The sequence below is a fragment of the Protopterus annectens genome, chromosome 8.part1 (assembly GCF_019279795.1).
Source record: "Protopterus annectens isolate FY-2018-M chromosome 8.part1, PAN1.0, whole genome shotgun sequence".
NCBI lineage: Eukaryota > Metazoa > Chordata > Ceratodontiformes > Protopteridae > Protopterus > Protopterus annectens.
In genome coordinates, this window is record NC_056742.1 from 214,393,159 (window position 1) to 214,537,337 (window position 144,179).

General features: G+C 37.5%; 1 non-coding gene across 1 annotated transcript; it reads right to left on the bottom strand.

The window, feature by feature from the left end:
- Positions 1–75,842: 75,842 nt before the first annotated feature.
- LOC122810456 lies at positions 75,843–76,008 on the bottom strand. Its single transcript, XR_006366107.1, has one exon. It is a non-coding gene; the product is annotated as a U1 spliceosomal RNA (small nuclear RNA).
- Positions 76,009–144,179: the final 68,171 nt, after the last annotated feature.

Sequence of the window (144,179 nt, forward strand, 5' to 3'; positions counted from 1 at the left end):
CATTTTAAGAGAATCCAGTTTCTGTCAGCCTGGGGATGACATGATCAATAGACCTTGATGCTTTGCCAGAGATGGTCTTCATCTGTCACCCCTGGGATTTTGGCTACAGGCAAAGGCTCTTGCTGCACCCATACTGCCTTTTTTAGGCAAAGTCACAAGGACAAAACTCCTAATGTACAAATTACATCAAAAAACAACATAAAGGTTATGCTACTAAATGCTAGGAGTCTTAGCATGAAACTGCACTCACTGGAAGCAGCCCTCATCTTGGAAGATGCAGACATTTGTTCAGTCATGGAGACCTGGTTCAAGGCTACAGAGAGCACCCCAGCAATACTGGGTTACAACTCCTTCCACATATCAAGACCACAACTGTAGGTGTGAAAATAGATGTAGTGCATTGATATTCATTAAAGATAAATACACCTCCAGACTAGTTAAACAATATGATTCCTTGGAGATACTTCAGGTGCAATTAACTGTTGATAGGACATCTATTCGAGTCATTGCCAGCTACAGGACCCCATCCATGAATCAGGACACCCACTCTGCCTATTTGGATCTACTTGTGTCTATCAAGATACATCTGAACGCCATGGTTTTGGGTGACTTCAGCTACCCTTCCATTGACTGGGTAAAATACTCATGCTCAAACCCACTTGCCCAAAAGTTCCTTGACTTTGTTAACTCCAGTGCCCTGGACCAGCTGTTGACAACCCCACAAGGGGCATCAACATCCTGGATCTGGTGCTTACCAATATCGTGGACCTCTGTAGCACCCCCACTGTGAGGTCTTCCCTGGTGAGATCTGACCACACATCAATCTCCTTTGAAGTAACTATCACACCTGCCACCCCCCCCCCCCCAACAGCAACTAGACTAAAAAATACTACAAAGCAGTTTATAACCTCTTACAGGATAGTATAAATAACTTCACTGCACATCCCCCCTCAGATGGAACAGGCAACTATGCCAAGTTCTACACCAATGCACCTGTATAACTGCATTGACTCAGCCAAACCAGATAGGACCAAAACAAGCTCTTCAAGGAAGAGCAAACCTGCTTGGTGGACAACTGCCATTAACAGGCTTTGCAATAAAAGGAAGAAATTGCTGTCAAACTGTAAGAGGGATCGGGCCCTAAGCTGGAGACTCTCCCTCCTCATCTGAAACAAGCAAATAAAACTTCTTGTGAAGTCCTCCATCCAAATAAGCTTTCTTGTCTAAGGCCAATTATAAGGCTTTCTTTAGTTACATCAGTAACCTAAAAGGAAAGGCCCAGATTTGGGCTGAACTGGTAGTTAATTATACCACATATACTGAGCCTGAGGACATAGCTAACCTGTTCGTTGACAGGTTCTGTGAAAACTTCACTCCCCTGTACCCCCTGCATGTACCCCATGACATCCCTACCACCTGACCCCTACCTTGTATCTCTAAAGAGCAGGTCATAAATGCCCTCTCCAAGGCCAAAAACACAGCATCTGTGGGACCTAATAACATCCTTGGCTGCATCCTACATGGGCTCCAACAAGAATTAGCAACACCAATCAATCTCCTTTGAAGTAACTATCACACCTGCCCCCCCCCCCCCCCCCCCCAGCAGCAACTAGACTAAAAACTTCTACAAAGCAGTTTATAACCTCTTACGGGATAGTATAAATAACTTCACTGCACATCCCCCCTCAGATGGAACTGGCAACGATGCCGAGTTCTACACCAGTGAATTTCTATAAACACCTGTATAACTGCATTGACTCAGCCAAACCAGATAGGACCAAAACAAGCTCTTCAAGGAAGAGCAAACCTGCTTGGTGGACAACTGCCATTAACAGGCTTTGCAATAAAAGGAAGAAATTGCTGTCTAAGTGTAAGAGGGATAGGGCCCTAAGCTGGAGACACTCCCTCCTCAGCTGAAACAAGCAAATAAAACTTCTTGTGAAGTCCTCCAAAGCAAATTACAGATCCAAATAAGCTTTCTTGTCCAAGGCCAATTATAAGGCTTTCTTTAGTTACATCAGTAACCTAAAAGGAAAGGCCCAGATTTGTGCTGAACTGGTAGTTAATTATACCACATATACTGAGCCTGTGGACATAGCTAACCTGTTCATTGACACGTTCTGTGAAAACTTCACTCCCCTGTACCCCCTGCATGTACCCCATGACATCTCTACCACCTGACCCCTACCTTGTATCTCTAAAGAGCAGGTCATAAACGCCCTCTCCAAGGCCCAAAACACAGCATCTATGGGACCTGATAACATCCTTGGCTACATCCTACATGGGCTCCAACAAGAATTAGCAACACCACTGGGTACTTTTTTCAGTCATAGTCTAAGCACTTGCTTTGACCCAGCTGAACAGAAAATGGCCACCGTTATCCCTGTACACAAAGGTGGTGCTTCCACTCACCCCAAGAACTATAGACTTATTAGCCTGATTAGCCTTATCTGCAAGGCTATGGAGTGAATCATCATGGACCTTATCAAGAAAGATATAGGTAATCTCCAAACATATAATTATTGGATCATGCTTGTTAAACCTGGTGAACTTCTTTGAGTCAGACACCAAGGCCGTGGATGAGAGGAAATCTGTGCATACAGCCTACCTAGACTTATGCAAGGCTTTTGACTCTATACTCCACTCAAGCACTATTGACAAACTCACCCAGCTATGTATCAACCCATATATCCTTAGGTGGGTCACCAACTGGCTCATTGATAGAACCCATACAGTCAAAATAGGGGAATCCACCTCCAACACCAGACCCATAACCAGTGGGGTTCCACAGGGATCAGTCCTGGGGCTTCTACTTTTTGGAATCTATTTCTCAGAATTAGAACCAAAAACTAAACTGGTTGCCAAAGTTTGCTGATGACTGCAAACTGGGAGTGGTCATAGAATCTCCAAACAATGTCAACATCCTACGAGAGGGTCTTACACAAACAAATGATTGGTGCCAAAGTCATGGCCTTAAACTCAATGCAAAAAATGTATTACCATCCCTTTCAGTAAGGGCGATGTTCCAACTAACTACCATATCAATAGCAATGCCCTAAGTATGCACTCAGTGGTGAGAGAACTGGGCACACAGTTTGACAGCAATCTTACCTTTGATCACCACAACTCCACAGTGATAAGAAGGGCATACTATATTGCTCATCTCATAAGTAAGGGTACTGCCGCCAGAAAAAAAAAAAGTTATAACCTGCCTGTACTCTTCCCTCATCAGGACAATAATTTAGTACAATGCCCCTTTTGGTATGTACCTTTCCAAGCACCTGCAGAAATTAGAGAGACCACAAGGGTTCCTCATAAGGAAAATTCAAAATCTTCTGCATCTTTCCTATGAGGATCATCTGAAATCACTGCAACTTTATTTTGTTACATACAAACTACTCAGGGGCAATCTCTGCCTTGCATATAAGGCAATCTCTGACCCTGCTTTATTGGAAATTCTGCATATTCACAAGTAAAATGGCACATGTGTTACTCACTGTAAAGACCTTAACCTGGTATGTGACATTAATAGAACCTGGTGGAGGGACAGATTTGTCTTTCGGAGGTTATCACACCTTTGAAATGGATTCCCACTTCATGTCAAACAGAGCACCTCATTTACCTTCTTCAAACGCAATCTGGACAATTGAACGGGTAACCATAAATTCATACTGGGGGTTCCACCTGTGTCTTAGACAGGGGCAATAGGTGCTGAGCGTGGAAATGAGTATAACTTGGCTAGGCTTGTAAAGGCCTTAGGGCCATTAGCCTAGTAAATTCCTATGATCCTAAACTGGAATGTATTCCTGGTTACTGGTTCTTAATGCAGGGTGTGGTTTCTATGTCCTCATTATTTTAATAGTGTTGAGAGATGGATTTCAGGTCACTCTTGGATTGCATATTTCAGAATGGCAGGACAGGTAGTTTACATCCTTCTAAGCTGGGAACTGCTGATTGAGGGCTCAGTGTCTGTTATTCTAAAAGTGTATTAGTTCTGGTTTAAGCACTTGGGCTTCAGGCCAGTTATTTTACATTAAGAAGGTTCGTGGTCTGCACTCTTGTGGGAGGAGAGGCTGGACTCTGCCCTTCTGAGCTGGGAATTTCTGGTTAAAGGCTTATAGTGCCTGCATATTTGAACTGTTTCTTACTGACATTGGTACACCTTGTTTGCTGTAGCATAGACTAGATCCAGGCCTGCTGAATCTAGCTTTGTTTGTATGCTTGTTGTTTGTTTGCTTGTTATTTCCCTGAAACGCTAATTCCACCTAAAATGTGGCTTTTCAGTGCTTCTGTGGATCCCTAGTGATATCTGCATTGCTTACTGTACTTATTTCCTTGTTTAACTTGAAAGAAAGTTACTGTTTGTCGTTTTTGCATTTAAGTTACCTGTAACACATTGCATTTAAGTTACCTGGCACTTGCTCACTAAAGCAATTATATAAGTCAGCACTAAAAAATTAAAAGCACTACACCCTCACAAACTCCCCTTGAGTACCTTGTTCCCCATTGGCCCTTTTTTTCAATTATAAAGGAATTCCCAATACTATTCTAGCATGTCCAAAGGTCAGTTGTCAATCTCTTCTCTGGTCCAACTGGTGAATCTGGGAATCCTGAGCCAATGTTACAACTGCCTCATGTACACAGACAACCCTCTCCTCCTCCCAACAAATTCCAACACATGTGAGAGATGCAACCATATAGCCAAACTGGAGGCTAAGCTCTCTCAACTCAGTACTGGCGTAACCAGTCAGGAGGATAAGGAAACCACACTCACTACAATTCCAGTCTCACATAGACCTACCACGACAGCAAACCAAACACATAAACACACAAAAACATACTCGGAGGCTCTAATAAAAATCTGCCTAAGCAGCAGAGACCTCCAAAGCAGACACCCAAGCAACCGCTACCCCAAAACAAAACCCGTGCAACACATAGCTCACAAAGCCAGTGTGCCGAGCAGTCACAACCCTTAAGGCTAAACAACACACCTGATACACTTGTAATAGGTGACTCTATCGTCAGGCACACTGACGTCCTGCTCACCAGGCTGAACAAGGAGAAGGTCATGGTGAGCTGCCTGTCGGGCGCTAGGATCCGGCACATAACACAAGCACTCAGGTCACTCCAAGCAAGTACAAATATAACTCAGTCATTGTCCATGCTGGTGTGAATGACCTGAGACGTACCTCCCTGGACTACATGAAAAGAGACATAGAGGAGCTCTCTGAGCATGTAGCCCAGGCCGGTATGACCCTGACCTTGAGTAGCATCTTACCCGCACCAAGAATGATGCCACAATATGAAGACAAGATGATCAATTTCAACAATTGGCTTAAGTATTGGTGTCATTCAAAGGGGATCCAATGCCTGTCAGCCTGGGATGACATGCTCGACAACCACGATGCTTCGCTAGGGACGGCTTGCACCTGTCACCCCTGGGCTTTCGGATATTGGCAAAGGCTCTTGCTACCCCCATAGTGCCTTTTTTAGGCAAGGCTCAAAAGACAAACCCACCTCCATAGGTATCACAAGGGATAAGAAACTAAGAGTAATGCTACTCAATGCCAGAAGTCTAAACCTCAAGATGCACGCACTCAAAACTCCTTAGCATGGAGAACATCGATATCTGTGCAGTAACAGAAACCTGGTTCAAGGCTCCCGAGAGAACCCCAGCACTACCAGGTTATACCTCATACCATGCTTTCCGGCCCCAAAACTTGGACCGAACCACAAAAGGAGGGGGAGTATCAATATTCGTCAAAGATACCCACACCTCCAGGTTGGTGGCACAGCACAAAGCATCAGAGACTATCCATGTGCAACTAACAGTGGGTAAAACTGCCTTCCAGTTTATAGCCTGCTACAGACGACCCTCCCAAACCCAGGAACCCCACTTGGCCTTCCTGAGAACACTGGAAAATATGAAGGTCTCTCCAAACACCATTATATTGGGCGACTTCAACTACCCAAACATAGACTGGGAGCATTACTCTAGCTCCAACACCCTAGCCCAAAGGTTCCTAGAATTTATAAACTCAAATGCTATGGAACAACTTGTTACCACTCCCACAAGAGGGGAAAACATACTGGACCTGATCATCACCAACATGGGGGCTCTATGCTCCAGACCAGAAGTGTATCCCTCACTGGTAAGATCAGACCATAAACTAATCTCACTGGATATCCACATCCTGACCCCTCATCCTGCCCAGAAAACCACAGTGAAAAACTTCTCTAAAGCAAATTTTACACTCCTCAAAACAGAGGTGGAATCCATCAAAGCCCCCGGGCCTGTGGAAAATACGGCCCAGACCGCAGAATCCTTTATAAACGCATTCTATGAACACCTTCAGGAATGCATGGATCATGCAATCCCAAATAACACCAAGACCCAATCCTCCAAAGGCAGACGTCCTGTCTGGTGGACCCCAGCCATAAACAAACTATACAATAGAAGGAGGAAGCTACTACATGATAGAGCAAAATCCCAAAAAGGGAAGGCATCTCTGATCAGTATTAGCAAAAAACTACAGGCACTCATAAAATCGTCTAAGGTTAGCTTCGAGAGAAAAATTGCACAGGACACTAAGGATAATCACAAGGCTTTCTTTAGTTATGTTAGGAACCTGGGTGGGAATTCCCAGATATGCTCAGAATTAGTCCAAAATGACAAAAAATACACCGAACCCACAGACATTGCCAACATCCTAGCTGACAGGTTCAGCGCAAACTCCCCCACCAAAAGGGCAAATATCTATCCCAGCAGAGTGCTGCCCCCCTGACATCTCAGATGCTCAGGTAAGAGCCGCCCTCTCCAAAGCAAAAAACACAGCATCAATGGGACCAGACAGTGTCCCGGGCTGCGTCCTACATGAACTTCAATAAGAGCTAAACCCAAACATAAAACTACTGTTCAATCTCAGCCTTACTACAGGATATGTACCCAAAGAGTGGCGTACAGCAACAGTGGTCCTTCTCCACAAAGGTGGTGCCTCAATGGATCCTGGAAACTATCGCCCCATAAACCTGACTAGCTTGGTCTGCAAAGCTATGGAAAGGATCATCATGGACCTCATAAATAAAGATATTGGGGACCTACAGACACTGGATCCTACCCAGTTCGGCTTTGTTAAGGGCAGATCCTGCCTCTTAAACCTGGTTGATTTCTTTGAAACAGTCACCAAGGCCATTGACGAGGGGAAGGTGGTCCACACAGCCTACCTGGACCTCGCAAAAGCCTTCGATACAATACCCCACTCGGGCATTATAGATAAGCTCACCAGCTTAAATATAAACCCCTATGTCACTAGATGGGTTGCAAACTGGCTCAAGGATAGAACCCACATGGTTAGAATTGCTGGAGCCATGTCAGACTCCAAACCAGTTACAAGTGGCATCCCACAAGGCTCAGTCCTGGGACCTCTCTTGTTCGGTATATATTTCTCTGAGGTACAGGCCAGCACGGAAGGACTGTGGCTGACCAAGTTCGCAGATGACTGCAAACTGGGCGCCATAATCGACTCTCCAGCCGACACAAGCATCCTCCAAAAGGGCCTCATAGAAACAGACAACTGGTGCCAGAGCCATGGCCTCAAGCTAAATGCCAAAAAGTGTATAGTCATCCCCTTTGGCAAAAACAAAGTGCCCACAAATTACCACATAGGTGGTAATCCATTAAGTACAGAAGAAGTAATTAGGAACCTGGGGACCCAAGCTGATAGCAATCTCTCATTTGACAACCACGTGGCCAAAGTGGTTAGAAAAACATTTTATATAGCCCACCTAATCATGAAGGGATTCACATCTAGATCAGGGGAGGTCATCGTGCCTCTTTACTCATCCCTAATCAGGCCCATTATTGAGTACAATGCCCCTTTTGGGATATACCTTACTAGACACCTGCAGCAACTGGAAAGACCCCAAAAGTACCTCACCAAGAGGATCAATGGGCTCAAACAGATGCCATATGCTGTCCGGTTAAAGAAACTCCAGCTCTACTCAGTGGCATACTGCCTGCTCAGAGGCGACCTGTGCCTGACGTATAAAGCCATGTCCAACCTGGAATTAATGGACATGCTGCACCTCAGAAAATCCAAATCCCATCGAGCTACGCGCGTGAGAGACTTGAACCTCGGCACTGAAAAAAATAAGACATGCTGGAGGAACAGATTCATAATCCAGAGGCTCCCTCCACTCTGGAATAAAATCCCAGTCCAGGCTAGGCAGAGTCCCTCATTGACTCTCTTCAAGAGGAATCTTGATGAGTGGATGGGAGATCATAGGTTTACCCCAGGTATCACTTCTGTGTCACTGTTAGACAGAGGCACAGTATACTAACCTAGAAAAAGGGCATAGCAAAATTAATTTAAAATGGGTGGCGAAAGCCAAACACACTCTGGCTAGGCTTATAAATGCCCTAGGGCAGATAGCCTAGTATGAACCTATGAACCTATGAACCTATGAACTGTACCAGATTCTCTGTCTGTCTATTCACCTTTACCTTTCGGATTATTTTACTTGGTTGAAGACCTCTGCCCAGACTCAAAAACTGAATATATTATAATTAACCACGTTTTCTGAATTAGAAATAATTTCAGTGATGAATGAAAAAAAATGTTACAGTACATTACAACATAAATATTGAAGAAAATGTTATATATGTGCAGTTCAAATGTTTACATAAAACACATTATTTTAGAGTGAGACCAAGAAAATGTTAATAATTCAGAAAATAAAGAAAAGGAGAAGGCATGGGTAAAACCCGATAACAAAACTATTAGTATGTGAAGACACTGTGTTTGTTTCCATTTTTTAAAAAAGGTTAATGTGACAATTCAGTGATCTAGCAATGGACAAGCTTCTTCACAGGATTATATTTGACCGAATTGATATGTCATCATGACTCACTAAAATTCAGGCTTTTGAGACAAAGGGGATTGAGTCAGCATGGTCAGACTGTGAAACTAAGAGGTGGAATATTAAGTTTATTTTGGACTTCAGCCTTTCTAGTTGATGTTAGAGTTCAGTAAAGAAAAAATAGCAAGCTTTATGTGATTTCCCACACTATAACGTATTTGAGTTATCACGTATTATTTTGATATAATTTTGAAGTGCATGTTTACAGCTGAGACATGTGTTGATGATGTCTGCAGTAAGTACAACACAGTATTTAATATATTTTAGAATCCTCTCTTTCTTTTGCATGTGGAGTGTCATTTTCATAATTTATTCACAGAGTATTACAGATTTAATGTAACAGCCCTCTCTGCCAGTTATAGATGAGTATGGTATGCTATCAGGAAGCATCTGTCTGCTCATCTGATCATTCTTGTCTATTGGCAGCAGTTGGTTCAATAAGCCCAGTGCAGTTTATAATATTTTAGTCTTCGAAACAACTGCAATGAACAACCCCAAATCACCAGTGTAAATGGAAATCCTCTATACCTCTTTAAATATTTGATTGTTTCTGTAAAATGATTTTGAGATGAAGCTCAGAATCCTATAGCAAATCACTCCAGTGCAGAGTTTCAGTAGTTTGCATATACATCCATTATGCTGATGCAGGTATACAAGTGAAATTAATGCCTTACATCACATATAGGGAGGAAGAGTCACTCTAAAAGCAAAGAAATGCAGACAAACACTTTCCAGATCAATTAATCTTTGTGATAGGCTTATACTTCCAGTATGTATTACACCCCTAACTAAAATAAAAATAAACTTAGCCAAGTATTACGTATGTTAATTTGGATCCAGCACTTCCTGTACTGCCATTTTCTTTATATTCATTTCCATTATAAGTTTAGAGATGCTCGTTAGGCCATTGCTCTGTGAAGATTTCTGAAGCTTCTTTCTAATGGTAATCATTTACCCTTACATTTTGCAATATGAATTTACAAAGACAGGCCAAACATGTATATGTTGGGTACTTACATGTTTCTCTACTTCAGGAGGGCCTTTGGTTTCAAACCAGAGATGAACTTGCAGTTATCCAACCACTCATTAAAGTTATGTTTGAATAGAATAAGATAAGTACTCTGGTTTATTAGGGGTGTGGAGGCATTTCCTTAGAAGTGGTATTCTCTGCGATACATACCTATCCCTCCAGCATGTTTTGTTAATCTTGCAAAAAATATTGAGATCCCGGAGTGTGTTTCTGATACTACTGGACTTTCAAATGTGTAATAGGTCTGATAAAACAGGGTATGTTGAGGCTGTACATGCAAGGTAACTACCTTGATTATAGCAAGCTCAGATGCTCATATGCCTAGTACTTATTATACAGCAGGAACTTCTTATTGTAACATTTGTTAATGTCTATTATGTACTTCACAGGTAAAGATTCTAGTTGTCTACTGATGTACTATGTTCTTCATCTGTAAATATGTTGTAAGCAATTGCTATGTAAATTGTTAATCGCTCTGTAATCCAATGTAACTACTGTCTTTTTATTTTAACTGTGGAGCTTTTCTCTCCGGGCTTCTGCTGAAAATGGACCTACGTGCAGTCGGACACTCCCGGTCAACAAATATAAATAAATAAATAAATAAGGCAGAGGTTGCCTGTCAGTAATCCATATGATACAGAAAAGAGAGACAAGGCTTTGAGATGGTCTGTATAATTTTTTATGATTTAGGCCTTTGACTTTGTTTAGTGAGAAAGCATTGTGATAATTCCATCTTTTACAAGTGTTTGGAAAGCTACATTCTAAAAGCAGCAATATACTCAATGATCAGTCTAATGAGAGACAAGTACAGAGGAACAATAACATCTCTGCATCTGGATACCATACCCTTCATTACGAGCTGCTCAGTGGAAAAGAACGTCCTCACAATAGTTGATACTTTATGACCAAAGGACAATTCTTGACAACATAGGTTCCCAGATCTCTAACTATGGGATCAGTTTTTAGAGGGATCTTATCAAAGTGGAATTTAGAAAAGGGAGTCATGCTGTCTGAAGGATACAATTAAGCATTCACAAGCATTTAGTTTCAGCCCATGGTTTTGGCACTGTTTGGGACAGGCACTCTTGTAGGATTATGGCTTCCTCTGGGGATTTTATGATGGTATGAAGTTTTCAGTCATCTGCATATTTGGTCAGCTATAATCCCAAACATAGCTTTAACCTAAGAGATGTAAATGACAAACAGAAGCATCAGTCCATTAGTGACAGGTCTTTTGGTAGAGGCATATCCACCAACCCTTACTACATGTATTCCATATGTGAGCCTCATTGCTATACATTGAGTTATATCTGGTTAAACATCGATGCCTGAGTGTGGGATAGTGCTGAATGCCTCTGCAATGTCCAGATATGCAACATGCACTAATTTGGCCTCATTCATTGCCTCAATAACTTTTTTGAAGGAGTCGAGTCAGCAGAACCTGCACTTGACTAATCTAAACAGGGCTGAGTTGAGAGATTGTTAATCACCTCCATCCCTGTTTATTAGTTCCTTAATTGTCCTTCCAATAGCCTTCTAGATGAGGCTAGTCAGGCTTATGGGACTCTAATCACTTGGTCTATCTTAGCCCCATCTTTGTGCAATTGAATAACTGTTGTTGCTCTCCATCACTGAGTTTTAGTAGATTGGCCTTTGAATAGTCTCTGAATACTGAAGTATTGCAGGATGCTTCTGGATTCAGTTTTGACTTGCGGTCTGATTTGACAAGGGTTACAGTAAGCAAAGAGCAGAGCTATGAATTCCTGTTACACATGTGCATGTGACTCATCGTTGCCTTGTCTAGGATGAAATCCTTATGCTTTTTGGATATTTTGTCCTTCAATTAAATTTTCAATATTGTGTGTTGTCATGTACCATAGTGCTCTAGTGCTGAAGTGCAGTGTCAAGCAATTGCATTTACACTGTTTTCAGCTAATCTGTTTCATCTACTCTGATTCACTAACTTCTCAAGTGACTGACCATTAAAAGCTAGCTGTCTTGAGATTTGGACATCTTTTTAGATGTGTGATGACCATCCAATGTCCTGCTCCTTTTATACATTTCTGTTATAAATAATGATGGTCAAGCATTTGGATATTTTCTGCAGTACCAAAATAAAATATTCTTACTATATGCTGAAGTTGTTTACATTTTTAAATCCTAGCTCAAATATTGTGATCAGGAATGTGTCATTAAATTCTTTCTTTATTGAATCAGTAATGTACCAGAAATGTGACGATAGGCTAGGATAGGGTAAGATGCCTGAAATGATTATATATTCACAATTCTGTGTAATAATTAATGGGGTATTTATTCTTATGCATTATATATATATATATATATATATATATATATATATATATATATGTATGTGTGTATTCATAGTAATAAAAAAATGCACATGAGCCTTAGATATACAGATTTAGTACAGAAGAAGAAGAAAAGAAGAAGGATTCTGTTAAATATTGATTTATAATAAGAAAGGACCATATTATGATATTCACATAAATATATTAATGTATTGATGTGAGCAGGCATGAATTAAAGAGAATGTGAAGCATTGTAAGGCATATGTGTTGGCTTAACTGTGCGAATGTTTGAAAACCTTTGTGGCAAATGTCATACCCTACACATTTGTTAATTGTTCCCTGTAAGAAAGCAAACCATTTTAATTGGAAGATTATGCTTAACATGTTTAAAGGCTAAACAAATTTATGAAAAATATCCCTGCTTAGAATGCTTAATTTGCCTTGCAATAAAAGAAGGAGCAATACATGCATTTTAATGTCTTGTAAAATAGCATATAGAAATTAAAATTTTAATTAATAATGTTTAAATACATAAATACATAAATATTGAGTAGAGTTAGACATCTAGGATCCTTGTGAGGCATTCAATGAAAATTGGAAATGCTGTTTTATCTCTTTAAATTGTACTTTTATGACCTGCAAAAATAGTTCATTTGTTTGCATATAAATTACATTGCTTTGTTGGGACTTAAAATATGCAAACGAATAGCATCAGCCTAATTACATGGTTGGTTGAGATCACTTATTTTTCTCATAATTGCAAATGGATTCACATGTTTAATAGTTAATACAAGGAAAACTAATATTTGTCAATTTTTTTGCCAGACACATTTGCAGTTGATCAAAAGGGATGCTGCAGCTTTCATTATAGTGTAGTTGAAAATCTGGTGGCAGACAAAGCATTATCAGTTTATTACATGATTAATTGCTACCTTGTATTATGTTTGTTTTTCTATTTCATTGGAGGAGGTGCAGTATTAGGACCAGGATATCTCCTTGTAAGTATAGGGAGATGAAAGGGCAGCATGTACATGCTTTAGCATTCATTTCATTTTACTTACTGTAAAGTGCCCCTTTTAGCATGCATTACTTCCCTCTAGCTCTGCTTGGTGTATGTTATATCATAATTAGATTCATTTACATAAAACATTGGGTTATACTTGCCAAATAAGGTTTAAAGTGCATGTTTTACACATTTGCGGTTGTCTTGCTATTCCCCCTCCATACTAGGTGGTCTTTTCTTTAGATGATGTCTGCAGACTGGAATGCTTTGTTTCAGAATTAACCTTTGAATCTTTCTGAAATGAAAGATAATATTTTTATAATTTGCAAATGCTGATTTCTTACATACTGAATTGTTTTATGGTAGTTGCGTCAGTGCTGTATTTCACTCTGATTCTGCCATTTTATACCATATAAACATCCTCTAAAAATCTTTTGGGTATAATTATTACTAGTATTGACAATCATTTTGTGCCCTAAAGCATTACATTACATTATTTTGTAGTAGTTCTAATCAGACATGTATCTGAATATTGTTATTTCCATGTTACCACATGTATGACAATGCACCACAAATAAAATAGTAATTAATATAGGAAATAGCAGAGGTCAGTAATTAGCAGAAAACCTGTATTGCATAGCAAGCACAATTACTAACCAGAATTCTAGCACTTGACTCAACATTTTCATGGTGTTTTAATATCAATAGAAAAAAAGCCAGGTATTAAAATAAAAATACATAATTCCATAAAACACCAGCCACTCACAAAGATAAAACAATTTAGATAAATTTAGGTGCTGTGTATCAGAACTCTAATTTTTCACTTAGTACTACAACCAAAATTCTTTAACTATTGTACTTAATAATGACAGACTTTTCAACTGTTTATCATTTGCTGAAGTACCTCTGTTTGTGAAGGGGACAAACATCTTTAACAGAAGCTTTTAGATATTTTAAATTACTAGACTGACTGACACAAAACTATGTGACCAGACAAATCTCCATTTTTTACTTTTTATTATCACTGACATGTTCCTGTAATTTGATATTGTATTTTTCTGGTTGTTTCTCCTATGCATATCAGAGCATAACTTAAGACCTTAACATTTACAAGAGTAACACTGTTTTTTTGCCATTGATCTTCTTAAAATTAGGGCAAGCAGATTTACAAGGCATACAACTACCACAGGGTTGTGTACCCCTTCATAATTTAACATTATTCCCAATGCTTTGCACTGGTTTAACAATATGGTTGTGTAGTGTCAGAGATGCATTTTACTATCCTAAAAGGAATTTCTGTATGACAGGCTGACAAAACAGTCCCACCAATATCCATTAGCAGAACTTAAGTTTATTGAAGTAACTCACAGCAAATACTCTGTCTGCCATATAGAATAAAAAAATGCTACTTGTCATGTTGTTCAGTGCACTATTGGTCTTTGTCATCCAGATGCACAAAATTTCCCTGGTCTGGCATGTTACCTTGATTATCCAGTTATTGTATGCCATTCCCTACAGATTTCAATTCATTATACAATATCTGCAGACATCACTGCCATGGTACCGGACCATGAAATGCTCTCCACAGTGCTACCATAGTTTGCCCATTTATCAGTATGGAGCACTGTGGGGAGGATTTCATGGTCCAGTACCATGGCAGTGATGTCTGATGATATCACTGCCATGGTACCGGACAATGAAATGCTCCTCACAGTGCTACCATAGTTTGCCCATTTATCAGTAGGGTCTATATTGGATAATTGAACTTTCAAACGTTCGAGTGTCATATGTTTGACAACATATGATCATGTTTTTGAAAGTTCGAACATTTTAACGGAGATCTATATACAGAATGGGAAGATTTACCTTTTCTGCACTGTAGTGCGATGTCGGCGTTGGTATATTTAAAGAGCGGGGGGTGTGGGGGGGTGCAGGTGGACTTGCCTCCTGCTTAAAATGTTCAGGTAGGTTATTTGTGTAGTTTATTTATTTTTTTATTAGATGCTCAAACTTTTAAAAGTTCGATCATATGGTGTCGACCATATGACACTCACACTTTTTAAAGTTTGATTACCTAATATAGACCCAATCAGTAGTGGGCATAAGATTGTACTCTGCTGTTGTATTGCCTTCATGCTACAGCAGCTGTAGCATCACAGAAGGAAATGACCACTGAGCATGTGCCAGCCACTGCTGTGTGGACTATGCTGAGACTTTAGCAGGTTAGCAGGCTATTACACTCCAGATTCCCTTTGAAAATACATCTAATGACCATGTGCAAGGTATAAGTTAAGAAATTTATAGAATAAAAGAAAATCCCAGTTATCTTCAACCATTTTCTCATCATGTAGCAACAAGGTGGAATTCACTGCCTCACAGTATCAGAACTAACACAAATACCAACCAATTCAAAAAGATTCTTAAAAATGATCTTAATGACACCTGGCTTTGCTCCTGTACTAATCCAGGCTAACTAGCTTTAATAGTTTCTGGTCATAATTTTTCTTCTTCCCTGACCACTCATAATCTATGCTCTCTCTCATGTCTAGATAATCTCTAACTTTATCTTTTCCTGTACAATATCCCCCTCTACAAACCCTTCCTCAGCTTACTTTGTGAAACTTCAATGTCTACACTATAATAAGGAATTATATCACATGATTGTCTAATACAAATGTCAGCTAAAATAGCATGGAATGGAAATTCTGATGCACTCTATGTCTTGTACACTTTTTGTATAATTTCTTGTATAAGTTTTGTATAATCTCTGTATGTGGAGCTTTTCTCCACAGGCCTCCCCTAAAAATGGGTCTTATCCCAATCAGACTTTCCCAGTAAACAAATGTTAACTAAAATAAACAAACAAATAAATAAAATACATTTTGATAATTTTTTAGACAGAATATTATACTTAAAGACAGAATACCTTTGTGTCTTTTTGTCATTTTTTTTTTCTCATGGGAATTCAGTCCGTGTTTTTTGTTATTTCTTTAAAGCTCTTCTCTAGATCTTTGCTTTGTGTTTTAGCAAGCAAGAAACAATTTTACTCTCTTGAAAACATTCTTATGATGTTAAAGAGTCTTTTTTCAGGGAATCACCTTGAACTGCTTGGACAGTGTGCCCACAGTAACTTATTACAGCATAAGAAAGAAAACATGTTAGTGGGTTACAAACTAATCCAATGTTATAAATTATTTGTGGGTGTAGATTTAGAAAATAACTACTGTGAATATTTTAATTACTTTGTTTGTAACTGTATGATGTCTTTCCATATCACTATTGCAGTATTCCTAACAGAAGGAATTTCTTGCTAAGGATAGTCTAGTGTCTGGCCAGCATACCAAAGCCTTTCGTACTAACAGGTACCATACATCACACATATGCTTTCCATGCAAGGTGTAGGACATAAAGGTGATGTACAGATGCAAACACTCAGGACTTCTTTGCTGCCAGTCCGAACACCATCACTGAACGTTGTTCTGGATGCCTTTCTTCTGTGTTGGTTACAAAGCTATTTTTCCAGATACGTTCCCCATTGGGTTTTCTCTTTATCTTCTCTTTCATTAGTATTCACTGGTTTCATGTCATCCACAAAGAGAAAATGTCAGTGTGAGAGGCAGATTCCCCATAAAGACCATCACAACCATTGTCTCATTTGTTTGCTTCCCATGACCATATGCAGGGTTTTGTCTGCATGCTTTTGTCCCCCACATAGCTGGCTCTGCTTCTTATCTATTTATCCTCAGTGTAGCTGCTTGTCTTGTCGGGTGGAGTGCCAATAGCTAAGCCCCCTCTTTTAAATTATTTATCCCTGGATCCCCACCATGCTTAAACTACTGGCCTGTAGTGCTCTTTAACTGAACCGGGCAACCTCGGGATTGGTATTATTTTCTGGGCAAAATTGTTAATTTCTAGCCCATGTTTAATTCTATTTTTTTTTAACTAAAGCACTCCACCATGGATGTTTGATCCCCCCCCCCCCCATCATGTGCTTCCTAACAGCAGTCTCCCTTTGTATTCTGTTTAACTATTTCAAAACTCTGTCCATTTTTTTACTATTAGTAAACCTTTTCTCTTTTAAATTCTGGTCTTTCTAAATCCCACATACTCCTTGGTAAAAGTGTTTATTTTATTTCAATAAGAAAGTTTTGCAGAGCAAGTAAGACCAAAGTACCTATTGCCTTTCCTGATTGTTTCTGTAGACTTGCACATCTGTGAAATCAGGACCAGCCATTTTCATCATACTACTCACTATTATCCTGGTCTATCAGTCCTACCCCTCCCCCACAAGACCAATTACAGCTTAACTTAGCTTTCTTAAACTACAGAAGCCATTTTTAAAATCACCTTGGTGTAGCTGCTTGTCTTGTCAGGTAGAGTACCCATAGCTAAGTTTATTTTTCATATTATTTGTTTCTTTTCATTTGGAAGATTTATTGATGTTGATTTACACCTTTGTAAGTAGTAATGAAGTTAGACATGTTACATTTTATGAGTGACAGTATTTGCAGTACCTCTATGCACTCTTGAAGCAGCTATTTTCCTAGCCTTAGCATTAGTATGGCCCAGACACTGTACTTACTAGAGTATAGACTTGCTAGAGCTGTGTTACTGGTGTAGAGCATTGTTATTACAGGTTCATAGGTAGGTACTAGGCTATCCACCCAAGGGCATTTATAAGCCTAGCCAGAGTGTGTCAGCTTTCGCCACCCCATTGATTAATTAACTGATCCTCTGTCAAGTAGAGCCAATGAAGTGATCCCAGGGGTGTATTTTCTGTTACTCATCCGCTCGTCAAGGTTTCTCTTGAAGAGTGTTAGTTAGGGGCTGTGCCTAATGTAGTTTGGAATTTTGTTCCAAAGCATGGGGAGTCTCTGTAACAGGAATCTATCCCTCCAGCATGTTCTATTTATTGCTGTGGTGTGGTTTAGCTCACTAGAGCACGTGGCTCGCAGTGACTTGGATTTCTTTAGGTGGAGCATGTCCATCAATTCTGAGTTGGACATGGCTTTGTAAGTCAGGCAGAGATCACCTCTGAGTAAGCGATATGCCACTGAGTACAGCTGGAGTTTTTTCAGTCATTCTGCATAGGACATATGCTTGAGGCCAGTAATCCTCTTGGTGAGGTACTTTTGTGGTCTCTCCAGCTGTTGGAAGTGTCTTGTGAGGTACATCCCAAATGGGGCATTGTACTCTATGATGGGTCTAATGAGTGACAAGTAGAGGGGCACTATAACCTCTTTATTTCTAGATGCGAACCCTTTAGTAATTAGATGGGCCACATAGAAGGATTTCCTAACTACTTTGGCAATATGATTGTCAAAGGAGAGATTACTATGTACCTGGGTCCCAGATCTCTTATTACCTCTTCTGTATTAAGGGGGCTGCCACCTATGTGGTAATTTGTGGGTGTTTTGTTTTTCCCAAATGGGATGACTATGTATTTAGCTTGAGGCCATGACTTTGACGCCAGGTGTCCATCTCAGTAAGGCCCTTTTGGAGAATGTCCATGTCAGCCGGAGAGTCAATTATAGCTCCCAGTTTGCAGTCATTGATGAACGTGGTTAACCATAGTCCTCCTGTGTTTGCCTGTACTTCTGAGAAGTATATGCCAAACAGAAGGGGTCCCAGGACCAAGCCTTGCAGGACGCCACTTGTGACTGGTTTAGAGCCGGACCTGGAGCCCTCTATTCTTACCCTGTGAGTTCTGTCTGTAAGCCAGTTGGCAACCCATCTCGTGACTTAGGGGTTTATGTTCAGGCTGGTGAGTTTTTCTGTAATACCTGAGTGGGGAATGGTGTCAAAAGCCTTGGCAAGGTCAAGGTAGGCTGTGTGAACAACCTTTCCCTCATCTATGGCCTTGGTGACTGTCTCAAATAAGTCAACCAGGATTAGTAGGCATGATCTGCCCTTAACAAAGTCAAACTGGGTCGCGTCAAGTGTTTGGAGGTTCCCAATGTCTTTGTTAATGAGTTCCATAATGATGCGTTCCATAGCCTTGCAGATCAGGCTAGTCAGGCCTATGAGGCAATAGTTACCAGGGTCAGTTGTGGCCCCTCCTTTGTGGAGTGGAATAACCGTTGCTGTGCACCATTCTACGGGCACATAGCCTGTGGAGAGGCTGAGGTTGAACAGTATGTTTAGGTGGAGGGGTTAGTTCGTTCTGTAGTTCATGCAAGACGCAGCCTCAGACAACATCTGGCCCCACTGACGCTGTGTTTTGGGCTTTTGAAAGGGCTATTTTCACCTGTGCATCTGTGATTTCTGGGACACTACACTTTTTCGGTGTTGTTGTGGGCCCTTTTGGGGGTGAGAGGAGGGTGAAGTTTGCACTGAATCTATCTGCCAGGGTGTTGGCAATATCAGTAGGTTCAGTATATTTTGTGCTATTTTGCACTAGTTCAGTGCATATCTGTGAGTTACCACTTAGATTCTTAACATAGCTAAAGAAGGCTTTGAGGTTATCTTTTGAATCCTTGGCTATTTTTCTTTCGAAGTTAGCCTGTATGATTTTATGAGGGACCTTAGTTTCTTACTGATACTAATCAGGGATGTATTTCCTTCTTGGGATTTGCTTTTTTTCTGAACTAGTTTCCTCCTTCAATTGTATAGCCTGTTTATGGCAGGGGTCCACCAGACTGGTTTCCTTCTCTTAGAGGAGTGAGTCTTGGTTTTGCTAGGGATGGCATGATCCATGTATCCTTGTAGGTGCTCATTGAGTGCATTTGTAAAGGTTTCTGCATCTTGGGCAGAGTTATCCTTTAGCGTGGGGGCTGTGAAACTTACCTCTGTCTTAAGTAAGATGAGGTTTGCTTTAGAAAAGGTTTTTACTGTGGTTTCCTTAGTTGGCATGGTGGTGGGGTGTGGACATCCAGAGTGATTAGTTTATGGTCTGATCTAACCAGTGATGGGTTGACCTCCAGTGTGGAACACCTGTCACCCATGTTTGTGATGACTTGGTCCAATATGTTTTCACCTCTGGTAAGGGAGTTTACTAGCTGTTCCAGGGCGTTTGAGTTGATGAATTCCAGGAAGTGCTGGGCCTGGGAGATTGTACTGGAATAGTTTTCCCAGTTAATGGTAGGTTAATTGAAATTGCCCAATATCAGGATGTTTGGTAGGACCTTCATGTTTTCCAGTGTCTCCAGAAAGGTGGAGTGGTGGTCCTGGGTTATGGAGGGTGATCTGTAGCAGGCCACAATTTGCATTGCAGATTTGCCTGATGTTAGTTGCACATGGATGATCTCAGAGGTATCATGCTGCGCCACTAACCTGGAGGTGTAGGCATCCTTGATGAATATGGATACACCCCCTCCTTTTGTGTTTCGGTCCATGTTCTGTGGCTGAAAATTATGGTACGAGTTGTAGCCCGGTAATGCTGGGATGCTCTCTGGAGCCTTGAACCAGGTTTCAGTTACTGCACAGATGTCGACATTCTCCATACTGAGGAGTGCTTCGAGCACATGCATTTTGAGATTTAAATTCCTGGCATTGAGTAGCATAACCCTCAGTTTTTTGTTAATTGTGCTGTTTTCGGAGGTGGGTTTGACTTTTGAGCCTTGCCTAAAAAAGGCACTATGGGGGCAGCAAGAGCCTTGGCCAGTATTCAAAAGCCTAGGGGTGACAGGTGCAAGCCGACTCTTGTGAAGCAACACGGCTTGTCGAGCATGTTGTCCCAGGCTTACAGACACTGGATCCCCTTTGAATGACACCAGAAGCTTAGCCAATTGTTGAAATTGATCATTTTTTTTTGATACTGAGGTATCATTCTTGGTGAGGGCAGGATGCTACTCAGGGTCAGTGTCATACCAGCCTGGGCTACATGATCAAAGAGCTCTTCCATGTCTCTTTTCATGTAGTCTAGGGAGGTACGTCTCAGGTCATTTACATGAACATGAACAATGAAAAAGTTATATCTGTGCTTGTTCTGGAGTGACCCGAGTGCTTGTGTTATGTGGCTGATTCTGGCTCCCGACAGGCAGCTAACAGTAACCTTCTGCTTGCCCAGTCTAGTGAGTGGGAAGTCAGTGTGCCTGACTATAGAGTCACCTGTTACTAGTGTGTTAGGTATGTTATTTCGCCTTAAGGGCTGTGATTGTGTGGCGCACTGATTTTGTGTTTTATGTGTTGTCTGGTTTGTGACGGGAGGTGCAGGTTGTTTGGGTGTCTGCTTTGGAGGTCTCTGATGCTTTTGCAGGTTTTTATTTAGAGCCTCCTAGTATGATTTTGTGTATTTATGTGTATTTTTTGCCAGTGCTGGTTTAGTAGGTCTATGCCTGGCTGGAGGTGTGATGCAAGTGTTAACCTTCTCCTCTTGACTGTCTGTTCCAGTCTTGGGTGGAGACAGCTTAGCCTCCAGTTTGGCTGTATAATTGCATCTCTCACATATGTTAGTGTTTTGTGGTAGGAGGAGAGGGTTGTCTGTGTAGACGAGGCAGTTGTAACATTGTTTCAGGATACCCAGATTCACCAGCTGGACTGGAGAGCACACCTGAAATTGCCATTTGGTCATACCTGAATAGTAGGGTGAGCTGCTTAGTTGCTTGGTTGGTGAGGGATAAATAAAGAGTCTTGCCCTGCTGGGCAATCAAGTGTCAGGGTATATTTGTGCTTCCTATTAGGTCTGAGCAAGTGCTGGGCTGTAGGATGCTTTCTGAGTGCTTAGGTTGAGAGTTAGACTAGTTTCAAGGGAAATACTGAAGAGGAGACTTAGTGGAGCTGGGAATAATTTAACCCTAGCTAACCAGCACTACCCAGCGCACAAAACCATGTAAATGCGTTTTTTATAGCAGGGAAATGAAGGAGATAGAAATTAACCCAAAATGGCCAATAAACTACTAACGTCTGGGCTGGAACCACTCCTCCAGGGACAGATAGGCTGCTCAAAGCTCCCCTCTCTCACAGGTGAACAGAGAAACTTCCTTATATCCAAGTAAGGTTTGGGCAACTCAGAAACTTGTAACACAGCCCTGAATTCAGCACTAGCCTGAAAACTGGACTATACTAGCTAAGAAAGGTGGGAAACAAGGATTTATTTTTGTTTTTTTTGAAAAGATAATGCAAAAGTAGTAAAGAATATACTTAAAACAGCTTTAAACAAATACAAACAACCAGAAAAGGCTATCACACTTTAGTGTGTAGCCTACAACAGTTAAACAAATTATTTAAACAAAAAACAACTTTTTTTAGAAATGCAGGCAGTCAAATAAGTACAATATGTGGGAAAAAAGCAAGCTTTTGAATCACAATAAATGCTGGAAAATCGGCGTTTAGGCGGAAAACAGTTAAGTACAGCAAGAAAGTACAGGAAACTGATACTTAATCACTCCAAAGTCTCTCTTCTAAGCTAGAAGGCTTGTATCTGTTTAAGACTTTCTAGTGCTTCCCAGTAGGTTAGTTACAGGAAAGATGGGAAACAAGCGCAGATGTGGTCTTTTAAACCAGAAAGTTGAACGAGATGGACAAACTGTCCAAATGGTCAATAAACTACAATTTCTGGGCCAAGAACCACTCCTCTTGTGGTAGACAGGCTACCTAGTGCTTACCACTCCCACTGATAAGCTAGAAGGCTTTCCTCTCACACAGAAAGGCTTGCGGGGCTCAGAAGCTTACCAACAGTCTTGGATACAGCAACTCTGTGTCTGGACTAGGTTAGGTACAGAAAAGGTGGGAAACAAGCTCAAGTGCAGCTTTTAAACCACAAAGTTGAAAGAGATGGAAAAAAACTGCTCAAACAGCCAATAGCTACAATTTCTGGGCCAGGGACCACTCCTCTTGTGTTAGATAGGCTACCTAATGCTTAACACTCCCGTTGATAAGCAAGAAGGTTTCCCACCAACACGAAAAGGCTTGGGGGCTCAAAAGCTTACAAAGAGTCCTGGATACAGCAAATCTGTACCTGGATTAGACTAGTAACAGGAAAGGCAGGAAACAAGCCCAAACACAGGCTTTTAAATCAGAAGGTTGAAAGAGATGGAAAAGCTTCCCAAACGACCAATAAACTATAATTTCTGGTCTAGAAACCACACCCACTGATAAGCTAGAAGGCTTCTCTCCAACACAGAAGGGCTTGGGGGGCTCAGAAGCTTACCAGCAGTCCTAGATGCAGCAAATATGTAGCTGGATTACACTAGTTACAGGAAAGGTGGGGACCAAGCGCAAACACGGTCTTTTAAACCAGAAAGCAGAAAGAGACGGAAAAACTGCCCAAATGGCCAATGAACTACAATTTCTGGGCCAAAACTCACTCTTCCCATGGTAGATAGGCTACCTAGTGCTTACCACTCCCACTGATAATCTAGAAGGCTTCCCTCCAACACAGAAAGGCTTGGGGGGCTCAGAAGCTTACCAACAGTAATGGATACAGCAAGTCTGTATCTGGACTAGACTAGTTATTTCTATTAGCAGCAGTAAATACAATTCAATTTGCAGTGCAGGCTAGTACACTTTAGTGAGTAGCAATATTATGGCAAATACAGTTTGAATAAATGCAATTAAATTAACAAATGACTAAAAAACAAGTGCAGAAGGCAGTAAACTAGAAGGCTACTAACAAGCAGTACTGTGCAGAGTAAGAGTGACTGAACAGATAACAGCATGCAGAACAGCAACTAAGACAGTTACAGTAAGAGCAGCTGAATAAATTGGAATATTATTTCTTTGCTGCCCACTTTATTATTGCATTTTTGAAAGAACTTGCCCAGACATTAGTGTTTACTTTTCCTCAGCTATTGGTTTAGAATGTGTGATATACCACTTGACATATCTATAGTGTATTTTGTATTCCTACATCCATCTTTAAAACCTTAGCAGTGCATGTTGCACTTCTCTACTTATAACAAGTACAGGATTGTGCTGGCTAGTATGTGCTTAGTTCTGTACATGTTATCTTCTATTTATGCCCACTGATATATTTGCAACTGCATTAGTCTGTTGAAAGTGATAGCTGCCAAAACTTTTCTCAGATGTTACATTATCAGAAACTGAGGCTTTAATTATCTGTGTATAGATTACCTAGTTATTGTTTTTTTTCACTCCTCTGTTAGCACCTTTGTTTCCATTGCTTTTTTTTTCTTATTAACCAATGCAGTATATTGTGTTAATATTACTTATTTTTCTTCCAAGCTACCTCTTTTAAATTACTTTTCTCTGGATCCCCCCTAAGCTCAAACTATTGGCCTGCAGTGCTCTTTAACTGAACCGGGCATCCTCAGGATCTGTGTTATTTTCAAAAAATACAGAAAATATGTTTTATCCTCTGGACAAAATTGTTAATTTCTAGCCCTTGTTTAATTCTATTTTTTTAACTAAAGCACTCCATCATGGACATTAACTGCCCCCCAATGCAGTGCTTCCTAACAGCAGTCTCCCTTTGTATGTTGTTTAACTATTTGAAAGCCCTGCCTGTTTTTCTACTACTACTAAAGCCTTTCTCTTTTAAATGCTGGTCTTTCTAAATCCCACATACTCCTTGGTAAAAGTGGCTTATTTTATTTCAGTATGAACGTTATGCAAAACAATTAAGTCCAAAGAACCTACTGCATTTCCTGATTGTTTCTGTAGACTTGCACATCTGTGAAATCAGGGACAACCCACTCCATTTGCTCTCACTGTGCTTGGGCTCTCTCTGCTCCTATGCCCCACCCCATTCCCACCTACCCCATCCTTCATTAGCTTTATACTTATCCTGGCCACACCCACATACTGATTAGCCAATCAAAAACCATAAGATCACCACCCAGTAAGTCATCCAGCACATTCTAAAATACAGTCCCCTCTTATTTTCCAACTAGTGGAACAGCCAATCACATAGCTTTTACCGTTCACCTTTCCCTACAATCCTAATAATCATTTCTAAAACAAAATGCAAACATCTGTTATACTTCCTCTAATTTCATTCTTGTTAGTGCACTCCTCCTCACATTGACTAAATCCACTGCCCTTCATAAAACAGGACTTAAACCATACCTTCAAACTAATAATCCCCACTCTTCCCACAGCAACACACCACAACAAAGTTAGTTATTTTAACATCTCATCATCACTATTTAATTGCAACCATGCACACACCATTAAACTCAAAGTTCTCTCCCTTGCTAACAACAAAACAAAACCTTTTTCTCTCAGCCTTCCAAAATTCTATCTTAAAAGTTACTACCAGTCCTCATAATATGTCACTCACTGCTGTCTCAAAGTGGTTATATTTACCCAAACCCTGGCCCTTCCCTACTGTTATCTTCTAACATAAGAGCCACCATAACCCCGAATTTACCATGCCCCACTAGAAACCTATTTTTGGCAACAATAAATATATGTAGCATTTGCAACAAGCTCACAGAATTTCATACCTGGCTAGAGGAATACTTCCCAGACATCATAGCTATCACCGGGACCTGGCACAAGCCACATATATCAGACATAGAAATAGTCACAACAGGTTACAATATACTATGAAAAGACAGGCTTCTCAAGAAAGGTGTTGGGGTAGCACTAGTTTATTGCAATTCATTAACTATTACACCTTTTCCAAAAACCATACCATCCTTTAACAATCGTAAAACAGTCATAGCAGTACTACAAATAAATGACAATAAACAGAGTTGCATTGTTTCCATATATATATTCCCCCAGGGCAAAATATACCCAACTTTGAAGATTTCCTCTCCTGGACAACACACAGTAAATCCTCTGAAACTATAATACTAGGAGATATAAACATAAATTGGAAAAAACTACAATTATACTCCCCAGCAAATATCATTTGTCCCTACAAATGTATGCAACTTATCACATGACCCACCAGAGTACAAAATAAACAACCTGAAACAACCATTGACTGGATCCTTGTATCACATCCACACAAATTCACTAACTCAGGCTCCCTCCCCGATTCCTTGAGTAATCGTCTACCTGCTTTCACATGTAGAATCGAAACCCAGGTATCAAAACCCCATATCTACAAAACAACCGTAAAGTTCACTATGTTCAACCCATCAACATTTAACACCATTCTAAAAGCCTATAACTGGATCTCTCTACATTCTTTACAACTAGATGAAACTGTTAAGTATTCTAACAAAATCTTTATAGATGCCCTTAACTCTGCTGCCCCTACAAAAAAAAAAAGAATCAAAATTAGCCATGCTCCATAGTTAACTAAACCTACAAAACTACTACTTTTAGATAGGTATAGACCTGGAAAGTCTAGCACAGTAACAAGACACTGACAAATGATGTAACTTTAAACAACTCAGGAACCAAGCCAACAAACACTAGTCATCAATGACAAAAAAAGAAACTATTTCTCAAATAAACTATCCACCCATAAAAACAACGCCAAGAATTTTTGGAAATCTGCATCCTCTCTCCTCAATCCTGGAACCAGTCAAAATCCATCTCCATCCCCTAACAATGTCCCGCAACATATAGCCCACACTTTCAACTCCCACTTAATTGATACCATCCTTAAACTCATTCCTGAACCCCCTACAAACTGAAATCCATACACCACCAGTAATACAAACATCAGGTAAGCAACTATACAAACGTCTTCCACTCATCTTGCATCCCATGAAACTGCAACTAAAGCAATACCAGAAACCCATAGTTTTTCCCTATAACCTATTCACACCTCTCTAATTCTAAAACTTAAAAAAAAAAAACTGAAACCGTGCCCCTTGTCTGCTGACAACCACCCCCCAGAATACTTGAAAATCACTCCTAACACAATAGCATACCCCATTAATATTATTTATTTACTTGTTTATTTATTTTGTTTGTTTACCGGGTAATGTCCGACTGGGCATGAGGTCCATTTTCAGTGGAGGTCCGGGGATAAAAGTTCCATACATACAAATAGACAGTATTAAACATTCAAATTGAACACAAATTAATCAGCAATGTACAAAGCAAGTCAGTAAATAAATTAGATATATAACAATAATTAGCAAATAATTAACAAATAAATTAACAAATTTAACAAAAAATGGCACAGTTAGTGATAAAAATTGGCCGCATGGGTTAATAGTGAGAACAGTGTGATACAGTAATGGCAAGATAGAGAAATGCAGTCTACGTATCAGTTAAAGACAAAGGAGTATATAAGTATACATTGCTAACTGAAACTGAGTGTAGAATCAAGATAGCCTTCAGCAGTTAATAGTAGTAGCTGTGAGAATGAGCTAGTTTAGGGTAATGTAGGGGAGTAGTAGGCAGCTTAACCAGGAGTATGGCAGGAGCAGAGCCAGTGTTTTTCTAAATGTTCACTAAGGAGGTTTTTAAACTCATGAATGCTGGGGCTTTTAGCAATAGGTTGAGGAAGAGTGTTCCACAGTTTGGCAATTTTATGGGAAAAAAAGTGGTGTCCTGTGTATTGTGGGCTTGGGTAATCTTTAACAATAGTTTATTTGAGGACCTTAGTTCTCTAGGATAGCTGTTGGGTTGGGCTAGATTGATGAGTGTCAGGCATTTGTTAGGTTTGTGAATTATATTGTGGGCTATAGACAGTTGGTTAAATGATAGAAGGTTTGGTAGTTCTAACCATTTAAGTTGGGAGAGTACAGAGTAGTGGTGGGTTCTGCAAGGGTGGCCTGTGGCAAACTTGACGATTTTGTTGTAGCATGATTCCAGATTATTTAGGTCAGATTTATGAATGTTTGTAAATACTAGCAAGCCATAGAGGCAGGTGGAGAGTAGATATGTGGCTAGTCTGGTGTTGTCTGTAAGGTAAGGTTTAATTCTGTAAAGGGTACCAAGTTTAGAGTGGACTTTTTTGATGGTGAGGGAGATGTGAGTGTCAAACCTTAGGTTATCATCGATTGTAACACCTAGACATTTGGCTTGGTTGGTGGGATCTATTTTGGTTCTGTTTGTGGAAAGGACAGAAAGTGGAGTCAGACATGTTTTGGGTTTATTGTAATTGAAGACACTTAACTTGGTTTTGTTGGGGTTAAATATGAGTTGATGGCTAGTGAGATAGTTTTCTATGTCCTGGAAAGATTTATTCATTTTTGTTTGTAGGTCCTGGGGGGTGGGGGCTGTGCAGATTAATGTAGAGTCATCTGCGTATAGGACTATGGATGCCAGTTGGGTTCAAAAGCTGAGGTTGTTATTAAAAATTGTAAAGAGAAGGGGACCAAGTATGGATCCTTGGGGTATACCAACAATGATGGGTATAAGGGGGTACAGGGTGCTCTCCCATTTGGTGGCTTGCTGACGGTTAGAGAGATAACTATGGAACAAGGACAGGGCTGTTGTGTTGAGGCCATGGGATGATTGTTTATTTAGTAGGATTTGGTGGGAGATGGTGCCAAAGGCTTTTGACATGTCAAGTAATATAGAGGAGACCATTTGACCTCTGTTTATAAGATTTGAATGGTATTTGTGAAAGATAGCAGGGAAGTACTGGTACTATGTTTTGGCCTAAAGCTGTGTTGTGTGGGGGAGAGGAGTTTGTGATTAAGGAGTTGGGCAAGGAGTTGGGAGTGAATGCATTTTTCTAAGATTTTTATTTTTCTAAGATTATAATAAACCATTCTGTCTCTGAAGGAACCATCTCAAAAATCTGGAAAAAATTCTGTTATAACTCCAATCCATAAAGGTGGTAATACAAATGACCTTACTAACTATAGACCAATCTCTATACTTTCTTCTCTCTCCAAAACATTAGAAAAATGTATACATAGTCAACTACTCTAACACCTCATAGACAACTTCCTCACCCCAACACAACATGGTTTTCGCCCATTCCATAGCACCACCACTGCCCTCCTCTTCTTCATAGACACTGTGAACAAGGCTTTAGATGCAGGTCTAATAACTTCAGTAGTCCTGTTGCACTTATCCAAGGCATTCAACACAGTGTCACATAACAAACTATTTCAATAACTGTCAGAAATAGTCTGCACCCTACATATGCTGTCCTAGTTTGCTAAGCATTTCCACAACAGACAACAATCAGTGAAATGGCAGAGCAAACTATCTACCTGCTAAATAAAATAAGAGTATCCCAAGGGTCCATCCTTGGACCCCTGCTCTTTAATATTTTCATAAACAATTTACATGTAGTGTCCCTTAAAACCACACTCATCCGATATGTTGATGACTCCACAATCATATCCTCCTCCAAAAACCTTCAAGACCTCCTAAAAATAACCCCAAAAACTTTTGAATCCATAGAAACCTAACTTAATGACTCTCAATAACTTCTAAATGCCAAAAACTAAATAATAATAATAAACTACTTATTTTTTCTACCAAACCAACCCCACAAGACTTTAAAATTTACTCTCAAAATAAAATGGAAATTCAAGTTATTCAGTCTGCAAAACTACTTGGTATAACAATAGATGATAAACTCTCCTATGAAAAACACATTATTAACACTATAAAAAGAACTCACCTTAAACTAGGTAAACTCTACAGGCATCAAAAGTACATGGATGGAACCACAAAAATCAAGCTGCCCAAGTCTTTAGTACTTCCTTCACTCTTTTAATGTACTCCCATCTTCACAAACCTTCACTCCTCCCTCTTTAATAAGCTGCAATGTTGCTAGTACAAAATTGCAAAATTTGTCTCCAGCTTGCAACACAGTACTCATCATTGCCAAGCTATCAAAATGCTTAATTGGTACGAATTCTCCCAATACCTCAGTTACACCCAACTAACTCTGGCTCATACGCTAGTATATAACCCAGAGAAATGTCCTGCTCTACTGACAACCCTTCAACCCTATAACTCCCTCTAGAAATCTATGGCCCACAAATAAACAATTTCTGATCATATCTAAACCAAACAAAAGAGCAGGACAAAGCCTATTCCATAGCTAAATTATGGAATGTTCTACCAACATCTATTACTTTGTTATATTCCCTTAATGTTTTTAAATCCGATCTAAAAAGCTACTATCGTAACAACCCCACATGTCCTTGCTCCCTTAATACCAGACCCCCATAATCTTCTTTTTATTACTACCTCTATCCAAAGCTTTAACCAATCACTAATGACCAATCCACCTACTATCCCTCCCTAACTCATTCCCTGGTGGAAAAAAAGTATATACATATATATATGTAATGATTGAGTAGTAGTGTATATCTCAGTTTTTATGCCATGTACTTACATTGAATTAAATATAATTTCTTTTTTTTCTACAAAATGTCTTTACCTTCACCTCTGTATTAAATAAAAAGTGCTATAGTTTTTGTAAAACAGTTTGCTATGATGTGATAATTGTTGTCTATTTTTTTATATAGTTGAATGTCGTTCTTTCTAAAATTGTATAACCACCTATCTACTGTAATCTGATGTTGTTATTTTAGTCATTGTGGAGCTTTTCTCCACAGGCCTCTGCTGAAAATGGTTTCTGACCCAGTGGACTTTCCTGGTCAACAAATGTCAATAAATAATAAATAAATAAATAAATAAATAAATAAACAAACAAACAAATAAATAAATAATAAAAAACACCGTCTTAAGCTGTTGGCTTAAGGTACTATGGTGGAGTATTCCTGTCTCAAGGGACAGCTGTCTGCCACCAAGAAAAAGGCCAAACAACTTAGGCCTGATATGGCTTCTGTACAGCCTCCCCCGGACATCTCTCTCAAGGCTAGTGAAAGGCTAGAGGATTGTCTGATGGTTGCTTTGGATTCTTCTGCCATGACAATATCAGAGGCCAGCATGTATCCTACTCCTCACAAGTCCTCGGAGGCTTTAGAATCATCTGCTTCAGATGTTGAGGGGGAAATTCAACTGATTATATCAGAGGAACTGAGGGGGGGTTTTGCAGATTTTGGTGAGGGAGGACATCCCTACTACACTTATTGAGTGTCATCAAGATTCGTAAGTTGTTTTGTGAAGAAAAAGAAAACCAAGCATCTTTGCCCTGTAGATAAGGATCCCTAACATTAATGGCAGGGTTTTACTCAGGGGTTGTTTAATGTCTTAATGGCTTTAAAGCCTCCTCAATGGGTGTCTGTGCCTGCTCCTCCCTGGTCTTCCACTCCTTTTAAAAGACCCAGGGAACTGGATCCATCTGATGTGGACCAGGACTCTGGGGAAGTGTCCTTAGCTTACTCTTCCCAAATTCTCCCTCCCATGGATTATAGTAAAGAGGAAGAGGATTGTATTAGTTCAGATTCTCTTTTGGGGACATTATTACCCAGATAATGGAATTCTTTATGTGGGATTGCTCTCAACTTTCTGATATCCAGAAGTGGTATTATGAGCTCTTTCAGATGGAGTTTACCAAACCTTCTGTTATTCCCCCTCTTTGGGCTGCCCTCCTGGTTACATTTTCAGCAGCTTCTGTAGACGCTAATTCTAATCCTCCAGCTCACAAGAAACATGGTAGATTTTACTAGTTGCCTGATTAATGAAAATCATTGTAAAAAAACCCTTCTGCTAATACTTTTATAGTGTCTCTCTCTTCAAACAAACCCTCCAAGCTATTCCCTCTACCAAGCTGCTTTCCTCAGATGAAGACAGTATGGCCATGGAGAGGCTAGGCAAGAAGGTTTATACTGCTGCCATCTTATCCATTAGGGCTATTAACTACCAGACTCATTTGACTAGGTATGGTTTGGCCCTCATTTCCAAGGATTCTCAGGTAATTTGATCTCCCTGACACTGAGGGGAAGGATTCTGCCATTTCCTTGTTGGCTTCCATCTCTCAAGTTGCCCATCATTTTATTAAGTGCAGTTAGGATGCTGCTGATGCTTTCTCCATGGCTGCTGCATTTGCTTCTGTCATGAGGCGTTACTCATGGCTTTGTTTTCAGGCTTTGCCTGATCACCACAAGGCCAAATTGTTGGATGCTCCTTTCAATAATAGAAATCTCGGGTGTTGATGAACTTCATAAATCTCTCCAGCATAAGGGCAAGGCCTTGCAGGAGTTGAAACATATATTTATTTCTCCTGTTTAAAAGTTCCAAAGGAATTACCCTTCCAAATCTGCTTTTGTACGCAGACAGTCTTGTCCTCTGCCTAAGGGTAAAAAAGGTTTTAGATGTATGCCTCCTGCTAAGTCTACTCAAATACCTACTTCCTTGAAACCTGCTTTTTAGGACAAGCCAGGTTCTATTTGACAATTTGCTTCCCCTTTCCCTTGACAATATCCCTTTATCCCTTTGTCTTCCCCTATCCTATCCAAACTGGTTAAGAATCACAACAGACTCTTGCATCTGTCTTTAATTAACCAGGGGTATTTTGTGGTTTGGAAATCCCTTCCTCACTTTTTGCGCATCCCTCAGCCTCCATGAGAACTGCTTCCCTTTTTTCCAGAGGTGCTTCATTCTCTTTTTATCCATCTGTGACCCCGGCCCAGATAGAGAGGAGTTTTTACTCCAGAATGTTTCTGGTTCCCAGGAAGGATGGCACTTACAGACCAATTCTGGACCCTTGCCAGCTCAACATCTTTCTCAAGGTTCCTTACTTTTGGATGTTGTCTCTTCAAACCTTAGTTCTTATTCTGTAGCCTTTCTGGTATCTCTGGATCTCAAGGATGCCTACCTTCATATCTACATCCATCCCCTTCTCATGAAATTTTTAAATTTTTCTGTTTCTCCCTTGCATTTTTAGTTTTCTGCTTTCCCTTTTGGCCTTTCTACTTCCTCCAAGGGTCGTAACCAAATGCATTGTTCCTGTTATTGCTTTTTGCAGGATAAGAGGAGTTCAGATCTTTCTATATCTAGATGATCTGCATATTCAAACTTCCTACCCTAAGGTTCTGCTTCAAGATCTCCAGTTTACTGTTTTCCTGTTACAGAGCCTGGGATTCTCTATAAACCTCCCAACCGTTCCGAATTACTCATTTTTTACCGGGTTTTGGGGTCCAAATAAAGGGGTGCCACAATTCCCGAGTGGCACCCCTTCATTTCCGATTTTTCTTTTGCATTTTTAAAATTTTTGCGCTGTTGGAGCTGACGTCATCACGTGCGCAATGACGTCAGCTCCGCCAGGCTACCAGCCAGTTGGAATTGAGCTCAAGGAGCTCACATCATCATTTCCGGCTGGCTGAAACGGCGGGAATTGGGATTAATGGTGGCGGCCGGGCAGAGGAAGCTGAGCAGTTCGCCTGAAATGGCGGGAATTGAGATTAATGGCGGCAGCTGGGCAGAGGAAGCTGAGCAGGGGCAGAGGAAGCTGAGCAGTTCACCTGAAACGGCGGGAATTCGGGAAGAGGAAGCTGAGCAGTTCGCCGGGATTGCTGGTGGGCTGAACAAACAGAAGAAGAGCGGCTTGGAAGGTAAGGAACTGGTGTGTGTGTCTGTGTGTGTGTGTGTGTGTGTGTGTGTGTGTGTGTGTGTGTGTGTGTGTGTGTGTGTGTGTGTGTGTGTGTGTGTGTGTGTGTGTGTGTGTGTGTGTGTGTGTGTGTGTGTGTGTGTGTGTGTGTGTGTCTGTGTGTGTGTGAGTGTGTGTGTGTGTGTGTGTGTGTGTGTGTGTGTGTGTGTGTGTGTGTGTGTGCGCCCCATGCATTACAAAGCCAAATTTGAACTCCAAAACTTGAATCAGAAAGGCAGAATTACAAAACACTATTCTTCTACTAAACTGTAGTCTGCTCTTCTAGGAGTGAATAACTGTCTCAAACTCCCTTGTCATATCAGTAAATGCTGCTGATGTGAGACAGCCATCATCCACATGCCACATCATTAAAGTTTGGTACTTTATACAATGCAGTGACTTGCCTACAGCCGTTTTGAAAACCATGCTGTTTTGTCACAAAATAAACCAGTCATTGATGTGGTTATAGGTCTGTTTATAGAGGAGTTTACATATTTTTTTGCTAAGAAGCATAAATGTACAATTGGTATGGAGTCTGAGTTTACAAGGAGAAGGCTGATTTGTAGATTTTAGGTGAACAAGGAGAAAGCTTATAGTTAAACTAACTGCATGCTTGAAACAGGGTGTGAACTGTACCTGATATAGGAGAAATGTTAAATATACTTAGCAATGGTCTGGCAAGCTTAGTGGTGGCTACACATAGGAATCTGGGGTGAAGTTTACTAAATTTAGCATCTGATTTTTGTGTGACCTTTCTATCAGTTTTAAGATCGTCTCAGTTCTTAGAAGTGATTTGTCCAAAGTAGACAAATTGACAGAATTCTGTTAAAGTGCATTTTATGTATGAATACTTACTATGGTTAATGTCCAATATGCTTAAGTTGTGGTTTTGTTTTGTTATGGCTTACAGGGATGTTGTTAGCAGTGTTCCCTAAATAATGACAGACATTTGAATTTCAGACTTCATATTCTTCAGAAAATAAATGGTAACACAAAACCTTTTATTCTAGCAATTTTCTAAGTTTATAAGATCAGTATTTGAAATTTATAGCAACTTTCTAAAATTATACAAGCTATGTTTAAAATCTGTCCCTGGTTTTTAGCCTTTTGTCCCCGTCTCCCCAAAAAAACTGAAATTGAAAATAAGTGCGAGAACCTGTGAAAGATACGTATGCATGGTGTGCGTGTGTGTGTGTGTCTGGAAGTAGACTTTTATGATGGAAATGTTCTGAATTGGGCAGTTTTATCATTATTGGTTCATGCATTTTGTTTCATTGCCTACTGGAAAAATGTTCAAACAATAAATTTAAAATGCGCTCTAAGTTAACTTAAGTCTAATAAGTGTGCTGCATTATACAAGGAATATAATTTAATAAAGTCAGGAAGGTGTATCAAAGAATGCATGTATGTTTCTTGTTTTGTATGCAAGGGGGCTTTGATTTGAAAACAGCCTAAAGGTAGTCTTTATCCACCAGTGGCCAGATGCATTTTCTTTGGATGTGGTGTGGGTTTCAGTGCTGTTTCAATTAATGCGAGTTTCAAGGGAAGAGAAGTTTTAATGCCAAGTCAATTTTCATTGTGAGACAGTGTTGCTTTGTTTAGCAGATATTTATTGATGTTTGTGCATTGTGCTATATAATGTAAAAATAAAATCCAAATCATTGTAGAAGTAAAGTATGCACACATTAGTGTGTATGGTAAATGGGATGAAATAGCCAAGTAATGGGACATTGGAATGGCTACAGGGGGACTCTGGTGCCATATTTTGGTTGTCTGTTCTTCAGTATGCATTTGAAAGTTGGTATCCCACAATTCCATTGGAGTGGGTGGGGTTACATAATTATGTATGCAAATTTTACGTTAATCAGCATACAGATTTGTACCTATTTTTCATGGGCCTTGTCCAGATTTTTGATGTTTCCAGGTTGAGAGGTATGGCTCTGTCCCCTTCTCAGCATCATCTTTTTCTTGGTTGCAGGATCCAGACCATCCTCATGTTTACCCCCAAGGTCTTGTTTCTTACTGCCTTTTTCCAGTCTCTTCTTTTTCTGGAGTCAGTCATGATCAGGGACTTTCTCAGAGCCCTGAGATTTATGACTTCCATGATTTCCATGCTTCCTCTAACCAGGCTACATATGAGAAAGCGTCACTGGTACCACAAGTCAGTGTGGCTCCAACATTGTCACCTCCTGGACTTCCCAGTCCCTTCCTCCCTTGACTCAAGTTTGAGCTTCAGTAGTGGAGTCATCAACTCACCCTCAACCTAGGACTGCCTTTCCAAGGTCCAGTCCAATGCAAGAGTTCTTTACAGATGTCTCAGACAGGAGATGGGGGCCTCCTTCAGCTCTGTCAAGGTTTAGTATTTCTGGTCTCTAACTCAGAGGTCAGACCACATCAATATAAAGGAGATGATGGCCCTGTTCCTAGCTCTTCAGGCTTTTCATTTCCTATTTTATCCTTGGCCCCTCAAAAATTTCACAGACAACACCATTGTGATGTGGCATGTTGATAAGCAAGGGGGTGCAAGGTTTTATCTTCTTTGCAGACTAGCTGTTCAGGTCTGGAATCTAGTTGTCTATTATCAAGTGACACTTCAGGCAGTTTACATTCTCTCAGAGCAGCACAGTCTAGTTGCAGACTCTTTGAGCAGGTCTAGCACACAAGTTCATGACTGGATGCTTTGAGATGTGTCCCTGGATATTGCCCATTGGTGGGGTATTCCTCAGGTAGATCTTTTTGCCTCCTCTCTGAACAGACAGTTTCCTTTATTCTGTTCCAGAGTCCCAAGTCCTAAGCCTTGAAAAGTGAATGCCCTGTCTTTTCCTTTGAATGGGATGTTTCCGGATGCCTTCTCTCCCCTTCTTTTGCTTCTGAGAGTCTTTCACAAGATCAGGCAAGACTCTTCCAAAATCTTGCTAGAGATTCCCTTTTAGCATTGGTTCCCCCTTCTTTCTCACTTGGCCAGGGGCAATCACCACAAGTTACCTCATCGGGTGGACTTTCACAAGACAAGGGGTCTCTTATCCACCCTCACTTGTCCACTCTTTTACTGATACTGTGGGCAATAGGGTTTTGATCCCTTTGTGGCACCTCTTTCCTGAGAAGATGCTTTGGGTCCTGCATGACACCAGGAAACCAACTACCAGGAAATCATATTTGTATCCTTTATCTGTGCCGGATTCTATGGTTCTCTCTTATTTGTGTGATCTGCTCCATACTCGGTAGAAATATTATTCTGTTAAGATCACCTGTCAGCAATTTCTGCTTGTCTGCCCTTAGTTCATCCTCAGGTCTCCAGATTTGAGGTCAAGTAATTACTTAAAGGTATCCTTCATATTAGGCCTTACAGGAAGCCAATTCTACCTTCCTGGGACCTCTGTTTTTTCCCTGAAAAATTGACTCAGGCTCTTTTTGAGCCTGCTGCTTCAGCTTCCTTACAACATTGTACTTGGAAGACTGTTCTTTTAGCCCTCACTTTGGCTAAAAAGGCTTCAGCCTCTCATGGCTTTATCTCCCTTTTTAGTTTTTCACAGAGACAAGGTGTCACTTTGTACTAATTTTTCTTTTATGTCCAAGTTGGTTAATGAAATATATCTTAATCAGTCTATTAATTTGCCTTCCCTTTTTCGTTCTCCACAATCTGCCAGTGCGAAGGTTCTTCATACCATGAATTTGTATAGACAGTTCAGATATTATTTAGATAAAACAGAGGATATTCAGAAATCTGAGCACATTTTTTTTCCTTTCATCCCAGGCCTTTGTGTATGGCTGTTTCTAAGGAACCATCTTATCCTAGATTTCTAAGGCCATTTATTTTTGTTATTCTTTTCATGGTAAGTGTCTTTCCTCCTCTGTAAAGGCTCATTCTGCCAGAGCTGTTGCCACCTCTGGTGCTTTTTTCAAGGTACTAGATATTAATTCCAATCCTCAGACTGCTACTTGGTTTTCAGTTCATACCTTCACTAAGCACTACAAGTTGAATATTATTTCCAGGGCTAGAGCTGACTTTGCCAGGGATATCCTGCAATGTTTTTTGGAGCGTTCCTCAGTGCAGTCCTCCTCCAAGGTTTCTTCTTGAGCTTTTGTGCTCTTCCTTTTGTTAGGAATACTGCAACAGTGATATGGAAGGATGGTTACACTTCAGAATCTCGAATTACTGAAATCTCAAATTTCAGTAATTTGAAACCATGAAGCCTAAAACCAGAATGCTGAAAGTGCATAAGAGCGAATTCAAATATCTTGAATCCGCGCTTATGCATTTCTGGTGTGTCGCGTATAGTGTTATGGTGCCTGAAATTGCAGGTGAGTGAGTATTTGTGTGTGTTTTTGCATGTTGTATGTATGGGTAAGGGTAGAGTGGTGTAAGTGTGTGTGTGAGTGTTGGATTTATTGGTGTGTGTGTATGTGCGATGTGTATTTGTGTCCAAGCGAGTGAATGATGATGTTGTGTTATTTATTTATTTTTTTTACGTTATGTGTGACCTCGGAGTTGGTATATATATAAGTAGGGGGGTGTAGGGGTGCAGCCCCCAGTTGGGGGGGTGCAGGGGGGCTTGTCCTCCTGCTTATCTGTATTGTAGGGTTGTGTGGTTTGTGTGCTGTGGGTGGAATGGTGTGTGTGTTATGTGGTGTATGGTGTATGTATGTTTGTGATTGTGTGATTCGGGATTGTGGGTTTCGGTTTTGTGAATGGTTCGACTTTATAGTCTCGAGTTACTGATTCCGGATTTCAGTAATTTGAGATTATGAAGTGAAACTGGAAGGACATAGTGCAGTTGTGTAAAATCTTAAACTACCAGTAGATGTCCTTCTCTTCTCTGTAGCAGTATTCACTCCTTTCTTCCTGCCACCTCTGCTCTTATCTGTTCTTTCTTGCCTCCTTGCCAAGGCACTTCTTCCTTTTCTCCTTCTGGATGTACATGTTCTTCATTGTCTCTATGGATGCTCTGTTCTTCCTGTGGCTTTATCAGTTCTGAATGTGTGCACCCATATGCCACCTTTTCGCCCTATGCCTTGTGTGGGGAGCATACTTGTGACATACGAAACCTATCAACACTAAAGGCTTTGGTGTATTGGCTAGATGCTGGTATATCCCTGGCAGGAGATTCCTTCTGTTAGGAACAGTGCAACAGTGAACAGAAAGACATTTACGTTTATGGTAAGATTTTACATAACTGTACTGTCCTCAGTGAATGTTAGCAGTATAAAATAACATTTAAAATAGTTCTAATAACTTGAATTAATTGTTTAGTGAAATATAAGGCAAGACTGTAGATTAAAATCAGGTCAGTGTTATAATAAGCAAGCAATAATGCCTAACAGGGTGTGTGTGTTACAGTGTAAATGATGTACACCCAGGACTGTTCTGAAAGAGGATGGGCTGTCTGTGAAATTGCTCACTTTACTTGCTTATTTATTTATTATATTATTATTTTATTTATCATGTAAAATAAATGCTCTGCCTAATGTTTCAGACGATGTAGTGTATGTAAATGCTGTTAGAGGAAGTAGTTTGGTGAGTATTTAATGTCTATGCACTCTTTGAAACATACACATACATAAAAACATTCAGAAGCAGAGTTCCTTAATACCAGCCATTTCATAACTCTGTATCTATCAACTGTCAAAATTTACATAGAATATCCAGATTTTTACTTCATTTTTAGACTGTTCCTCATAAAATTTGTAGTCTAATAGAAAATCATGGGGAGTTGAAGTCACTAAATAATAACATACATTTGAGTTTCAGACTTCATTTCCTTCACAACCTTCATAAAATGCATGTTAACACTAATTCTGTTATTCTAGCAATGTCTTTAGTTTATAAGAACACTATTTAAAACCTTCAAAAGGGGTAATTGCATTCCTTCCCCAGTTTAAATTGGTCATGTCACTATGCTTCAGATTAAACCTCACCATCGTGAAGGGGTTAAACTGTGTTTTTTTCCAAATTTTTCAGTCACTCAGCAAACATTTACCCAAACATGACCCTAGCAGGTCCAAAGCTGCACAAGCAAAAATGGTGTGTCTATGTCTGAACAATCGCCCACTTGTCAATACCAGCATACACACTTCTATTTTTAATTTTTTTTTACTTACATATTTATTTTAATTTTATTCTATTTAAACAGCAAAAGTGATGGTTAGTGAGTGTAAAATAATGGAGTCCATGGCAGCTTACTATGCCGCCATGAAATGGTAAATTTATTTTTAGTGGGCGTTACCTGCACATTAACACCCTGCTGAATAATATTCATTCTTTAATCAGGATTTAAAGTATGGTTTGCCTATATTCTAATGGCTATGATTTATACAGCCATTATCAATGTCACATATGATGGTGCAAAAGGAACATGCATACATGGGATACATTTAATTGTTTATATAAAACTCAGAAAAAAATGTTTTGTAAACTGACAAGTATCAGCTCTGAAGTATAATTGAAGACTAGAGGGTTTATCTATAAAGAAACTCAAAGCTTCAACATCATAAGCAAGTCTGGTGCTGGTGTATAAGTCACATACATCTAAAATAGGTCAATATTTCCCTTCATTCTAACACAAAATTCATTATTTGTCTCATAGAATGAGCAGAATCTCTGACTTATGAATCAAGCTTTACATCATATCAGAAACCTGTGTATTATTAAAACAAATCACGTTATTCTACAGAAAGCCATAACATCCAGAAACTGTACCTCTTATTAAAGGGTTAACTGGATACTTATACTTTGTTTGAAGGCTGTAGCAAATTGGAATATGCGGGTGCTTAGAAAACAGCTTGTTTTCTTCTGTTTGTGAACTAAAATATCCTAAATGTTCCATTTTACAGAGAAGGTCATTAAAACTAAGTAAACCAGCATGACAGCATTGTTTTCTCACAAATGAGCACTACTCTTTTTGTGCCGTGAAACACATTCATAAGACAATGTCTAGAATTCAAAGAGATTCTCTCTGCATGTATTAATTTGGCTATTGTGGGATGGTCAGTTAGTGCATTGGAAAGAATCTCCGATTCAGAAACTTAGTAAAGCCACAAAGGGAAACACCATGTTATCTGCTCACTACTGCCTCTTTCAGTCAAACACTGCGCTGTCAGACCTGGCCATGCTAGTGTTCTCCCTTATAGCCCATTTATCATTGTATCATAGACAACCCCCAATACTCAATCACACAGACACACAAACACACACACACACACACACACACACACACACACACACACACACACACACACACACACACACACACACACACACACAGCCACAACTGCATAAACAAGCACATATGCTCATGCACAGGCATACACATAGCCAAAAACAAGCCCCATAGTACTCTCTGACATTCACATAAATACTCACTCACACACCTGCATGCACACAACTACGCACACTCGCAGACAGAGACACACCCACCCACACATGCACAAACACAAATACACACATACACACACACACACACACACACACACACACACACACACACACACACACACACACACACACTAAGTTTTGCTTATTCTTAGTTATATACATGAGGTGTGAATACTCCTGAAAGAGGGAATGGGGAAAAAACATTGAAAGAGTGATTCTCTGTATCAGTTTGCTGAGTTCATCTGGAGATGCTTCCATTTCTAGGGAATAGCACATGATGAACTACCTCTAGCTGCTTCCCCAGATTGCTGCATTAGCAGGCATCTTCTCAGTGAGACCATTTTTGATGCTATGGCCATCATCAGGGGAGTTGAGGAGAGGACAGTTGCCTCTGAATCATGAAGACTTTCTGCAATGTGGAGATAATCCAAGTTAAGATTCCTGTATCATGCTAAGCATTTCTTATTCATGCTCAATGATTTTTCCCTCGTTTGTAGGCCTAGCTATTTAACCATCATTTTATTTTAAATTGGGAAGTGTCTGCTTCTCCAACTTTGTCATGTTGTAGGGCATAGTGTTTCTGTTTATAATATGGCTGGATAACACCACATTATAATGGAAATACAGTAAATGAGAAGAAACATCAATAATTTTGTTTTAAAAGGAGGAATGAAGGCACTATGAGAAGTCTAACAGTCAACAGCAATAAACATACACTATCTTTGATGTCTAAGATTGAATTATAGCAAAAGGTTACCATGTTTAAATGTAACACCATGTGTGATATTAAAAGCATTCTGATTTGCTAATTTATGTGAAAAATAATAAAAAAATGTAACTTTCAAGTTATTGAGATGACAGTAGAACTTTTAAAACTGAAACAGCATAATCTGTGGAAAAAACTACGACCCGTTTGTAAGACCACCATTTCATGCTGGCCAAAGGAGAACAATGTTATTGTCCTTATTAATGTTATTATATGCATTGATAAAAAGTATCTTAGCAATATTACAAAAAAAAACAGACTTTATCATTTGTGAATTTATTTCCAGATTACCAGTATCTCTGATGGAGAATAATTTCTACCTTCTTTTCTACCAGCAAATGGACAAAAAAAAAAAAGAAAAACTACCATCCAAAAATGGTCTACAAGCTCTTACAGTTCCGTGTGAAGTATCTTGCAAATTATTTGCTCTGACTATAACTTGTGAAATAGTTTGGTACATCGGTATTATTTTGAAGTCTTTTAATTTTATTGGATATCCTAAGATCTCAGTGCTCGAATGCATCAATAGCTCCTACTCCAATGCATTTAGTTTAATATTAAGGTACAGACTATTATCATCCACTGCAATAAACATTGATGTAAACTTGCATTCCAGCAAGAATGAAAGTGCTTTTCATTTTCAGCAATATTTGAAGAGAAGTAGTTAGACACTTCTAAGACAGATATATACTAACGAGTAATGCCTGCCTCCAGATATTTCTTAAGCATTCTCATGTTAAAACATTCTATTCCTGATCATATTTTTAAAGGTAATGGTCAAGTCTTTTAAATTTGGACTCAAATTAGGAGTCCAGACAGGATTAAGGTAAGCAAAAAATTTCCTTGATGTTCAATTTTGTGTACTTTTAGAGCATCAAAGCATTCATTTATTTTCATTTATTTTTATTCATGTACTTAGTGCTTCACTTCCAGCTTTGTAAAGCTCTTCTTTGGATTGTGCCAGACCGCCAACAAATTCCTGACATATAGTGATCTTTTGGTTTCATTAAACATACTGTCACTGTCCACAAAATAAAGCATTACAAAACACAAACAAAAAGTGTATCAAAAAGAAAACAATTATGATACAGCTATATAGAGTGACTCATCACTCTCTTGTTGCAATAATTATTAAGACTGCGTATTGTTCATGTTCTGTACGCAGTAACAGTGGTACTTTCTATAGACAGCTGTCCATCTGTTACTAATGTTCCTTCTTTCCTTGTCACCTGTATTGCCAGTTTGCTCAGCTTCCTCAAACATACTTTTCTTTTGTGGAGCTTCTATAACACTGCTTATAGAGAAAGTCTCTTTAAAACCCTAAATTCAAATAATTATCACTGATTATTTCTTCTGTGTCTAACTTTTGCAGTTAGTGATTTATTCTGTCTACTTCTTGGCTGACTTAGTGAAAAGCTCCATAATTATAGTGTTACCTGTCTGTCTGGTACTGTGTCAAAAGTCTTATTGAGCTATGAATAGAATGTGACCATAGCTTCTTCAGTTATTTGTGCAGTTCTTAGCAAATCAAGTGCTTATTAAAAGTTTCCACTATTGTGTTATTGTTGTAAAGCAGGATATCAGTGAAACTGTGTTAAACTTTCTTAACTACTTCTTATAATTTCTAAATCACTACTTTGTCATTCCAATTTTACCTTTTTTAAGTTTTGTGATGTCTCACTATTGGGTTTGCAGTGTTGTACTTTCTCATCTTCTAGAAATTTATTCTAGATTTTTCATTTAGTGACAGTTTCTTCTCTCCATTTTGTAAAGTTCTGGGTTAATCCACTTAAGCCTTTCTTAATTTTAAACATTGATTTACAACACAATTTCACCTGAAGGATCCAGAAATTACTTCCCTGCCCAGCCCTTTTCTTTGTAGGTATCTGGATATCCTTTTTGTATACGCTTAATCGGTATATTTAGTTACTGAGTTGTTTTTTTTTTTTTTTTTAGATTTCATCGTTAGCATACATTTATCTGTATAAAGTTTCTCTGTCCTCCATTGCTTTCTCTTTTCTCCTTAAACTGCCAGTTGTTTTGCCTCATTACCTAAACATGCAACTCATACTATTCAGGTCCTTTATTCCTTAAATCAAACTTTGTGACTCAACATATTTTAAACACTCCAGTTCTCAGTATTGCACTTTGCGTTTCTTTAAATTTCAGGAATATCACTTCTTTAACATTTTCTGTCACTTCTTTTCAAAATCTTTTGACTTATTGTGCCTGCCATGAATTGGCTTACAGAAAGGTGTATTATGTCAGTGACTTAATGTTCCCCTTTGACATTTTCTTAGTTTCTGTAGCCTAAATGTTAGCACAATTCTGGAGAAATCTACCTTGGTGAAAAAGTGAGTAAAAGCAAAGTCCAACAATCTGCAAATTGAAGCTCTTGTCATTTTCTCATTATTTCCTTGTGTAAGAGCTACATTTCTGTTACTCGCTCAAAGTTTCTGAATTTTGGATATTCTTTTAATCCTTTTTATAGGCGTTTCGTCAATAATTACAGATATTAGCAGGATATGATAGTTGACAGAGCATAGCTGAATAATTTCAACAAAATGCATATTATATTTTCAGATGATAGCTGATGTTAAATATTTACAGTTCTGTCTTTGTTTGATGCTATAAATATTTATTCTGTCATTTTCGATATATGCTTCATGTAATTAATATGTTTAATTATTCCTGCATTCATCATGATTTCATTTCCTGGTTTACCTTCCTTCTGTATTTAGTGTTAAAATCCCATTTATGTTGACAGCTATACCTGTTTCAATTTTTTTTCTAATTTGTTTTGCATATTTCTATCCTGCCATAACTGGCTTGCCTTTCCCTTCTACTACCTCCATTTATTCTTCTCACCTCCGACATCCTAGGACACCAGGGAATGGAAACAAGAGCTAGGAACCTTGGCAGACTTTCAGCTGGAGACTTTTTTGGATGTCTGGTAAGACCCCCAATCTGCTAAATAACAAAGTGTCATGGCCACTACTACTAGACATTATAAGTGCATCCCATTTGCTGAAGTATCAATTGCAAGCCTTCAACAGACTGCAGTCCTTTTTCAGCACTCATGAGCTTCCTCCCCAGGATGTACTGGTCTCCCTTCAAAGGACATGCAACTTCAATGGAAGGAAGAGTTAGTAGAACTAAATATCCTTGGCAATATCCGTGCTTTTACTCACTTTTTCACCAAGGTAGATTTCTCTAGAACTGTGCTAACATTTAGGCTACAGAAACTAAGAAAATGTCAAAGGGGAACCAAGATGCTCTTCTCCAAAAAAAAGAAAGCCAATCTGGTGGTCCCCTGCTATAAACAAACTATACAACAGAAGGAAGAAGAAACTGTTGCAGAAAAGAGGGAAATCCCAGAATGCAAAAAACTCCCTCACCAGCCTCAGTAAGAAGCTGAGATCCCTCATAAAATCCTCAAAAGCTAGTTACGAAAATAAAATTGTCAAAGATTCCAAAGACAGCCACAAGGCATTCTATAGTTATGTCAAGAATCTAAATGGTAATGCTCAGATCTGCTCTGAGCTACAACAGAATGGCATTAAATATACTGATCCCAAGGATATTGCCAATATCCTTGCAGATCGATTTAGTGCCAACTTTACCCCCTTCTCACCCCCTAAAGGGCCCATCTCAATGCCAAAAGATTGACAAATTCCGATAATCATGGCCACACAGGTAGAAACCGCACTCTCCAAAGCTAAAAATACAGCATCCATGGGACCAGATGACATCCCAGGCTTTGTACCAGGCTGTGTACTACATGAACTACAAAATGAACTGGTACCTCACCTAAGTGTCATCCCACAAACCTCACCCAGCTTGGGTTTGTGAAGGGCCGATCTTGTCTCCTGAATCTGATTGACTTCTTCGAATCAGTCTCCAGAGCTGTGGACGAGGGTATGGTGGTCCACACAGCCTACCTGGACCTCACCAAGACCTTCAACACCATCCCCCACTCTGGAATCATAGATAAACTTACTAAGCTGGGCATAAATCCCTATGTCACTCGATGGGTTGCCAACTGGCTTACTGACAGAACCCAGACTATAAAAGTAGCCAACTCCAAATCCAGCTCCAGAGAAGTGACAAGTGGAGTACCTCAGGGTTCAGTCCTGGGACCACTCTTGTTTGGCATCTACTTCTCTGAAGTACAGGCCAACACTAAGGTACTCTGGCTAACAAAGTTTGCAGATGACTGCAAACTGGGAGTCATTATTGAATCCCCAAATGATGTGGATATTCTACAAAAAGGCCTTACAGAAACAGATGCCTGGTGCCAGAGCCATGGGCTCAAGCTTGATTCCAAGAAATGTATAGTTATCCCCTTTGGAAAAAAACATGTACCCATGAATTACCACATAGGTAGCAGGACGATAAACATCGAAAGTGTGATGAGAGACGTAGGGACACAGGTAGACAGTGGTCTCACTTTCGGTAACCACATTGCCACAACAGTCAGGAAATCCTTCTATGTGGCACACCTCATCACTAAGGGGTTTTCATCCAGAAAAAAGGAGGTCATTGTCCCACTGTACTCATCCCTCATTAGACCCATTATAGAGTACAATGCCCCATTTGGTATGTTCCTCACAAGACATCTGCAACAGCTGGAAAGGCCAAAGAAATACCTCACTAAAAGAATCACAGGCCTAAGGCAGATGCCATATGCTGACCATCTAAAAAAACTCCAGCTATACTCTGTGGCATATTGTCTACTCAGAGGCGATCTCTGCTTAACATACAAGGCCATGTCAAACCCTGAGCTGTTGGACATGCTCCACTTAAAGAAATCCCAATCCCTCAGAGCCACACGCTCCAGGGATCTAAACCTTGTCATCACAATGAACAAAACATGCTGGAGGGATAGGTTCCTGACCCAGAGACCCCCCTTACTCTGGAATAGACTGTCCATACATGTCAAGCAGAGTGCCTCATTGGCCCTCTTCAAAAGGAACCTTGATGATTGGATGGGAGATAGGAAATTCACCCCGGGGATCATGTCAGTCACCCTGCTAGACAGGGGTCCAGGGAAGTAAATAGTGTGGGAAGAAATATCCAGGGAATTGTTATGGCTATGCTTGCATAGGCCCTAAGGCTGATAACCTAGTACCAACCTATGAACCTATAAATGTACATCTGAGCCACATTGTCAAAAGACACTACACTTTCCATGGAAGTGGAACCAATGTGGATCATGCAGTTAGAGTTATGACAGGTAAAGTTGTTAGAGCATGAACTACTAAGCTTTAGAGAAGTAGCACAGGATAATTTGGACTCTCAATGCAGATGAAGTCTATATACTGAGACAGAACTATCCCACATGGAGGTTACTGTGAGAAGTAATACAGGAGATGGTAGTCTGAATGGCTTACTGTCTGAGAGTTCTGGCATAGTCTGTGATAATATTTTTCCAAGACATATGGGAATAAAGCATACATAAAGAAAGCTTCTGCATTTATTTTTTGGCAAGGTATTGTAAAAACATGACAGGTTGATAAAAGATATATGAGAAGTGCTAAACAATTGTCAAGCTATGAGACAAAGGTAAGGCTACTTTGGTGTCTTCTCCTTTTACTGAGAACCATTTGAGATTGTAGCCATGGATACTAAGGGGCCAGTTCCCCAAACAATATAACACAGAGGATTACCTTGGTGTTTGTGGTTGATATCCTGAGGTCATGGTTTTGTCTTATAGGTTCTTAGGTTCATAGGTTGGCACTAGGCTATCGGCCCTAGGGCCTATACAAGCCTAGCCCTAGCAATTCCCTGGCTATTTCTTCCCATAGTATTTACTTTCCTGGACCCCTGTCTAGCAGGGTGACTGACGTGATCCCCAGGGTGAATTTCCTATCTCCCATCCAATCATCAAGGTTCCTTTTGAAGAGGGCCAAAGAGGTGCTCTGCTTGACATGTATGGGCAGTCTATTCCAGAGTCTGGGGAGTCTCTGGGTCAGGAACCTATCCCTCCAGTATGTTTTGTTCATTGTGATGACAAGGTTTAGATCCCTGGAGCATGTGTCGCTGAGGGATTTTGATTTCTTTAAGTGTAGCACGTCCAACAGCTCTGGGTTTGACATAGCCTTGTATGTTAAGCAGAGATCCCCACTGAGTAGACGATATGCGACAGAATATAGGTGAAGTTTTTTTTAGATGGTCAGCATAGGGCATCTGCTTTAGACCTGTGATTCTTTTAGTGAGGTATTTCTGTGGCCTTTCCAGTTGTTGCAGATGTCTTGAGAGGTACATACCAAACGGGGCGTTGTATTCTATAATGGATCTAATGAGGGAGGAGTACAGTGGGGCAATGATCTCCTTTTTTCTGGATGAAAAGCCCTTAGTGATGAGGTGTGCCACATAGAAGGATTTGTGTTGAGAAAGAAAAGGTGGCAAATGCTGTCTTAAAAATTTTCAGTAGAGTAGCATACATTAGTTTATCCTAGGAAATACTAATGGACAGAGGGGCTATCTTTGTCAAACATAGTAACTTGTTTGTGCAAACCTGTGGAATAACCTAGTTAAAAACATCCCATTTCACCTACAAACAAATAGTTGGATGGTGAGGTTCTACTCTTAATGACATGTTGGGAGCATTCACAGTCCAGTTTAAGTGGAGTGCATAAAGTACCTGCCCCACCTCATCTTTCCATTCAGGGATTTGCTCCTAAAATCCAAAGTTTTTTCACTTTTTGATCTACTTTTTGATCAAAGGATTATTGTGTCTATGGTCTTTGTAATGTCACCTGTTGACTATTTTGTTAGGAAGAGTTGGTACTCTATTTAGGCTGGTGAGCAGATGATGGAAATAATTTGAGGATATGAATGAAACATATTGAATGTTATGAATGCTGCATTTCAGAAGTACACTCATGGAAGGGGTGATGGGGAGTTAACTAGGACTTGAATGATATTATGGTGGGTTATTGAGCTAAAGTAACATTAGAAGGGGGATGTTAAGGGGAAGGTGACAAATTATAAAACTGCTAAATAAATTAGATTTAAGAAGAGTTTTGAAATGGTCAGGAATACTGCAGAGAGAGATGGAGTAGAGGATGCATGGTAGTGGAGTTAGTCATTGTGTTGTCTTAAGATAGTAGATAGAGATGTTGTCGTATGTCTGCATGTTAATAAAGGGCTTTTCAAAAAGGTTGAAGGAAGCTCTGAAAGTCAAATGATTGATCAGGATTAAGACTTGATTGGTTAAAAAGAATTGTTATGTCAAATTATTGGGGGAAAAGAACCCAGATTGCATGTAAGATGCCAGACAGACATTGGTAGCACTAGGAAGTAAAGAAGTTGCCAACTGACAAGTCAGTGAAGGGAATAATTGTGAATTCAAAGTGTCCTGTGACCAATATGCATCCAGCTCATAAATGGATGATGATGATGATGATGATGATAATGATAATAATAATAATAATATAATACATGATCCATTTTAAAACTTTGGGAGGTAAATGTAATGAATGAGACATTATTATTCCTATAACAGAAGATGTTTGTAGATCATCCACCTGATGTAGCAAACAATGTAATCGTATATTTCAACATGTGTTTATGATAACGTTTGGATCATAATTATGTTACAAGGTATGAGAAGTTATTTTCCTATATGTAGGTTAAACCTGATTTAGTAAGCTGTGCAGATGTGTATATATACCACTGTGCTAAGGACTACATCTGAATCAAGAATGTGCATTAATATGAATAAATGAGAGAATCCACAAGAGAATAATAAGGATTTGTTTAAACAGACAATTTGAAATGGATTCTATCATGATTATCACAAACATGCTCCCAATCTGATAGCCAAAGGTGACTCAGATGCTGTAGCACAGATAAGGGTGACAATACTGACATTGTCTGACCCACACTGCAAAATAATTCTTACATGAAAGACACATTTGGATGAGGAGACCATGAAGCATTTACCTTGACCCAGCATTCTAGGGCAGTATATTGTATGGGTGCTCAGGCAAAGCTACTCAGTCATCCCAAAGAGTCTGTCTATCTGTATTGAAGTATTTCTACCCCACAGTGTTCCCACTGTGATAAGGACTCTTCATAGGACTGACGTGCTGTGATGGTCCTTTCATTATCTACCATAGACAGCCGGAAAGTCATGATGGACTACAAATTTCCAATGAAGATGGCAGTTTGCAAGCAGTTATATTCCATACATGGGCATGTAGGACAGGCCAATGGCTGCAGAAAATGCACATCACTAATGGTGTCCCTCATGAGACATAAGAGTGAGATGGCATATGGTATCCTATTATACAGTGTGTTTGGCATGCCAAATTGGGTAGATTTGCAGCTGCTGTCAGAGTACATCATCTAAGACTTTGAGAATGCAGCTATGTAGACCATATGATGTCACTTACTGCAAGCAAAGGTGAAAGCATGTAATTTCCACCAGAGCCAAATTTTATGGTTACAATTGCAGCATCAACACCTTATTGGACAACATGGGGTGGATGTGACATTTCCCTTCCAACCACCCATTATAGTCACTCTTGCATATATTCCAATAAAGCTCAGGACACATTCAGGCTGTCACTGCTATAAATACTTAGAAAAAAATTAGGAAAAGTCCTTGCATTCTTCAGTGATAATTACATATTTGAGAATCCCAAGAAATATAGCATGCAGTTCACCCTGTATTCCAATTTATACCTGTCACTCAGGAATCTCATCTCCTTCTGGAATATCTGTGAATTGCTAGAAGCAAACCTACCAAATGTACACAATGTTTTAGAGTCTTTGCATAGATCACTATGTCACTTGCTGTTGAAAAAGGTCATCACCATTAGGGATATACATTTGTGTCTTGAATATGGAGCAGAACCTTGACAACAGGTGAGAGAGAGCAGATCCATGGCCAAGTACCATTTTCCCAGTGCCACAAGGTGAGCACAAGGTCTGACCATTTCCAGCAACTTGCACTACATTGGGTGAGTATGACACCTGTACAGGGGCAATTGGACACAATCTGTCTTTGGGATATAGATGAGCAAGCAGCATTTAGACTGGCATGAACTCATGCTCTGCACTGTCCCAATATGCTGTTTGCACTCCTACATTCAGAAGGTATCATGCTGTATTTTTTGGGAGGAGGCATCAGGAGGTCCCCAGTACATTAGCTGTATTCTGTAATCAGACAGGAGAGCAAAAGCTATGGTATGTCCATCACATGTCCATGACTGTACACAATGTTCCTAATTTTATCTTATGTACTACCCCATCTGTTCTACAATTTGTATTATTGCATAACTGCCTGCTGATGGTAGACCAAATTATGTCTTATCTGTAGAAGTGCACTGGATTTTTGTGATAGTATTTTTTTCTTTTTTGTAGACTCCAGTCATATTCAAATTCTCAATAACAGCACAGTGAAAAAGAATGATCAGTCATCTATGTGCACATGTATGATATGAAATACATTTTTAAAATCTAAAATTCTTACTTATATCAAAACCTCTTTTATCAATCAGCAATTTAAAAAAAATGTTAAACTTACCTGCATCATCACATAATTAAAATGAAACAAAAAGAACGGTAACTAATTAGAGTTAGACTCAACATCTTCACTTGCAGTACATACATCAGGTATCTTTCATAATAAGTCCCTGTGCACCATGCAAGCTTTTTGTCAATTTAACTTACGTCTCTTGTCATATTCAAAAATATATTCCGATACTTGTGCCATCAAGAAATACCTAACTTACTACTCAACCGAGTCCTGAGATTACAGTTTAAGTTTAGGCACATTTTGGAGCCAATCCACTGATTCACCTTTGCACTGCTTGAACAAGAGTACATCTGCCAAAGTCCTGACCCATATTCAGTCAAGTCTATTAATTTTAATCATTTTGCTTGTATTGCTAAATAGTCATCTCTGTAGTCAGAATCGTTAGTTATTGGTACTCTAAGTGCCCACTACATCTCTCTAAATACAACACCCCATCTAGATTTAACAACAGGGCAAGACCAAACCACCATCCCTTTAAATGCAATTTCCAACATATTTATTTATTTATATTTATTTATTTGACATTTGTTAACCAGGTTAGTCCAACTGAGCTAAAGGCCCCTTTTTAGTGGTGACCTGAGGAGACAATCTAAAGACAATTTACAATCATGCACAAGATAAAGCAAATACACAGTGGTCAAATGTACAAGCATATAACATAAATATAAAAGATACAGTTCACAGCAATGTACTCTGTAATACAGTTAAAATACCTTTACAAAAGTATACAATATATGAGAGGTACTTTCAGTATTTAAACATAAGAGACATAGCATTAGAATGACTTTTGTGTTTTTAATACAGGGGAGTAAAAATGAAATTACATTAGACAGAGAAAAAAAGGCAAAAAAGAGGTGATATATCAAAAAAGAGAAGAAGATGAGTAAGATAAATAGTTTTCATGTGGGGGCTTGCGTGGGCAGGACTAAATCTTTTATAGAGAGTGTTTTAGTTCTCATTTAAATTGGTGTTTTTGGGAAATTTTTCTTATATTTAGGGGGAGTGTGCTCCATGCATGAGTTACTGAGTACTTCTTAAGGGACTTTCCAATGTTCATTTTATTTAGTTATTTATTTAACATTTGTTTACCAGGAAAATCCGACTTGGAACAAGGCCAATTTTCATTGGAGGCCCAGGGAGAAACGGTCCAGACTCATGTCTTTGTAATGTGGGAGGAAACCAGAGTACCCAGAGAAAAACTAAACAAATGCAGTGAGGACATGCAGACTCTAATCAGAAGGCACTCCAGCTGAGAATCATACTGGAGACTCTTGCTGTGAGGCAAAAATGCTACCGCTGCACTACTGTGCTGTCCTTTTTAGGTTTGTAGATATCAAGGAGATGGTTGTCAGTTGTGTGAAGGTGTCAGAGGAGGGTGTAGTAAGATACTAGGTTAGAGAGAGAGTGCAGGGAGAGGGATTATTCAGAATGGGCTGCATGATATGTAATTGAGGAAGTAGCAGTTAGTTAGAGAATTCAGGCCATTGAAGTGTCTTAAGGGCAAGACAGTGATGGGAATTGTAAGGGAGATTAGTGGCAAATTTGGCTAATTTGCTGTATGTTTGTTCAAGTTTAGACAGTAGTGTAGATTGAATATTAGTAAGGATAGGGGCAGTGTAGAATAGACAAGGTAAGAGAAGTGGCTAAGCTAGAGAGAGTTTGGAGGAAGGTGTAAGGAACTTTCGATTTCTATAAAGTAGACCACATTTCTGGCATTTTTTTATACATTGTTGGATGTGTATGTCATATTTTAGTTCATCATTGATAATGGCGCCAAGTAGTTTGGTATGAGGTTCGGGTTTAATGATGGTATTGTTGAGGGAGATGATGGTAAAGGAGGATTTGTGATGTGCCAGTGTGTAAGGAAGGAAGAGAAGGAGTTTTGCATTTTTTTTAGGATTTATTACAAGTTAATTGTCTGAGAGCCATGTTTTGACAGATGAGAAGGTGTCCTGAGTGAGTGCTAGGAGATCAAGAATGCTATGGGCAGTGGTGATAAGCGTGGAATCATTGGCATATTGTAGTAGTGTTGAGAGCTTACAAGCAGAATGTAATTCGTTAGTGAAAATATTGAACAAGAGGGGGCACAAGACAGATCCTTGTGGAACCCCAGTGTTGACTGGAAGGAAGGGGGACAAGACAGTTTGCCAGCGAATGGATTGTTGCCTATTGGAGAGGTAACTAGGAAAAACAATTTACAGAGGACCTAGAGAGATGGAGGTCAGAGAGTTTAGTTAGAAGTTTAGAGTGAGAGACAGTATCAAAGGCCTTAGACAGATTAAGGAACAATCAGGAGATTATCATGCTGTCACAGAACTCAGTTACTGTTTGGGTGAAGGAAAGTAGTGCAGTGAAAGTGCTGTGATGTGGCCTAAAACCATGATGGGTGGAAGTTAGCAGGTTATTTTCAAGCAGGAATTTGAGAAACTGTGTATGAATACACTTTTCCAGAATTTTGGAGATAGGGGACAGGATACCTATGGGCCTACAGTTAGAAGGGTTGGTAGAGTTTTTGCCCTTGTGTAGAGGGATTGTGAAGAAGGATTTTCATATATCAGGGACACTGGCTTCGGTAATGGATCGATTCATGAGTATAGAGACAGGTTAGGCAATGGATTCTACAGCAATTTTAAGAAAGTAGGAAAGTAATTTATCAGCGGTGGGGGAGCAAGGTTTGAGTTTGGTTAGAAGAGATTTAATGAAGGTGATGGAAACTGGTTTGAATGGAAATGTACTGGAAGGTGCTATATTGAGGAATGAAGGAGGAGTAGAGGAAGTATTGCTATTGTGAGTAAGTTTTTGGATTGTTTCTATGAAATAGTTGTTTAGGAGAGTGTCTGTTTCAGTAGCTGTACTATGTGGGAAGGGGTTGGGAGTGACAGGGTTGCCAGGATAAAGATGATTATTAATGGTTGTCCAGAATGTTTTTTTGGATTTTTTTTTTAGTGGCCTAGATTGGGTGGAGCAGAATAATTTTTTTTAATCATTGCTGACAAATATTTTGGACCGGTTTCTAAGCTCTTTGTATCTTTGAATTAGGGGAGGGGATTGGTTTTTGAGCCAGACTTTCCGGAAACTGTCTCTTTTATGCATAACGGAGCAAGTATATTTTGTGAGCCAAAGGGAAAAGTTAGATTTTATTCTGATTTTTCTTAGCTTTAACAACAGGGCTAGATCAGACCTGCTGATGTTAGACCAAATGTTGTCTTACCTGTAGAAATGCAATGTATTTTTGTGATAGTATTTTTTTTTTTGTAAACTCCAGACATATTCAAATTCTCAGTAACAGCACAGTGAAAAAGAAGGATCAGTCATCTATATGCACATGTATGATTTGAAATGCATTTTTAAAATCTAAAATTCTTACTTATTTCAGATCCCCCTTATCCCCCTTTAGCAATCAACAATTTCAAAAAATGTTAAACATACCTGCATCATCGCATAATTAAACTGAAGCAAAAAGAAAAGTAACTAGTTAGCCTCAGGATCTTCAATTGCAGTACATACATCAGGTATCTTTCATAATAAGTCCCGGTGCACCATGCAAGCTCTTTGCCAATTTAGCTTACATCTCTTATCATATTCAAAATATATTCTGATACTTGTGCCATCTAGCCTTACCTAACTTACTACTCAACCGAGTTTTGAGATTACAATTTAAGTTTAGGCACATTTTGGAGCCAATCCCCTGATTCACCTTTGCACTGCTTGAACAAGGGTACATCTGCCAAAGTCCTGACCCATATTCAGTCAAGTCTATTAATTTTAACCATTTTGTTTGTACTGCTAAATAGTCATCTCTGTAGTCAGAATCATTAGTTATCAGTACTCTAAGTGCCCACTCCATCTCTCTAAATACAACACCCCATCTAGATTTAACAACAGGGCAAGACCAAACCACCATCCCTATAAATGCAATTCCCCACTTATTTATTTATTTATTTGTTTATTTATATTTATTTATTTGACATTTGTTAAACAGGTTAGTCCAACTGAGCCAAGAGTCCATTTTCAGTGGAGACTCAAGGTGAAAAGCTCCAGACAATTTGCAGTCATGCAGAAGATAAAGCAAATACATAGTGGTCAAATGTACAAGCACATAACATAAAGATATAAGATACACATAGCACTGTTCTCTGTAACACAATGAAAATACCATTATAAAAGTATACAATATATAAGAGGCACTCTTAGTATTTAAACATAAGAGACATCGCATTAGAATGACTTTTGTGTTTTTAAGTTTGGAAAGTAGTGTAGATTGAATATTTGTAAGGATAGAGGCAGCATACAGTAGACAAGGTAAGAGGAATGTGTGAGCTAGAGAGAGTCTGGAGGAAGGTGTAAAGAAATTTCAATTTCTATAAAGTTTTTTTTTTTTTTTTATACATTGCTGGATGTGTATTTCAAATTTTAGTTCATCATTGATAATGGTGCCAAGTAGTTTTGTGTGAGGTTCAGGTTTAATGTTGGTATAATTGAGGGAGGTGATGGTAAAGGAGGATTTGTGTTGTGCTAGTGTTTTAGGAAAAAAGAGAAGGAGTTTTCCTTTTTTAGGATTTAGTACAAGTTGATTGTCTGAGAGCCCTGCTTCGACAAATGAAAACGTGTCCTGAGTAATTGCTAGGAGATCAAGAATGCTATGGGCAGTGGTGATGTGTGGAATCAACAGCATATTGTAGTATTGTTGAGAGCTTACAAGCAGAATGTAGTTTGATAGTGAAAATATTGAACAAGAGGGGGCCTAAGATAGATCCTTGTGGAACCCCTGTGTTGACTAGAAGTAAGGGGGAAAAGACAGTTTGCCAGTGAATGGATTGTTGCCTGTTGGAGAGGTAACTAGAAAACCATTTTGCAGATGAGCTAGAGAGATGCAAGTCAGAGAGTTTAGTTAGAAGTTTAGCATGAGAGACAGTATCAACAGCCTTAGAGAGATCAAGGAATAAGCAGGAGATTAGCGTGTTGTTGTCATGGGCCTCAGTTACTGTTTGGGTGAAGGAAAGTAGTGCAGTGGAAGTGCTGCGGTATGGCCTAAAACAATGTTGAGTGGAAGTTAGCAGGTTGTTGTCAAGCAGGTGTTTGAGTAACTGTGTATGAATGCACTTTTCCAGAATTCTGGAGATAGGGGACAGGATAACTATGGGCCTTTAGTTTCAAGGATCGGTAGAGTTCTTGCCCTTGTGCAGAGGGATTGTGAAGAAGGGTTTCCATATTTTAGTGACACAGGCTTTGGTAATGAATCATTTATGAGTATATTGAGAGGGTAAACAATGGATAATGCAGTATTTTTAAGAAAATAGGAAGGTAATTTTTCAGTGGAGGGGGAGCAAGATTTGAGTTTGGTAAGGAGAGATTTAATGAAGGCGGTGGAAACTGGTTTGAATGGGAAGGTATTGGAAGGTGTTATGTTGGGGGATGAAGGACGGGTCAAGGAAGTATTGCTATTTTGAGTAAGTTTTTGGATTGTTTTTACGAAGTAGTTGTTTAGGAGAGCGGCTATTTCAGTGGCTGTATTATGTGGGATGGGCTTGGGAGTGGTAGGTTTAACAGGATAAAGAAGATTATTAATGGTTGTCCAGAATTTTTTTGGATTTTTTGTGGGCTAGATTGGCTGAAGCAGAAGAAAATTTTTTATCGTTGTTGATGAGTTTTTTAGACAGGTCTCTATGCTCTTTGCATCTTTGAAGTAGCGGGGATTTGTTTTTGAGCCAGGCTTTCCAGACTCTGTCTCTTTTATGCATAATGGAGCGGGTATGTTTTGTGTGCCTAGGCGCAAAGTTAGATTTTATTCTGATTTTTCTTAGCTTTAACAACAGGGTAAGATCAGACCAAATGTACATCGCCTGCCTCTTCAGCCTATACTGCCAACACAGCTCATCCCCACTTGCACAGCTACTTAGTGGACCAATGCCAATGAGAGAACAACTTAATAAATATATAGCCCATTGAAGAGGACCAATTCATATCCTTTAAATTAGTGTGACATTTCAACCACTTCTCATAATCTATGCCACCTCCCATCAAATCATTCCATTTCTTGAAAATTCTCTTAACAGGGGGTCCAGGTTACCCATGACCAGCTTATATATCACCTTTAATTACACTGTGTCACAATTCTGTTATTCTGGATATCCATTTTAGTATAGTAGAGCTACCTTCTTATAACTTAAGGCAACCTTTTGAGTTGACTTTGTACTGCAGTCTCAACTGCAAACATTGCCAGCAGTGGACCACAAGTTCAGGTAATCATCTCCTAATACATCCAACATTTTGAACACTCTGTTGCATGTATCCCATACAATCTCAATAAATATTATGCTAGCTCTGATCCATGGCATCCACTTAACATGGTTTCCCCCCACTATTACAAATTTTGTAGAAAGAGGAGTTCATTTTTTTTTTTTATTTTCTTGGTCCAGTCTTAAACCATGGAGGTTTATCCTTCCTTCTCATCCTAAATGAGTACCAATTTAGTATGGCAATGCATGGTCCATGTAGATAAAGAACTCCAATCCCCCCAGCTACTGTCAGAATGTAAGACTACTTCTGATTTATCCTGGTACTCGGGGCTTCCAAAATGAAGTCTGAGATATAATCCTGTCATTTATTGACATATGGAGCAAATGTAGCTTGTGAGAAGAGTCTAAGTACAAACAAAAAACTTAAGCGGCATATACATCTTTAAGGCTAGAATATTACAATTGAATGCCAGCCTCTGTTTTCCCCCCTTCCCTATCAAGTTCAACGTCTAATGTTTTGAAGGACTGAAGTTGTCTTCTTCTAGCTTCCCAGGTGAACCTTGAATCTGAATGCTGATGTACATCATTTTATCGCTAACTTCACATGGGAGGTCACCAACTTCCTCCAACTTATGCCCATCCTCATCAGTGACTGGGAAAAGAACTGTTTTGCCTTATTCTCCCAGAGTTCTGTCTTCTGTGATATACGTCCTAGAACCCCAAACACTCTACACAATTGGTGACCTGAGTTAGTGAACTATATTATACAATTGTTGGAAAGCATGTGGTTAGCAGTAAAGTATAGCTCTTAACTGTGATATTCTAAATTCAACCACAAGTATTGGTGAATCATTGAAGCAGGCAAAGCAAGCAATAAGAGAGAGAGGGGCATTCTTTTCTAATATCCCTTTCTAGTGCTATATTCAACTTTGCTCCATTTGCATAAACTTGCACCATAGGGATGTAATATAACATTTGACACCAACCTATAAATTCTTGCAGAAATCCCCACCTCTCTAATATGTACCATGTAAAAGGTTATTTAATAGAATCAAATGCCTTTTGAAGGTCAGTCCTCATGACTTTCACTGGTAATTTAGAATGCTAACAAATGTCTGATTATTCAACCAGAGTCTCACACAATCTGATCCCCCTGTCATCCCTTAATAAATCCAAAGTGATCATTTTGAACTACAGTGGCTATAAAAAGTGTACACACCCCTGTTAAAATGCCAGGTTTTTGTGATATAAAAAAATGAGACCACAATAAATCATTTCAAAGCTTTTCCCACCTTTTATGTGACCTATAATATGTACAATTCAATTGAAAAACAAATCTGTCAGGGGAAAAATATAAAACATAAAAAAACGTACAATAAGCTGGTTGCATAAGTGTGCACACCCTTAAACTAATACTTTGTTGAAGCACCTTTTGATTTAATTACAGCATTCAATCTTCTTGGGTAGGAGTATATCAGCATGGCACATCTTGACTTGGCAACATTTGCCCATTCTTCCTTGCAAAGGTGCTCCAAATCCGTCAGATTGTGAGGGTATCTCTTGTGCACAGCCTTCTTCAGGTCACCCCACAGATTTTCTATTGGATTTAGGTCTGGGCTGTGGCTGGGCCATTCCAAAACTTTAATTTTCTTCTAGTGAAGCCATTCTTTTGTTGATTTGGATGTAAGCTTGGGGTCATTGTTGTGTTGAAAGGTGAAATTCCTCTTCATCTTCAGCTTTCTAGCAGACACCTGAAGGTTTTGGGCCAAAAGTGACTGGTATTTGGAACTGCTCATAATTCCCTCCACCTTGACTAATGTCCCAGTTCCAGCTGAAAAAAAGCAACCCCAAAGCATGATACTGCCACCACCATGCTTCACCTGGGGATGGTGTTCTATTGGTGATATGAAGTGTTGTTTTTGCACCAAATCTGCCTTTTGGAATTGTGGCCAAAAAGTTCAGCCTTGGTCTCATCAGACCATAACACATGTTCCCACATGCTTTTGGGAGACTTGATGTATTGTTTTGCAAATTTTAGCTGGGCCTGGATGTTTTGCTGTGTAAGAAAAAGCTTCCATCTTGCAACCCTACCCCATAGCCCAGACATATGGAGAATACAGAAGATTGTTGTCACATGCAGTACACAACCAGTACTTGCCAGAAATTCTTGCAGCTCCTTCAGTGTTGCTGTAGGTCTCTTGGCAGCCTCCCTGACCAATTTTTGTCTTGTCTTTTCATCAATTTTGGAGGAACGTCCAGTTCTTTGCAATGTCACTGTTGTCCCATATTTTCTCCACTTTTTGATGACTGTCTTCACTGTGTTCCAGTGTATATCCAATGTTGTGGAAAAATTTTTGTACCCTTCTCCTGACTGATACCTTTCAACAATGAGATCCCTTTGATGCTTTGTAAGCTCTCTGAGAACCATGCCTTTTGCTGTAGCAGGCAACTGAGTAAATGTCAGATAAATACTACTAGGACAGCTGAACTTTATTTGGGGTTAATCAAGAGTCTCTTTAATTGATGGCAGGTGTGTACCCAAGCAGACTGAATGTTGTAATTAAATCAAAAGGTGCTTCAACAAAGTACTTGTTTAAGGGTGTGTACACTTGTGCAACCAGATTATTGTACAGTTTTTATTTTTTATATTTTTCCCCTAACAGATTTGTTTTTCAATTGAATTGTACAGGTTGTAGGTCACATTAAAGGTGGGATAAGTTTTGAAATTATTTATTGTGGTCTCTCATTTTTTTATATCACAAAAACATGGCATTTTAGCAGGAGTGTGTCCATTTCTTATATCCACTGTATTTTCATTTTCCCAGCTAGAACCTTGGCAGACATTTTAAGATCCATCTACAGAAGTGAAGTAGGGCTATATTTGACAGGTAAGATAGGAATCCTTATTCTTATTAAATTTTGTGGCAGAAGTGTCCCTGTTGTTGTCTTCTTCCCATTAATTCTAGCTTTGACATTTTATTTTTGATTCTGATATTCAGTTCTTGAACATTAGTCTATACTCCTGCCACTTTTAGATAAAGATCCTGCATAGTCACTTAAGTTTTTTTTGTCCATTATTTAGTCCAAAATGACATCTTGTTTGAACATGTAAATTTAATTAAACTTTTTTTTTTGTTCATAGCACCAGTTTAATACTAATGCATCTTGTTACCACTTATACTAGATCTAGACATACACATTTTACATACTATGCTATGATAGCTATGAAATAGATTTACCACCATGGGATTTTCCATTGTTTTTATCTTTAACATCATTAAATCATTAATATTCTAATTTTGTTTTTTAACTTTCTCTTAGTTTGACCTATCTAAGCTAAGTGACAAAGGCATGAAATAAAATAAAGTACTCCACCCCTAAATATAAATGTTTTACTATTAATGTTGTTGATTTTATTTGTAATATATTTGCAAACATTATATTAAATCCTGGGATATGTCCAAAAGAGGACAGACATATTCACTTTTTAAACTGTATTTCTGTTAAAAATAACTATATGTGAACATATCACCAACACTTTTTTCACCATTATAAGAAAGTGCCATACCTAACATATCTTCTCTCTGTTTTCAGTCTTTATTTATAATATATGCCAGTTGCTCCCGCAACACAGTTATCAGCAATTTAGTGAAGAGACTATTCTGTGATGAAAAAAGTGTTCTCTTATGTTAGAGAACATGCTGATATGCACTTACATTAATCACTGGTATATGCTTCAACACTTTGTCCCTATCCTTTTGAGGGGCTTCTGAAAATTTTAAACTAAATACTGTGATCCAAGTAAAAAAAAAAAAAAAACAAAACAAAAAAAAAACAGTCCATTTACTACAAAGCCTTCTAGCTCTCAATGCCTCTTCTTTTGGGAAAGGTATTAATGTATGCTTATGGTGGGAGCGTGAACCATGTAAAATATAATAGCTGATGTAGATTTTCTGAATAATTTATTGATTTTAGTCTTATATTATTTCCTTTTGTCTTCTTTGCAACTCTTGAGCACCTGGTTGCCTCAGGTCCCCCTCCCTCTACTTGTGCAAGGGAGGACTCCTCTGACTCTAGCTGAAAGCAAAGCAAACTCTAACCAATAATCATAAAAAAATAAAGATTCTAGCCCCAGATTTAACTCTGGGAACCCTGTTGTTCCCATTTACGGGCAGTGTAGGTGCCTGCTTTTGTGACTAATGTTATGCCTTGTTATAATATGTTACAATCAGCTAGACTGCATACCCCAGGGGTGACAGCAGCAAACCTTCTTCCTCTTAGCCCCCCTCCACCCTTTTCATCCATTTCACTATTGATACATTTTGCTTAACTTATCTGTATTGTTATGTTAAGGTGTTGAGCCCTGTCAATAGAGTCATAGCCTTCAGTCCCTACCCCTCAATACTTATTCGTCATTAATTAAACACCAAACAAAAGAGCAAAGTCTCAAGATACTTTTATCTTTAGCTACATAGTGTGCATCAAACAAAGAACAAAGGGGAATACAAATACAAAAAGGAATAAAAGCCACCACTGCAGACTAGTAAGCAGCATACAGCTTCTACCTGTGGTGTATTCTTACTGATTGTTTTTCTTAGTGAAACCTTCCAATCCTCAGACAGGGTCTGAGCCCACTCTGATTCCTTGAACAGAGTGTAAGCCCGCTCTGTTCGCACTCGAGCTCAGGCTCATTCCTCTCCCCTATCTTACCCCGATTTCCACCCACTCTCACTTTCATTTAATTTATACTCTCTACCCAAATATTCAAAACCCGCCCCACCTCATACAATTACCCAATCCCTGCTCCCTGATCTCACACAGTCCCACCTCTTTCCCTTTACACTATGTCTAATCAGATTACTGCTATTTCTTACAACTCTAACTTATACCATGGCTATAATTTACCTCCTATCCCCTTTACTTTACTTCCTCATTTCATTCATCTTCTACCAATTACAACGCCACCACTTCCAACCTCCAACTACTACTACACTCTCCATTCAACAAAAAGAATCATCCCACACATGCTCTATCTCACCATCTATATTCAACCTCTCCCCTACCCAACTTAACAAACACAAAATCTTAGCACACATTCCCTTACCACATAAGCAAAAGCTAAAATACGTATGTCACAACCACTACCAGTACCACTCTAAATCTCCCCCACTCCCAAACACACTTCTAACTAATGAGGATATCCACTACAATCCAGGTCCTGCTTTTCCTACAACTTCCTTCACTATCCTAACAGCTAACAGCCCCCCCCCAATCCAAAACATCTTAGTATATAATCAATTAACATACAGAGCCTTCCAAATTAAACCACAGAACTACACTCCTGGATTACCCTCCATACCCCACACATCCTAACCCTATCTTAAACATAAAGGCTCACATCTCAAACTTTGAAATCCCCCCCCCAGTACAATATCTACCTGCAAGACAGAATGCTTATGAAAGGTGGTGGAGTCACCATTATGTACTCCAAACACCTCAGTCTATCCCCCCTACCCATAACCCATCTAAATTTCCACCCCACCAAACTACTTTTACTAAACTGTTACCTTAACCCACAAAACAAATTTTCCTTAACTGCTATCTATATCCCACCAGGTAATAACATTCCCATCCTCGAATACATACTCTCATGGCTTTCACTCACTATCAGCTATGAAACCATTCTGTTAGGAGACATTAAAATCAACTGGCTATAACTATCTACCAGAAAAAATCACGAAAACAGCAAAAAAGGAACAACCACATTCAGGATCCAGGAAACTGCAGATTTGTTGTGTTCTGATACCTCGGCTAAAGAAAACCTTCATAGGAATAATCCATGACAATCAGCAGCATCTTTTTTATATTAACTTCAATTAAATAATCAATTGACAAGTACAAAAGATTTAAAGAAACATCAACATTTCACCATCAAAACATATTATAAAGCGAGATTCATCTCCAAATTTAAACCCTTAGGTGCAAGAGTGCCAAAGTTTAAAATAAACCTACTTTCCAAGTTAAGTAACCTCTGAGAAATGTTACCATAACACTTAACATCTGGTTTAGCTAATACACAGAAAAAAAGTGAATCTAGCACACCATTATGAACTGTATTAAAGTGCTCGGAAATGGGACTCTCCAATCTACAGTTCCTCACATCACCAATATGCTCCATGATACGTATTTTAATTTGGCGTTTCGTTTGACCAATATAATATTTTGATGGTGCACATCCACAACCCACAATATAAACAACCCCACAGGATTTACAATTAAATCCATCAGTTGCAGTGTATGAGATGCTGCTGATTGTCATGGATTATTCCTATGAAGGCTTTCTTTAGCCGAGGTACCAGAAGACAATAAATCTGCAGTTTCCTGGCTACTGAATGTGGTTGTTCCTTTTTTATAACTATCTACCACCAGTCCATCTCTCACCATCAACCTACATGACTTTCATCAGCTACTTACTATACCTACTAGATTCAATAAAAAATAATAGTAGCTCTGCTCTTGACTGAATCCTAACAACTGACCCTAACCTGTATCAAAACCCTACTACCCTACCAGACTCCCTTAATGACCATCTTCCTATCCAAGTTCTTAGACATGCTGTTCAGATACCTAAATAACATCTCTATAAAGATTGTCACAATCTCATCACTTTTCAACAGTGAGACATTTAATCACATGCTAAACTCTACAGACTGGTCAATTCTGAAACACATCCTTCAAAATGATGCTGTCTTTCATTTCAGTCATACTTTTCTCTCCATCCTTGACTCCCTGGCACCTCTCAGAAGATACACTCAGTCTTATGAAAAAAAAAGAGACAGTACCTGGAAACAATGGAATAAAACTAAATCATCTTCTCTTCTCCAAACCTATAAACAACTATGTAATCTGGTAACAAACACATCAATACAGATAAGAAGATATTCTATTTGAGTGCCCAAGTCCCCCATAAGACTAACCCCCCAAAATTCTGTCACGCTATTAAGAAGATCCTGCACCCAGGCAACCCTTTTACCCCCAACCTCTACCCCAACACCCCCCCCCCTTGAAACTGCCACTCTTCTAAATTCATACCTCATTGAATCTATTCACAAATTCACCCATAATGGTCAGAGCAATAAACACACACACCCCACTCCACATTTCACCAATACTTCCGTTTTACACTCGACCCCCATCCCTAAATTTTACATCAAATCTCTCCTTCTTACACTGAAGCCATGCTACCCTCTTCTGACAACCCCCCCTCTTTCTTAAACTAGCCCTCACTCAATAGCCTATTCTGTCTGTACCCTGATCAGTAGATCTGTATTCAAGAATCCACCATCCTAGATATATGGAAACCATTCATTATCACTGGTTACACAAGGGAGTCCACAGCAATGATCCATACAACTACAGACCTATTGCTGTCCTCTATCTCCTATCTAAACTCCTTGAAAAATCCATTCACAGACAGCTTTTTAAGTATCTTATAGATAATAACCTCTTAACCCCTATGCAACATGGTTTCAGATCCCATCATAGTACATCTGCTGCCCCACTGTCCTTTACTGAAAACATTACCGAAGCCATGGACAAAAATTTACTAGTTTCTTACCTTTCTAAATTATTTAGTACTGTACACACTCCAAACTTCTTGATAAATTATCACAACTCAACTTATATCTCTCTACTAATAAATTGTTCACTAGCTATCTCACTGATAGACAACAATCAGTAAGATGGCAGGCTACCTGCTCCCCTTACTTACGAATCCAAACAGAGATTCCTCAAGGCTTGATTCTTGGCCCTCTACTCTTTTCACAATCCAACTGCATAATTCCTGTACAGCATCCTCCCTGACATAATATGTGGATGACTCTACCCTTATTACCTGTTCTGACAGTTTCTTTAACCTCCTTTCTACTACCTAACATAGCTTCCTATCTGTAGAAAAATGGCTAACCAACAACCAATTCTAAATCCCAAAAAATCAAAGCTACTTCTCTTTTTTCCAAAAACTCACTCTAAACTCAAAACAACCTTCACCATTTCTTCGCTCGACAATACCATCATACAACCTGACCCACATACTAAACTTCTTGCTGTTATTATTGATGACCAATTAAAACTTGATACCCATATTCAGCACTATATAAAAAAGACCAAAAACTCGCCCTATTCTCATCATCATCTTCTTTTGGCTGTTCCTGTTAGGGGTCGCCACAGCGGATAATCTGTTTCCATTTCTTCCTGTCCTCTGCTTGGCCTACTCTACAGACATAAAAAATACCTAGCCCCTGACTCTAGGCAGAAACTAGCTTGGGTCTTTCCATACCTCTCAACTGTACTGAATTTATTTTTTACCAGTTTTGAGGTCCAAATAATGGGGTGGATAAGGGAAATAAATAAAGGGAAGAAGCAAAGCCACTGTTGTATTTATTTATTTTGCTGCCAATTAGGAGGTGCTGTATTTATTTTAGAACATAAGCAAAGGCACTTTATTCTGCTGCCAGTTAGGAGGTGCTGTATTTATTTTAGAAGGGAAGCAAAGCCATGTATATATGTGTGTGTATGTGCAATGCTCCCATTGATTATACCTGGTGCCTAGAGGTACTCAAGTTCAAACCTTGTAACTTGCATACAGGTAACAAGAGCCTAAAGTCCCTACCTACCACCACTTCTGAAAACTTGCCAGATTTTTGCATGTTCTGTTTTTTTGGGCTGTATTCCCTCATCATTGGCTTTGTCCAAGGTTTTTGTGCTAAGAGGTTGACAGCTATGGTCAGGGGTGAAAACTAAATTCACTCAATATGTTTGGGGGCTGTATTCCCCAATTATTGGCTTTGTCCAGGTGTTTTGTGCTAAGAGGTTGAGAGCGATGGTGAGAACTGAATTCACTAAATGATAGCTATTTAATTTTCAGTCTTCCAGTCTTTCAGGAAACTGCTGATTTGGCATAGTGGTATGTTGGTCTGACTGTAATGCACAGGGTCCTAGGTTCAAGTCTTGGCAGTGAAATGCATGGTGGTATCACTACATTTTATTATAGCAACTTTCCAAGATTATACAAACAATGTTTAAAAATGTGTCCCTGATTTTGGGGCTTTTGTCTCCCCCCAATAAATGTTGGCTTTTTCTAAATTTCTTGTGCTGCAAAGTTGAGAGATACAGTTGAGTGTCACAGCTGAACGTCAAGTGGATTTTACAAGGAGCTGAGAGCTTCAGGGGAAGAGAAGTTTACTTCTGCTTATGCTAAGTCTGCTTGCATTGTTAGTAGCATAACAGGTTAAATACTTGCTTTTTTTAATGCAGAAGGCTGTGGGTTCTACTCCCACAGTATGTAAATACATTGCTGATATTGTTCTGTACTTTTAAAGGGGGTAGATGCTGCAGTCCGAGAAGAATGTCCTCTTTGGCAGAGATAACTAGTAACTATGAACCTGTTATCAGTTTGCCATTCCTTATTCCAATATTACTAGCTTATCATTTTTTAATGTAACATAGGCAGTTTATTCCTCAAGGGCAACAGGCACTTTATTTGTAGATGAAGTGATGAAATATAAAGTTATTTGCTAGCAGCAATCTCTTCATTAGTTACAGATTTCTTCAATGTAGAATTATTTAGATGACTTTTACTTCTGCAGAGATTGTGCATATTTACTGATACTGGTGGATTGTAGAAGTTTGAGTAGGACTTTATGATGGAAATGTTCTGAATTGGCCAGTTGTGTCATTATTGGTGCATGCATTTTGTTTCATTGTTTACCAGAAAAATGTTTAAAACAATACATTTAAAATGCCTCTAACAACTGTACTGTATTATACAAGGAATGTAATTTAATACAGTCAGGAAGGTGTATCAAAGAACACATGTATGTTTCTTATGCAAGGGGCCTATGATTTGAAAACAGCCCAAAGGTAAGCTTTCTCTGCCATTGGCCAGATGTATTTTCTTTGAATGTGGGTTTCAATGCTGTTTCAATGAATGTGAGTTTCAAGGGCAGAGAAGTGTTAATGCTAAGTATGTTTTCATTGTGAGACTGCATTGCTTTGTTTAGCAAATGTCTTTTAGTGTGTGTGCTGTAAAATGTAATAAAATGAAACTTGTAAATGAAATCCAGATCATTGTAGAAGTAAAGCAGTATGCACATTACAGTGTTTATGGTAAATGGGGCAAAATAGCAAGTAATGGGACGTTGAAATGGCTGCAGGAGGGGAGGGCTGTATATGGGGAGGCGGCCCCATTTAACCATGATTTTGTGAGGGGGAAGGGTGGCAAACTCAGACAGCCCTGGGTGGCACAAACTGTAGCTACACCACTGATCTGTAGGCCATGAAGAATGACTTTTGGAGGTCCTAGCAAACCTATAATCTTTTGGTAAGATTAGAATATTGCCTGTCATGAAATGCCCTACGTTTACCATAAAACCCACATACTGCAAGTCACCAAAATAAAATCTTAAGTTTCATCATCTTCTCCCTTCCCAGTGAACATACATCATTGTTACACATTGAAAGGAAAATGGTTACCATTTATTACAGGGTCTGAGTGTCTGGGGCCATATTTTGGTTGTCTGTTCTTCAATTTGCATTTCAAAGTTGATATCCCACAATCCCATGTGAGTGGGTGGGGTTACATAATCATGTATGCACATTTTATGTTAATCAGTGCACAGATTTGTACCTATTTTTCATGGGCCTTTGTCCAGATTTTTGATGTTTCCATGTTGAGAGGTATGGGCTTTCCTCTTTCCATGTCTACTTTATGCCTCCCACATCTTTTCACACCTACAATCTACCCTTTGGGTTAAACTCTATTAATCATACTATAGTGTTGCAAGATTTGCTAGTAATCAACCCTACAAATCTCATTACTGCCAAGGACTAAAACAACTCCAGTGGCCTGACTTTCTACACCACCCGCTTCACTCCCGGCTGCAAACTCTTAAAACCCCTTTCCTGCCCTGCTCTATCCTCACTAATATCACATTATACTTCTCCCAGAACTCTCCAGAGCTCTGACCAGCTCCTTCTGGACACCTGTAAACCAAACAAAAACATTGGTCAACTTCTTTACGAATATAGCATTTTCCTTGCATGGACCAAACTCCTCCTTAACATCCAAATCATTTCTAACATAAATTTCTTTAAATCCACACCCCTGGGATTCAGGTTTCTGGCTATGGCTCTTGCCACCCCTATAGTGCTTTTTTTAGGCAAAGTTCAAAGGACAAAACCACCACCGTAACAGGTACAAGCATGCAAAATCTGAAGGTAATGCTACTCAATGCTAGAAGTCTAAACCTGAAAATGCAGGCACTCCTAAAAATGGAGAACATTGATATCTGTGCAGTAACTGAGACCTGGTTCAAGGTTCCAGAGACCACCTCTGCAGTACCAGGCTACAACTCTTACCACACTTTTCAGCTTCCAAACCAGGATCAAAACACTAAAGGTGGAGGAGTGTCCATATTCACCAAGGATATTCACACCACCAGGTTAGTTGCCCAACACAATGCATCTGAAATTCTCCCGGTGCAAATAACATTAGGTAGGTAAGACTGCAATCCAAATTGTAGCTTGTTACAGATCCCCCACAATGTCCCAAGATTCTCACTACACCTTTCTTAACATACTGGAAAATATTAATATATAACCAAACACCCTAATACTGGTTGATTTCAACTACCCTGCTATTAACTGGGAAAACTATTCATGCACCAACACCTTTGCCCAACAGTTTTTGGAATTCATAAATTCCAATGCCCTGGATCAACTAATCCATAGTCCCACCAGGGGATCCAATATCCTAGACCTGGTCATTGCCAACATGGGAAATCGATGCTCCACACCTATGGTCACCCCCTCGTTGGTCAGGTCAGACCATAAGCTAATCACCCTTAACATCCACATCCCACCCCCACCCCCCAGTAAGGAAACCTCCATAAAAAACTTCGCTAAGGCCAACTTCATGCTACTTAAGTCAGAAGTTACAAACTTCATGACACCCATGCAGACAGAAACTGAAAGTTCGACTGCTGAGTCCTACACTAAGGCACTGTACGAACACATCCACTCATACATGAATCATGCCATCCCAAATAGAAACAAGATGCTCTCCTCCAAAAAAAGGAAGTCAATCTGGTGGTCCCCTGCCATAAACAAACTTTACAACAAAAGGAAAAAACTGCTGCAGAAAAGAAGAAAATCCCAGGATGCAAAAAACTCCCTTACCAGCCTCAGTCAGAAACTGAGATCCCTCATAAAATCCTCCAAAGCTAGTTACGAAAATAAAATTGCCAAAGATTCCAAAGACAATGACAAGGCATTCTATAACTATATCAATAATCTAAATGGCAATGCTCAGATCTGCTCTGAGCTACAACAGAATGGCATTAAATATACTGATCCCAAGGATATTGCCAATATCCTGGCAGATCGATTCAGTACTAACTTCACCCCCCTTTCACCCCCTAAATGGCCCATCTCAATACTGGAAGAATGCTAAATTCTGGTAATAACAGCCACACAGGTAAAAAACACAATCTCCAAAGCTAAGAATGCAGCATCCATGGGACCAGATGACATCCCGGGCTGTATACTACATAAACTACAATATGAACTGGCACCTCACCTAAGTGTCATGTTTAATCATACCCTCACCTCAGGCTTCATGCCCTCTGAGTGGCGCACAGCTACAGTTATCTCACCCCACAAGGGGGGATCCACGTTGGATCCCGGGAACTACTGCCCCATCAGTCTGACGAGCCTGATCTGCAAGGCCAGGAACATATTATCATGGAACTTATAAACAAAGACATTGGCAACCTTAAAACACTGGACCCCACCCAGTTTGGGTTTGTGAAGAGCCGATCTTGTCTCCTGAACCTTATTGACTTCTTTGAATCAGTCTCCAGAGCTGTGGATGAGGGTAAGACAGTCCACACAGCCTATCTGGACCTTGCCAAGGCCTTTGACACCATCCCCCCACTCTGGAATCATAGATAAACTTACTAAGCTGGCCATTAATCCCTACATCACTTGATGGGTTGCCAACTGGCTTACTGACAGGACCCACACTGTAAAAGTAGCTGACTCCAAATCCAGCTCCAGACAAGTGACAAGTGGAGTACCTCAGGCTTCAGTCCTGGGACCTCTCTTGTTTGGCATCTACTTCTCTGAAGTACAGGCCAACACTAAGGGACTCTGGCTAACAAAGTTCGCAGATGACTGCAAACTGGGAGCCATTATTGAATCCCCAAATTATGTGTATACTCTACAAAAGGGCCTTACAGAAACAGATGCTTGGTGCCACAGCCATGGGCTCAAGCTCAATGCCAAGAAATCTATAGTTTGGGAAAAAACATGTACCCGTGAATTATCACATAGGTGGCAGAACACTAAACACTGAAAGTGTGATAAGAGACTTAGGGACACAGGTGGACAGTGGTCTCACCTTCAATAACCACATCGCCACAACAGTCAGGAAATCCTTCTATGTGGCACACCTCATCACTAAGGGCTTTTCATCCAGAAAAAAGGAGGTCATTGTCCCACTGTACTCATCCCTCATTAAACCCATTATAGAATACAATGCCCCATTTGGTATGTACCTCTCAAGACATCTGCAACAACTGGAAAGGCCGCAGAAATACCTCAGTAAAAGAATCGCAGGCCTGAAGCAGATGCCCTATGCTGACTGCCTTAAAAAACTCCAGCTATACTCTGTCACATATCGTCTACTCCGAGGCGATCTCTACTTAACATAAAGGCCATGTCAAACCCAGATCTGTTGGACATGCTACAATTAAAGAAATCCCAATCCCTCAGAGCCACACGCTCCAGGGATCTAAATCTTGTCATCACAATAAACAAAACATGCTGGAGGGATAGGTTCCTGACCCAGAGACTTCCCAAACTCTGGAATAGACTGCCCATACATGTCAAGCAGAGCGCCTCTTTGGCCCTCTTCAAAAGGAACCTTGATGATTGGATTGGGAGAAAGGAAATTCACCCCGGGGATCCCATCAGTCGCCCTACTAGACAGGGGTCCAGGGAAGTAAATAGTGTGGGAAGAAATAGCCAGGAAGTTGTTATGGCTAGGCTTGTATAGGCCCTAGGGCCGATAACCTAGTACCAACCTATGAATCTATAAACACTTAAAAAAGTAAAAAAGTGACTGCTCAGCACTAAGCTCCATCCTACAAATGTATAATTCTACACAAACACTAAGATCCTCAAGCAAACAGCTACTAGCCATAACAAAACCAAACAAAAGAGCTGGACAAAGTCTGCACTCCCATAGCATTGTCAAGATTTGGAATACCTTACCCCACCAAATAACTCAAACTGACTGCATAAAAACCTTTATGTCAGCGCTAAAATCCTACTACCTAAACAACCCCTCCTGCCCCTGCCAAACAAACAAACCATCTTAAACAGTCCTTCAACAAATTCTTGTATTATGCAATGAATAACAACCAGTTCTATAACTCCAGTTTTTTTTTTTTTTTTTTTTGTTTTGCTTTGTTTTTTGTTACCTAACAAACATATTCAAATAATAACACACAATGTATAAAATCTCAAAGAAATCTATGTTAATAAGTCCCAAACATATAAAATGATGTTGCATTATTCATTTAATTGTTAAAAGTTTAGGTCCTTGTGCAATGAAAGTCAGAACATATGGCAATTACAATGTAAGTCAGAGCTAAAGACTCTGTTTAGCCATTTCCAATATCTAAATATGATAGTTTTGTTTCTTTTTTTTGCATTGTTAGCATTGTTAGAGCATGCATTATCCATTTAACATGACAAACATTTAAAGCAGATAAGGAGGTAGAGATAAAGAACATCTAAGGTTTGTAAGAGGAGGTATGGGCTATTCTCAGAGCCCAAGAGATTGCTGAATAGACTTTTACATAAATGTGGTAATTGTACAAGCATGTCCAAAGTAAATGGAAATAATAAGTTGCTTTCTCCCTACATCACCAGCGCCTGGATTCTCATCCAGTCCTTTTCTCCAATTGTTTTGGTGTTAATTGCCAAATGTGGACTGTTTAAACAGGTGAAGAAAAGTAGCTTTAAAAAGGACCAGGACTTGAATAATATGGGTACCCTCCATTCAAAGAAATGTGCACCAGCGTAGTTTGTCTGGATTGAATATGTGTGGATTGTAATTACCCATGACTCTACAGATTTCATAAAATAAGCTTGGCCTCATTTGGGAGGTGGTGTTGATTTCAGCTGTAGTACATCCAGTCTAAAGGGCCATTATTTCATGACAGCTGTATTAAAGTTCAGTAGTTGAATGTCACCAACGAAGATTGCTGCAGGCACCTAGTGATTTATTTATGTATTTATTGACATTTTATTACTGGGCTGTTTAGATTACACTCTACAATGGAGATGGGCTTAAGATCCCACTTGGGGAATAAATCTTTCCTGTATAGGATGTTATTATCAATCCAACTGAGCCAAAAAAAGTGTTTTCCCATCTTGTATGACTTGTTTATTATCCTAACTTCTGTCCAGAAATTGACCACCTTGTTTGATTTTGCTGGAGATAGCAAAATGTAGGTTTTACCTTCCAGGACCCCACACCTTTCAGTTTTCCTTGAACTGTGAGGGAATGTCTTTGCATTTGAATAAGGTAGAGTTCCAATAAAATACAGAAGGGTATATGTTATCTTCTTGCTATCTTAAAAAATGGATTTATTTGCTACATTGGTATATCTTTTTTAAATATGGGAGGCCTAAACCGTTGCATGTTCTAAAGGCCATGGGCTTCTTTTTTGCCAGTCCAGCATGAGTAGTGTTCAAAACAAAAGTAAAGAACAACTTTTTTGGGCAAATAAAATAATTTTTGTAAATACAAACATATACACCACAATAAATTTGAATACATGATAAACATGCAATATAATCTGGTGTGCACGGAATAAAATAAACAACAAGGTACCACCTTATAACTAACAAGATTCATAAATAAGTTACATCCTATACAATTAATACCTACACTTGCATAACACTTGTAATTAAATTTAGTGCTTAACAGAGTAGGTATCATTTTTATTTTTGTAACAAGATGGTGATGCATTATTTTAGCACATATACCTTATTTTTTTCATAAACTTCTCAATTTTATATTTTTCTCTTGATTATTTAGTTTTTATATTTCTTCATACATTGAGTATATGTTTTTATATTTAAATATTGATTTTATGATCTGCCAAGTCTCTGTTACAGATATTACATTTTCAATGTACTTATTACTGTAGTTAGATTGATCAATGCTCATGTGCTAAACTCTACCCATATAAATGGCTAATTCTTATTCCTTGTTTTTTATTGTATTGCTAAAGCTATAGGATAAATCTGTGGTCTGTTTTTTGGTATGTCTTTCAAAGAAACATATTTTCTATTAGATTATTTAGTTTGTTTGCATGGGCTTTTATATTCTTGCCTCTATGCACACGTTCTGGTCCACATATCCTTGCTGTCTGTGATATTACTTACTTTAGAGATGCTAGAACTTGCTCCACTTATTTCACTGACAACTTATTTGTTTCTGATAATTGCTTTACCAAAAGATTTGCCAATAGTTGCTCCTGGCTTGCCTTCAGGATGAGGATGATGTAATAAAGTTTCAGGAAGCAGGAAGTAAGATAATGACTTTGGAGATAAACCAAATATTTAGTGAACTGGGAATGCATTCAATGGAGATACAGTGGAACAAGTGTTTTATGGTTTAAATATTTTAACTACTAACACAAAAAGGTTGTCATCAGCAGTATGATGTGAAAATATTTAAATGTTATTAAAGAAGATGGTGCAATGAGGTCTATGAGTTACTATGGAACCAGTGGCAGGAACATATGGCTTTTCATTTTTTCCAAATGGTGCATCATTCAGTATGTGGCTTTTACACTTTTTGTTCAATATCTGGTGGATTATTTTTAGGAATCTATGCCTATAGTGACTGACAAGGGCAGCAAGAGTTTAAAACTGTACACTCTGTACACAATTTGATGAATGTTTGTCAGCACAACAGTTTTATCAGGGTCACTTAAATGAAGTGGAAAAAACTGGAGGACAGTGAATTGGATGCACATAAGGAACAAAATAGAAATATGATTATGCTGAGTACCAGAATAAAGTGGCCTGTTCTTGGGAAAAACATAAAAACACATATTGCATTTTTCTGACACTAACTCTGAAAAACCAACAAAGTTGGTAAAATATTTGGAACTCACACACTATATGTATGTTCAGTGTTGATTAAGCGATTCGATTTTGACTAATGAAAAATGTGCTGCTGCATAATCTGTGTGACAGACCACTATTTTATCTAAGAATAAGTGCTTCATTGGTGTATAGTGCATACTGGAGTATATTTGCTGAATATCCAATATAGCTACTCCTTCAACTGACTTAACTGGTATTTATTTAGTGTGTATTTGATTGATCATGCCTATATAGTGACAGAGTGGGTAGATTTTGGTTATTTCTTAGTCGGGTCTGTTTCTGCATATCCAAGGTGGTACTCAGCTCCAGAGTTGTTTTCTGCTTTTGAGTTTTTGTTGAAACATACATCATTTATGTTTGACTATATTAGATTAGTCTGAGTCATAGATTATTAGGATGTGTCATAATGGAAACAGTCACCCCTAGTGAAATATTCTCATTAACAAAATGCTTTCAATACCATTTGCCAGATGAGGGTATAATGGTTAAAGTAAATAGCCTACAATGAAAGGTAACAGTGACATTTTATTTGTATACATAAACATGCTAATAAACATGCCTTTTCACACCTGCTGGCAAAGCAGTCACCCCCATCTTGATGTTCTGTCATCCAGACTGTATCTCCCCCTTTGAGGAAATTTCTGGATCTGCTACTGCAAAATGTATACTACTAAAAGTTGTCATATTTATAAACATTACTATAATCATATACACTATAGAGGAAATTAAGATAATTCTTCTACATTCATTTTTCTCTAACATTATTTTTTTTAATTTTTGCTTAATAAGATCAATATTTAGAAAACAGAGAGATCTAGTCTATTGTGCTTAAAAGTGATCTATGTCAGTTTTGTAACATGAAAAAATATCTTTTTCTAGATGATTGTTTTTGCATAATGTTTATAGGAATGATTGCAGTAATAAACAACTGTAACTCATAACATTAGGTGATCATCTGTGGGATTTCTGAATACGTCTTATTACACATCTGTGGGATTTCTGAGTATGTCTTATTACACATCTCATCTAATTTTCAAGGAATAAAGCATACAATAACTCCAGCATATTAATTCATGGCATCATAGGAGGTTATCGGGCTAATGGCCATGAGGCACTTACAAGCCTAGAAAGAAAGGAAACGCAGTCCCCCACTACCATAAATTATGCAGTTGAGTTTCCCATATTTGGGGAAATTACAGGGGTCAACCCAACCAAAGTGTGCAATGGAAAAGCCTCACCCTGAGGAAACTACCTTCTTGAGCGTGGCATTCCCCCTACCAGTTAAGTAATCTCATTAAGTGTTGCCATTACTGCTAATAGAATAACCCTGAAAAATAAGGTGTCTCCTGTGAATTTTGAGTTGAAAATGGAATCTATTCAAATAAAATTAATCAAAGAGAATGAGATTCATCAGAAAAGGAAACTGAAGCAATTCATAAGAGATGAGGGGGACTATCTAAATGAATTACAAACAAATCAGCATGCTTCAACAGTAATTAAAAGTAACTGTGCGAACATTTCAGAAGCTGATGAGGCTACAGAAAGCAGCAAAAAGAACTAGAACAGGGGAAGTTCTACCAGCAGAGGGCGGAGTAGGTGAAATTATGAATCATTTGCAGGAAGGAACCAGCAAACAGGTTGTTCAGTGTGTGGATGTTTACCAAGATGGAGGAACAGGAACAAGGAGTTGGGCACAGGTGGTCGGCAAACAACAAGCTTGGGAGTCCACAAAGCAGTCATGGGGACAGAATCAACAAGGCTATGGTCGGAAAAATAATTTTTTTCACAACAAAGGGCAAAAGAAGTTCAACAACAGCAACAGAAATTTCAAAGGGAACTTTTATATGAACAGGAACGAACAGTGTTGCTGCCAGAAAGGAACAAGAGCACGGAATGTGCAGAAAGGAGAGAGTTACCAGTAGCACCATTGGAAATAGGACAATCATTAACCAAAGGTACTGTAAATTTGAAAATAGTGAATTTTTCCGCAGTGGCACTTAATATAGAACAAATAAATATTCTTAGTAAAGGACTTAATTTTGTGCCATCATCAAGGGCAAATATTGTGTCTGTGATAAATGATTTAAGGGGTTTTGTGTGAAAAATTAATTTGAAATGTCTTTTTCAAGGCAGGGTATGTAAACAACATTGTTTAAAAAAACAAGTGTTTTTAATCCCCCCCTTAAGGCCAGAGTTAGAAGCATTTTTGCTTACATGTGAAAAAGAAGTCAGGGAATTGTGGAATAAACACAACAATTGCATTTATAATATGACTAAGACTGAGGAGGATGCATTGCAGTTGTTAGTGGATGATAAAGATATTTATATCACTAAGGCTGACAAAGGCAATGCAGTGGTAGTCATGAACTATAGTTTTTATAAAAATAGCATCTATGAGTTATTGTCTGATGCTGATTTTTATGCAGAAGTGAATTGGATTGATATAGATAAAAGTTTTAATTTTATAAACTCACTAATTGAAGAATGGTTAGCTGAAGGAAAAATCAGCAATGAGTTGGCTGGTTACTTTTGTGTGAGTACACCCAAGGTGGGAAGGTTTTTCGGCCTTCCCAAAATACATAAGAACTTGGATTCACTAAATTTTAGGCCTATAATGGCCAATGGTGGTAGTAAAACTGAGTCCATGGCTATCTTTGTAGATAGATACTTGCAAAAAGCAGCAATTTCAGCTGAATCATATTTTAAATATTCATTTGATTTTAAAGGAAGTGTGAAGAATGTTTTCCTGAGAGATAATATGTGGTTAGTAACTGCTGGTGTATGTTCATTGTACACTGTAATTCCCAATAAAGAAGGAATTGAGAGGGCTACAGGAGTGCTGAGGGATTGTCCTGATTTTAATGGTGAGGAGATTAGTCTGCGGGCTGAACTTTTAGATGTAATATTGTCTTACAAGTTTTTTTAGCTTCGACAATAGATTTTTTAGAACAAAATAAAGATGTGGCTATGGGGACAGCTATGGCCCCGAGCTATGCCAATTTGTTCATGACTAGTTGGGAAAGAGAATTGATGACTTGTTTTTTTTTTTTTTTTTTTATGGGAAGGTTTTGAGTCGGAATTGTTGAAATTCTGTGAAAATTTTAATTCTGTTACAAGCTATTTAAAGTTTTCTTTTAATAGAAGTAGAATAAGTGTGAATTACCCAGATCTGACTGTGTACAAGAAAGGGGAGGGGGAATCTTGGTTAGATTTTTTTAAAAAAGATGTCCAGAGTAACAGCTACTTGGAATATAACAGTTTACATAGTGTGAGCTTGAAAAATAATATTGTTTGGTCAGCTTGATATAATAAATAGACTCACTGATGAAGATGAGTATGTTTTGGAAGAATAGAATAACTCTGGCTAAACTTAGCTACATTCATCAGTTGCCCAGCTGAACTTCAGACCTTAGCTGCATACACTAAGCAGAGATAAAACATGGAACAATGGGGTTAATATAAATCACTTCTGAGGCAAGATTAGACACACAATGTTACTGTTCTTCATAAAGAAGATTTACTTATAAAATTGTGGAACTGGATGAAGTTGTTCTCCCCTCCTAAGAAACAATTCAGATGTTTGTATTATATTTTTTCCAGCCAAAGCTAATACTATGCTGTCATTTAAGCAAGCAGCAATACACATCAGGGTGAACATTATCCCATCCAGAGGTTCTAAGGCCCTCTGTGGTATATTGCCTCATAATACCCCTTTGGTTGGAATTATTTCCCTGATAATGCCCACCCTGGAGGGTATTACTGCATTTAAGGAATGAGCTGTCTTAAACTGATTTGCATTTTTTAATTACTATTTACTTGTTTATACTTTTGATGTAAAATGTTTCAAACTTTGATGAATCGTGTCTAATTCCTGTCAGATGAAGTATCTTACATCAAAATAAAAGTTATGAAAGTATTTATATATATATATATATATATATATATATATATATATATATATACACAGAGACACACACAGAGACACACACACACGCCCAGCAGTTGCAGCCACTTCATTGACTTAATATACCTTAGAAGTCTCATGATCAAATTAATTAATAAAAAAAAAAATAAAATCATACAATGCAAGGCATTGCACCCTCCCCTTATTCTTAATGTTCACTGACTTTGCAGAATTTGTGATTTTCTGCTAAGAGGAGTATATATAGTCGGTCACTAATGGCAAACATTAGAGCTTCATACTACTCACTGTTTACGCAATATATGCTGATGGACTGAGTCTTGCAGCAAAAAGAAGTTATGAGGCATGCACTATCTCTGTCACTCTCTTCCTCACTCTGTCTTTCTCAACCACAGACACACACACAATCACACACACATGCACACATTGATTTATTTCATTTTTTCATTATTTACTTTTTTTATTTTACAATCATTGAACAGCAAAGCTGTATTTAGAGAGTGGAAAAAAGTCAGCCATTTGCTTATTTTCTGTCCAAGCTTCATGTCAACATAACATCGGCCATTTGCTTATTTTCCATCCAAGCTTCATGTCAACTTGATATGATCTCAAGAAGTGGTTGACTTGTTTTCTGTTGCACTTTTCTGTTCAATAACACCATGCTGGACAATGTTCGTTTTCTAAAAGGTTGCCACTATGTGTTTTGCTCATTCTCTAAGTTAACAGTAATGACCGTTACTCTGGCAGAATGAAGTTTAAATTACATTAAAAATGGACTTAGATAAACAAAAATGCTAACTGGCTGAACTGAAAAAGACATGCCAGGCTACTATAGCTCAATGTATCACACAGATGCGCACACGTGTACACGGACACGTGCACATGCACACGTGCGCACACACACACACACACACACACACACACACACACACACACACACACACACACACACACACATACACATACACACACATACACATAAACACACATACACATACACATACATACACATACACATACATACACATACATACACATACACATACATACATACACATACATACACATACACATACGTACACATACGTACACATACGTACACATACACATACGTACACATACACATACGTACACATACATACACATACACACACATACACACACGTACACGTATACATACACACACGTATACACATACACACACGTACATGTACACATACACATACGTACACATACACATATGTACACATACACATACACACACGTACACGTACACACATGTACACATATACATACGTACACGTACACATACACACACGTACATGTGCACGTACCCATACACGTACACATACACACACGTACACATACACGTATACGCACGTACACACACGTGAAATAGCAAGTGCCAGAAAATATATTGCTTAATAAGCGGTCCAATAATCCTATTCCTTTATTTCCTTTTTAATTTCTCATACCTACAAGGCTTTTGTCATATCACAGAATAGAGTGTAAACATGCATTACCACACCAGAGAATTCCTCAGTCTTGTTCTGTTATGATGTCACTGTCTACCAAAACATTCCAATTACAAGGAGACTTCCTTTCGAATATTAGCTAAAACATTGTCTTCCCCCAAAGTGCCTTTTTTAGACAATGCCAAACTGAAAGTACTTCTGACAGAGCAAATCAAAACCAAGAAAATCTAAAGGTATTTCTGCTCAATGATATGAGTCTAAACAAAAATCTCCACTCCCTAGAAGCTCTCTTTACCCTAAAGAATGCTGATGTCTGTGCTGTCACTGAGACATGGTTTAAAGCCGCTGAGAGCACACCAAAAGTTCAAAGTTATAATGCCGCCAACACATTCAGAACAGCTACTTTACAGGCATGGACTATAGGTGGAGGTGTCTCCATTTACATCAGAAATAAATATACTTCAAGGCTGGTCTTACAGGACAATGCACTTGCGCTGCACCATGTTCAAATTACCATAGATAAAATCCGATACCACTTCCTTGCAAGCTACAGGTCCCCCTCTATGACACAGGAAGCCCATGCCATGTATTTAAACTTATTAGAAACACTAACCATCTAACCCAACACCATATTTATGGGTGACTTTAATTTCCCCACTATTAACTGGAAATCCCATACAACATCAAACATACATGCACAGAGATTCCTGGATTTTGTAAACACCAACTCCCCGGACCAGATAGTCAATACACTAACCAGGGGTGTAACCATGCTGGATCTGGTCCTCACTAATATGGGAAACTGCTGCACAGCCCCTACTGTAATGCCTTCCCTGGTAAGGTCATACCACAAAATGGTCTCCTTTGATGTAAAAATAAAACCTGGACCCTCAGCTAAACCTCAGATATTCAGGAGCTATTCTAAGGTTAAACGCCTGCTGTTAAGTGAGAACCTGCCAAAATTTCAAGCCCCCACAAAACCCTGAGAACACTGCTGCCTATGCAGAACTGTTCACAGAAAACATGTGCAAGCATATTTATAGCTGCATAGAAGCAGCTGTACCCACCAGGAAGAAGTACAGAACTAACTCAAAAAACAAGCCTCCCTGGTGAAATCACAAACTCAATAGGCTGTATAACAGACAGAAGAAAATTGTGTCAAAAATTAGAAGGTGCAGCACCCAGCAGGATAAAAGTACTCTCAGCAAGCTAAACAAACAACTCAGAGGACAAAAAGTCTACCAAAGACAAATTTGAGGTAAGTTTGGTTGGAATTATTTCCCTGATAATGCCCACCCAGGAGGGTATTACTGCATTTAAGGAATGGGCTGTCTTAAACTGATTTGCATTTTTAATTACTATTTACTTGTTTATACTTTTGATGTAAAATGTTTCAAACTTTGATGAATCGTGTCTAATTCCTGTCAGATGAAGTATTTTACATCAAAATAAAAGTTATGAAAGTGTTTATATACACACACACACACACACACACACACACACACACACACACACACACACACACACACACACACACACACACACACACGGCCAGCAGTTGCAGCCACTTTGTTGACTTAATACACCTTAGAAGTCTCATGATCAAATTAATTAATAAAAAAAAAAAAAAAAAAAAATCAGATGACTGATGAAGTGGCTTAGTCCACAAATGCGCTCACCTTTTGTCTTGTGTGAAATAAATTGCTTTTATTTTTCTACAGCCATGGCCTGTTGCTTCCTTTGGTTGTTTTTATATGATATTTGATTGTTTTTTGGGAGCACAGCTTACCATTACCACTTATTTTTTGCTTCTCTAATATGTAATATGTCCTGTGCAGACCACCTCAAGGCCCTATCCCTGTATTCTACCTACTACAGGATTTGAGGGGAGATCTGTGCCTAGCATAGAGTGCATTGTCAGACCCCACTCTGATGGACCTCCTGCATATCCACAAAATAAACAGCACCAGAATTACCCATTATAAAGACTTTAACCTTGCCTGTGATATAAATAGGACCTGCTGGAGAGATAGGTATGTTTCCCAGAGACTATCCTGTCTATGGAACAGGCTCCCCATCCATGTGAAGAAGAGTTCCTCCCTAACCCAATTCAAGTGCAACTTAGACAATTAGATGGGAAACTGGAAAATCATCCCTGGTTTGGCATCAATGTCTCTAATGGACACAGGTAACCTGTAAATGGTTCATCTCCCAGGCCCATACTTACACTTATCAAGGGTATCAGAACTTGTCAGAGATTTGGGATGCATGGCTAGGCTTATAAAGGTCCTTGTGTTAGTCTATTAAACACCTATGTACCAACAGGGTGAAATAAACTTAAATAACTCCACGGACATATAAGGATAAAGCTTTATCAATGTCCCAGGTAACTCAAGTTTAACGAAAGGTAAAGGTACATGAAGTAGAAAGAATGATGAGCCTTTACCTGCTCCTCTATCTTCAGGTGAAAAAGGTGAGGCATATGTATCCAGGCACATATAGGTACAAGATTCCCTAGAAGAGGCTAGGGATTACATCAATGATGTTGTCATGAGGAGGAGCCAGGACAGAGAGTACATCACACTCAGACTTGGACAGTGAACTCACAGGCCAAAGTCAGCTAGTAGATAAGCCATTGGCCTCCCAAGACAGGGATTGTAGATCTGAGTCCCATCTGTGTTGATATAATCATGATACAAGGAAAACTTTATGGCACTGGGGATTGTCATAATGGTTAAGGTGCTTACTTAATGTGCATAAGGTGCAGGGTTTGAATTTCACCTTTGGCTATTGTTTGGTTATTGACTAAGCTTGTAATACACAGCAGGCTGTTCACCTATTTTCACTTCATTTAAGGGAGGTTGTGATTGACATAATGGCTAAAGTGTTTACCTCACAAACACAAGATACAGTGCTTGATTCTCACATTGGGAGAAATTAGCTAGATTTAAAATGACCCACAGAACCGGCAAGCCTAGTAGTTACCTACGAACCTATGAGTCCATTGCTTGTCGACCCCTTAGATTTTGTGGCCACTTACACATGGAAATGTATGGATTAAGCAAAAAAAAAAAAACTCCCCCATCATGAATTATGGGTCTGTCTTCCAGCTTGTGTGATGCTCTCCCTCAAGAAATAAATGGGTTGAAGGACTCTCACCCTGGGGGATTGAAAATGTCTTGTAAGGTGGCTAGTACAAGGGTTTGATGTTCATCTGAATTGTTAAGATGGTTTAGCTTCGTTGTTAACAGCAAATCTGTGTGCCACAAAACTCTTACGTTTAGTCATAGAACTGCTGTGCTGATCTGTTCTGCAAGCATAATGGAGCTGAACATGCCAATAGTTATAAAACATATAAACAAATGGGGGGGTACACAGTCCATGAGAACAAAGATGTCCTTACTTCTTGACTTGTACATAAAGTCAGTTTCATTCATTAACTCTTAAACACTATTTCTTATTCTATTTAATTAAAAGTTTCAAAGTATGATACTAGAAGCCTCAAATCATGAACTATGCAAATGTAATTTTTTCTCATATTTGCACAAAGAAAGTTGCATATTTCATGCATTCTGGTCTCATAAATAGAATGCTTAAAATTTGCTGACAAACATTCTATGGTCTCATAAATACAATGTTTAAAATTTTCTGACAAAAAAGCTGCGGTGGTGGTGCTGCGGTAGCGTTGTCGCCTCGCAGTAAGACGTTGTCCTGTTCGGTTCTCAGCTAAAGCATCTTCTGTGTGGAGACATGTGTGAATGTTGTGCGTCAGGGCTGGCAACTTGGTACGTAAAAATCTGCTGCCAATCATTAGTGGACCAGAGTTCCGCTGTGGCGACCCCTAACCGGGAAAAGCCGAAAGATACAACAAAATTTGCTGACAAAATGTATTAAAAAGTTTAACTTGTATATCTTTAATTTGAATGCATTATAAAATGCTAACTCAGATCATTCTTTCACTAGTAAATCAAACAGTCATCTTTAGTTTCACTGTTTCTTAATATTTGCATACCAGATTTTCAGTATATGATCTAAGTCTTGAGACAATAAACAACTGTCATAATAACTCACTCTGTGGATATGATTTCTCATGGTGCATGAGGGAAGACACACAAAGACAAAACTTTGCAGTGACATCATTCTTTATGTGGTAGGGATGCATAGAGGGCGTACTGAAAATTTGGCATGAAAATATTATCAATTTATTTTTGATACACTTTGCCCCACCCCTACTGATCATCAGCCTGTCTCAGTCTTTCAATCCATTTTTGCCCCCGTCACAAGGTAGATGGATGAGTTGGACCCATTATTTAATCAGCTGTTGTGGGTTGTTCATGATTTTTTTTGTTATTTATCCCTGGACTCTATCTCTTTGTGCCTGCCCAGAGATAACCCATGAATGGAGTGGAGTGCATAGTGGGTATAAAATGCTATATGGCCTCCTAGATCTGCAAGAGATGTCAGCAGAACCCTGGAGCCCACCCACAGGAGGCACTATGTAGTTGTTCCCCTTGTTTCATTGCAGTGAAATTAACCTATGTGCATCTACCACCAAACAAGTGTCTTCTACTCCCTCTCCCTCCCTGAATAGCCTATCTTCAGCCTGCAACATCAGGTACATGAGTTGTTATTTACTTGTGTCTCTTGAGCTGACGTCAGGTCTTTAGCCTTATATGCTAAGAAATATTGATATTTTGGATGCCTATTAAAGCTAAACTATACTACATAATGCTAAAAGCCCAGGGTTTTCTTTGTCATAGTAAATTATACAAATATTCATAACTTTACCATTTCTCAATATATTCACATGAAAATTTCATCTTTTGCCATCTTTGATTCCTTGATTCAAGAATTCTGCACTGGCATTGCTAAGCTATCACTGCACACACATTGCATTCATCTAGCAAACTAACATTTTTGGTCATAATTTTTGTGATTATATGGGCTAGTGCCAGCATAGCCAGCTGGAGATTTGCAAAGAATGATATCCTTGGTATATCACATTGATGCGTACAAGATGCTTGTGTTACAAATGTATTGGAACTGTATGGCATTTGAATATCAAACTGATTTGGACAGATGCTTATGCTACAAATGTATTAGAACTCTGTGGCATTTGAATATCAAGCTGATATGTACAGATGCTTATGTTACAAATTTATTAGAACTGCATGACATTTGAAAATCAAAATGTTTGTAAAATTGCTAGTGTTAAAAAATGTATCAAAGCAATATATATATATATATATATATATATATATATATATATATATATATATATATATATAAAAAACCCAAACACACTTTAACAAAAGCGCTTTTATCGAAAAAGCGCTTTCGTTAAAGCGTGTGACAAAAAACAAAAAACACTACTTTTACATTTTAGCAGGGGTGCTTCGCCCCCTGCACCCCCCCATATGGGGGGCTGTGACCCCCACACCCCCTTACTTTAAAATTCCCCCTCCGAGACCGCACTCCAGTGGTGAAAATGGAAATTTCCCATACCCACACTGTAGTACAGCCTCAGCAACAGTCATACTTATGCGAAAGTGCTTCTTCGGTGAAAAGCACTTTCGCGTAAGTATGCCCAGCCATTTGGATTTCCGTCATTTGCTCAGTCGAGCAAACATCCTAGATCCATATATATAATGTGTGTTAGCAAGGTACACTGGAAGAGAATTGGTTAACCTCAGTCCAGTTAGTTTTGGAAAATCCTTGAAACGGAATTAGCTGTTAAACCATAGACATGGCAGCCCACTGTGCTGAATAGGACTGGAGATGGTAGGTTTGGAAGAAGCCTTTGTTCATTAGCTCAGTAAAAAGAGGCACAGCCCCAGGCACTGCCATAGACATTTACATGTGTATTGTAGCCATCTTAAATCCTGTCTCAAGTTTCAAAGGGGAGTAGTGTGAGAACCTAGAGTCAGGTGACAAGATGATATCATTCTTTCAGCCATCTTGGAAATGTTAGATATTGTAAAGAGAAATTTGTTTGCATTGAGAATTCTGTCTTGGGCTTGTGAACAAGGACCATTCATCACATCATCTGCCTTGCTGTATTAAGGAAGTAGGGAATAGTACTTCTCCTTGATACAGTCAGGAAATTATAGTGAAGCTTAGTTTACATATTGTTTTTCTTTATTTGTATTAGTCTGTCCATCAGTGTTGTTTTCAATATTTCCTGTGATATGAAGTCTGTATTTTACTGTAAATATATATTCAGTATTTTCCTGTTCTTTTATTATTCAGTTTTAAATGTATTTATGTATTGTGGCTGGTCCCTTTTTAGAAAGTATTTCACCTTTAAGAGTACTTAAATTTATCTGGTGACACTGTGTTGGCCACTGCCGAAGGCCTAGCTGTCTTAGTCAACTGATACCATTTGTATTAGTATTACACAGTATAATTGGACACCCTTTGTTAAGGGCCTTAGAGTAGCTGATTGTGGAGCGTCTGGTGGCAGTGATAACTACCTTATACTCTGGGCAGAAGGGGGCACAGCAGGTAAATCTATGCCAGCCTTTCCCAGATGTGTGTGTGTGTGCACATGGATCATTTTTCAATGTAAGAAGGCCCCCTGGGTGGGTATTAAAGAAAAATAAGACATCCTGCAGGAATGCAAAGCATAGTAGTATGAGAAATTGAGCCTCACAATAATCTGTATTGTTCTTTTTATCCTTTTTCTTTTTGAATTGTTGGTTGTTTATAAATAGAGGGGGGAAAGTGATGCATATGGTTATGTGATCAACACAACAAAAGTGTCTTCTCTACAAAAATAATTCTTGAAAATGACAGTCAACTAAACTATAAACAAAATGAGCTCATTCTCTCACATATAATCAACTCTAAAATTATTACAGCATGGTGGTGGTGGTTCCCATAATGCAATAAATTCAGTGTGTAATCTTTTCACTGAACTGAGTTTTACGATTTGCACTTTGTCCACCCTGGTGTGAAAGAAATAACTGAGTCAGTACGTGTATGCATGTTTTATAGACTTGCAGTGATTTATCTGGATCATCTCAGCTCCCGTTTCAGTGGCTCAAGAACCCATGAACTGTTATTTGTTCATTTGACTGTTGCATGCTTCACATGAGAGTAAGATCTTAATGTTCACATGTGAGTGCTTACTCAGTGATCCAAATGTGCAGCATCCTGAAAAAAGACTGGGACAGGTGTTGCACTGCCTACAGCTATCACTCTTACTCTGAGATGCAGTGATCTGGGAGTAAGAATAATAAAGTACTGGGGGTCACCATATGGGAATTGCAGGGACCGCTTACCAATGCAAATTAGATGGTTTATTTTTAATGTCATGCTTCGTAATATATGCAATAAGTTGGCTATATCCGATCTGACTATGCACTGAGGTTCATTACAAATTAACGTTTGCTTTAGTGAGACAGACTCTGGTAAGTCAAAGAAACAAAGCACAATCCCCTTTATTTCATTATATTGGTCATACTTGGTAAATCTGATCACCTTTTAGACGGTGCTACAAAGAGTGAATGGAAGACAAGCAATGATCTCTTTTTTTAGTGTGGAGACAGACATATGTCACCCCTATATGAGGGGACTCTTCCTCATTTTCCTTTATAGATGAATAATCCCTCTCACACTATACAGTCAATAAACATAGATAAAAGCTTAGGTTTCATTCATTTTCATAAACAGGTTTCAATAATCACTTTCTTTTTTCATGTTTGCTGTAGTACATCATTATAAATGGAGCTGATGGTCAGGCTGAAACTTCAGTTACGTAAATGCAATCTTGCATTTTTTGCTGTATCATGTTTCTATTATTATTGGCTATTATAATGTTACAATGTAATAGTGATAACAGTTTATCCATGCATATACTACATGTAAGACAAAGCAAGTCATTTTTACTTTATAAATGTTGCCACTTTAAGTTAGGAAATGACAACTCCTCACAAGAGAGAGAGAGAAAAAAAAAAAAACAGGCAGTCCTAAAAGGATTTCTGGTAGCTACATTTTGCACTGCACTACAATCTGTGCAAAATGTCACTTTGTCACTGTAAGGAATGATGCTGGTAATTCCCGGGATGACTGGAAAATTATGCCTTGCCATTCTGCAGACAAAGAATGCCCAAATTATGAATACCCCTCAAGGGAAAGCTAGTTCAGTGTTGTAATTTGTACATGTTCTCTGAAGCCTTTCTTACTTTTGAGAAACAGCCTTAAATATTTTGGACATGAACAACAAATTTATGTGCCCACATGCGGGTACCAGTAATGAGTCTGAAGCCATAAACATGTCATTCTCCTCAAATCAGTAAATTGATTACAAGTCTCAGAGTCCATTACCACAGCATTATGACTACAGGCAGCATAACAATAACTCCTGATTTATAAAGTGACTTTTTCTCAGAAGTTATCACTCAATTAAAAGTAATGTTATTTGAAGGCACACATGAAGATTGATATAAAGGAAAAATCTACTTGAAATGGTAAGCTGCAGTATAGGAATTGAAGCTTGCTGCAGGTGGTATAGAAAGACTGGAACATAAAGGAATTTTCATGTATGGACTAGTTGCAGAGAATATTCTTAACACATTGAACTGGAATCAAAGTCCAATTACCTGTACCCATAACAATAGATGATAATGGCTGGGATACATTAAGCAAAATGTATTATTTTATATCCTTTTTTTTTATTAGAAAACATAATAGCCTATACAATCTTTTGACACCCAGTCTGCTCCCCTTATTGTATTACAGAAATAGTAAGGGCAATAATGCAGCTTAGTTATATTCAGGAAAATGTACAGTTGCACAACCTGCTTTCTTCTAAATCATTATTGAAATGATTAATTTTGTCATTAAGAATTATTTCACATTTTAATTGTTTACATATGTGTGTATGTCCTCAACATTAAGTTTTAAAAGTCTGAATAAAAAGCAGTTTGTAACTAAATATATACATCAGCCTGTGCATGTGACTGTGTGTCTGACCTTCATATCAATTGTTAAAGGTTTAAATGCAGTTTGTATATTTAAGTAGCACATCTGGTGCATTCCTTGGGTTGATATAATCTTTCTGTGGTGACGTAATAAGCCTCATGAACCTTCTGTTTCTGAAGCCATGTTATTCAATCCTGTTTTCCACTTACACATTGTTTTGACCTAGTCATCAGCTTTCACCTGACTGGCAAGGTGGATTACATAAAATATTAGCTGGTGTAGGAGCCTGAAAAAAAATACATGGCACTAGGGTAGTTGCTTCTGTTACGCTTATATGACAAAACACAATTAATCAAACCCCCCCCCCCCCCACGCACACACACACACACATCCACACATGCACTTCATGGCAAGGTGGACATAACCCCAGTACTGCCTTCTCAATTGACCTGGCTGATGTTCTCTCTGCTCTGGTCTCTACCTGAGCTAAATTTTAAGAACTATCTCACCAGTATGTTGTCCATCAAATGTCCCCAGGTGACGGAAAACAGGTTTAGCCTGGTCAGTTCTTCCACATCCTCTATTAGCTCTAAATGGTGCCCAAGCTGCTGCTGAAAACTCTCATTCTATGTCTTTATCCATCTATGATAGGTACAGCTGGCAGGGAGTCATTTAATGTCATTCATGTGCTACAATCTGTATGTAATCCTTGAGGTATTATTTTGTATTTTAGTATAGTACAGTAAAAATGACAATGATCTCAAAGAAGTACATCATAAAGTACTATATAATCTCTGCTATCTGTAGTTCATTATAAGGGAATTTTTAATTTACTTCAGATATCAATTTTCTTGCTAAAACTTTGCTTTCAGACATGTCAGTTCTTGTTCAGCAACATTATTATTATGTATCTCACTACATTTTCATCTAGTTAAATGAAAAATACTTTACTAATGCAAGTACATTGTATATTTTGTTTCACATGTTCTATGCTATTACATTTATATTCCGATAAAGAGTATAAATAGTCTGTTCTGAAACCCCCACCCATCATTTGATGTCATGGTTTCCTGTGTCATACAATCTTTTATTTTAACTGTGAAAGTCAGTATATGTATGTATCTATCTGTATCTATATATGGGTTTATTTCTATATCCTGAAAGCTCCCATTACCAAAGAACAAAAAAAACGAGACCAAAAGTACGAAGCAAAAATATTCCAAGCGTATGGAATACTGGCTCCCAAAATACTGAAAATAATAACCCAAAAAGAAACCTGCCACTCTACACCACAAAACACACAAAGTATTTCAACGATGGAGAAACCAAATTAAGAAAAAAATCACAGATATTACAAAAAAAAAATACTTTCAAACCATACAACAACCGTACCTGAACTACCCACAAAAGTTCTGGCAATACATCAACTACCTCCTTAACCCCTGGTAAAACCTCCACCCCTGCTCCCTCCACATGTAATATCTCTGAACTCCTAGCATCTCAGTTCAGCTCTCACTTTATTAACTCTATCATCATCCTCCTAGACAACAAATAGTACCTTCCAATCACAGTTCTCCCGACCACTGAGAACACAAACGCTTTCTCCTTCAAACGCATTCAAACTATGTACAAAAAAAAAAAAACAGTCCTAAGTAAGCTAAAATTCTGCTGTCTTGCTGCAGACCAACTACCCAATGAATTCCTAAAAGTAGCTGCTGCATCCATTGCCTACCCCATATCCATCCTAAACAATCACTATATCTAAGAACAGTATGTGCCTTGCCTCTGGAAAATTTCTCACATCATTCCCTTTCACAAGGGCTGTCCCTCTACCGATATCTCAAATTACTGACAAATTGCCATCCTCTTTCCCATAGCCAAAATCCTAAAAAAATGTATCCAACAGCAGCTCCTTAATCACCTCACCACTTACAACCTACTCTCCAGCTCACAGCATGGCTTGAGGCCTAAGTATAATACTAACACTGCACTAATAACCTTCACCGATATTATTCAACACCTCAAAAATTAAGGGCAATTGGTCTCAGCAATTTTTCTGGATATGTCAAAAGCCTTTGACACTGTATTTCACCAACTGGTACTCAAAAAAACTTGCAATATACAATCTCAATTCATCATCCCTAACCTGGTTTCACAGCTATCTGACAAACTGCCAACAGGCTACTAAATGGGAAAACAGACTCTCTCTCCTCTACTTCCAGTATCCATTAGTATACCACAGGAATCCATATTTGGGCCCTTCCTCTTTGTCATATTTACCAATAACCTAAATCCCATCACCCAACTTGCAACTATCATCCAATATGCAGATGACTCCTTTCTTATGTATTCAGCCCCTTCTCCCCAAAAACTTCAACACAAAATGCAAAAATCTTTCCAGGACATTGAAAAATACCTCTCCATCCATCAACTCATTCTAAATCCAAATAAGACTAATTTAATGATTTTTCACAAACAAATCATCCAAGCTCAGCTCACTACCTCCCTCTATCTACTCCTCTAATGGAACAAACATTGAACCAACTAATAAGACCAAACTCCTAGCAGTTACAATAGATATTCTTCTCTTTCAGCTGTTCCCATTAGAGGTCGCCACAGTGGATCATCTGTCTCCATTTCTTCCTGTCCTCTGCATCTTGCTGTGTCACACCAACCACCTGCATGTCCTCTCTCACCACATCTATAAACCTTATCTTAGGCCTTCCTCTTTTCCTCTTACCTGGCAGCTCCATCCTTAGCATCATTTTCCCAAAATACCCAGCATCCCTCCTCAGCACATGTCCAAACCAATGCAATCTCACCTCTCTGGCTTTGTCTCCAAACCGTCCAACCGGAGCTGACCCTCTAATATACAGATTCCTAATCCTGCCCATCCTTGTCACACCCAGTGCAAATATTAACATCTTTAACTGCCACGTCCAGCTCTGACTCTTGCCTTTTTGTCACTGCCACTGTCTCCAACCCATATAACATAGCTGGTCTCACTACCTTCTTGTAGACCTTCCTTTTCACTCTTACTGGTACCAGTCTGTTACAACTCCTGACACTCTTCCCCATCCATTCCACCCTGCCTGTACTCTCTTCTTCACCTCTTTTCCACACTCTCACCATTACTCTGAACTGTTGATCCCAAGTACTTAAACTCATCCACCTTCACCACCTCTACTCCCTGCATCCTCACCATTCCTCTACCCTCCCTCTCATTTACACACATACTCTGTCTTAGTCCTGCTGACCTTCATTCCTCTCCTCTCTAGACCATATCTCCACCTCTCCAGAGTCTCCTCAACCTGGTTTCTACACTCACTACAGATCACAATGTCATCTGCTAAAATTTGATACACAGATCTCCCAAAGAATCAAAAGCACCCATGCCAAACTTGGCACTCTGCAGGCCAAACTATACCTCACTCACCAAGCCAGACTAGCCACAGTAAGATCCCACTTACTATCTCCCCTCGTCTATTGCTCACATATTTTCACCAACTTACACTAGGCGGATCTTAATAATCTAGAATCATGATGCAACAAAATAGCTAGGTTTGCAGTCAATCGTCCCCATAAAACTCATCATTGCTCCTCTCTTCAGCCACTCAACTGGCTGGAACTTCACACCCTGTTAACTCTAAACCAACTTTCCTTTGACCACAAAGTCATACGCAACCCCAGTAACTGCCCTGCACTTTTAAGCCTTGTCCAACCCAATGTAAAACTTACACTAAAAATTACCCAGTCTCACAACTATCATGGTGACTACCTCTAGTCCAATAAAATAGCCAAGGTCTGGAATGCTCTCTCTCAGCACATCCAAGAAATTCCAACATCTCCTCATTTAAAAAGCCTAAAGGAATATCTCAACAGCAACTGGCTCTGCCTGTACTTTACCTGGGTAATTCATTCCTAAATGTCTTCACAACTCTGTACTCTCCTGGACCTCAAACAACTAGTGCCTTATGCCTAGAACTGACGTGGCTAGATTTCTGATTATACAATTGATCCAGTTATATCTCTGTAATATGTTATATTATGTTTCCACAACTATTAGTTTTCTTTAGCATCTTTGTTAATTGTAGTGTTGTAAATTCTGATTTATTAATTATTCATTTCTTGACTATTTGTTTTTTAAACTAAATTGTTAATCTGCTGGAGCTTTTCGCCCCGAGTCTCTCCTGAAAATGGCTACTAGCCCAGTCGGACACTACCCTGTTAACAAATGTAAATAAATAAACAAACAACTGCTGACTTCTCTAGGCTTAACCTAACTCCGAGATCGGGGTCTATATTATGATGTTGAAATGTCATAATATCAAACACCTAAAGATCGACCACTTTTCATCGAAACACATTTCCGCAAATCGATGAAAACGTACAGGGCAAACAAACACTTGCCTCGCAATACAACAAAATGAACTAAACCTAAAACAAACTCACTGCCCCCAACTAAATATACCAACTCCGAGATCAAACTACAGTGGAGAAAAGGAAACATTGTGTAGTTGGCCAACTACATCTTTGCCTTGTAAATATTCATCGATTTGCACAAATGTGTTCCAATGAATACTGGTTGATCATTAGGTGTTCAATATTACGACATTTCAGTGTCATGATATAGACCCCTGAGATCACACTACACTGGAGGTAAAGTAAATTTCCTGAATCCCACTGTACCGTGATCTCCACAACACATATCCAAACACTTTCACGCACAGGTACCACTCCCTTCCCTACAAACCTAGATCCTACCAATACAAACATATTCACCACCACTCACTTATCCCAGCACTGCAAATAACATACACACAATGTGCTGAGACACACACGACTCCCACACTCAACAATAAAATCTGTACTTAACTTTAAAAAAAAAAAAAAAAAAAACTCAAAAAAGTTCCTTCAGTGGCACACCTAACTTCCTCCATGTACATTTCCAAAAATGCACCACATCTTAAAGGGATAGCACACCAATCACTCTGAACACAATACCTACCTTCACAAATTCAATATTCTGTTATTCAAAATTCTGCACTTTCAGGATTTTCAGTATTTGCTCTTCCGTTCTTGGTTTTCTGGTCTTTGGTAATGACAGCTTTCAGGCTATAAACCTTTATATCTATATCTATATCTATATATCAATTGATAGCTAGATATAGATAGATTTTTTTTTTTTCATTTTGGGTCCTTGTCTCCCATGTCTTTGTCAAAACTATCATGTATAAGTTTCTTTGGCATATTTCTTAGCTTCTGCTTTTACAGATAGATCCAGTAATTCAAAATGGGGACGCTCCATAGATATAATGAACTGTTTAATTTATACACTGAATATGCCATAGGAAGAAAACAAAGAAAACTGTACTACTTCTGTCTAGTAACTGGTATTTCATCAAACTTGATCTAGCTTCACCAGTAAAGGTCGTCAGTACAGACAACATTTGAGGAAAAACAATTTTTGTTTTTGGATAAAGTGAACCACTTTACCATAAACTAGTGCTGTAGTATTTAAAAGATAAATTTGAACAAAGAGCATAAGGCAGATACAATTTCAACGTTTTCCGACCATTGAACAGTATCAAATATGTAGTCTGTACACCAATATAAAAGGTTAAATGATTTATAAGTCATTTAAAAGTTACCAAACAAGCAAAGTGTTCTGAAGTTCTCCAACATAAAGCAGATGCAATTCCAATGTATCGCTACTGTTACTATGTTGCCAAAGGCACTTTCTGTGCATCAAGAGGCTAAAAGTTTAAATATTTCAAAAGTTACCAAAAGATTCCCAGGCAAACCTGAGATTTTAATGCATTCCCAGCTTCCTTCAACGTGTTTGTAGGTTACTTCCAGCTGAACAAAACTGTTGAAACAACGCCAGCTAGCTATTCCGTGCAGTCGACCAAAACATGCAAACCAGTATGCAAACAAATCAGTTTGGACAGCGTTCCACTACACGGTCAATGAATCCCTTATTCAAAAGAAGCAATATTCATTTCACTCCATTCCACCTTCCAAAAAACAGATCGACCAAGTAAATAATCCAAGGACTTTATATTTATTTAATATACAACAAATTGGCTAGCGCTTTCACCCGTAGGCTTCATCAGGCCACTTATAACTGATGCAAAATTCAAATACATTTATAATACTTTTTAAGGATAACGTCACTTCCTCTAATTAGTGCAACAACTCTTACATACTTTCAAATCACGCTCAACCTTTGTATTACTTTAAAAACATCAATATGCAGACTCTGCAATAAAAACTAAATCATTCTTAACAAAAATAATAAAAATACTAGCATTATAATTAAATCAGAAGAAGTTGGAGATGGTGTAGATGTAGATGAAGACATCCAAATAGGAAGAACAGAAAATACAACTAATGGTACAGAACAAAATAAAGTAGATCCAGTGGTTAGGAGGACAATTATAAACTTTAATACAATAGATACAACTGAAATGACCCCTTTCCCCATAGGAGAGATGGAAGGGAGGGGGCAGGGACAGGTCAATGAGTCGAGGAAGACAAAAGAGGAGATATACAGATACGGAACCAATGGGACCCACTATAAAAAAGATGTGGACCAAGAATGTCACTCATTAATATGGAATATATCAAGTAAAATATTAACAACAGAGGAGAAAGAAATATTAGAAAAGGGACTGACTTTTATACCAATGACTAAGTGACATAACAGAAACCATAACTGATTTAAAATTATTTGTGAGGAATGTTCAATTAAAAATAAGCCTAGGAGGAACATCAGGGGGGATTAATGACTGTAGATTAACAAAGCCAAGTACTTTTGTACCACAGTTACATCCCATACTAGAGGCATATTCTAAGTTAGTAGAGGAAGAAATACATAGAAATAATAAACAAAAATTTAATAGAGACCAAATGAAAAAAGGGAATTTGACTTATAAAGCTCGGAAAACTTTACAGCTTTTAAAAAATAATCCAGATATAATGATTAGACCCGCTGATAAGGGTGGACCTACTGTAGTCATGGATATGGACAAATACATTTACAGTATGAAAATGATGCTAAGTGACACTAAATATTATAAGCAGATTAGTACGACAGATGTCGATCTAATTATTAATAATGTCACAAGGTGTATACAACATTTATACTTAGAAGGGAGAATATGTCAGGAACTATATGAATTCTGCCAAGTAGAGGAGCCCAGTATACCATGTATACAAGGGGTCCCTAAAATCCATAAAGATCCGGTTGAACCACCCATGAGGCCTATAGTCTCTGGGAGAGGATGGGTCATGGAACCACTATCATTATATGTAGAGTCCAAATTAAGACCAGTGGTTGAAACATATACATATATACTTAAAGATACCAAGCAGTTTCTAACTATGTTGTATGGCTATATGGCAAAAGAAATTATAGTACCGCATTATTGGCTGGTTACTTTTAGATGTAGTATCGTTATTTACCAACATTCCCAACCAGGCAGGCGTTGAAAGTATACGTAAATGTTTAATACAAACTGATGTCTGAAGAAGAAAAACTGGAAGTCGACCACCATGTAAAAATCCAATTCTTTATTTTAACAAGAAATGAGCGCTTTTGCGTGCATCCAGAAGGCACGCTTCTTCAGATTAATTATACACACATACTGACACTCTTTTATACATATCCAATTACTTTAAATCAATCAATCAATTAATTAACATTAAGCTATTACGCTATTAAATTGATAGTAAAATGTTAAACAATTAATTAGCTCATAGAGACAAGCAAATTATCTCCGCTATAATGGATATCTTCCTGAAATAGCATAAACCAACACTATCTCAAGTATATGAATAAAATAGTGAAGAATTGATATAGATGATAATAATAGAAATAATAATGACATGTTAATACTGTATATTGTTATATGATATTGATATAATCTATATCTCAACAGACAATGAATACATAAGTAATGCTTGGATATAGCAACGGTTATTCCTATTTGATGGCATGCGGACCAATATCTTACTGTTGTAGAAGTCACTTATTGCTACTAAATTGTGACTGTGTGTGCTATAATGAATTACATAATATATCTAAAAAATCTATATAATACATATCTATATATATAAATATATATATAAAAATATAAAATGTATATATGTATATAATGTATATAAATATATGAATATATAAAATACAAAAATATATAAAATATATATATAAATATATAGAAAATGCTTTAAGGCTCATAAAAGATGCTTTAAGGCTCATAAAAATACATATGTAAGTACATATTTGTAGCAAACAATATATGTCATATTGTTTACTTATGATCTAACTCATTTATATTTACGTTTCTTTAAAACTGATGTCTATACTATATCACAGGTAGATAGTATATGTTGCCTTATGAATGTAATATTGAATAATAATGTTTTCACATTTAAGAAAAATGTATATATTCAAAAGGACGGTGTGGCTATGGGCACATCATGTGCCAATAGCTATGCCAACCTCTTTATGGCTAATTGGGAACATGACCATTTATTTATGTTGGAATCTTTTAAACAGGACGTAGCATTTTATGCTCTATTTGTCGATGATTTGTTCCTCATTTGGAAATCTGGTTATGAACAGTTAGAAATTTTTTCTTCAAGAGGTTAACTCACTATCTGTATTTTTAAAATTTACTATGAGAGCATCTCAGGAGTATATATCATATTTGGATGTATTCGCAGAGAAAATAATGGGCGGATATTTAAATACTGGAGTCCATCGTAAGACATGCCATAGGAGTACATACTTGAACAGACCTAGCATGCACCCCAATTACATCTTCAAGAATGTTGTCAGAGGGCAGGCTATGCGTGTGTCAAGATTGAACTCCACAGATACAGGGTATAACCAGGAGATTAAGAATTTAAAACAACAATTTACTCAGAGATTATACAAAACAAGGGAGATAGATGAAGCCCTAGTTGATATAGATGAATTAAGGAAAGGGAGAGCATATCCATTTTTTGCAGACCAGAGTCATATACAGGTAGATTGTATAGAAAGACATAATTATAATATTGAAAACATGCGAATAGGAATATAATATACACAAGATGTAAACATAGTTAGGAATGCATATAGTAAGTATTGGGAACTCTTACAGGTGGACACTGCCATCTCAGAAGTAGTAGGGAAGGAGCCCAGATTTCTATATAAAAATAAGTTGAATTTATATAGGATGTTATGTGGCCCAAATAGAGTGGATCATGAGAACATAGATCAGAGTAAGACAGTTAATACCAAACCATGTGGGAGATGCAAATTTTGTGCTACAATAGATGAAACTGTAACATTTATACATCCAGTAACCCAAGAATTGTTTAAATTCCACTGTGAAGCAAATTGTGAGACTACACGTGGTATATTTAGCTATGTGTCAGCTATGCCCAGCCTTATATGTGGGAAAGACAGATAGACGGCTCAGGGACAGAATAAGGGAGCACCTCTATAATATTAGAATAAATTCAGAGAGGAATGCATTGATTAAACATGTAGCAATGACCTCTGTTGGACATGCATTTAAATTTAGAGTTGTGTATGTCAATAAACCCACTATACACAGAGGCACTGTACGTAATACCACTGAATGCAATGAAAGTAAGTGGATAATCAAACTTAGGGCAGACCGCAAACCTGGACTTAATGATAGGGTTCCCATCAAACCTATGTTAAAAAATAGACAAAGATTAAATGAATTTATGAACTATTGACCCCGAGTATTTAAAATGAAATTGGTGTATTCATGCTGTACGTGTATTTTTATATATATTATAAAAGTATAATATATTTATTAATATGCACATGGGTATGTATTATACAATTTAGTTGGGCATAGTGGATAGTTGATCAAGTGTCCTTTAGGGTATATCAATACAGGAGTTCTGTTTGTACGTTTGGCTGGCGTGTTTTAAGACATTAATTTGTTTATTTCTATATGTATTTATATTAATATTATTATCGTAATTAATGTATTGGTGCCAAGCACCTGAAATGAAATTCAGTGCATTGAAAATGCATTTTTATAGATGTTATACATGTAGGCATGATGAATTCATCAATACATATGGATTATACAGTTTAGTTAGATATATCCAATGTTTTTATGCATATAATTAAGTGACACCAGTGCAAATGCTTTATCTGAGTATTTGGTTGGAGTCCTTTATGGTAAAACTTTTATATATGCATAATAATACATAGTATATTTTTATATATGCATATAATTTTAATATTTTAAGATGTATCGGTGCTAGTACAATTATTCCATTGTTAAAATTTTGCTACTTTTTGTGTGTTTATATTATATGTTTGCCTTTGCCATGTTAAATGTATATAGCGCCAAAAACGCGTACTAACTACAGCTATATATATATATATATATATATATATATATATATATATATATATATATATATATATATAGCATTTAGTATTTGCAATGTCCATTAGACCTAGCAAATGTATGCCGTTTTTGTGCGCAGACTGGGCAAGTATTAGCGTGTGTGCACAGTCACGATAAATAAAAAGTAGAATGGTTAGAAGGTGGTTTAATTATAATGCTAGTATTTTTATTATTTTTGTTAAGAATGATTTAGTTTTTATTGTAGAGTCTGCATATTGATGTTTTTAAAGTAATACAAAGGTTGAGCGTGATTTGAAAGTATGTAAGAGTTGTTGCACTAATTAGAGGAAGTGACGTTATCCTTAAAAAGTATTATAAATGTATTTGAATTTTGCATCAGTTATAAGTGGCCTGATGAAGCCTACGGGTGAAAGCGCTAGCCAATTTGTTGTATATTAAATAAGTATAAAGTCCTTGGATTATTTACTTGGTCAATTCGTTTTTTGGAATGTGGAATGGAGTGAAATGAATATTGATTCTTTTGAATAAGGGATTCATTGACCAAGTAGTGGAACGCTGTCCAAACTGATTTGTTTGCATACTGGTTTGCATGTTTTGGTCAACTGCACGGAATAGCTAGCTGGCATTGTTTCAACAGTTTTGTTCAGCTGGTAGTAACCTACAAACACGTCGAAGGAAGCTGGGAATGCATTAAAATCTCAGGTTTGCCTGGGAATCTTTTGGTAACTTTTGAAATATTTAAACTTTTAGCCTCTTGACGCACAGAAAGTGCCTTTGGCAACATAGTAACAGTAGCGATACATTGGAATTGCATCTGCTTTATGTTGGAGAACTTCAGAACACTTTGCTTGTTTGGTAACTTTTAGATGACTTATTAATCATTTAACCTTTTGCTCTTGGTGTACAGACTACATATTTAATACTGTTCAATGGTCGGAAAACGTTGAAATTGTATCTGCCTTATGCTCTTTGTTCAAATTTATCTTTTAAATCCTTGTCTTATAAGGAGCGTATTCAACAGCCAATATTTATATTTTCATATTTATTAGTATTGTAGTATGTTAAGACTATTGACTTCAACATGGCCTTCATTTCTCCACATGATGGAAAGCATTAATTAAACTCTGAGATGGAATAATCAATTGAGAATGAGTGCTGATTGCTTGTTACTAGAACCTTCTTTTAGATATTTACATTTAATCATGAAGTAACTTTTTTAAGACTCTGTAAATATATAAATATAGCTAAGAACATCAGATATATAATATTACTGTATTTAAACCTAGTCTGGTAACTAAACTTTGAAGACTACTTATGCTTGTTAACAAGAAAGCATGGTGCTCTAGTGAATTCCAACATAAAGCTGAACACCTCAGTATTCACATTTTCATTGTTGTAAGTGTAACAGTAATTCATAAAGTTAACTTGCAAGCTAGTTGTCTTTTTTATCAACAGATTTTGTCTCCTCTGTTTTATGCTTTTGTCTCCTTAAAAGCATTATACATGTATAATGGCAAAAGGTTCCTCCTTCATTAACATTACGCATACTTGGAATTTTCTAATGATGCATTATGAGGCAACATCTGAGTGTCCAACTGAAACTGAAGTGCTTCAAATGAACATTGAGACTGTATGCCTATAAATGTCATTTCTAATCCAAAGTGGCTTTGTCACCTGTCTTTAGTCCTGTAATATAGCTTTTAGTTACAGCAGACCTAATTATTTTACAAATTGGAGAAAGTCATCTTGTGTGATGCAACTACATGAACTCTTTGAATCGATAAAAAGTGTAATAACAATGAAATTCTTTCCAAATCTCTCCCTCTGTATACAAGTCTCCAGTCAGTGAGCTGCATAGGTAGTGATGAATTTCTTCCACAAAATCATTTCATTTTTCTGTTATCAATGACATTTGATATTTTCCCATTTCATACTGCTAAATAGAAAGCTATGTTTCAGTATCCAGCTAGCATTTCTTTCATCACATTCACATTTATTTAATTTTTGTGGACTTTTTTCATAACGTAGTATTTATGCTCATATATATCTCTATATCTATATATATATATATATATATATATATATATATATATATATATATATATATATATGCATATGTATTCTTTTATACCCTACAAGTTCCTTTCAAGCTATGCACATCCCATGTAAATACCTTTATCATTATCTCCCAAGTTCAAAATGTTTATTGGAGTTTGTCAAACTGAGTGCAGAATTTTTTGTGATGCCTTATCACAAGAGAAAGTCTGTTGTAACTTACATGTATTCAGTACCTGATTCCACTAGTTTATCCCTTTCTACCTAGTTATGAATCACTCTACTGTGATTTCCTTTTTCCTCAACTAACAAAGGAAGTGGTCATTTTTGTATGTCAACTTTCATCAGTCAAAAGGGTCAGAAATCTGTCGACATTTTACATTGAGCTGTCCTAGAAACTCTCATTTGGACAGAAAAATGGACTTGCTATTTATTATTTGAAGACCAGTTTGTTGTGCATATTTAAATCAACTGGATGTGGTGTCATCTTTTTAGAAATGTTTAGAAATGTGAAATGTTTTCTAAGCTTTATATTTAGACAAATTTGGGTTAATGCAACATTTCCTTATGGTATTAATAAACCATGTAATTTTCATTACTTTTATTACCACTGAGAAATAAAAAATATGAAAACTTGGAAGTCAAAATACATACCTGCAAAATAAGATCTTGTATATGAATATTAAATGCATGCATTAAGTGTATATTTGGCAGTTTTGTCCAAAGCTTCACTTAGTATTGAAAAAAATAATGGTTCATGTGATGACTGAAACAGAAACTAAACAAAGATAAATAAATAAACTGTTACCTTGAATTGAAACATTCTGAAGTTACTACTATACTAGCAAGACGTATGTTGCTATATTTTGTAGCTGAATCCATATTTTAGTGACCTCAAGGACTTTAGCACATCATGATGATTGTCCATCACTTCTTTAAGTTCTTGCAAGAATACGAAGTATCAATTTTAAAGTTTGCTTCTGTAATATCATCTATCAGTTTTAATGTTTACCGCCCACTCCTGCTTAAAACTTCAAACATTCTCATGATCCATCTCTTCACCCATGAATACAATCTCCATGATATATGGCTGTAGTATTTGACTTTGTTTTTCTATTAAAGTTTAAGTGAGTAGTGTCAATTTATTTCTTTATACATTACCTGAAGTATTCTTCCTGCAGTCTACTTAAATCTCAAAATGTCTTCTTCAACACCACAGTAAAAAAAAAACTTATGATTTTCAGCACATGGCCTTCCTTGTAGCCAAATTCTCACTGCCATTATGTCACAATTATTAAAGCTATGGCTTTGACTATATAGATCTTGGTAGTCCATGTGTGATGTATTTGCTTGCTTATTTTATTCAAATTTAACATAGGTTTCCTCCAATAAAGCAAATATTTTGATTTCATTGCTGTTTGTACCATCTGCAGAAGTCCTTGAGCATAGGAAAACAAAATGTGTAATTAGCTTCACTTCTACCACATCTATTTGCAAATAATTGACAGTACTAGATTATATACTCTTAGTTATTTAATGATGAGCAGTAAACCCACTTTTATTCTTTCTAATTTCAACTTTATCAGCAGGCTATTCATTTCATCCTCACTCAGTCATCAAAGCGATAATTTTTACATATACATATCTATGCTGTCAATATTCCTCCTGGCAATTTTCATTCAAACATTTAATTAATCTAGCCCAACATTTCAGGTGAAGTATATTCTGCACATAAATGAAATAAAGTGGGTGATATTATACAGCCTAGTTACAGTCTCTTCCCATTTTTTTCATCTATTTTTTCTTATTTGAATTCTAATTATTTCTTAGTCTGCAAAAAGATTTCTCGAGAGGGGAATAAGATGGCATAGTATCTCTAGCTTTAAGAACTTGACACAGTTTGTTATAGCCCAAACAAATTGTTTTCTGGAACTATTTTATTGTCTTTGCAATTTAATCTCGGCTGCAACTACCTCTTCTTCAAAAAACAGCCTACACTTCTGGCAATTCAATCCATATACTGCATTGCCATTACGTTTAGGACTTTAATTATTTTCTTACAAGCATGAAAAATAAGTGCAAGTTTGTAATAATTTATGCATTGTTTTGTGTTGCACTTTCTTAGGACTGAAGTATTAATTGGCCTTTTCCAACTCAAACAGGAACCATGAAATTACAAATTTTAAATATGCATCATATTAATTCAACTACAAATTAACATTTAAAAGCATAGCACTATGTAAATTATCAGATCAATATCAGTTGATCGAGTTTTCAGAAACTCAAAATTTATATGGTCGAGACCATATGATCAAGTTTTTGAAAACTCAAAGCTTTTGAGCAGAGATTGGGGTAGAGCAAGCAAATACATACCACCAAGTGGTAACATCATTGTATATTTCTAAATCATACTGTTCATACTCATCTTGTGTTCATGATTTTATTCAAAATACCTCAGATGAAACCAGTCAGAGGTGGCACACATTGAGTTTTATTCCAGGCATTTTAAGTTTCAGTGCTGATTATCTGCACTATACTTAGCTCTGATATTCCTAGAGTTTCATATGCTCCTTGGTTCTTAAAAAGCATATGGCTAAAGAAGACCATCAAAAAGCTCAGCCACATCATCCAACACTGGTAGGAGACTGGCAATGTTCCCCATTAAGTAGACTTTTTCCACAAATCTGTGGTGAAAATATGAGATCACTCATCCAATTATCCAGGCTGGTTTTAGTTTGTTAGGGAAGTGCTTTGGTTGCTAGGTTATGGCATCATGTTCCAGAGCAGTGGATACTTTGTTAGGTATCTGTCACACCATCTGGAGTTTGCATGTTTGCTTTACTACTTGTTGCATTTAGGAGGAGTTCAAAAAGTACTGTCATTTACACCATGGAATGTTAGGCAGAGATTATCCTTGGGAGTCTGTATTACACTGAGAATATGAAGAGGGCTTTTAGCATGTCAGAGTAGCTAGGGATACTGAGGCATGAGATATTTTTGGTGAGGAAATGAGGTTTTTCAGGCTGTTGTGGTGCCCAGTAGGGTACTTGCTGAAGTGTGTATTATTTTCAATAATTGCTTAATAAGGGATGACAAAAGTGTGACTATAACATATATTGACCTTATGGAGATATCACAAAGGTTAAGATGTGCAAGATAGGATTTTCTAACTACCACAGAGACACAATGGTCAAAGAAGTCTATTATCAATATACTAACCCAGGAACCTGATGACTTTGTCAAATTTAAGTGGAATTTGATCTCTGTGGTAAGCAGTAGTGATGCAAGATATATCAGTGGAAATTATGCTACATTATTTTAGTGTTGAGGGTGACCCCATGATCAATGCACCAAACATTTGTTTGTCTGGCCACTACTAGAAATGTTCAGTACCAGAATGGAATTTGATAACCCTCCACCCAAGTGTTCAATCATTAGCAGTCTTGCTTAGTCCTAGCAGCTTGATATCAGCTTTTAGACTCAAGAAATATATAGCAAAGAGAAAAAAAACTCAGGAAAAAGCCTTGTTGGATACCACTGATAACATTTTTCTGTCTACAGTCAATAGCCTTGAACTTATTGGTATGGATTCTTCCAGACTACCAATCAATCCAATGAACTATGCACCCATCAGTGGTCAGTGTTGAGCTGGGAGAGTTTATCAGTAATCCTTGCATGGAGGATTGCATCAAAGGTCTTGGCAATATCCAGATAAGCAATGTGAAATGTATTTTAGTTCATTATGGTGAATGATTCTTGTGTAATTTAGCTGACTGAATGGAATAGTGCCAAATATATGGATACTATTTTGAGATTATTTTTTCTCTGTATTGGTTGTTTCTAGAGCTTTTAATTTTGCAGTGATATAGATGGAAATTGTATGACTCCGAAAAAGAAATAATGCTGTTGCATATGATTTCCTCTGGATGCCCAGCAATATAAAATATTAATTCAAATAACCTGAGCCTTATCTTAGCTTGCCTGATGCTGTGAGTTAATCAGTATTTTAAGTGAAGTGGTGATATGATGTTGGCTAGCAATTTATTGAAGACTGATATCTTGGTTGGTGATCTTAATGTAAGATTCTGTAAATGTTGCATGAAATTAATGTTTTTGATGTAATTGTTCTTGCAAAAATCCTTGATCCTATGAAAATATGTAAGAGTTTCAGACTTGGTAATTATTAGAATAATAGCAGGATATTTTGATAGTGTTTTTCTGTCAGATGAAACTGATGATGGATTTTTTATCAAAAATTGAACATCCATTAAGCATTGGATATAAGGAATTAAAATACTATGTGGAGTGAGATATGATCACTTTTAACTGGAATGCTCTGTTTGTTCCAGAAGATGGAAGTCAGGTTAATTTTATTTAAAACATACTTTGGTTAGCTGGGTCTTGTTGACAGTAAGTGGTGGACTAATAGTTGACAATAAAAAGTAACAACAAAACCCCAGCGTGAGCAGGTGTTGATCTCTTAAAAGTGTAGTCCAACAAAACACTGACGATATAGGTTAATGTAAATAAAATAGCTGTTTATTCCAGAAATAGTATAAAAGGTCAGATAAGCGCTTTCGCATTACTGCTTCATCAGATCTAAAACAATCCAACAGAGTGCACATTACATTAAATACTGTAGACGTCAGTCAGCAATTAAACAATCAGTATAAAGCTCATAAATATTTCAAAGGGAAATGCACTTTAAACATGTAATGTGTGAAAAAATACTCTTGTAGTAAATAAACTTGCAAGCATATAAAAACAAGAACAAACATTAAACTAAAACACTATTAAAAACAGATATATATGCATATATATGTATGCTATTGAAGAAGGGGAAATTGCTATACATAAAACCTAATGCATGAGATATGCGTAGAATGAATAAAAAATAAAAATAAAAAAACTAGAATAGAAACATATGTGAGATACTGTCTACTGCTCTCATAAATAAATAGACAAGTGTCTGTAAACTAATCACTGAAAGAACTGAATATATAATTCAAGTGAATAGAATGGTAAAACAATATCAAAGGGAAATAACTGGTTATCTGAGTATATGACAAAACCCTGTGTTATTTATTTAACATTTCTTCTTTGCCTCAATTTGGGTCTAATTGAGGCTCTCTCATTTAGTCCAGAGCCTTTGTCAGCTTTCAATGTTATTATCCATTCTGTTTCTTTCCCTTCAGTATATGTTTTAATGTCACCCCCTCTAGGATTGGGATATATCACTTCCAACACTTTGAAAGAAAATGTATGTTGTGCGTTTGTCATACTAATGTGCTTGGCCAAGGCATTGTGTGCAGTGTCCTTTTTCATGTGATAAATATGTTCCCTCATTCGGTCTCTGAGGGGACAATTGGTTTTGCCAACATAGAATGAGGTGCAAAGTTGACATTTTGCTAGATAGACTACATGTGATGTCATGCAATCAGCTGTAACAGGAGTGTGATAATATTTTCGCATATCTGGATGAAAGAAACCAGGTGTACTGTCTATATAATGACAGAAATTGCAGTGCCCACAAGGTTTAGTGCAACCATCTCTCATGTTAGTGTAATTGTGTGTGGTGTAACAAAGCTTCCTTTTCAAATTATTTTTATTCCTGTACAGAAATTTAGGTTGATCTCCAACTATTGTTTTAATGTCATCATCTACATGTAATATTTCCCAGTGTTTACGAATTATTAATTTCTGTCGTTATATAGACAGTACACCTCATTCTATGTTGGCAAAACCAATCGTCCCCTCAGAGACCGAATGAGGGAACATATTTATCACATGAAAAAGGGCACTGCACACAATGCCTTGGCCAAGCACATTAGTATGACAAACGCACAACATACATTTTCTTTCAAAGTGTTGGAAGTGATATATCCCAGTCCTAGAGGGGGTGACATTAAAACATATACTGAAGGGAAAGAAACAGAATGGATAATAACATTGAAAGCTGGCAAAGGCTCTGGACTAAATGAGAGAGCCTCAATTAGACCCAAATTGAGGCAAAGAAGAAATGTTAAATAAATAACACAGGGTTTTGTCATATACTCAGATAACCAGTTATTTCCCTTTGATATTGTTTTACCATTCTATTCACTTGAATTATATATTCAGTTCTTTCAGTGATTAGTTTACAGACACTTGTCTATTGATTTATGAGAGCAGTAGACAGTATCTCACATATGTTTCTATTCTAGTTTTTTTATTTTTCTTTTTTATTCATTCTACGCATATCTCATGCATTAAGTTTTATGTATAGCAATTTCCCCTTCTTCAATAGCATACATATATATGCATATATATCTGTTTTTAATCGTGTTTTAGTTTAATGTTTGTTCTTGTTTTTATATGCTTGCAAGTTTATTTACTACAAGAGTATTTTTTCACACATTACATGTTTAAAGTGCATTTCAATTTGAAATGTTTATGAGCTTTATACTGATTGTTTAATTGCTGACTGACGTCTACAGTATTTAATGTAATGTGCACTCTGTTGGATTGTTTTAGATCTGATGAAGCAGTAATGCAAAAGCGCTTATCTGACCTTTTATACTATTTCTGGAATAAACAGCTATTTTATTTACATTAACCTATATCGTCAGTGTTTTGTTGGACTACACTTTTAAGAGATCAGCACCTGCTCACGCTGGGGTTTTGTTGTTTCTTTTTACTGGATTATTTTCTTTACTATAGACCCTAGTGCCAACCTGAAGCAAGACAAGACTCAGTTAATAGTTGACAATGATACGGCTCGTGTTCTGAGGAATTTTGTGACAATATATTTTTATCAAGTAATAGATTTAAATGTTTAGATAGCATTGAAGGTCATCAGGTTTAAGGAATATCCTTATTGATTAATGTATGGCTTGTGCAATTTCACTGTTTTGGGAGCAGATGAGCTCCCAGTATAAAGTTGTGTATGCAAGAGGCCATACATAATTTGCATGTTAGTGTACTGAATTTCATGTTTAAAGGTGACTAGTTTGTTATGCAGTGATAACATAGTGATATGGTTCAAATGTTAATAAAAGGCATAAATTAGTGAACAGATATGTAGTGAAGCATGTGATAGTATAGGGGTATATGAAGTATAAGCATCATTTTGTTGAATTATCATAATCTTATAAGGTCAAGAAAAAATTATATTAAAAGTCGATAGTCATTTAATGATCAGGTAAAGGAGGTGCACATTTTCATGGTGTACGCTAATTTTCATGAATGCGTTTTTATTAGTACGTAAATTGATAGTCAATGTTATTTTGATTTTTTCCTATACCTAAAGATGTTTTTAAAATCTCCTCTTTAATTATTTTACTGATTGGATTATTTTAATAAGATTGATTTTCTTAAAAATATAACATTGTAAACTCCTGTTTCTATTTGTGTTTTTAATGTATAAAGTCAAGAGTATAATAAGGTAATATCACCTAGATTTTGTGAAGTATTTTGTATTTGCTTAATGTTGCCAGTAAAATATTCTAAAAAGAAAAAAAAAGCTTTCTGTATTTCTTCCCTAATTGTGGGCATTTTAAATGATGTCTGTTTTTTCTTGATAGTCTAAATGTTGTTTTCTTTAGAAGGCTGTATACTTACCACAGAACTAGATGAAGATTTTTTCATTTGGTATATTTGTTTGCTTGCAAAATTAATAATAAAGGTGAATTAAAAAAGCCCATTAACTCCCTTGGTGGCCACTGCCCTGAACTCTCACTATAACCCTTTAAAAAGTCCTCATTGTCATTACTTGTGATGTCTCAATAAATAACCACATAACAATGATCTTATACGTCTAGGTTCAGTCAAGTGGGCACCACGTTACAGTTTCTGAAGCCTGGTAACACTCTCTCTTCATTACTTTCCTCCTTTCTACTCAAAACGTTTAGTAGTCCGTAAGTAAGAGGTGGTTCCAGAATGAACTATGTCCTGCCTCTCCCAAGAGCTCAAAATTGTGTTTGAGACAAACATTGGTATCACTGGAAGTCTGTAAACAAATTAACCAGTCAACAAACATTAGCAACTTAAGTGTGCCTGCATTGTAGTAAGATCAACCACATCAGTCTTCCAAATGAATCTCTCAAAGCCCCAAAGATATTGAAAAGATGGAAAATCAATTGTTTATTTAATTAAAACACACAGTAATCCTTCCATATTGTAGCAGTCTCAGCCAACACCATAGAAGTCTTCTCATCTTCTCCTTCCATAGTCCACTACAACCTCTATACTTCCCTTGGTCCTCCATATGAGACCCTTTCCAACTTATTTGCCAACTGATGACAGCTCTTCCACAGTCACATTTTTAAAATTAAGTCCATCTTTACTGATCCTTTTTACAAACCAAAAAGAAATCATTACCCAAAGATCAATGCTCTGTATTTCAAGTGTCTTAAAAAGCCTTTGTGCATGCTTTATGTCCATTATTCTTTATACCTAACCTTACCTGACAAATCAAAATAGTCAACTAACAAATAACAAGCCATCATTGCCATTCCATTTCAATTGTAGGCAATCATTCTCAACTTGACTTTATAAATAATTTTCTATATTTTCAAGCTTATCGATAATTTTATTAAAACTTTTATAAAAGCACATCCTTCATCAAAGTCTCCTGTTCTGCATACTTAGCATTTCCCAGCATGGTTTTAGGGCCACCCTTCACTCCCAAGACTATGCTTTTTTTGTCACTGGCTTAATTTTAATATACGTGGACAAAGGTATACTTAGTGGTGCTGTTCTTGCAGGAGTAAGTGAGACTGGATTTGGTCAAGCACATACTCTTCCTTTCTAAACTCCAACTAGGTGGGTTCATTTCTCTTCCCTGAGTGGTTTAAAATCTACTTTAGAAATCATCTATTCTCAGATTATTTTTGAACTTCCAGCTATCACATCTCCAGTCTGAAAACTGTCATCCATTATGTCTAGCTTATTACTTAAGAATATTGAGTGTACAGTTCTGTCACATTGCCCTCTGCAATTACAATATATATATCTAACTCACTCTGTATTCAGATTTCAAAACAATGTCTTGCATCCCACCTCCCAGATAAAATATTAATTATCCACCCCATTCCATCGTATATTAATAAACTAACTGATGACTGCAAGTGTTTTGTTTAGAGGAAAAAGCAAAATGATGCAGAGTGAGCAAATTACATCAGTCAAAGCCTAAAATATATTGCTGCTATTGAACACCTGCTTATATATTTGGAGTATTATCCTTTTAAAATTAAGGCAAACATTTTTTTCAGTAAATTTCCATATTCTTTTGTTCTGTTTGTGTTTTTTTTGTGGGTGGAATGCAGCACTGAAGCTTTATCATACCTTGTTTTAAAGAGACTCTTCATGCCTTGGACCCTCTCATCTGCAATAATATAGCAATTATGTTTGAGAATATATTGATTGGCATAAAAGGGAATTCCTACAGTTTTGCTATCTCAAAAAAAAAAAAAAAGAAAAACTGAAGCTTCAATGTACAACTAACACAGACCAACTGAAATAATTGCTAAATTTTATATTGTTAAAACGGACTTGATGAAACCCATTTATCTTGTTTGAGCTATAGCTGAAGCCATGTGTAACATTTACTGAGAGATATACACATACTTGAATAGCTTGAATAGTAGGTTTATCTTGATTTGTAATCCACGTTTTTATTAAAAGTGAATGAAAGCGCTAATTTGAATTGTGCTTTTTGTGGTTTCGTAACCAGTTTACCACCAGCTGTTATTTTGTGGATTACAAAGGTTTTTGGGCTTAGTCCGTGTGTGTTTTATCTTGATTTGTCTGCTTGCTGCAACTATACTGACCTATGCTTCAAAATATATTTAAGCTACAGCAGTAAGTTAGTATTGCATCCCTCTGTGCGTTGGACACTTCACATGGATTGTTTTATCCATCTAGCTGTCTATTTAACTAATTTCCTCTGGTTTACTACCAGTACTTATTATTCTTATACTGGTGAATCACATGAGTAGATGGTAGAGCCACTGGTCACTTCTGTTCTCCTCCTGGCCCATACCTTCAACCATTCTCACTGTGAATCACCAGTTGGGACATGTATTGGCTCTATCCATCACCAAGGGAGTGATGACTTAGGCAGAACAGCAGGAGTTCAACAGTAAACCACATCGGGAACATCTCTCAGCTATATTTTACATATTTATTTGCTTATTGATTTATTGAGTTATTTATTTAAATACACTTTGTTGACTGGGTTTGTCCGACTACATACCTTGACAGGTAGTTTGCTGGTCCAGTTGAGAACAATGGCTGTATTCATATCCCACAAGACAAGGAGAAAATCATCTTAGGAGTAGGTGAGACTGCATCAGATTCTGAACACTGACAAAGAGGTAAGCATAAGCTCTATATCCCAGTGTACATGCATATAAATCATCTGAAGGTTTAATAAGTAGTATCACTTTGGTAAACCAGTTCAGATCTGAATGAGTGATGTAGGCAGGTGGCCCCAATATCTCAGCAGACAGGCACCTCCCTGTGATACCTGGTCTTCAAATGGCAATTCAGCCATAAAGCTGATGTCCTACCCTTCCTCCTGAAGGGAGGTAACCTGGGAAAGCCTAGTCTTTCCTTTTATACTTATTGCCAGTTCCATCAGGTGCTCAAGCTACTAAGTGAGCTTTGTTCACCTCGGCCATAGTCAGAGCTTTATTACTATATGCTGCCAGCGAACATGACCTTTCACTAGAGATTGTGGTAGTATATTTTGGGCTTTGTCAGTTACACTGTTGTTGTTGATATCAGTTTTGTAAAACGAATAGGAAAAGGAGTAATTTGTGAGGGAATGGGAGTTTAATAAGTAAATACAGTGCAAAAATCAGAGACGTGGTATGCACTGCATATGGTCAATGTGCAGGTATAAATTAAGAAGAGTTCTATTCACAATTCACCAAACAGATCAGCAGTGTGCCATCATCCATTTTTTAACGATGTACCCCAGACAATACTACTACAAAGTTACAAATGCAGATGATTTACTTAGTATTCAGAAGCCATGATATGTGATTCAGATTGTTTACTATCAGTGCGAAAGGCAAAACACATTCTATTAGCACTATCGAAAGAAACCACCGTACCCAGAATTCTGATGGTTTCACAATGTTCACCCAAAAAATCGAAACATTTGGGTTGACATTGTCATCAAAAAATATCACATGATATCTGTATTGAAGCTGATGTACATCAAACTCTTATACGAAATATCATGTTTTTTCAAGGGGGCAAGCCCCCCTGCACCCTCCCCTGTGGGGGGCTACATCCCCTGCTAAAATATATTCCAACTTCGAGAATGCACCACAGTGGAAATTTGGATGAAATTCCAATCCTCAGTGTACCGCAATCACCGTACAGTTAGTCGAATACACTTATGCAAATGCCCTACTGCATTCGCATAAGTGTGTTCGACTATCCTGTACAATTCACATTTTGTGAATGCCAGTCTGATTTTTGGCAACATACGTGCTGGCAGATTTTCATTTGCACTAATGATAATAAACTGATTTAGACACCCTAATAGCTTACAATATACTCCGCTAGGAACACATCCCTGTTGCTTATTGGAGGTAGTCTATTATTAGAATGAATGCCCCAGTAAGTACATACCATCTATAAATGCTGATGTCAGCAAACCACTTATGTACCTCGGCCTGTTACCATAATTTACACAGATGAAGGCTTTGTGACTTAGGTTATATTTAGCAATAGAGTGCAGAAGCCATCAACTATGGAGAACAGCAACAAATAATAAACTTTTAACATTAACTGTTGTAAGATGAGTGACAGTGACACTGACAATCGCACTTGCCCTCATACAACTGTGTACAGAACATATATAGGAACAACATGATACATGCTAACATCTAAATATCTTGTTAATAATTAATCAAATGAAGTAATATGATTTGCTGCCTAAAGGTATGTCTAGCAGACATGGAGAGTGGGTTTTAGGTTCTTTTCTTTTGTGATCCTGGCCTACTAAGTTCGCTTAAAAATCTCAGCATATTATAAGTAAACCCCTCAATGCAGATTCTATATTAAAATAGCATTATTTATATAGATGAGCACATTTGTCCTTTAATATAACTTCATCAGATCTGTAACATCTAGTTTAACCCTACATTTCTTTTTTGCATGATGGTCACATTTCTTTCCAAGGGGCTGTCATAAATGTAAAATCCTCTCCATACCTCTCAGCTGTCCACATTTTTGCAGAATTTCCAGATTTTTGCTTCATGTTTTTGGTCTGCATCTCATAATATTTGTGGTTTACGTATAGTTTCATAGGTATATACTAGGCTAATGACCACCTGAGCCATTATAAGCCTAGCCTTACAATCTAACATTTATGTATCATGGGATTTTATTAGGAGAGGGAATGTTAGTTAGGAAGATTCTAAAGGTTATGTTGGGGGGTATGTTAGTTTGCACATTGCTCTGTCAGAGACATGGGGGCCAGATCAGGGGAGAATTTCCAATTTCCCATCCATTGGTCAAGGTTATGCTTAAATAGGATTAGGAATGGAGTCTGCTTCACATGGATGGGCAGCCTGTTCAAAAACATGGGGATCCTCTGAGACATATCTGTCTTACCAACATGTCTTATTTATGTCACAAGCAAAATTTAAATCCCAGGATCTAATGGTTGTGCTGCTGTTCATTTTATGGATGTGCAAAAGGTCCATCAGAGCTGGATCAGAGGATACCTTGTATGCCAGGAAAAGATCATCTCTACGTAATGTACAGAAGACAGAAAATAGAGACAGTGCTTTAAGGTGATCCATATAGGACAATGTATTTCTACCCTAGATTCTCTTGGTAAGGCACCTTTATGGGCAATCCAACTGTTGCATGTATCTGGTCATGTACATGCTGAAGGGGGCACTATTCTCAATTGTTGGTTTGATAAGGGCTGAATAAAGTGGCCTATTTCCTTGCAAGTGAATGCCATGCCCTTACTAATAAGTTGTGATGTACAATGATTTTTTACTATCTTAGCTGATGTTGGTCAAATCCCAGATTACTGTTAACATATGTTCCCAGATCCCTGACGAATTGGTCAACTCTTACTGGTATATTTCTGATGAAGTAATTAGCCTGGGTTTGAAGTTTTCATAAATGGCACTATAATGCATTTTTTGGCATTGAGTTTTAATCTGTAACGTTGGCACAAGTCATTTCTGATAAATCATTGAGGATTAAGGTCAGTAGGTAATAAAAGACATTTGAGTATTACAATTCATATACTTCAGAAAGGCAGGTTAATGCAAAATATTTTATTCTATCAACTTCTTGAGTTTGTAAAAATGATATATAAAATCTGTCCCAGATTTTGGGTTTTTGCCCCCTCTATTTTCCCTTTGTCCAGATTTTTGCACTAAGAGGTTGAAAGATATGCTAATGACTACAAACCAAAGCATGAATTATATTTTATAATCATTTGTAAATGGTTAACTTCTGCTTAACAACCTATGCGATGCCTACCTGTGACAGTTATACCTTAAACTGTTTTCTGCTAAAATCGATAAGACTACTAGTAGTGTTAATACTGACTTGGCATCCACTGTGTTTTGCTTGATTTATTAAGTCTTGTCTTGGTTAGAAGCATATGCAAAGGCTGTTTTTACAGTTGGAGATATCCTAGAAAATGAGATGCAAATGTGCCTGGTATACACGGTTACCAAATGAATCAGGATAGTACTTCTGTGATTTTGTATCGCCTACAGCAATTTCAGATAGCTGTTGATGTCCCTGAGTGCAGTGCGACTTTGGAATGCATGGTTGTTCCACTTCACAGTGGTGAACCTCTATAGAATAGTATCAGACAGCAACATTCCAGTACATCTCCCTACAATTTCTCTTTAGGGGGTTATATGCTTTTGCTTTGTTAAAGAATGCATATATCCCATTGTATAACCTTTACACTTCGAGGACATAACTGCTAATATTTTGTTGCTTACTTCATATATTGGAGTACAACAAACCAGGATAAAAACCTCCACGCCAAAGGAGCCAAGAAAGTAGTTTTAACGCTCTTTATTGGATACAAAACGTTTTCGCCCCTGCACTGCAGAAAGCTTCATCAGAAACATTGACAAAAGGAAACAATGCTTTTTAAATAAGTAAACCATGATGTCATTTCCTTAAAACAGTGTGTCAATCAACAAAGAAACAGAGAAAAACAATAATATCTTTCATAATTCCTGTTATGTTTTCTTATATAAAAAATATATGTATGCTAAAACAATCAGTAGATTATATATATTAAATTAAAATGAAATTTAAAACTAGGGTACTATGATAAAATACCAAGACCATACCTAAATAGGGTATAAACCGTAACTACATGTATCTAAGTAATTACAAACGTACAGGTGGACTTATCTTTGGTAACTTTTATATCTGAGTAGGGAAGAGATGTTACATGATTCATTAAGACCAGGGTAAGAGTAGGCATCAACCCCAATTTGCCACTCTAATTCCCTCGTCTCCAAAAATAGTGCCTGGGGTCCACCTCTAGGCCCCATAGAAACATGCTCAATCCCCATGAACTCAAAGCTGTGGCCTATATTGTTGATTATATGCTTAGATAAAGCATTATCAAGTTTTTTATTTTTTATTGCATAAAGATGCTGGTAAATTCGGTCACTAAGTCTACGATCAGTTTTCCCTATGTAAAAACAGGGACAACACACACAGAAAGCAACATACACAACTGATTTTGTGTTGCAATTAATTCTAGTGTGTATGTTGTATTTCATGTTCCTGATTGTGAACGAACTACCAACCTTCATATATTTACATCTATTGCAAAAGCCACAAGGGCCACTACCCACTTGCCTTGAAGTGTGTAAGGAATGAGAAGGCCTTTGAAGTAGTTCCTTCAAATTCTTACCCCTTCTATAAACAATCAACGGTGATGGGCCCAACTTCTGAAGCAGGAAAGAACAATTATAGATGAAATACCAGTTCTTTTTTATAATTGCCCATATAGAGCCTACTTCTTTAAAGAAGGTTAACACGAAACTGGTACTAAAATCAGGAGCAGATTGGGAAGTCGTGTCAGTATCAATTTCCATGGTACAACAACCTAAGGTCCCTAAATCACATGGGTGGTCAGTAATAGACAGCCCATAAGAATTAGAATTTAATAAAGGTTTGTAAAAACCAGAGGTTCTTTTCATGACAACCTCATCAATAATTTCATCAATCATAGAAGGCGGGTAATCCCTGTTAGAAAAAAGATCTTTTAAGAAACTACACTCGGTTTCAAATGCCTCCTGTGTGCTACACATCCGCACCGCTCTGACCATTTGGCCCTTAACAATCGATCTTTTCTGTTTTGGAGGGTGATTACTAGAATAGTGTAGGAAGCTATTACAGTAGGTATCCTTCCTGTAAATACAAGATAGATAGCAGTTGTTACATAAATCTTTCATAAGTTTAACATCTAAATAGTCGATTTCAAATAAAGAAAAGCGTGAAGTGAACTTCAAGAATGTGGACGACGCATTCATCAACTGTAACAGCTCAGTAGCTTCACTCTCAGAGCCTTCAAAGAGAATGAATACGTCGTCCAAAAAACGTGTGTACAACTTCACCCTTTCTTTAAAAATAGGATTGACCCTAAAGAACTCTTTTTCCCAATAAGCAACTACCATATTGGCAACACTACCGCCACAGGGGGACCCCATGGCAATACCCTGTTTTTGCAGGTAGTATTGGTTGTCAAACAGGAAAAAATTGGAAGAGAGGGTAATTTCCAATAATTGAGTTACAGTGGATATTTCTTCCCTTGTTGCCCCTAATCCCATCAACATAAGTTCGACCCATTCCACCGCTTCTAAATGCGGAATAGACGTATATAAATCAACTACGTCGATTGTTAAGAAATTATATGAAGGGTCAAAAACAATATTATTGATAGATCGCAAAAAGGACCAAGAATCCTTACAGATTTCAGGAATATCCTTAAGATATTTTGTAAGGATACCATGAATAACCCTAGATGAAGGGTGAGTAATGGAGCATCTACCATCAACCAAGGCACGTAATGGTGGGTCCCCTAGATTTTTATGTATTTTTGGGACACCAAACATCACAGGTACCTTGGGAGAGGAAATGTTGATGAAGTTGAAAGTATCAAGATCTATAAGACCATCAATGAACAAATCCCTAAAGTAGCCACTAATCTTTTTATGTGCCCCCACCATCTCATTCAATGATGAGCGTTCATATGCTGGTGAGTCCAACACAGTTTGCATTCTCCTATTGTAATCACAGACATCAAAGATAACAAGGCCCCCACCTTTATCCGGTTTCATTACCCTAACGGGTAATTGGGAGACCTGGTCAAGTGCACTCCTTTGTTGGTGAGTTATATTACTTTGGTGTCTGGACCCTTGTACTTTTTCAAAAAAATGTCTAAGATCTAACTCACAAACATTTTCAAAAATACTCAAATTAGGGTGAAGAGGAGGATTGTAAGTACTGAGTAATTTAAACATAGGACATTCACCAATAGTATTATTATCAAACAAAATTCTTAAGTTCAATTTACGCACATAACATTTAAGATCTAACAAGATTTTAGCTAAACAAGGCTTTTGGTCTGGGACAAAAGTAGTACCCCTAGACAGTAATTCGACCAACTCTTGGTCTATCAAAGCACTTGAAAAGTTATAAACCTTAAAGTCACCCTTTCCATTCAACAGGATGACAGGTTTGTCCAAAGCTTCAAGGGGGGTTTCAGTCAAGCAGTCCAAAACATCAATTGTTGTATTTCCGTCGTTGTTGAAACTTGTTGTTCCGACCCCTAAAAAGGCCCCTGTTGGGATCTATTATTCGAGTTGTTGTTCGAATTTTGATTATTAGCCTTAATTCTACTGCTCCTTCTTAACCCCTCATTAGAAGTGCATGGGTCAAGATTACTTTGTCCATTACTTTCAGATGCATCCACACCATCAGTGATGATAGTGTTATCCATTATTTGAGTAGTGTCCTCATTCGAGTTCCTGTAATTAGCCATATTTCTATAAATTTTAGGATAGGCTACTCCTTGTTGGTATGCCTTCCTATCCCTAACCAGCTTCTTAAACTTATTTTGTTTAAGTTTCTCTATCAGCGCATCAATACTAGTAAAGATACGCTGATAGTCGTATTTATACCGCGCAAAGTTTAAGTCCACCTTTATAGAACTGTCCAACTGCTCAGTCTCAGTCAAAAGGGCATTGATATACTTATTGTAGTGCTTGATCATAAGATCAAGTAATTCTGCCCCTTGGCGGTTAAACAACACAGTTAGATCATCCAGAAAACCTTGATCAGAGACCATAGTGGTAGGTGAAAACGAGCTCCTTAACGCCTTGAACAGTATTTTCAACCAAGCACTGCCGAAAGTAAGAAACTTCAAGCTGAAGTTTCTTAATTTTTAACATATTGCTATCAAGAGTTTTTAATTTCTCTGGTAAATTGTCAATAGGATTACCTACTTGGTTTTCCTGTACAGGTTGTCCGGAGCCCATTGGAGCACCAAATCCAAGGCACTCGATATTTCCAGCCCATGAGGTGAAGGATGGAACACCAGTGAGAGCGCCAGTATCCTCGCCCCGGATTTCATCCGGTAACTGCCTTTCAATTCGTGTATTACCTCCATTAGGTTGTAAAACCATCGAATCATGTATCATGTAACATCTCTTACCCTGGTCTTAATGAATCATGTAACATCTCTTCCCTACTCAGATATAAAAGTTACCAAAGATAAGTCCACCTGTACGTTTGTAATTACTTAGATACATGTAGTTACGGTTTATACCCTATTTAGGTATGGTCTTGGTATTTTATCATAGTACCCTAGTTTTAAATTTCATTTTAATTTAATACATATAATCTACTGATTGTTTTAGCATACATATATTTTTTATATAAGAAAACATAACAGGAATTATGAAAGATATTATTGTTTTTCTCTGTTTCTTTGTTGATTGACACACTGTTTTAAGGAAATGACATCATGGTTTACTTATTTAAAAAGCATTGTTTCCTTTTGTCAATGTTTCTGATGAAGCTTTCTGCAGTGCAGGGGCGAAAACGTTTTGTATCCAATAAAGAGCGTTAAAACTACTTTCTTGGCTCCTTTGGCGTGGAGGTTTTTATCCTGATTTGTTGTTCTACTATTTGTGTTTCCTCCAAGTATGTCGATGGGTGACTCCACTAGCCCGAGGACGCCTAATGTATTCCGGACTGTAGAAACACTTCCGGATGAAGAAACTACCAATATTCAATCTCTTTTACTTTCTCTGAACCAACGGCTTGAGCGTTTGGACCAACGGCTCAATGCTATTGAAGTGAACAGTGTGTTGATACAACGAGGGGGTATCGGCCCCGTTCAGGGACTCCAGGTTTCTGGTGTTTGTTCCAACATTGGTGTCAATGGAGCATTGTCTAATAACGCTAGCGGGGATATACCTGCAGGTCAACCTATGCAGGACAACCGCAATAGCGTGGAGGCACCAGCAGTAATGGTAAATGCTCCGACTTTGGCGGCGCAAGCTTCTATTTCTGAAAGCAGGTTCCCATTGATGGAAATACAAGCCCTCCCGCAAAGGACAGGTTTCCAGCGTGATGCTTCAGCTTTTTCCAACAGAGGCAACAGTATGGGAGCCGCGAACAGTTCGATGGTTTTACAACCTAATGGAGGTAATACACGAATTGAAAGGCAGTTACCGGATGAAATCCGGGGCGAGGATACTGGCGCTCTCACTGGTGTTCCATCCTTCACCTCATGGGCTGGAAATATCGAGTGCCTTGGATTTGGTGCTCCAATGGGCTCCGGACAACCTGTACAGGAAAACCAAGTAGGTAATCCTATTGACAATTTACCAGAAAAATTAAAAACTCTTGATAGCAATATGTTTAAAATTAAGAAACTTCAGCTTGAAGTTTCTTACTTTCGGCAGTGCTTGGTTGAAAATACTGTTCCGAAGGGGTTAAGGAGCTCGTTTTCACCTACCACTATGGTCTCTGATCAAGGTTTTCTGGATGATCTAACTGTGTTGTTTAACCGCCAAGGGGCAGAATTACTTGATCTTATGATCAAGCACTACAATAAGTATATCAATGCCCTTTTGACTGAGACTGAGCAGTTGGACAGTTCTATAAAGGTGGACTTAAACTTTGTGCGGTATAAATACGACTATCAGCGTATCTTTACTAGTATTGATGCGCTGATAGAGAAACTTAAACAAAATAAGTTTAAGAAGCTGGTTAGGGATAGGAAGGCATACCAACAAGGAGTAGCCTATCCTAAAATTTATAGAAATATGGCTAATTACAGGAACTCGAATGAGGACACTACTCAAATAATGGATAACACTATCATCACTGATGGTGTGGATGCATCTGAAAGTAATGGACAAAGTAATCTTGACCCCTGCACTTCTAATGAGGGGTTAAGAAGGAGCAGTAGAATTAAGGCTAATAATCAAAATTCGAACAACAACTCGAATAATAGATCCCAACAGGGGCCTTTTTTAGGGGGTCGGAACAACAAGTTTCAACAACGACGGAAATACAACAATTGATGTTTTTGGACTGCTTGACTGAAACCCCCCTTGAAGCTTTGGACAAACCTGTCATCCTGTTGAATGGAAAGGGTGACTTTAAGGTTTATAACTTTTCAAGTGCTTTGATAGACCAAGAGTTGGTCGAATTACTGTCTAGGGGTACTACTTTTGTCCCAGACCAAAAGCCTTGTTTAGCTAAAATCTTGTTAGATCTTAAATGTTATGTGCGTAAATTGAACTTAAGAATTTTGTTTGATAATAATACTATTGGTGAATGTCCTATGTTTAAATTACTCAGTACTTACAATCCTCCTCTTCACCCTAATTTGAGTATTTTTGAAAATGTTTGTGAGTTAGATCTTAGACATTTTTTTGAAAAAGTACAAGGGTCCAGACACCAAAGTAATATAACTCACCAACAAAGGAGTGCACTTGACCAGGTCTCCCAATTACCCGTTAGGGTAATGAAACCGGATAAAGGTGGGGGCCTTGTTATCTTTGATGTCTGTGATTACAATAGGAGAATGCAAACTGTGTTGGACTCACCAGCATATGAACGCTCATCATTGAATGAGATGGTGGGGGCACATAATAAGATCAGTGGCTACTTCAGGGATTTATTCATTGATGGTCTTATAGACCTTGATACTTTCAACTTCATCAACATTTCCTCTCCCAAGGTACCTGTGATGTTTGGTGTCCCAAAAATACATAAAAATCTAGGGGACCCACCATTACGTGCCTTGGTTGATGGTAGATGCTCCATTACTCACCCTTCATCTAGGGTTATTCATGGTATCCTTACAAAATATCTTAAGGATATTCCTGAAATCTGTAAGGATTCTTGGTCCTTTTTGCGATCTATCAATAATATTGTTTTTGACCCTTCATATAATTTCTTAACAATCGACGTAGTTGATTTATATACGTCTATTCCGCATTTAGAAGCGGTGGAATGGGTCGAACTTATGTTGATGGGATTAGGGGCAACAAGGGAAGAAATATTCACTGTAACTCAATTATTGGAAATTACCCTCTCTTCCAATTTTTTCCTGTTTGACAACCAATACTACCTGCAAAAACAGGGTATTGCCATGGGGTCCCCCTGTGGCGGTAGTGTTGCCAATATGGTAGTTGCTTATTGGGAAAAAGAGTTCTTTAGGGTCAATCCTATTTTTAAAGAAAGGGTGAAGTTGTACACACGTTTTTTGGACGACGTATTCATTCTCTTTGAAGGCTCTGAGAGTGAAGCTACTGAGCTGTTACAGTTGATGAATGCGTCGTCCACATTCTTGAAGTTCACTTCACGCTTTTCTTTATTTGAAATCGACTATTTAGATGTTAAACTTATGAAAGATTTATGTAACAACTGCTATCTATCTTGTATTTACAGGAAGGATACCTACTGTAATAGCTTCCTACACTATTCTAGTAATCACCCTCTAAAACAGAAAAGATCGATTGTTAAGGGCCAAATGGTCAGAGCGGTGCGGATGTGTAGCACACAGGAGGCATTTGAAACCGAGTGTAGTTTCTTAAAAGATCTTTTTTCTAACAGGGATTACCCGCCTTCTATGATTGATGAAATTATTGATGAGGTTGTCATGAAAAGAACCTCTGGTTTTTACAAACCTTTATTAAATTCTAATTCTTATGGGCTGTCTATTACTGACCACCCATGTGATTTAGGGACCTTAGGTTGTTGTACCATGGAAATTTATACTGACACGACTTCCCAATCTGCTCCTGATTTTAGTACCAGTTTCGTGTTAACCTTCTTTAAAGAAGTAGGCTCTATATGGGCAATTATAAAAAAGAACTGGTATTTCATCTATAATTGTTCTTTCCTGCTTCAGAAGTTGGGTCCATCACCGTCGATTGTTTATAGAAGGGGTAAGAATTTGAAGGAACTACTTCAAAGGCCTTCTCATTCCTTACACACTTCAAGGCAAGTGGGTAGTGGCCCTTGTGGCTTTTGCAATAGATGTAAATATATGAAGGTTGGTAGTTCGTTCACAATCAGGAACATGAAATACAACATACACACTAGAATTAATTGCAACACAAAATCAGTTGTGTATGTTGCTTTCTGTGTGTTTTGTCCCTGTTTTTACATAGGGAAAACTGATCGTAGACTTAGTGACCGAATTTACCAGCATCTTTATGCAATAAAAAATTAAAAAACTTGATAATGCTTTATCTAAGCATATAATCAACAATATAGGCCACAGCTTTGAGTTCATGGGGATTGAGCATGTTTCTATGGGGCCTAGAGGTGGACCCCAGGCACTATTTTTGGAGACGAGGGAATTAGAGTGGCAAATTGGGGTTGATGCCTACTCTTACCCTGGTCTTAATGAATCATGTAACATCTCTTCCCTACTCAGATATAAAAGTTACCAAAGATAAGTCCACCTGTACGTTTGTAATTACTTAGATACATGTAGTTACGGTTTATACCCTATTTAGGTATGGTCTTGGTATTTTATCATAGTACCCTAGTTTTAAATTTCATTTTAATTTAATATATATAATCTACTGATTGTTTTAGCATACATATATTTTTTATATAAGAAAACATAACAGGAATTATGAAAGATATTATTGTTTTTCTCTGTTTCTTTGTTGATTGACACACTGTTTTAAGGAAATGACATCATGGTTTACTTATTTAAAAAGCATTGTTTCCTTTTGTCAGTGTTTCTGATGAAGCTTTCTGCAGTGCAGGGGCGAAAACGTTTTGTATCCAATAAAGAGCGTTAAAACTACTTTCTTGGCTCCTTTGGCGTGGAGGTTTTTATCCTGGTTTTTTGTTCTACTATTTGTGTTTCCTCATATATTGGAGTGAAATGTTTTATTTATGCTCAACTGCTGTACTGTCCTGGGTGTTATCTGAGAATGAATCCCCAGTAGAAAAAAAAAAAAAACAAGACAGTTTTTCACTTTTTGTGCGTGATCATCCTTTACTTAGGCTAGATTTACTTCATTGTGACTATAATGAAGTGTAGAGGGTGCAAGGACCCCTTGTAAAAAAGAAAAATGTTCTTTGTGCATTCATTCATTCATTTTTTGCCTGAATAGCTAGTGAACTTCATAGCTTAATGCATTTATTTTATGAGGTGATGTGTTCTCAAGCAGTATGTTTCAAGCTTTCTTTGTTGTGTACTTGTGAAATTAGCTTATTTGTTTTGAAAACTCAGGATGGATCCTAGGCACTATGGTTAAAACATGGAGTACAGTAGACCTGGCTGATAGTGATAGTGTTAACTCATTATCACCTATGAGGTATGAAATGCCACACCTCCAGCAGCCTACACGTCAGTGCATTCCAGCGCATTTTCTAAACAATCAACTTAAAAGCATATGATAAACAAATGTAAATATTTTAAATAAAAGTTATTCAAACTGTAAAAATAGCTTTATCAGTAAGCTATATTCTTTACAGTGATAAGTCACTACATTCATATGCTTTCCATAAATACTTTAATACATTATAATGCATACAGACCCATATTATATTTTTTGCTAATCTTTCACAAAAAAAATGTCAAATCTTGGAATTTGAAAAAAAATAGGCCTATATATATTTACTTAACCAGACATAAAATTTTACTTAACATCAACAAAGTTCTCTCTGCATGCCTGTTTACTGAAATATTTACAGAAATAGGAAAACATATGCTTAATTGTATGATTAGCAATATAAATAACACTGAATATCCAAAGATATGTACATTACAGTGCAGATATGGCAGTTTTCGTCAACATTTAAGGTTTTACCTGATGTCATGAAAAAGTCTATCTATATATATATATATATATATATATATATATATATATATATATATATATATATAAAATGGGTCTACTTTGTTTCGTTGAATTTCATTTCACCCCAACCACTTCACTGCAAACTCAAATTATTGAAAACTCATCTCACTGAGTCTCATTTCACTGAACTGCAGTTAGTATATATGGCACTGTGCAGAGTACTGTAAGGCAAGTGAAAGGTATATGCCCTTTTCCCCACTGTAGTGCGATCCTGGAATTAGTGTGTATATGTATGTATATATACACACACATACATATATATATATATATATATATATATATATATATATATATATATAGGGGGGTGTAGGGGCATAGCTCCCCCTGGAGAGAGTTAGTCATTGCTGTTGTAAGTATACATGTCTATTGTGTAAAATGTATTGTTCTGAAGTTCTTGGTAAAATAGAATATAAAACCAACAAGTTGGGAGGCTGTGCCCCCCCCCCCCCATCTTCCTAACTATATATACTAACTCCAGGTTCACACTACAGTGAGAAAAAGGGCATATACCTTTTACTTGCCTTACAGTACTCTACACAGTGCCATATATATATATATCTATATCTATATCTATATCTATATCTATATCTATATCTATATCTATATCTATATCTATATCTATATCTATATCTATATCTATATCCATATATACACACTAAGTTCAGTTCAGTGAAATAAGATTCAATGAAACAAAGTAGACCCACACACACACACACACACACACACACACACACACACATATATATATATATATATATATATATATATATATATATATATATATATATATATATATATATATAGATATATATATATATATATAGATATATGTATATATATATATATATATATATATATATATATATATATATATATATATATATAAAATTTGAAGTTAATATGGAAATTATATAACAGTGTAATGCAACAGAATGGACAGTGACAATGAATTTTTCTGTCTCCCGCCATAGCGTTCTACACTAAATCCTACAATAGCATGTATGTCTCTCAGTTATGAAAATAAATAAGAAAATGTGAATAACAAGTGACAATGGTGATTAGTTTATCTAATGCAGGACAGGATAACCTAGATTAATAATCTTGGTATCACTTTGTTAATAACTCCTTACCCTTTCTAATACTGCCTATTAGCTGGAAAGTTATTTAGGTAAAGAAGTCAGACGCAGAAAAATGTCTGACTCCATAATGAGCTATGGGCGTTAACTGGAAATGTATAAAAAAGGTATTATAGACTCAAATTAATTAATAATGACTTGTGCATATGAGCTGCACTTTCTAAATGTAGAACAGTAAGTATCTGTTTCTCATTAATGAAGCTTGCTGTTTAAAAAGTCTATAACTTCAGAATATGCTGTATTCTTGTGAAATTCATCATATGAGCACTTATCTGGGTCTAGCTTTGTTACCAAGTGCCATGATGTTGTAAGAAATCTGCAAGCAGCATCATATATGTATCAAGAGCTGATGAGGTCACAGAAATGAGGGTAAAACAACTGGTGAATTCTATGAATATGCACATACTGCACTAGGATCAGAGAAACACATAATCAGCATAGGATTATAGGATGATAGGATGATACTAAGCTATTGGTCCAAAGGCCTTTATAATCCTAGCCAGAAATTTTGCCCATGTTCCCACAAAGTCAGCAGCTGTTTCCCCTGTCCAGCAGGGACACAGGTGAGATCCCAGGGGTGTATTTTCTGTTTCCTATCCAGTCATCCAGGTTCCTCTTAAAGAGAGCTAGAGAGGTACTCTGCTTGACATGGAGAGGGAGTGTATTCCACAGATGTAGTGTTGCCACCCTCCATTTTTTTACTGGAGTGTCCAGAAATAAAGACAACACTCCAGTTCTCTGGTTCTTGATCTGAAACTCTGGAAAATGTAGTGATTCATCAGTGCGTCTGTATGCTGAAGAAAAAACAACATCACCATCTTGTTTGATTGGCTCCTTGCTACATTGGGAAAGAGCCAGTCGACAAGCTCACACAGCAAGCAGCAAATCAACAAATAAACTATTTAGATGCCCATGAAAAGCCCACAAAAACTAAGAAATAAAAAGCAGGACATTCAGCTACTTGTTACCTTTTTTTTTTAGAAAAAGTGAAGAAGGACTGAGATTTTCTCATTTACTGAAATGGAATCGCATCGCCTAGTGCGTCTACTGGCTATGGACTCTCTCTCCAGCTCAAATCAATTTGGCATGGTGGTCTTGCTTCTCTTGTGCCTTGCCTGCTCTTCAGTTGCTGCCATTGGGACTCGGGAGATCTGCGGATGGAAGGGAAGGTACCGTGGTGTATGCTTGCTTTTTTCCCCTACTGCTCTGCTGCATAAGGAACAGGAATTTAGGAGCCCTTTTGTTTTTCCCTGCCTGCTGCTTGCTCTAGATGGGGAATTTTTTTTGACACAAATCTATCCCACCTACAAGTTCTATTAATGTCACAGGCCAGGTTGAGGCCTTGCATGTGGGTTCCATCAAGGCTGGGTCTGAGATGGCCTTGTATGCCAGACATTGGTCACTTCTGAGCAGTCTGTATGAAAATGAGTAGAGGGACAGGGCTTTTAGCCTATCTGGATAGGATAAGTGTTTGAGACCCTGTATTTTCCTGGTCAGGAACCACTGTGGTCTCTCCACATGCTGCATGTGCTTCGCAAGGTAAATGCTGAAGGGTGCATTCTACTCAATAATGGGTCTGATAAGGGAGGAGTAGATGGATGTTATGGCCTCCTTGTTCCTGGATGAAATACCATTACTTATGAGGTGGGCCATGTAGAAAGTCTCCTGTACAATGGAGGCAACGTTGTGGTCAAAAGTCAGGTTGCTATCAACCTGGGTGCCCAAGTCCCACACAACTGATTGCATGCTTAGTACATTGTTATTAATGTGATAATTAGTGGAGATGCCATTTTCCCCAAATTGGATAATGATGCATTTCTTGGCATTCGGTTTGAGGCTATGCTTCTGGCACCAGTCATTAGTTTGGGTAAGGTCCTCTTGGAGGATGTTCATATTACTAGGGAAATTTTAAGCAACGCCCAGCTTTCAGTCATCTGTAGACTTGGTCAGCCACAAACCACTGGTTTTGGCTTGCACCTCAGGAAAGTATTTCCCAAACAGTAGAGGCCCCAAGACTGATCCTTGGGGTACATGGCTCATTACAGGTTTAGTACTAGAGGTGGCTTCCCCTATTTTGACTGAGTGGGTTCTATCAGTGAGCCAGTTAGCTACCCATCTGGTAACATGTGGGTTGATGCCTAGCTGGAAGAGTTTCTCTATCATGCCCGAGTGGGTAATAGTGTTGAAGACTTTGGCTGGGTCAAGGTAGGTGGTGTGCACCATCTTCACCTCGTCCTTTCTTTGGTGACTGTTTTGAAGAAGTCGACCAAGTTTAACAGGCATGACCTCCCATTGATGAAACCAAACACTCAATCCTTTTCTGTCCATTGTTTGAGCCACAACACTAGAACTTGGTCAACACTGTTCATTGCAACCAGTATGCAATACTCCTCCAAAATGAGAAGACATACTATGGCCATACCACTCAACTGTCCAGATTTTCACAAAGTCCAGATATTTGCCTCATATTTTTGGTCTGTTCCTCAAAGTTTGTGTTTTCTGCCAAGTCAGAGGATTGAAGTCAACAAATAATGACATGCATATGGGTTTCAGACTTCATGTCCTTCAGAAAAATGCAAACCAACACAGATCCTGTTATTCTATCAGCTTTCTAAGTTTATAAGGGAAAAATTTAAATTCTGTCACTATTTTCAGGCCTTTGTCCCCCCCATTATTTTTGGCTTTGCCCAGATTTGTTGTGCCAAGAGGTTGAGAGGTACAACCCTGGCATATTTGTGGCTGCCATTACAAATCCATTCCATTATTTTCAAATCAAGGACAACTGTTATAACCTTGATTGACCATAAAGGGGGCTGCAGTTAAAGGTCACCCAGGTGCATACATAGATGTACTATTAACATACATCAGTGAAACATGTAACTATACATACCACAAAATACCACATTCTGAAATAACAGCCTATCCTGAGGTGTTTTTTGCCATAATCATGCCTTCCACATTGCACATTACAGCATTTGATTTACTTTATTACCACATTTAGATCATGCAGTGAACTGCTTTCAGTATCAATGACCACTATACACATATACAATTTTAGTGCACTGGTGTTGTTTCTGAGCACCACTCATAATCAGATCTTAAAAATAAAAGAAGTTGCCACCAGCATGACATACACAAGAGTACTTCCAATAATTGATTAAACACTTTCATTTTCAACATGGTAATGAAACAACATCAAAATAAAACACAGTTCTTCACAGAGACATTTTAAAAAGATACAAGTAGTCGCATGGTTAAAATGTTGGTTAACTAGATTCAAAGATGGCCGCCATTCTGTAAGCACTGCATATCTACAGCTCTTCAAATATCCGGAACAAAATTTAACCCTGAGGATATACCACGAGTTTTCCTACATTAATTTTTGGCTAAAATTAAACCACTATAGTTGAATATCGCTTGAGAGGTGAATGAACTTGAGGGAATTAAACAAATCAACAGGATTAGAACTGATTGACTGACTGACTCTGAACAGAGTACTAAACAAAGGAACTGTCTGATCAGTAAACTTGGCTTATTTACTATTCAGTTATAGTAAAGTCCTGCATCGCTTTACAATGTCAAAAAAAGACAAAAGTAGGGAAACAACAACAACAAAAACCAAATTATCAGAACTTCAATCACCAGAAAAAGATTTAACTTCAAAAAGGCAGAAGATTACAAAACAGCAGGAACTTCTAAAATCCGGAATGAAAAATAAACCGGATCAACTGACTAATATGGAAGATATTAAAACTGCTCTGTTACCCATCCAAGTTGCTTTGAAAGAGCTATCTAACCAGGTACAATCTTTTGGTACTACATGCAGTCAAATTCTCGAAAGGATGGATAAAACAGAAGCCAGATTATCTGAGAATGAAGACAGAATAACACTGCTTGCTAAAAAAACGGACATTCATGACTTAGACATTCAGTCTATGCAAGATAAAATTCTGGATTTGGAGGCACGATCCAGGAGGAATAATATAATTATCAGAGGAATACCAGAATCTATTCAATACAATGATTTAATTTCAACTATTACACAAATACTTGCAATGTTGTTCAATTACTCTGATATGGCTAAACAAATAGTTATAGAGAGAGCTCATAGAGCTCTCAGAAAAGCACAAGTCTCAAACATACCTAGACTAGTATACGTCAAAATACTCAACTACCAAGACATAAGCAAAATAATACTAACTGTAAAAAAAAACGGAGGTTATATTATGTGGCACAATAATAAAGTTTCCATGGCTCAGGATTTACCATTACAAATAAGGCAAGCTAGACAAGCACTATCTGCATACTGCAAGTTTCTCATCGAAAAGCATATTAAATTTCAAATGAAATACCCTAACACATTAATTTTTACAGTCGATGGATCCAAATATTCCATATCTACAAAAAAAGAAGCAAAAGTTACCTTTCTGAAGATTTTTAAGTCTCTTCCTGCTTCAGAAGCTTGATTTGACCATCCAGTCCGATTGCAACAACGTGGATACTTGGATTCTCCTGTTGCTATGTCTCGAGGCATCTACAGCCTTTGTTTGTCTTTTTTGTGCAACAGGACTCTTGGAAAGTGGTTATCTAGTTTTTTTTTACAGCTCCTGATCATCTGCAAGGATCTTCCGAGATTTTATGGCTTTCACGAACTGTGCTCCTACACGAATCAACAGGAAATCCTTCTGTTGCTGCTGAGGGTCCGTTTTCAAAGTGGCGCATCCGGAAGTCCGTCCGCTTAATGGTTCCCCTGCCGCGAAGTCGAGGACAAGCTTATAAGCTCAGAAAGCAGGAATTCCTTGTTTGAAGAAGGGAAAAGTTAATTAGACTGCAATACTAACATTCATGAACATTTAAAGTACGTAAAATGTATTTAGTTATCCAAAGTAAACTTTGAATTCATTCAGGTATGTGAACAATTTAGTTAATGCTGTAGCAGCTTAAAATGTTTTAATTAACTGATTGTTTAGAGGAAATACAGCTTTAACGCAATTATAATATCTGATAATAGATTAGATGTTTGTAGCATTCAGTTTTTTTCCCCCCCCCAGGAATATCATGCTGAATGTTGATGTTGCTGATAAGCTTGTATAATATTTCATTATTGCTTTGATCTAATATTGCAAATGGTTAGATAATGAGGTGGTCTAGTGATGGGGTACTTAGTAGGTAAAGAGACCGTAAGATATTCCACTGTTGGTTCTCCAGGAATGTGAGGGATGCTTTGGTAATGTATTAACATTTGGTTCCGACTATTATGAGGGTTTTGTTATTTATTGATTATCTTAAAAGTTTAATCATATTAGTCATTAAAGTGAAGTTTGGGCTCTAGCTTCATTCACCTTACTTGCTGACATTAAAATCCTAGATAATTTGGGCTTTACAAATAAAGTCAGATCCAAATAAAATACTCAAGTGTTAAGTATTTACTTTTTCTGTAGTTTTTCTCTTAAGTGATAGTACATCTGGTGAATTATCTTTAATTTAATAATTCTACTGTTTAACATGGGTTAGTGTCTCATATTTGATTACTCTAGGTTTAAAAGTGGTTGTTAGATAACTTAATGAGACACAACCAATTATTATAATTAAATAAACATTTGAGATTTATTAGTGAGGAATGATAGTAACTGTATGTGTAGTTAAGACCATTTACTTGATATGTTTAACTAAACAGTTTGTTCAAGAGGTGTAGATATCTATCTGTGTTTAATAGGGAATGTTTTGGTTAGGCTTTGTAGAGTTAGATGTAATTTTTTTAGGTTTTTTGCATGCCTTTGATGTTATATTTTTTAAGGTAAAGAATAGATATTTAGTAAGGGTATTTACCCGTAAAATTCTTAACATTGTAAGAAACCTATGTATGTCCTGGTCCAGGGGAATAGTGGATAGGCACTGGTATGAGATGGGATTTCAAGATTGCTTCCAGACAGTATATATTGTGCTAGTATATTTGAATTTAGTATAGTTTCTCAATTTCGAAGTATACTTAAACGAATTAAAGATCTTAGTATGTGGATAATAGACTCATGGAATACTAAAGGGCTCCAGAACTTGAAAAAAAGGAAATTATTTCTTCATTTATTTCTCCAGACAAAGGCATATTTTATTTTACTACAATAAACCCATTTGACCAATGACCAATGGGCTGTTATTAAGGATAAGAAATGGATTAGAGAGGTGGTAGCTTCAGAAGGGACAAATAATAGTGCAGGAGTTGCTATTATCATTAAAAATCAGTATCAAGAGAAAATTTTAGATTCTAAAATAGACAGAGGGAAGATGGTGTTATGTGATTCTTTCATCTACCCTTTATGATAAACCTGTCTTACTTCTTAATATATATGCCCCGTGTACCAATCAACAACTCTTTATAGCATCACTTTATTTTATCCTTAATCAATATAATAATTGTTATATAATAATAGGAGGTGATTGGAATACGTATCAAGATCCCAAATTGGATAAATCAAGTTCACACAGGTCTTTTAATAATCAAGCAGTAATAGCATTAAAGGAACTTAAAGCAGATTTTAAATTATATGATCCTTTTAAATATACAAACAATCAAATAAATACAAATAACTTCACATTTTATTCAAGTTGTCACAAAATGTGGTCTAGGATAGATTTTTTCTTGATTTCAGATATACTAATTAATTTAGATCCCTGTGTATCTATACAAGCTCGACACTTATCGGATCATTCTAGAATCACATTAACTTTTAACAAAGACATTAGAAATAGTCTACGTCATAGAGGTTATAATTGGTCTCTAAATCCAAATTTATTAAATAAAGAATATATAATCCATGAAATTCAAGAGACCTTTAATCTTCTACTAGTTAACCTTTCCAAACAGCGACATCCACCTGATATAGAATGGGTGACAACCAAAGCACAAATAAGAGGAATCTTTCTTCAAAAAGCTACTTATTATAAGAAAATACAAACTAGAGACATACAAGAACTGGAATCTAAAATTAAGCTATTAGATCAGGATTTAATTGGGAATTATAACAAACAAACTGAAACGGAATTATTAAAATGTCAAAAGGATCTTTTTTTGCTACAGAATAGTAGATTGTAGTTTCATGAACAGAAAATACTGGTGAAATATGCTAATCATATTCAGACCCCATCAAAAGCACTGGCTCAAATCATTAATCAATTGAAAATACCTTCTCAAATTCCTGAAATACAGTTTAATAATAAAAGACATACTAATACTGAAGATATTACGAATACCTTTGAATTAATATTCTCTCAAATGTATGGCGATCATCAGGTATTACGTACAAATAAGATTAATAACGATTTTCTGCAGAAGATTATCTTTTTGAAAATTGGTGATGAATCTCATGTGGGTTTAATTAAACCAATTTCCTCTGAGGAGATAATAGATACAATTAATAATTTGAAACCCCATAAAGCTCCAGGACCGGATGGTCTGACTGCAGAGTTTTACAAAACATTTTGTGATATGCTAGGTAAAATACTTCCACATATATTTAATTATATAATCAACAATAAAATTAATGATCCACACTTTAATGTTTCGAAAACAAGTCTTATACCTAAAGAAAATGCAGATCTTCAAAACCCGGATAATTATAGGCCTATTTCACTTTTAAATATAGACATGAAAATTATGACCTCTATTTTATCTAATAGATTGAAGAAGGTAATAAATTTAATAATATCTAATGAACAAGCTGGCTTTATAAACGGCAGACAAACTACTGATAATACGTTATCACTTCATACACTAATTTCTTATGCCAGTCATAGAAATCTTAATGTTTACGCACTCATAATTGATGCACAAAAAGCTTTCAATAGAGTTAATTTAAAATTTTTGTTTGATATTTTACCATACTTCAATATACCCCAAGACTTTATTTTAACATTAAAAAAACTATATAATAATCCTTATACAACTTTATACATTAATAAAAACTTTTCTAAAAGAATACAAATTAAGAATGGAACCCATCAAGGCTGTCCGTTATTTCCTATATTATTCAATTTATACTTAGAACCATTATTTTTACATATTAAGCAAAATACATATCATAATGCCCCAATAATCTATGATACTAAAATGTCCATGGCTGCTTTTGCTGATGACCTTAATATTGACTGTACGACGCCTGTTTCAGATATCAAGAAATTACTAAAAGCAGTGGAAGAATTTGCAAAAATATCTAATTACAAAATAAATTAAAAAAAACAATTTATTTCCTTTAAAAATGCCTAAACCCTTTTCGCTTTTACCATTGGTAGGTCATTTAAAATCCGAAGAAAAAATAAAATATTTGGGTATAGTTTTTTCCACAGATAATAGAGATTTCTATGTGAATAATGTTAAGCTGATTTGGGATCATATATTGTCTGATTTAAAAAGATGGAATAACCTGAAATTACCAACAATGGCAAAGGTTTCAATCATTAAAATGAATGTACTCCCCAGAATATTATATATTTTTCGAGCTACTCAAGTCTCAGTTTCTAAGAAATTCTTTAAACAAATTCATACGGAATTAGCTAGATTTGTATGGGAGCCTAGAAAAACTAGAATATCTTATGACAAATCGATGACTCTGAAAAATAAGGGAGGTTTAGTCTTACCTAATTTTGAATTATACTATTTAATAATAAACTCTAATAGAATTTTAAGAGTGGTTAACTTTGACATATCCAGTAGTAAATGGTCACCTAAGTGGTTGGTTCTGAATTATAAACATGCTGTTAGGTTGGGTATTAACTCTAAGGCATTACCCTTTTTAAATAACGATACCTTCAAATTGTATGCTTTGATGGAGCATATTAGATTATATATAATATCGTTATAAAACTTGTTTAAATCTTTAAATCTCTTGCAATATATGATGACTTTCCAACCCTTTCACAAGAATCCGAATTTGAAAATCGGTAATCAATTGATAGATCTTAAAAAATTTCCACTTATAGTTGATTTAACCATACTTGATCTATACCCTTATCTTGGTATCTCAATACATGACACGTGAAAAGAGATGAGCCTTCCTAACTCTTATTTAATTATAATGAGACAATTAAAGGATCTTTCCATAAGTTATTTTAGTGATTTCAGAATTAAGGAAAAAGATTTAACTAATTGTTCAAATCCATGGCAAACTCTTATGCAGGACTCTAAATATATAACGTCTTCATATAATCTGGTAAAAGACGTGAAATATAAAAACCAAATACTCTTATCAAAATACTGGAAGGATAAAATATCACTGTTTGATGATAATAAAATATTAAAAGCAATTAACCTAACCTTAAAATCAGTATCTCTTCAAAAGTTATTATTTACTCAGCTGATGATATTTAACAATGCTTATTACACTCGTCTCAGTCTGCATAAATTCAACTCCAAAAATTCACCTAAATGTCCATTTTGTATTGATCAAACGGCTGACCTTTTACACATGTTCTGGAGCTGTAAATGTATATTTAAACTTTGGAACTCTTTAAAAATTCAATTTCAAAAAATGGGTTATCAACATTCTACACTTTCCTGGGAATTTATGATTCTACATATCCCCCCGAACAACTTGGACAGATCCCAAATGATCACACTTATAAATATTTTCTTGTTAATGAAGATTTATATAGCTACACATTGGTTGAATCCATCTCAGACTTCATGGGAAAACTTTAAAAGTGTAGCGATAAAACATATTCTAGCACATAAATTATTAATCAAAAATAATAAGAAAAATATAAATAATCCGAAAATATGGGAGCAAATCTTTAATATTGTGTTGGCTTAATGTTCCGAATCCAGTTATCCCCTGGAAGTACATACTTAATTTGGAAGTCAGTATTAATAAGCCTGTATATTGATACTAGATCTTTTAATACTTTTTTTCAGAATTTTATTTCAATGTATAATGATCTCATTTAACTGTTGGAAGCATTCATGTATATAATGTATATATATTGTAGCATTGTTGTTATAAGTTTTTTTTTTTTTTTGATACTGGTTTCTTTTTTTGCTTTATGTATTGTATTAACAATTGGAAAAATAATAAAGATTTATTATTGAAAAAAAAAAAAACGTTGGTTAACCAATATAAAACAATAAAATATGACTTGCATCCAATTTCATGAGGTCAAGTGTAAAAGTCTTTGTTTTTTAAAAGTCATTTGAAATTATAAAAAACTACCAATCAAAATCTTTTTTATTGTTGCATTCAAAAGCAGTTGCCAGTGTAATTATTTACTTTTGTGGTGTGTTCCCATCACCACTCTATGAAAGTGTTTAACTTTCTCTACCGATATATTTTTTAATTATTATATACAGAAGTGAGTCTGGAGAGTGCAATGGAGCTGTCTCTCTTCTGAATTGAGTGTGTATATTGGTATATTCTCTTCTTTAGGGGCTTTCAGCCTTCCCAGTGAAAAATGCTAGACAAGACCTGCACAAAGTGAGATGCACAACACCCCTTAGATTACAATTAAATATACTATTTTATACCAAAACCCTATTATGGTTGGCTGCAATAAAATTGAACCCTTCACGTATGAACCTCATATGATGAACTATAAAGTAGAAAAATCAGATAATGAAGATGCTTTGAGGGGTATAAGTCACTTCAGTTCAATGGAAATAGAGTAGGACTCTGAAAGGAGTCCTGATTTTAGTAGCTGTCAAATTTTCTTTCTTTGTGGAGTATGAAATGGTACAAACCAGTTTCTCTTCCTCACAGTTAACTAAACTGGAAGTCTTCATACATGTATCCATGTATCCATTACAAAGGATTTGAAATGGTTTGGAATATATGATAGCTCATTTGATGAATGAACTGGTTGTTAGGTAGCCAGCTTAAATTGATAACATGAATGAGATATACTAGGCAAGATAACCCAGAAAGCCTGTGTTATATGAGAGCACCTATCTGGGAGGGTAGACTTTCTCTCTCTCTTTCTGTTCCCCAGTGCTCTGTGAATTGGGTTATTAGAGATATTAACAATTGAGTGGCTCTAATTTTTAGGGACATCAGTAATCTTGGCTCAGAAATTTAGTTCCATCCATAGTTTTTTTTTTTTTTTGAGAAAGGGTGATGGATTACACTCAGTAAATGCTGATAATCACTACAGTTACATACTTTTTCTTGCTTCACAAAATACATGTTAATTTATATCCTCAAGATCTATACCATGGGCCACCACTACAGGAGGCTTAAGTTATCATACGGTGAAAACACAAGCCTGGCTGTTTTTTTTTTCTTGCAGCTTGTACTGAATGGTTTGTATGAGTGACCTTTTTATCCTTTGCATTGGGTGTTAGTTGGGATATTCTGCAGGCAGCTTAATGCTTATGGGCATCAGATGGGTTTACAGATAATTGCTTTAGAAGTATAGCCAAACAATCCAGTTATGCAGAGCTGATAAGGTAAAAAAAAGGCCAAAGCATGCATGTCAACAGCTATTGGGGGTTGAATTTCCTGCCCCCCCCCCCAGTCAGCATACCTTACCAGCCATTCCAGTGTTCCATTACTTGAGTTAAAAAGTAAAAAGTCATGGGCATTCAGAATCCTTAAGGGGTCATTTGCATACCTATCCCCATGGGCCTCCATTGCAGGAGGTTTAAGGTATAGGCTCATAGGTGTGTACTAGGCTATCAGCCCTGAAGGCTATGTAAGCCTAGCCCAAAAAGATTCCCTGGCATCTTGCTGCCCGACGTTAGTTCCCAGAGCTCCTATCAAGCAAGGCCAGTGAAGTGATTCCCGGGGTAAATTTTCTATTGCCCATCCACTCATCAAGATTTCTCTTGAAGAGGGCTAGTGAGGTGCTCTGCTTGACGTGAATGGGAAATCTGTTCCAGAGCATGGGTAGTCTCTGGGTTAGGAACCTGTCCCTCCAGCATATTATGTTTATTGTGGCAATGAGGTTAAGGTCCCTGGAGCATGTGGCACAGAGGGATTGGGATTTCTTCAGATGTAGCATATCTAACAGGTCTGAGTCATACATGGCTTTGTAGATCAAGCAGAGATCATCTCTAAGTAGGTGATATGAGACAGAGTATTGCTGGAGCTTTTTGAGTCTGTCCATATAGGCCATGTGTTTAAGGCCCAGGATCCTCTTCGTGAGGTATTTTTGTGGCCTTTCCAGTTGTAGGTGTCTAGTGAGATGCATGCCAAATGGGGCATTGTATTCTATAATAGGTCTGATGAGGGATGAGTAGAGAGGGACTATGACCTCCTTCTTCCTGGATGAAAAACCCTTTTAATGAGATGTGCCACATAGAATGACTTTCTGACCACAGTGGCAATGTGGTTGTCAAAGGATAGGTTGCTGTCAACCTGTGTCCCCAGATCTTTATCACACCTTCGATGTTTAGTGGACTACCGTCAATGTGGTAGTTCATGGGAAGTGAGTTTTTCCCAAAGGGAATAACAATGCATTTTTTGGCATTCAGCTTATGGCCATGGTTCTAGCACCAGTCATTGGTCACAGTGAGGCCTTTTTGAAGACTGCCTACATCAGTTGGAGAGTCAATAACGGCTCCCAGTTTGCAATCATCTGGTTTATAGATGATCGAACTTGGTCAGCCAAAGTCCCTTTATATTGGCTTGAACTTCTGAGAAATAGATGCCAAACAGGAGAGGGCCCAGGACTGATCCTTGTGGTACTCCACTTGTAACTGGTAGGTAATCAGATTTGGAATCCGCTACGTTCACAGTGCGGGTTCTATCAGTGAGCCAGTTTGCGACCCACCTTGTGACATAGGGGTTTATGTCTAGTTTAGTGAGTATATTTATGATTCCTATTTATGATTCCTAAGTGAGGGATGGTGTCAAAGGCCTTGGCAAGATCGAGGTAGGCTGTGTGAACTTCCTAGTCTTCATCCACAGCTCTGGTGACACGCTCAAAGAAGTCTATCAGGTTGAGCAGGCATGATCTATCTTTCACAATTCCAAACTGCAGGGGGTCCAGAGTTTGAAGATTCCCTATGTCCCTATTTATAAGGTCCATAATAATGCGCTCCATAGCCTTACATATTGGACTAGTCAGGCTAATTTGGTGGTAGTTCCTATGGTCTGTAGTCACTCCCCGTTTGTGGAGTGGGATGACCATAGCGGTGCACCATTCAGTAGGAATAAAGCCTGAAGTGAAGCTGTGCCTGAACAGGGCAGTCAGTTGTGGTGCCAGTTCACTTTGTAATTCATGCAGAACACAGCCAGGGATATTGTCAGGTCCCATAGAAGCTGCATTCTTGGCTTTAACAATGCGATTTTAACCTTGGCATGTAAAAAAAAAAAAAAAAAAACTTTATTCAAGCTACTGTAGAACAGTGAAAAGTCTAGCTTGGCTGAATTTTCTTGCACTTTGTACTTGATTTCAATTATGGAAAAGGTTATATCAGATTTTACACTATTGTAAAAATGAAGGGTTCCACAGTAGCTTAAGTAAAGTTTTTTTTTTTTTGTTTGTTTTTTACATTTTCTAGGGAATATTATGAGGCAAATTTTAAAAGAAAAAAAGAGTTGTTATACTGACATCATGAAATCTTAAGTTAATATTTTATTGTCAATACTGCTTAACCAATGGTAAAACATTTTAACCATGTGACTACTTATATCTTTTTAAATGTGTCTATGAACTACTGTGTTGCATTTTGATATTATATTAACAAGTTGGAACTGAAAGTGCTTAATAAATTATTAGAAGTACTCCTCTGTACATCATCCTGGTGACAACTTTTTTGTTTTTAAGCTTGCTTTGTACATACTTTGCAGATGAATTTGTCTCCTACTGCATTGCATACCACATACATAGAGAAAATCTTGTGTAGTACCGATGTCGATCCTAGATGGACAATTAATCCTGCTGCTATAAAAAATGCAGAAAGCTTTGAGTCTATATTCCACTGTTTTTGTTGCAGAGAGGAGAAGAACTTAAAAGTGATTCACAGTTGCTTCCTGTGTAGCCATGCCTTTCATAGCAAAACAAAGCAGTTAGATCAATTAGGGATTTAATGGCGGTTGTCACCTCTTCTAACAAATTTATATAGTATTGAAATGTTAAGCATTAAATGCTGGTTATTTTTACTTCTTTATATATTAAGATTACATAAATGTAGTATCAAAGATTTCTGTGACATTTAGTGAAAAGTCAGTAAATATTTTTTTCTTGTAAAGCACCAACAGATTCACCATTTTCACCCCCAACATCAAGAATATGACATAACTGCTTCAATCAGGACTGCTCCGCAGAAGGAATAATAGTTGGCAACCTTATCAACTAGGTGCATTGATATTATTTATAAAAAATTCTTTCATTCTTTTTTATGATATCTTTCCAAAGATTAATATATATCTGGTACACAGATCAATGGTAAAAGACACCCACTGACTTTGAGTCAGCCCCTATACATTGCATTCTATTCCTCTTAACAGAAGTAACACTCAGCTGTACATGATGCAGCAAGGATTATTTACTACAGTGAGAATTTTTACACCTCAGGATTGAGAGTATGAGGAGGAGGTCTGTCAATTCATTTAGAAGTACAAAATAATCCCCTTACAAAAGCCTGCTACTTAGCTACTTTCTTTTGGTGGAAGTAGTTAACAGCTATTTATAACATAGAACACACACTGACAGACACTTAAATGAGGCTCACTTGAGGAAATATAGAAGCAGTTCTGTTACAGAAGGTGTGTTGGATGGCAGAGCTTCACTCTCCTGTCATTCTATCTTAATGGCATAAGAAAGCAACACCACTTCCTTATGTCTAGCATGACTCATTAACCCACGACTTGAAATGTATTTTGGGAATAAGGAATGAAAGCAAGAAAACAAGATCACGTTACCCTGGCAGGCCACACTGACTACCATTTTGTGGTAAATACATTAAAATTGCAAAATAAGTACCTGGTGTGCTTTTCAGCCATTAAAATAGTTAAGAAAACAAAGATTCAATAAAAAAGCATATGTTTTGAGTTCTAAGGTGGAATTATCCTTTAAATGTTGTGGCAACCCCTGGTCAGTGGATCCCCCAACCCAGTGGGCCATAGGCAATGGCTTTGGTTGTCTCATGCTGGCTCTGCCTCTGCTTGCTCTGCAGCTTTGTGCAGTGATAACACCAGGATCTAGTGGAAATGGGAATTGGATTGGGACTGCTCTTGAAATTATAGCAGTTGTCCACATCTGAATTCATAGGAAGTGGAATAGCTTTGTCAAGAACTGCTAATGACTTTCAGACTGTTGTACACATGGAGTATCGTGTTGTCCTGGGCATAAATTGTTCTTGAATCTGACTTATTTCATGCAGTGGACCTGTTGCACAACCAACGGAGCAAACCCTCTGCATAATTACTCATCTTTGAATTGCTGAGAAAGTCATGAAATTATTTGCCAGCACAAGCCACATACAGCTCAGGGCTTTTAGTGACATATATAGTGAACTTTCTATGTATGCATAAGTAACCTGGCAGATTATAACATAAGAGGATAGATTGAGTGGCACCTTTCTGGGTGCAGTGTTCCTGTTTTGAAACCATAACATTTTAGATCTAATACTTCAGTTCTAAATATTAATAAGTTTCCATATGTGTACTTGCAGGTCTAGATCATTAAAATCACTTGTTTGGGAATGAACAAGTGAAACAGTAGATTAATTTAAACTATTAGTTGTTATTTGGGGGAATTGTCTTTTCTGCAATGTTGTAGAGCCATGGAGTTTAGGACTGAGTGCTGTTGTGGGCATATGAGGGTGCAAGAAGCTTTTTCTTGAACATATTTATTTATTTTTATTTATTTATAGTTTGTTTGCCAGGATAGTCCACTGGGCCACGAAGAGCCCATTTTCTATTGAGTCCTGGGGAAAAAAGCTCTAGAAAATTGCAGATATAACATAAGAGTAAGTTATTAGAGAAATGTAATATGCACAAATGAAGCAAAATTAAACAAATAGAAAAACACCTATTAGTACAGTCCACATATTAGTACAATGCAATAAGAGTAATATTTATAGTCAAAGTTTTTAACAGTTTAACATATTAGCCCAATGCATTAACAGAAACAATCTACATTTTTTAACAGTTATGCTAATTCATGCAGTCAATTTCTAGACTACTGAATTGTACCATTCCAGGAGTTATGCTAATTCCTAGAGTTTATTAGGGGTACAAAACAATGGGAGGCTATTGTGAATTATAGCTTATAGGGAGCAGCTATAGTGTAGGGAGATTATGTGGGGTGGGAGCAAGATCATTCCCATAGTGAAGTTAGGTGTGTGTGTGTGAAATAAGGTTTTGAATGAATAGAGGTTGCTGGTGGTGCGGATGAGAGGTGGGAGGGAATTCCAATGGTGTGCTAGAGAGGACATTAGATGTTTGCCTGGTGGATGGGTAGGTTTATGCAGTTCAATTAGATTTTGAGAATTAGATCTCAAAAGTCTATTTGGTTGGTACATTTTAAAGGTGGTGGCATGAGAGGGACAGAGAGAGGGGTTGAAAATAAGTTTGTATGCTTGGACAAGTTGAATATAGATGAGGTAATTGGACAGCTCAAGCCAATTCAGTTGGTGTAGCGCAGTGCAGTAATGGGAAAGTGGATCTATGGCCGGTTGCAAATTTTGTTATCTTGTTAAAGCAAGAGGATAGTTTAGTCTTGAGGGAGGATTGCAAGTTATTAAGCATAGAGGCACCATTTAGGAGAGAATGGGATAAAGTAAGTGTTGGCAAGGGTGAGCCTAGTGGAGGGAGAGATGTAATGGTTGTGACGGTAAAGCATGCCTATTTGTTTGTGAGTTTTTAGTAGAACATTAGAATAAAAAAAGCAACAGTAACTGAGCATTTGCAGGGCAAAAGTTGCTGTCTTGAGGTTCCATAATAGTAACATGAACTACTACTACTACTGGTAACAAAAGCACAACAAAACCATGGATTTGTTAAACAAATACAAACAAAATAAGGACAGTAAAACAAATGGACTGTTAGGAGTAACATAAGAGGTGTCAATTGAACAAAACAAAGGTAAGAAAGTGGATGGACCAAACCAAGGTAAGCCAATATCATATTAAAAATGTAAATTGTTAACATAAGCTAGTACCTAATATGTATAGCAAGCAATGTTAGTTAAGAGAGATTCATATCAAGGAGAAGAGTCGTCTTGTGTGAAGTCTGGAAAACACAGTAATTAAACTCATGAAGATAGGGTTATCACCAGTCATTCATTTCGCAGCACGTTACTCATTCTGACAGCTGCCCACTACTTAAGAAAATCAAAACTTATGACATCCTGATATTTTAGGTAGGAATGTTTTCTTTCAAATGAATATTGGAGGAAAGTGTTACACCATATTTGTGTTATCTTACTATTGTATAAAATCATACATTAGAATGAAATATAATTAATAGAATAGAATAAACTATAATTCTCTTCCATCACCTATGCTATTTAATAAATTAAAATTAAGAGCTTGCAAGGGTTGGAGTGTTAGCTGCTGTGGAAATTTTCACATTTTACAAATAAACATCTGAAAAAGTAGCAACCCTAATGGCAGATGCAATTCAATTGGAATTCACCAGCAACACTGTCGATTTTTTTCTTTTTTTTTTTTTTTGTTCGGCGGGGGGGGGGGGGGGCTCTCCCAGAGAACCTGATTTAGTGAAATTTTACTTTTAAAAGTTTTTAATACTCCTGATTGCTCGCATTCTTATTTCTTTTTTCATTTTGCAGCTACACTCAATGTCTGTGGTCAATAAATAAGCTTTGTGAAAGCAGTTTGCCTAGCAAGCATGAAATGCGATTCCAGCAATCATTAGCATACAATTAAAACAATCATTTGCACTTTTAACTTTAACAGAACGAGTTCACAAAGCTTAGGAAATGTGTACATCTACATTTTGTACCATTTAATTGTTTCTTTCAAGAATGAAACTTTAGTTTGCAATTAGTTTTGCTGTTTTGGCTTCATAACTGAGTGTATGTATAGTGGATGAACATTTTAATACTGTCCAGCATGTCTTCTACTTCTGATTTTCTGTGATATTTTCTGTCTCACTTAATTCTTCTATAGGAGTTTCAATATGTGAACTGATTAATTAAAACGCTGTTATCACAAGTATATTTGCAGTTA